This window comes from Psittacula echo (genome assembly GCF_963264785.1).
Source record: "Psittacula echo genome assembly, chromosome: 18".
NCBI lineage: Eukaryota > Metazoa > Chordata > Aves > Psittaciformes > Psittacidae > Psittacula > Psittacula echo.
The window spans coordinates 19,352-158,971 of NC_137754.1; the positions used below are offsets into that span (position 1 = coordinate 19,352).

Consider the following 139,620-nt stretch of genomic DNA (forward strand, 5'->3'; position numbering starts at 1 on the left):
TCTTTGACGTTTCTGCCTGCTCTGTCCTGCCTGTGACTTGCCTGGAAAACACAGACAAAAAAATGCCTTTGACTACTTAAAACCATTTTGCATACACCTGCCACTTCGGCTGGTTAATGGGTTCTCACATTAACTGGCGAGATGGCTGGACGGAGTCAGCTCTGGGAAAATATACATTGAGATAACAGAGCTATAGAAACAACCTGAAGCTATGCCCCAAAAGACGAGTGAACTCGAGCCTCTGAGGCATGAGCCCCGACTGTGCTTTAGCTTTGTAAAGTGATAAAAGCTCAAACTGAATAATAACCTGCTCCCTTCACCTGCCCAAAGAGACCGCCTCTTTAACAGCCTCTCTCCCACACCGACCTTATGACTTTTTCCTGCCTCACTCCGGGCCCGTTCTTTTAACTTACCTTTTACGAGGGCAGAGGTCCGAAGCCATCTTGGAGAAAACCCCGTTGTTGGCTAAGCGGTACGCTCCTTCTCTAAGATGTATACCTCTTCATCATCTGCAAAATAAAATGGGAATGATACACAATTAATGGGGACGTTGAGCAAAGATTATCTTTGCCATGACTTCTCCCCCTGAGAATGGCCACAAGGTTCTGCTTGTCTCACCTCTGCCTACAAATATAACACCTAAAAAAAAACTCTACACAAAGATACTTACTAATGTGTACACTAGTAAGTCTTAACATGGCCTGAAGGTCTTAATTGAGATAAGACCATTTCAAACCCCCCCAAAAAAAGCACACGTGAAATAAACCACAAAGCTCTAAGACCACAAAACCTGAGCTAACACCAGAGAACTTACCCTGATGAGAGCTGAACCAGGAATGAGCTCCCTGAGCAAAGGCTAGGACACATATACCATGGGCCCCACCCACAACCCCTCCCTCGATGGGCTGGGGCAGGGGAGGGGCAAACCACTGGCTGGGACAAAAGCACCCTGATAGGCCACAGCTGGGTCTTTGTATTACCTGGCTCTGGCTCTATGGCTGCTCCCTGGCTCCTCAGTGAGTGCCTTGGTTGTTCCATATCTGCTTGCTGTTTGCTCCATGGGTGCTCTGTGGCTTTAATTCTCTGCTTTGCTTTCTCTGGCTCAGAGGGGTGAGAGTCTGAGATTCAGGCTTTTGGGCTCAGACTCAAGGACTGAAACTGAAGGTCTCTGACTGGGGTTGAGAATCTGGGACTCAGACTCTGTGGCTAAGACAGGCTGAAACTGTGGCTGAAACTCTGGGCCTCAGAATTTGGAGCTGATACTCTGAGACTCGGACTCTGTGGCTGAGACTGGGGCTGAGATTTTGTGGCTAAGACAATGGAATTCAGACTCTTTTGCTGAGACTGTATAGCTAAGACTGGCATTCAGACTTTTGGGCTGACTGTAGCTGAGACTCTATGGCTAAGACTCTGGGATTCAGAATTAGGGGCATAGACTGCAGCTGAGACTCTGTGGCTCAAACTCTGTCCTAAAGCTTTGGGGCTCACACTCTGACCTGAGGCTGTGGCTAATACTCTGCAGCTGAGACTTTGGGGCTGATACTCTGCAGCTGAGACTCTGGTACTGAGACTGTGGCTGAGACTCAATGGCTAAGACTCTGGGATTCAGACTTTGTATCTCAGATTTTGTGACCAAGACTGTGTGGCTGAGATGATGGCTGGGACTCTGGGCCTCAGACTTTGGAGCTGATGCTCTCAGACTCGGATTCTGTAGCTGAGAATGTGGCTGAGACACTGTGGATGAGATGGTGCCTTAGACTCTGAGCCTCAGACTTTGGAGCTGATACTTTCAGACACAGACTCTGTGGCTGAGGCTGCTGCTGAGACTCTATGGCTAAGACTCTGCAATTCAGACTTTGAGGCTGAGACTGTAGCTGACATTCTGTGACTCAGACTCTGTGGCTAAAACTCCAGGGCCCATACTCTGAGCTGAGAGTGTTGCTTAGATTCTGGGGCTGAGACTCAGGGGCTGAGGGTCTGTGGCTGAGACTTTGTGCTCAGATTTTGGAGCTGATACTCTCACATTCAGACTATAGCTGAGGTTCCGGGGATGAGACTCAGGGGATAAGACTCCGGGATTAACACTACGGGGCTGAGACTCAGGTGCTGCGACTCAGTGGCTGAGACCCAGGGGCTAAAATTTTGGAGCTGATACTCTCAGATTCAGACTATAGCTGTGACTCGGGGACTGCGAATTGGGGGCTGAGACTGTGGCTGAGACTCAAGCTCAGATTTTGGAGATGATAGTCTCAGATTCAGACTGTTGCTCACAGTCTGGGAATGAGAATCTGTGGATGACACAGTCCCTTAGACTCTGGGCCTCTAGCTCTGGAACTGATATTTTCAGATTCAGACCCTGTGGCTGAGACTGCTGCTGTGGATAGGTGAGGAGCGACAACAATACTGCTGTCGCTCCTCGATTTTCCAACTCAAAGTCCATTTGAATCCAAACATCCGCAGCTCCCCCACTCGGCTGACCAGCATCCCAGTGAGTAGAGCACGAATGGTTGGCCTCTGCTCCCACAGCCAAAGAGCCAGGACAAAAAACTTGAGCTGTGCCTCTTCTGCAGAAAGTCAGCTTTGCAACGGTGCCATTTGCATTGCTGTCACTCCTCGATTTCCCAACTCAAAGTCCATTAGAATGGAACCTCTCTGGCGCCCGCTCTCGGCTGACCAGCATCCCAGTGAGTAGAGCACGAATGGTTGGCCTCTGCTCCCACAGCCGAAGAGCCAGGACAAAAAACTTGAGCTGTGCCTCTTCCGCAGAAAGTCAGCTTTGCAACAGAGCCATTCGCATTGCTGTGGCTCCTCGATTTCCCAATTAAAAGTCCATTAGAATGGAACCTCTCTGGCGCCCGCTCTCGGCTGACCAGCATCCCAGTGAGTAGAGCACGAATGGTTGGCCTCTGCTCCCACAGCCAAAGAGCCAGGACAAAAAACTTGAGCTGTGCCTCTTCTGCAGAAAGTCAGCTTTGCAACGGTGCCATCCGCGTTGCTGTCGCTCCTCGATTTCCCAACTCAAAGTCCATTTGAATCCAAACATCCACGACTCCTTTCTCAGCTGTCCAGCATCCCAGTTAGTAGAGCACGAATGGTTGGCCTCTGCTCCCACAGCCAAAGAGCCAGGACAAAAAACTTGAGCTGTGCTTCTTCTGCAGAAAGTCAGCTTTGCAACGGTGCCATTTGCGTTGCTGTCGCTCCTCGATTTCCCAACTCAAAGTCTGTTTGAATCCAAACATCCATGGCTCCCCTCTCGGCTGACCAACATCCCAGTGAGTAGAGCACGAATGATAGGCCTCTGCTGCCATACCGAAGAGCCAGGACAAAAAACTTGAGCTGTGCCTCTTCTGCAGAAAGTCACCTTTGCAACAGAGCCATCCGCATTGCTGTCGCTCCTCGATTTCCCAACTCAAAGTCCATTAGAATGGAACCTCTCTGGCGCCCGCTCTCGGCTGACCAGCATCCCAGTGAGTAGAGCACGAATGGTTGGCCTCTGCTCCCACAGCCGAAGAGCCAGGACAAAAAACTTGAGCTGTGCCTCTTCTGCAGAAAGTCAGCTTTGCAACGGTGCCATTTGCGTTGCTGTCGCTCCTCGATTTCCCAACTCAAAGTCCATTTGAATCCAAACATCCACGCCTCCCCTCTCGGCTGACCAGCATCCCAGTGAGTAGAGCACGAATGGTTGGCCTCTGCTCCCACAGCCAAAGAGCCAGGACAAAAAACTTGAGCTGTGCCTCTTCTGCAGAAAGTCAGCTTTGCAACAGTGCCATTTGTGTTGCTGTCGCTCCTCGATTTCCCAACTCAAAGTCCATTTGAATCCAAACATCCACGCCTCCCCTCTCGGCTGACCAGCATCCCAGTGAGTAGAGCACGAATGGTTGGCCTCTGCTCCCACAGCCAAAGAGCCAGGACAAAAAACTTGAGCTGTGCCTCTTCTGCAGAAAGTCAGCTTTGCAACAGAGCCATCCGCATTGCTGTCGCTCCTCGATTTCCCAACTCAAAGTCCATTAGAATGGAAACTCTCTGGTGCCCGCTCTTGGCTGTCCAGCATCCCAGTGAGTAGAGCATGAATGGTTGTCCTCCGCTCCCACAGCCGAAGAGCCAGGTAAAAAACTTGAGCTGTGCCTCTTCTGCGGAAAGTCAGCTTTGCAGCGGTGCCATCTGCATTGCTGTCGCTCCTAGATTTCCCAACTCAAAGTCCATTTGAATCAAATCATCCACGGCTCCCCCTCTCAGCTATCCAGCATCCAAGTGAGTAGAGCACGAATGGTTGGCCTCTGCTCCCACAGCCGAAGAGCCAGGACAAAAAACTTGAGCTGTGCCTCTTCTGCAGAAAGTCAGCTTTGCAACGGTGCCATTTGCATTGCTGTCACTCCTCGATTTCCCAACTCAAAGTCCATTACAATTGAATCTCTTTTGCTCCCGCTGTCGGCTGTCTAGCATCCCAGTGAGTAGAGCACGCATGTTTGGCCTCTGCTCCCACAGCTTTAACACTAACCGTTACCCCTAACCCCTAACCCCAACCCGAACACCTAAACCTAACCCTAACCCTAACCGCTAACCCTAACTGCTTACCCTAACCCTAAACGCTTATGCCAACCCTAACCACAAACGGTAACCCTAAACCCTAGCTGTAACCGCTAACGCTAACCCTTTAACCACTAACACTCACCCTCACCGCTAATGCTAATGCTAACCCTAACACTAAACACTAGCCCTAACCGCTAATGCCAACCTTAACCGCTAACGCTAACCCCAACCGTTAACGTTAATCCTAACTCTAACCGCTAGCCCTAACCGCTAACCCTACCCGCTAAAGCCAACCTTAACTCTAATCAGTGTGGACTTATATATATATATGTATACACTAGACAAAAACACTAAGAATAACACACTAACATCAATATAATATTCCACAAAACTTTTAAGAAGTCATAGCACCTTTCAAACCCTGGACAGCTCCACTAACGGACTAAGTCCTCCTTTGCAACGCTCACTGCACCACAAGGACGCTAGAGGGCTCCACTCACAGACTAAATCCTCCTTTGAAACGCTCATTGCACCACAAGAATGCTAGAGGGCTCCACTCACAGACTAACTTCTCCATTAGAACGCCAATAGCTCCTTTCAAATCCTAAAGGGCTCCACTAACAGACTAACTTCACCATTGGAACACCAATAGCTACCTTCAAACCCTAGAGGACTCGACTCACAGACTAACTTCTCCATTGGAACGCCAATAGCTCCTTTCAAACCCCAGAGGGCTCCACTCACAGATTAACTTCTCCATTGGAACTCTAAAAAGAAAACTCAAACCCTGGAGGGCTCCACTCACAGAATAACTTCTCCATCAGAATGCCAGCAGCTCCTTCCAAACCCTAGAGGGCTCCACTCACACACCAACTTCTCCATTGGAAAGCCAAGAGCACCTTTCAAACCCTAGAGGGCTCCACTCACAGACTAACGTCTCCATTGGAACACCAAGAGCACCTTTCAAACCCTAGACAGCTCCACTCACAGATTAACTTTTCCATTGGAACCCTAACAAGAACACTCAAACCCTGGAGGGCTCCACTCACAGAATAACTTCTCCATTAGAATGCCAGTAGCTCCTTTCAAATCATAGACAGCTCCACTCACAGATTAACTTCTCCATTGGAAATCTAAAAAGAACACTCGAACCCTGGATGGCTCCACTCACAGAATAACTTCTCCATTAGAATGCCAATAGCTCCTTTCAAACCCTAGAGGGCTCCACTCACAGACTAATTTCACCATTGGAACGCCCCTAGCTCCTTTCAAACCCTAGAGGGCTCCACTCACAGAATAACTTCTCCATTAGAATGCCAATAGCTCCTTTCAAACCCTAGAGGGCTCCACTCACAGACTAATTTCACCATTGGAACGCCCCTAGCTCCTTTCAAACCCTAGAGGGCTCCACTCACAGACTACCTTCTCCATTGGAACACCAAGAGCACCTTTCAAATCCTGGAGGGCTCCACTCACAGACTAACTTCTCCATTGGAACACCAAAAGCACCTTTCAAACCCTGGAGGCCTCCACTCAGAGATTAACTTCTCCACTGGAACACCAATAGCTCCTTTCAAACCCTAGAGGGCTCCACTCACAGACTAAGCTCTAAATTGGAACACCAATAGCAGCTGTAAAACCCTAGAGGGCTCCACTCACAGACTACCTTCTCCATTGGAACACCAAGAGCACCTTTCAAATCCTGGAGGGCTCCACTCACAGAATAACTTCTCCATTGGAACACCAAAAGCACCTTTCAAACCCTGGAGGCCTCCACTCAGAGATTAACTTCTCCACTGGAACACCAATAGCTCCTTTCAAACCCTAGAGGGCTCCACTCACAGACTAAGCTCTAAATTGGAACACCAATAGCACATGTCAAACCCTAGAGGGCTCCACTCACAGACTACCTTCTCCATTGGAACACCAAGAGCACCTTTCAAATCCTGGAGGGCTCCACTCACAGACTAACTTCTCCACTGGAACATCAATAGCTCCTTTCAAACCCTAGTGTGCTCCACTCACAGACTAAGCTCTAAATTGGAACATCAATAGCTCCTTTCAAACCCTAGTGCGCTCCACTCACAGACTAAGCTCTAAATTGGAACACCAATAGCAGCTGTAAAACCCTAGAGGGCTCCACTCACAGACTAACTTCTCCATTGGAACACCAAAAGCACCTTTCAAACCCTGGAGGCCTCCACTCAGAGATTAACTTCTCCACTGGAACACCAATAGCTCCTTTCAAACCCTAGTGTGCTCCACTCACAGACTAAGCTCTAAATTGGAACACCAATAGCAGCTGTCAAACCATAGAGGGCTCCACTCACAGACTAACTTCTCCATTGAAACACTAATAGCACCACTCAAATCCTAGAGTTTTACACTCAGACGAACTCCTTCATTGAAACTCTAATGCTGCCATGCAAACCGTAGAGTTTTCCACTCAGAGACTAAGTCCTCCATTGAAACCCTAAGATCGCCACAGAAACCCTAGATTTATGCACCGAAACCCTAAGTTCTCCATTGAAATTCTTAAATCTCCGTTGGAACCCTAAATTCTCTGTTGGAACTCTAGAATTGTCCATTGAAACCCTAAGCTCTCCATAGAAAACCTAAGTTCTCCATTGAAATTCTAGAGTTCCTCATTGAAACCCTAAACTCCGCATTGAAACCCTAAACTCTGCATTGAAACCCTAAACTCTGCATTGAAACTCCAAGTTCTCCATCCACAGACTAAGACCGGCATTACAGAGATTAAGCTTTCTATTTGGAAATTAAGAACATGTTTCTGATGCAAAGTTCTCCGCTCGGACACTGAGATGGGAATTCTGACGCTAACTTCCCCGTTCGGAGACTGAGACCGGCATTATGAAAGTCACTTTACCGTTTGGAGACTAAGCTCACCGTGCTGAGAATAAGACCGGCACTCAGAGACTGTGTTCCCCGTTCTCAGACTAACACCGGTATTCTAAGACTAAGTTCAACTTTCGAGACTAAATTCTCCATTCTGAAACTGAGACCGGCATTCTGAGACTACGACCGACACCAAAATTCTTATGCCGACACCGACTTTCTAATACTAATAGTAGCACTCTAAGACTGACACAATCATTCTACAACTGATCCCTTTAATATTGACCTCGCATTTAGTTTAGAAATTAGTCACGTACTGCCTTTCAGTTATATACAATTACAAACATAAATGACATTTGGCACAATGGACGATTCATCTTTATAAATCCAACGACTCTTTACGACTCGCATGGGACGCCGTACGCCTCACATGTTTTCTCACGTGTGAATCGTCACACGTCCCTTTTCCGGTGTCAAAACCGTCTTCTGTTTTGCGCCGACCAGTACGCCTGCCGTGCTTAGTCTCCTATGAATCATTACACTATACACCTACCGTGCTCTGTCGTGTATGGATAGTCCCACGTCGATTTTCCGACATCAAAACCGTCTTCCTTTTCACACCGACAGTTATCGGTCTTCCGACGGAAAAAATTCTACAAGCTCCTCGTAGCCGTCCAAAAACCGAGGAAACTTCTCTCCACGGTATCACCTCTCGACAAACTAACCTGCGCACAAAAATAAATTTCAAACCAGATCATTACAACATCAACTCTATACATCCCCACCTCAGCTGACATTTTTCTACGTGTCTGCAAAGCTAACTATTTCCACCCAAAACACAACACTAACTGCAGCAAAATATACAGTCCCACCATCTTGCACAAATAAATAATAAAGCACATGAAGGCTGCCACACCAACACTCAACATTTCTTCACTAATGCATGACAACACCCCCAACCTGACTTCAGAGCTCCTTAGGAACAGTGTTCCCAGGAACATTGAAAATGCCCTGTCTGAGAAAACCCCATCCCTGCGCTGGCCTGCCCTCAAACTTAGGCGATGAATGTCGCCTCGCAGACTGGCCGGGACCAGGGAAAAAAAACCCAGCCGGGGTAAAAAAAAAAACAACTCCCATGGCAGAGGTTTTTTTTTGTTTGTTTTGGTTTTTTGGGGTTTTTTTTGGTCTAAAAATCTGAAAAGGAAAACATGTTTTAGTCTACAACCCACATCCCCACACAAGTAAAGCACTGAGCTTACACACGTTCACACACGCTGACACGCAGCTGTACACGTGTCGTGGTTTAAGCCCAGGCCATAAATCAGAACCCCGCAGTCCACTTCCCCCCCCCACCTTTCTTCCCTCCGCTTCTGGAGGGACGGGGTGGAGAATCAAAAGAATGCAACTCCCACGGGTTGAGATAAGAACAGTTTAATAACTAAGGTATAACACAAATCACTACTGCTACCACTAATAGTAATAATGATAAGAGAAATAACAAGGGAAGAGAATATGATACCGCTCGCCGGAAAAGAGCCCGACCGAAAAGAGGACGTGCCCTTCCGGGTAGCTCCCAGTTACATCCCCGGGCATGACGTGCTGTGGTATGGAATACCTCTTTGGCTAGTTTGGGTCAGGTGTCCTGTCCCTGCTTCCTCCCGGCCTCTCCTCCTCCCTGGCAGAGCATGAGACTCACAAAGTCCTTGGTCAGTCTAAACATCAGTGTTATCAGCTTTGTTTCCAGGCCAAAAGTCAAAAAACACAGTGCTGCAACAGCTACTAAGAAGGAGAAAAACTGCTACTGCTGAACCCAGGACAACACGCTCACACGCATCCCAAAAGCATCCCCTTGCCATCTACAGTGCAGGCCAAATTTAATCGCAAATCATCTGTGCCTATAGCGAGCCCTCGCGCGCTCTGAGAAACTCCTCAGGAACAACAGTCCCAGGAGCCATTGAAAATGCGCTTCCTGAGAAAACCCCATCCCTGTGCCGGCCCGCACCCAAACTTCGGTGATGAACATCACCTCGCAGACTGGCCGGGATCGGGGGAAAAAAAACCCAGCCAGGGGAGAAAAAAAAAAAACTCCCCCGGCTGGGTTTTTTTTTTCTTTTTTTTTTTTTTTGTCTAAAAATCTGAAAATTAAAAAATGTTTTCATCTACAACCCACATCCCCACACAAGTAAAGCACTGAGCTTACACACATTCACAAACGTTGACACGCAGCTGTACATGCTCACACTCACACCCAAAAGCATCCCCTTGCCATTTACAGTGCAGGCCAAATTTATTCGCAGGTCATCTGTGCCTATAGCGAGCCCTCGCTCTCTCTGAGAAACTCCTCAGGAACAACGGTTCCGGGAGCATTGAAAATGCCCTGCCTGAGAAAACCCCGGCCCTGCGCCGGCCCGCGCCCAAACTGAAGCGATGAACACCGCCTCGCGGACTGGCCAGAACCGGGGAAAAAAAAAACCAGCTGGGGGAGAAGAAAAAAAAACTCCCCTAGCTGGTTTTTTTGGTTATGTTTTGTTTTTTCTATTTTTTTTTTGTTGTTCTCAATATCTGAAAACAAAAACTTTTTTTAGTCTACAACTCACATCCCACACACAAGTAAAGCACTGAGCTTACACCCAATGCATCGCCCTGCCGCTCTCTGCCACCTCCCCCAGCTACATACCATGGGCATAACAGCTCCTAATCAAACACATATACACACACACACACGCAAAGAGAACACTACAGACTCTGTGACGCCACATAGACATAAACTCTCTTGTGGAAAACCGCTTCCCGAATGGAACTCTCCGTTTGTCTCCATCGCCGATGGGCCGATGAGACCGAGATGATGAGGCTCCCGCGGCGCCCTGGAATGAAGTTTGGTGTGGCCGTGCGATTCCCATGCCGACAGCCGAAACTGCTGTGACGGTCCGGCTATGAGCCCGACTCCAAGACTGTAATCGCTGAGATGTAACACCCTCCCTTTCCCTCTCCCCCATGCTACATTTCAAACCCCTTCCTGCTATCCTGACCTCATTCTCCACCCTCCGGCTCCAGAAAGGAGTCAGTTTACTTAGCTTCCGTAGTGCCATGGGTCTCCGGCCAGCCTCGTGGCTCGGAGCTCCCACGTCACTGTTCCGGGACCTTGCCTCAGTTGCCAAGTTCCTCTTCGTCAGCTGCAGCAAACAAAGAAATGGAAACGCTTCGTGCTGATCGTCGTTCCTGTTGCCCGGGCCTTTGACGCCTGACTCTTCCTGTCTCCTCCGAAGCCACCTGACCTTTTATTTGCCGGCTCTGAAGCAACTTCAGAATACTAAGCCGGGCCTCTCCTCCCCTTTGGGACATAGGAGTACAACAGATACAAACAACCACAGTGCTGCACAAAGTGACACTGCAATTTTTCCTATTACTTCCCTGACTCACCTCCAGCGCTCATCCCACTCCAAAATTTGGGACCTGCAATACGAAACACAAACAATAAACCCCTATCCCATGTTATTCTCTACTCTTAATCACCATCCATGCTGACAACCTTCTTACCTTCTCACGGCCCTCCTTAACATGCGGCTTCACCGCTCCCGAGTCAGCTGCTGCGTCTGTAAAAAGCGGAAATGGACGTGGGCTTAGAATCCTCTGAGCTGCGGCCTCCCCTCTGTGAGTCCCATCTCACCGTTTTACCGCTCTGCAAAACAGTGCTCACCCTGTGCAAAATACTTTCTGAAAGGTGCTCGGGGGCTCGCCTCCCCTGCCGGACCTGAGAGCGTACAGACATGTGACCATTGCTCTGGTGAGAAGTGACTGACCCCACAGTCATTCTCCTTACCTCCCTGACTCCCTGAGACTACTTGTCTGACTCCAAAGGCGACTGCATGGCACCTGTGAGAAAGACCGTGAACCCTCCCACTGTACTACGCTCTGCTGTTAGTCGCCGGCCCGGTACAAAATCCCCTTAGCTTTGCGCATCCCCGCTAACTGTGCAGCTTTGCCTTGCCCAATTTGGATGTGAAGCCTGAAAAATAAATAGAAACGGATGTGTGCCGAGATGGCGTTTGAAACTTCGTCCTTCCCGGTGAGAAGCCCTCCCACCGCTTCGGTACGTCGCCCTTTGACGTTTCTGCCTGCTCTGTCCTGCCTGTGACTTGCCTGGAAAACACAGACAAAAAAATGCCTTTGACTACTTAAAACCATTTTGCATACACATACATGGGTTCTCACATTAACCTGCGAGATGGCTGGACAGAGTCTGCTCTGGGAAAATATACATTGAGATAACAGAGCTGTAAAAACAACCTGAAGCTATGCCCCAAAAGATGATTGAACTTGAGCCTCTGAGGCATGAGCCCCAACTGTGCTTTAGCTTTGTAAAGTGATAAAAGCTCAAACTGAATAATAACCTGCTCCCTTCACCTGCCCAAAGAGACCGCCTCTTTAACAGCCTCTCTCCCGCACTGACTTCATGACTTTTTCCTGCCTCACTCCGGGCCCGTTCTTTTAACTTACCTTTTACGAGGGCAGAGGTTCGAAGCCATCCTGGAGAAAACCCCTTTGTTGGCTAAGTGGTACGCTCCTTCTCTAAGATGTATACCTCTTCATCATCTGCAAAATAAAATGGGAATGATACACAATTAATGGGGACGTTGAGCAAAGATTACCTTTGCGACGACTCCTCCCCCTGAGAATGGCCACAAGGTTCTGCTTATCTCACCTCTGCCTACAAATATAACACCTAAAAAAAAACTCTACACAAAGATACTTACTAATGTGTACACTAGTAAGTCTTAACATGGCCTGAAGGTCTTAATTGAGATAAGACCATTTCAAACCCCCCCAAAAAAAGCACACGTGAAATAAACCACAAAGCTCTAAGACCACAAAACCTGAGCTAACACCAGAGAACTTACCCTGATGAGAGCTGAACCAGGAATGAGCTCCCTGAGCAAAGGCTGGGACACATATACCATGGGCCCCACCCACAACCCCTCCCTCGATGGGCTGGGGCAGGGGAGGGGCAAACCACTGGCTGGGACAAAAGCACCCTGATAAGCCACAGCTGGGTCTTTGTATTACCTGGCTCTGGCTGTATGGCTGCTCCCTGGCTCCTCAGTGAGTGCCTTGGTTGTTCCATATCTGCTTGCTGTTTGCTCCATGGGTGCTCTGTGGCTTTAATTCTCTGCTTTGCTTTCTCTGGCTCAGAGGGGTGAGAGTCTGAGATTCAGGCTTTTGGGCTCAGACTCAAGGACTGAAACTGAAGGTCTCTGACTGGGGTTGAGAATCTGGGACTCAGACTCTGTGGCTAAGACAGGCTGAAACTGTGGCTGAAACTCTGGGCCTCAGAATTTGGAGCTGATACTCTGAGACTCGGACTCTGTGGCTGAGACTGGGGCTGAGATTTTGTGGCTAAGACAATGGAATTCAGACTCTTTTGCTGAGACTGTATAGCTAAGACTGGCATTCAGACTTTTGGGCTGACTGTAGCTGAGACTCTATGGCTAAGACTCTGGGATTCAGAATTAGGGGCATAGACTGCAGCTGAGACTCTGTGGCTCAAACTCTGTCCTAAAGCTTTGGGGCTCACACTCTGACCTGAGGCTGTGGCTAATACTCTGCAGCTGAGACTTTGGGGCTGATACTCTGCAGCTGAGACTCTGGTACTGAGACTGTGGCTGAGACTCAATGGCTAAGACTCTGGGATTCAGACTTTGTATCTCAGATTTTGTGACCAAGACTGTGTGGCTGAGATGATGGCTGGGACTCTGGGCCTCAGACTTTGGAGCTGATGCTCTCAGACTCGGATTCTGTAGCTGAGAATGTGGCTGAGACACTGTGGATGAGATGGTGCCTTAGACTCTGAGCCTCAGACTTTGGAGCTGATACTTTCAGACACAGACTCTGTGGCTGAGGCTGCTGCTGAGACTCTATGGCTAAGACTCTGCAATTCAGACTTTGAGGCTGAGACTGTAGCTGACATTCTGTGACTCAGACTCTGTGGCTAAAACTCCAGGGCCCATACTCTGAGCTGAGAGTGTTGCTTAGATTCTGGGGCTGAGACTCAGGGGCTGAGGGTCTGTGGCTGAGACTTTGTGCTCAGATTTTGGAGCTGATACTCTCACATTCAGACTATAGCTGAGGTTCCGGGGATGAGACTCAGGGGATAAGACTCCGGGATTAACACTACGGGGCTGAGACTCAGGTGCTGCGACTCAGTGGCTGCGACTCAGGGGCTAAAATTTTGGAGCTGATACTCTCAGATTCAGACTATAGCTGTGACTCGGGGACTGCGAATTGGGGGCTGAGACTGTGGCTGAGACTCAAGCTCAGATTTTGGAGATGATAGTCTCAGATTCAGACTGTTGCTCACAGTCTGGGAATGAGAATCTGTGGATGACACAGTCCCTTAGACTCTGGGCCTCTAGCTCTGGAACTGATATTTTCAGATTCAGACCCTGTGGCTGAGACTGCTGCTGTGGATAGGTGAGGAGCGACAACAATACTGCTGTCGCTCCTCGATTTTCCAACTCAAAGTCCATTTGAATCCAAACATCCGCAGCTCCCCCACTCGGCTGACCAGCATCCCAGTGAGTAGAGCACGAATGGTTGGCCTCTGCTCCCACAGCCGAAGAGCCAGGACAAAAAACTTGAGCTGTGCCTCTTCTGCAGAAAGTCAGCTTTGCAACGGTGCCATTTGCATTGCTGTCACTCCTCGATTTCCCAACTCAAAGTCCATTAGAATGGAACCTCTCTGGCGCCCGCTCTCGGCTGACCAGCATCCCAGTGAGTAGAGCACGAATGGTTGGCCTCTGCTCCCACAGCCGAAGAGCCAGGACAAAAAACTTGAGCTGTGCCTCTTCCGCAGAAAGTCAGCTTTGCAACAGAGCCATCCGCATTGCTGTGGCTCCTCGATTTCCCAACTAAAAGTCCATTAGAATGGAACCTCTCTGGCGCCCGCTCTCGGCTGACCAGCATCCCAGTGAGTAGAGCACGAATGGTTGGCCTCTGCTCCCACAGCCAAAGAGCCAGGACAAAAAAATTGAGCTGTGCCTCTTCTGCAGAAAGTCAGCTTTGCAACGGTGCCATCCGCGTTGCTGTCGCTCCTCGATTTCCCAACTCAAAGTCCATTTGAATCCAAACATCCACGACTCCTTTCTCAGCTGTCCAGCATCCCAGTGAGTAGAGCACGAATGGTTGGCCTCTGCTCCCACAGCCAAAGAGCCAGGACAAAAAACTTGAGCTGTGCTTCTTCTGCAGAAAGTCAGCTTTGCAACGGTGCCATTTGCGTTGCTGTCGCTCCTCGATTTCCCAACTCAAAGTCTGTTTGAATCCAAACATCCACGGCTCCCCTCTCGGCTGACCAACATCCCAGTGAGTAGAGCACGAATGATAGGCCTCTGCTGCCATACCGAAGAGCCAGGACAAAAAACTTGACCTGTGCCTCTTCTGCAGAAAGTCAGCTTTGCAACAGAGCCATCCGCATTGCTGTCGCTCCTCGATTTCCCAACTCAAAGTCCATTAGAATGGAACCTCTCTGGCGCCCGCTCTCGGCTGACCAGCATCCCAGTGAGTAGAGCATGAATGGTTGGCCTCTGCTCCCACAGCCGAAGAGCCAGGACAAAAAACTTGAGCTGTGCCTCTTCTGCAGAAAGTCAGCTTTGCAACGGTGCCATTTGCGTTGCTGTCGCTCCTCGATTTCCCAACTCAAAGTCCGTTTGAATCCAAACATCCACGCCTCCCCTCTCGGCTGACCAGCATCCCAGTGAGTAGAGCACGAATGGTTGGCCTCTGCTCCCACAGCCAAAGAGCCAGGACAAAAAACTTGAGCTGTGCCTCTTCTGCAGAAAGTCAGCTTTGCAACAGTGCCATTTGTGTTGCTGTCGCTCCTCGATTTCCCAACTCAAAGTCCATTTGAATCCAAACATCCACGCCTCCCCTCTCGGCTGACCAGCATCCCAGTGAGTAGAGCACGAATGGTTGGCCTCTGCTCCCACAGCCAAAGAGCCAGGACAAAAAACTTGAGCTGTGCCTCTTCTGCAGAAAGTCAGCTTTGCAACGGTGCCATTTGCGTTGCTGTCGCTCCTCGATTTCCCAACTCAAAGTCCGTTTGAATCCAAACATCCACGCCTCCCCTCTCGGCTGACCAGCATCCCAGTGAGTAGAGCACGAATGGTTGGCCTCTGCTCCCACAGCCAAAGAGCCAGGACAAAAAATTTGAGCTGTGCCTCTTCTGCAGAAAGTCAGCTTTGCAACGGTGCCATTTGCGTTGCTGTCGCTCCTCGATTTCCTAACTCAAAGTCCATTTGAATCCAAACATCCACGCCTCCCCTCTCGGCTGACCAGCATCCCAGTGAGTAGAGTATGAATGGTTGTCCTCTGCTCCCACAGACAAAGAGCCAGGACAAAAAACTTGATCTGTGCCTCTTCTGCAGAAAGTCAGATTTGCAACGGTGCCATTTGCATTGCTGTCGCTCCTCGATTTCCCAACTCAAAGTCCATTAGAATGGAAACTCTCTGGTGCCCGCTCTTGGCTGTCCAGCATCCCAGTGAGTAGAGCATGAATGGTTGTCCTCCGCTCCCACAGCCGAAGAGCCAGGTAAAAAACTTGAGCTGTGCCTCTTCTGCGGAAAGTCAGCTTTGCAGCGGTGCCATCTGCATTGCTGTCGCTCCTAGATTTCCCAACTCAAAGTCCATTTGAATCAAATCATCCACGGCTCCCCCTCTCAGCTATCCAGCATCCAAGTGAGTAGAGCACGAATGGTTGGCATCTGCTCCCACAGCCGAAGAGCCAGGACAAAAAACTTGAGCTGTGCCTCTTCTGCAGAAAGTCAGCTTTGCAACGGTGCCATTTGCATTGCTGTCACTCCTCGATTTCCCAACTCAAAGTCCATTACAATTGAATCTCTTTTGCTCCCGCTGTCGGCTGTCTAGCATCCCAGTGAGTAGAGCACGCATGTTTGGCCTCTGCTCCCACAGCTTTAACACTAACCGTTACCCCTAACCCCTAACCCTAACCCGAACACCTAAACCTAACCCTAACCCTAACCGCTAACCCTAACTGCTTACCCTAACCCTAAACGCTTATGCCAACCCTAACCACAAACGGTAACCCTAAACCCTAGCTGTAACCGCTAACGCTAACCCTTTAACCACTAACACTCACCCTCACCGCTAATGCTAATGCTAACCCTAACACTAAACACTAGCCCTAACCGCTAATGCCAACCTTAACCGCTAACGCTAACCCCAACCGTTAACGTTAATCCTAACTCTAACCGCTAGCCCTAACCGCTAACCCTACCCGCTAAAGCCAACCTTAACTCTAATCAGTGTGGACTTATATATATATATGTATACACTAGACAAAAACACTAAGAATAACACACTAACATCAATATAATATTCCACAAAACTTTTAAGAAGTCATAGCACCTTTCAAACCCTGGACAGCTCCACTAACGGACTAAGTCCTCCTTTGCAACGCTCACTGCACCACAAGGACGCTAGAGGGCTCCACTCACAGACTAAATCCTCCTTTGAAACGCTCATTGCACCACAAGAATGCTAGAGGGCTCCACTCACAGACTAACTTCTCCATTAGAACGCCAATAGCTCCTTTCAAATCCTAAAGGGCTCCACTAACAGACTAACTTCACCATTGGAACACCAATAGCTACCTTCAAACCCTAGAGGACTCGACTCACAGACTAACTTCTCCATTGGAACGCCAATAGCTCCTTTCAAACCCCAGAGGGCTCCACTCACAGATTAACTTCTCCATTGGAACTCTAAAAAGAAAACTCAAACCCTGGAGGGCTCCACTCACAGAATAACTTCTCCATCAGAATGCCAGCAGCTCCTTCCAAACCCTAGAGGGCTCCACTCACACACCAACTTCTCCATTGGAAAGCCAAGAGCACCTTTCAAACCCTAGAGGGCTCCACTCACAGACTAACGTCTCCATTGGAACACCAAGAGCACCTTTCAAACCCTAGACAGCTCCACTCACAGATTAACTTTTCCATTGGAACCCTAACAAGAACACTCAAACCCTGGAGGGCTCCACTCACAGAATAACTTCTCCATTAGAATGCCAGTAGCTCCTTTCAAATCATAGACAGCTCCACTCACAGATTAACTTCTCCATTGGAAATCTAAAAAGAACACTCGAACCCTGGATGGCTCCACTCACAGAATAACTTCTCCATTAGAATGCCAATAGCTCCTTTCAAACCCTAGAGGGCTCCACTCACAGACTAATTTCACCATTGGAACGCCCCTAGCTCCTTTCAAACCCTAGAGGGCTCCACTCACAGAATAACTTCTCCATTAGAATGCCAATAGCTCCTTTCAAACCCTAGAGGGCTCCACTCACAGACTAATTTCACCATTGGAACGCCCCTAGCTCCTTTCAAACCCTAGAGGGCTCCACTCACAGACTACCTTCTCCATTGGAACACCAAGAGCACCTTTCAAATCCTGGAGGGCTCCACTCACAGACTAACTTCTCCATTGGAACACCAAAAGCACCTTTCAAACCCTGGAGGCCTCCACTCAGAGATTAACTTCTCCACTGGAACACCAATAGCTCCTTTCAAACCCTAGAGGGCTCCACTCACAGACTAAGCTCTAAATTGGAACACCAATAGCACATGTCAAACCCTAGAGGGCTCCACTCACAGACTACCTTCTCCATTGGAACACCAAGAGCACCTTTGAAATCCTGGAGGGCTCCACTCACAAACTAACTTCTCCATTGGAACACCAAAAGCACCTTTCAAACCCTGGAGGCCTCCACTCAGAGATTAACTTCTCCACTGGAACATCAATAGCTCCTTTCAAACCCTAGTGTGCTCCACTCACAGACTAAGCTCTAAATTGGAACACCAATAGCAGCTGTAAAACCCTAGAGGGCTCCACTCACAGACTACCTTCTCCATTGGAACACCAAGAGCACCTTTCAAATCCTGGAGGGCTCCACTCACAGAATAACTTCTCCATTGGAACACCAAAAGCACCTTTCAAACCCTGGAGGCCTCCACTCAGAGATTAACTTCTCCACTGGAACACCAATAGCTCCTTTCAAACCCTAGAGGGCTCCACTCACAGACTAAGCTCTAAATTGGAACACCAATAGCACATGTCAAACCCTAGAGGGCTCCACTCACAGACTACCTTCTCCATTGGAACACCAAGAGCACCTTTCAAATCCTGGAGGGCTCCACTCACAGACTAACTTCTCCACTGGAACATCAATAGCTCCTTTCAAACCCTAGTGTGCTCCACTCACAGACTAAGCTCTAAATTGGAACATCAATAGCTCCTTTCAAACACTAGTGCGCTCCACTCACAGACTAAGCTCTAAATTGGAACACCAATAGCAGCTGTAAAACCCTAGAGGGCTCCACTCACAGACTAACTTCTCCATTGGAACACCAAAAGCACCTTTCAAACCCTGGAGGCCTCCACTCAGAGATTAACTTCTCCACTGGAACACCAATAGCTCCTTTCAAACCCTAGTGTGCTCCACTCACAGACTAAGCTCTAAATTGGAACACCAATAGCAGCTGTCAAACCATAGAGGGCTCCACTCACAGACTAACTTCTCCATTGAAACACTAATAGCACCACTCAAATCCTAGAGTTTTACACTCAGACGAACTCCTTCATTGAAACTCTAATGCTGCCATGCAAACCGTAGAGTTTTCCACTCAGAGACTAAGTCCTCCATTGAAACCCTAAGATCGCCACAGAAACCCTAGATTTATGCACCGAAACCCTAAGTTCTCCATTGAAATTCTTAAATCTCCGTTGGAACCCTAAATTCTCTGTTGGAACTCTAGAATTGTCCATTGAAACCCTAAGCTCTCCATAGAAAACCTAAGTTCTCCATTGAAATTCTAGAGTTCCTCATTGAAACCCTAAACTCCGCATTGAAACCCTAAACTCTGCATTGAAACCCTAAACTCTGCATTGAAACCCTAAACTCTGCATTGAAACCCTAAACTCTGCATTGAAACCCTAAACTCTGCATTGAAACCCTAAACTCTGCATTGAAACCCTAAACTCTGCATTGAAACTCCAAGTTCTCCATCCACAGACTAAGACCGGCATTACAGAGATTAAGCTTTCTATTTGGAAATTAAGAACATGTTTCTGATGCAAAGTTCTCCGCTCGGACACTGAGATGGGAATTCTGACGCTAACTTCCCCGTTCGGAGACTGAGACCGGCATTATGAAAGTCACTTTACCGTTTGGAGACTAAGCTCACCGTGCTGAGAATAAGACCGGCACTCAGAGACTGTGTTCCCCGTTCTCAGACTAACACCGGTATTCTAAGACTAAGTTCAACTTTCGAGACTAAATTCTCCATTCTGAAACTGAGACCGGCATTCTGAGACTACGACCGACACCAAAATTCTTATGCCGACACCGACTTTCTAATACTAATAGTAGCACTCTAAGACTGACACAATCATTCTACAACTGATCCCTTTAATATTGACCTCGCATTTAGTTTAGAAATTAGTCACGTACTGCCTTTCAGTTATATACAATTACAAACATAAATGACATTTGGCACAATGGACGATTCATCTTTATAAATCCAACGACTCTTTACGACTCGCATGGGACGCCGTACGCCTCACATGTTTTCTCACGTGTGAATCGTCACACGTCCCTTTTCCGGTGTCAAAACCGTCTTCTGTTTTGCGCCGACCAGTACGCCTGCCGTGCTTAGTCTCCTATGAATCATTACACTATACACCTACCGTGCTCTGTCGTGTATGGATAGTCCCACGTCGATTTTCCGACATCAAAACCGTCTTCCTTTTCACACCGACAGTTATCGGTCTTCCGACGGAAAAAATTCTACAAGCTCCTCGTAGCCGTCCAAAAACCGAGGAAACTTCTCTCCACGGTATCACCTCTCGACAAACTAACCTGCGCACAAAAATAAATTTCAAACCAGATCATTACAACATCAACTCTATACATCCCCACCTCAGCTGACATTTTTCTACGTGTCTGCAAAGCTAACTATTTCCACCCAAAACACAACACTAACTGCAGCAAAATATACAGTCCCACCATCTTGCACAAATAAATAATAAAGCACATGAAGGCTGCCACACCAACACTCAACATTTCTTCACTAATGCATGACAACACCCCCAACCTGACTTCAGAGCTCCTTAGGAACAGTGTTCCCAGGAACATTGAAAATGCCCTGTCTGAGAAAACCCCATCCCTGCGCTGGCCTGCCCTCAAACTTAGGCGATGAATGTCGCCTCGCAGACTGGCCGGGACCAGGGAAAAAAAACCCAGCCGGGGTAAAAAAAAAACAACTCCCATGGCAGAGGTTTTTTTTTGTTTGTTTTGGTTTTTTGGGGTTTTTTTTGGTCTAAAAATCTGAAAAGGAAAACATGTTTTAGTCTACAACCCACATCCCCACACAAGTAAAGCACTGAGCTTACACACGTTCACACATGCTGACACGCAGCTGTACACGTGTCGTGGTTTAAGCCCAGGCCATAAATCAGAACCCCGCAGTCCACTTCCCCCCCCCACCTTTCTTCCCTCCGCTTCTGGAGGGACGGGGTGGAGAATCAAAAGAATGCAACTCCCACGGGTTGAGATAAGAACAGTTTAATAACTAAGGTATAACACAAATCACTACTGCTACCACTAATAGTAATAATGATAAGAGAAATAACAAGGGAAGAGAATATGATACCGCTCGCCGGAAAAGAGCCCGACCGAAAAGAGGACGTGCCCTTCCGGGTAGCTCCCAGTTACATCCCCGGGCATGACGTGCTGTGGTATGGAATACCTCTTTGGCTAGTTTGGGTCAGGTGTCCTGTCCCTGCTTCCTCCCGGCCCCTCCTCCTCCCTGGCAGAGCATGAGACTCACAAAGTCCTTGGTCAGTCTAAACATCAGTGTTATCAGCTTTGTTTCCAGGCCAAAAGTCAAAAAACACAGTGCTGCAACAGCTACTAAGAAGGAGAAAAACTGCTACTGCTGAACCCAGGACAACACGCTCACACGCATCCCAAAAGCATCCCCTTGCCATCTACAGTGCAGGCCAAATTTAATCGCAAATCATCTGTGCCTATAGCGAGCCCTCGCGCGCTCTGAGAAACTCCTCAGGAACAACAGTCCCAGGAGCCATTGAAAATGCGCTTCCTGAGAAAACCCCATCCCTGTGCCGGCCCGCACCCAAACTTCGGTGATGAACATCACCTCGCAGACTGGCCGGGATCGGGGGAAAAAAAACCCAGCCAGGGGAGAAAAAAAACAAACTCCCCCGGCTGGGTTTTTTTTTTTCTTTTTTTTTTTTTTTGTCTAAAAATCTGAAAATTAAAAAATGTTTTCATCTACAACCCACATCCCCACACAAGTAAAGCACTGAGCTTACACACATTCACAAACGTTGACACGCAGCTGTACATGCTCACACTCACACCCAAAAGCATCCCCTTGCCATTTACAGTGCAGGCCAAATTTATTCGCAGGTCATCTGTGCCTATAGCGAGCCCTCGCTCTCTCTGAGAAACTCCTCAGGAACAACGGTTCCGGGAGCATTGAAAATGCCCTGCCTGAGAAAACCCCGGCCCTGCGCCGGCCCGCGCCCAAACTGAAGCGATGAACACCGCCTCGCGGACTGGCCAGAACCGGGGAAAAAAAAAACCAGCTGGGGGAGAAGAAAAAAAAACTCCCCTAGCTGGTTTTTTTGGTTATGTTTTGTTTTTTCTATTTTTTTTTTGTTGTTCTCAATATCTGAAAACAAAAACTTTTTTTAGTCTACAACTCACATCCCACACACAAGTAAAGCACTGAGCTTACACCCAATGCATCGCCCTGCCGCTCTCTGCCACCTCCCCCAGCTACATACCATGGGCATAACAGCTCCTAATCAAACACATATACACACACACACACGCAAAGAGAACACTACAGACTCTGTGACGCCACATAGACATAAACTCTCTTGTGGAAAACCGCTTCCCGAATGGAACTCTCCGTTTGTCTCCATCGCCGATGGGCCGATGAGACCGAGATGATGAGGCTCCCGCGGCGCCCTGGAATGAAGTTTGGTGTGGCCGTGCGATTCCCATGCCGACAGCCGAAACTGCTGTGACGGTCCGGCTATGAGCCCGACTCCAAGACTGTAATCGCTGAGATGTAACACCCTCCCTTTCCCTCTCCCCCATGCTACATTTCAAACCCCTTCCTGCTATCCTGACCTCATTCTCCACCCTCCGGCTCCAGAAAGGAGTCAGTTTACTTAGCTTCCGTAGTGCCATGGGTCTCCGGCCAGCCTCGTGGCTCGGAGCTCCCACGTCACTGTTCCGGGACCTTGCCTCAGTTGCCAAGTTCCTCTTCGTCAGCTGCAGCAAACAAAGAAATGGAAACGCTTCGTGCTGATCGTCGTTCCTGTTGCCCGGGCCTTTGACGCCTGACTCTTCCTGTCTCCTCCGAAGCCACCTGACCTTTTATTTGCCGGCTCTGAAGCAACTTCAGAATACTAAGCCGGGCCTCTCCTCCCCTTTGGGACATAGGAGTACAACAGATACAAACAACCACAGTGCTGCACAAAGTGACACTGCAATTTTTCCTATTACTTCCCTGACTCACCTCCAGCGCTCATCCCACTCCAAAATTTGGGACCTGCAATACGAAACACAAACAATAAACCCCTATCCCATGTTATTCTCTACTCTTAATCACCATCCATGCTGACAACCTTCTTACCTTCTCACGGCCCTCCTTAACATGCGGCTTCACCGCTCCCGAGTCAGCTGCTGCGTCTGTAAAAAGCGGAAATGGACGTGGGCTTAGAATCCTCTGAGCTGCGGCCTCCCCTCTGTGAGTCCCATCTCACCGTTTTACCGCTCTGCAAAACAGTGCTCACCCTGTGCAAAATACTTTCTGAAAGGTGCTCGGGGGCTCGCCTCCCCTGCCGGACCTGAGAGCGTACAGACATGTGACCATTGCTCTGGTGAGAAGTGACTGACCCCACAGTCATTCTCCTTACCTCCCTGACTCCCTGAGACTACTTGTCTGACTCCAAAGGCGACTGCATGGCACCTGTGAGAAAGACCGTGAACCCTCCCACTGTACTACGCTCTGCTGTTAGTCGCCGGCCCGGTACAAAATCCCCTTAGCTTTGCGCATCCCCGCTAACTGTGCAGCTTTGCCTTGCCCAATTTGGATGTGAAGCCTGAAAAATAAATAGAAACGGATGTGTGCCGAGATGGCGTTTGAAACTTCGTCCTTCCCGGTGAGAAGCCCTCCCACCGCTTCGGTACGTCGCCCTTTGACGTTTCTGCCTGCTCTGTCCTGCCTGTGACTTGCCTGGAAAACACAGACAAAAAAATGCCTTTGACTACTTAAAACCATTTTGCATACACATACATGGGTTCTCACATTAACCTGCGAGATGGCTGGACAGAGTCTGCTCTGGGAAAATATACATTGAGATAACAGAGCTGTAAAAACAACCTGAAGCTATGCCCCAAAAGATGATTGAACTTGAGCCTCTGAGGCATGAGCCCCAACTGTGCTTTAGCTTTGTAAAGTGATAAAAGCTCAAACTGAATAATAACCTGCTCCCTTCACCTGCCCAAAGAGACCGCCTCTTTAACAGCCTCTCTCCCGCACTGACTTCATGACTTTTTCCTGCCTCACTCCGGGCCCGTTCTTTTAACTTACCTTTTACGAGGGCAGAGGTTCGAAGCCATCCTGGAGAAAACCCCTTTGTTGGCTAAGTGGTACGCTCCTTCTCTAAGATGTATACCTCTTCATCATCTGCAAAATAAAATGGGAATGATACACAATTAATGGGGACGTTGAGCAAAGATTACCTTTGCGACGACTCCTCCCCCTGAGAATGGCCACAAGGTTCTGCTTATCTCATCTCTGCCTACAAATATAACACCTAAAAAAAAACTCTACACAAAGATACTTACTAATGTGTACACTAGTAAGTCTTAACATGGCCTGAATGTCTGAATTGAGATAAGACCATTTCAAACCCCCCCAAAAAAAGCACACATGAAATAAACCACAAAGCTCTAAGGCCACAAAACCTGAGCTAACACCAGAAAACTTACCCTGATGAGAGCTGAACCAGGAATGAGCTCCCTGAGCAAAGGCTGGGCCTCTTATACCATGGGCCCCACCCACAACCCCTCCCTCGATGGGCTGGGGCAGGGGAGGGGCAAACCACTGGCTGGGACAAAAGCACCCTGATAGGCCACAGCTGGGTCTTTGTATTACCTGGCTCTGGCTCTATGGCTGTTCCCTCGCTGCTCTGTGAGTGCCTTGGTTGTTCCATATCTGCTTGCTGTTTGCTCCATGGGTGCTCTGTAACTTTAATTTTCTGCTTTGCTTTCTCTGGCTCAGATGGGTGAGAGTCTGAGATTCAGACTTTTGGGCTCAGACTCAGAGACTGAAACTGAAGGTCTCTGACTGGGGCTGAGAATCTGGGACTCAGACTCTGTGGCTAAGACTGGCTGAGACTGTGGCTAAAACTCTGGGCCTCAGAATTTGGAGCTGATACTCTGAGACTCGGACTCTGTGGCTGAGACTGGGGCTGAGACTTCATGGTTAAGACAATGGAATTTAGACTGTTGCTGAGACTCTATAGCTAAGACTCTGGGATTCAAACGTTGTGGCTGAGACTGTAGCTAAGACGATGGAATTCAGATTCTGTTGCTGAGACTTTACAGCTAAGACTCTGGGATTCAAACTTTGGGGCTGAGACTGTAGCTGAGACTCTAAAGCTAAGACTCTGGGATTCAGACTTTGGGGTGAGACTGTAGCTGAGACTGTGGCTAAGACTCTGGGATTCAGAATTGGGGGCATAGACTGCAGCTGAGACTCTGTGGCTCAAACTCTGTCCTAAAGCTTTGGGGCTCACACTCTGACCTGAGACTGTGGCTGATACTCTGCAGCTGAGACTTTGGGGCTGATACTCTGCAGCTGAGACTCTGGTACTGAGACTGTGGCTGAGACTCAATGGCTAAGACTCTGGGATTCAGACTTTGTATCTCAGATTTTGTGACCAAGACTGTAATTTAGACTCTGTGGCTGAGATGATGGCTGGGACTCTGGGCCTCAGACTTTGGAGCTGATGCTCTCAGACTCGGATTCTGTAGCTGAGAATGTGGCTGAGACACTGTGGATGAGATGGTGCCTTAGACTCTGAGTCTCAGACTTTGGAGATGATACTTTCAGACACAGACTCTGTGGCTGAGGCTGCTGCTGAGACTCTATGGCTAAGACTCTCGAATTCAGACTTTGAGGCTGAGACTGTAGCTGACATTCTGTGACTCAGACTCTGTGGCTAAAACTCCAGGGCCCATACTCTGAGCTGAGAGTGTTGCTTAGATTCTGGGGCTGAGACTCAGGGGCTGAGGGTCTGTGGCTGAGACTTTGTGCTCAGATTTTGGAGCTGATACTCTCACATTCAGACTATAGCTGAGACTCGGGCTGAGACTCAGGGGCTTAGATTTTGGAGCTGATACTCTTAGATTCAGACTATAGCTGCGACTCAGTGGCTGCGACTTGGGGGCTCAGACTGGGGCTGAGACTCGAGCTCAGATTTTGGAGCTGATACTCTCAGACTCAGATGGTTGCTCACACTCTGGGGCTGAGAATCTGTGGATGAAACAGTGCCTTAGACTCTGGGCCTCTAGCTTTTTAGCTGACATTTTCAGAGTAAGACTCTGTGGCTCAGGCTGCTGCTGTGAATAAGCGAGGGGCAAAAACAATGTGGGTGGCACAGTTGCAAAGCTGACTGTCTGCAGAAGAGGCACAGCTCAAGTTTTTTGTCCTGGCTCTTCAGCTGTGGGAGCAGAGGCCAAACATTCGTGCTCTACTCATTCAGATGCTGGACAGCCGAGAGCAGGCGCCACAGAGGTTCCATTCTAATGGACTTTGAGTTGGGAAATTGAGGAGCGACAGCAATGCGGGTGGCACCGTTGCAAAGCTGACTTTCTGTAGAAGAGGCACAGCTCAAGTTTTCTGTGCTGTCTCTTCGTCTGTGGGAGCAGAGTCCAAACATTCATGCTCTACTCACTCGGATCCTGGACATCCAAGATTGGGCCCCGCAGAGGTCCAACTCTAATGAACTTTTAGGTGGATAAACGAGGAGCTACAGCAATGCGGATGGCACCATTGCAAAGCTGACTTTCTGCAGAAGAGGCACAGCTGCAGTTTTCTGTCCTGGCTGTATCTCAAGTGCTGAGAATTTAATTCCTGGCACGTGCACCCTTCCTGCTTTGTAGCCAGGGGAGATTCATCACTATTTGGTAGTAAAATCACTTCTGAGTGATTGACACAAAATCCTGGAGCTGTGTTTGACTGAAGAGACTGCGTAGAGGGGTTGAACAATTTTAGCTGTACGAGGCCTTTTCTAAAGAAGGTATTCCTTCTAAATGTGCTAGAAGGACATGCGTGTGTACTGTGAAAGCAGCGACTGCACTGCCTCGCTCAGGACACAGCTGCTGAGGGGAGCAGAGGAGGACCCAGCAGATGGTTTTTTCTTGTTGTTAAAAAACAGTTGGATTTTTTTCCCCAGCACACTGGAAACGCTGTAGATCCACGGGGATGTGTGGAGCCAATGGAGATACAGGTGGTGCTCAATGTGCCAGGGAAGGGGAGAGACTCTGAAAGTATTTACCAGAGAATTTGAGAAGTACTCACCTAGAAAATCATGAGTGCATTGTGTCCCTTTCCAAATGCTGCAGTAAACATTACTGAAGGCAATTCCATACCATTTCTTACACACATCTTAGCAGATTGCAAGCCTTAGCAGATTGCAAGCCTAGGGCTATCAGGTCTACCCTGCCAGGGGCTACCAAGTCTGCCCACACTGGGGCTATCAGGTCTACCCCGACTAGGGCTATCGGGTCTAACCCAGTTTTGCCATTTTCTAAGCCGTCTTAAACCAGTTTTGGTCATTTCTAACTCGTTTTAAGCTATTTTTTGCCATTTCTATCCCAGCTTTGCCCATTTCTAATCCAGCTTAAGCCATTATGGGGCATTTCTAGCCCGGTTTAAGCCATTTTTGGTCATTTCTGTCCTGTTTTCTCCCATTTCTGACTCGGTTTTAGCCATTTTTGGCACTACCTCTCTAGGACCCGCCCAAAAGGCCCCGCCCCCCCAGCGCTGCCAGCCAGTCGCTGCCCTCCTCCCCACCACCTATTCTCCCCTTATAAGGGAGAAAAAGAGACATGGCTTCATTCATTCCCTGACTGCCCCTTCGGCGCATTTATTGGCTGCCATCACATGATGTCATGGGCTGGGTGGGCAGAGCTGCTACAGGGCCCATCTCTTCTGCTCCACCGCCTCCTGTAGCCTCCCATAGGCTGAGGACAGCCCCTCCAGCCCCGCCCACCACCCCGATAGGCTGAGAGCAGCTCGAGCAGCTCCTAGCCCTGCTTCTCCTTGTCATCCACGGCCAATGAGATGCTGCACCTGCGGTAATGTCGTGGTGGTGTCATAAAGGGGTGGGGTCATTGGTAAAGGGGAAGGGGGCATATGGCACTCAGCTGATGCATTGATGGGCAGCCATGGTGAGGAGGGAGTAGGAGGCAAGGAGCAGCCCCAGCTCCTCCAGCCTGCAGAGGGGGCAAGGGGGTAACAAAGCCGACACCCCCAAATCCCACCTTAAGCCCTTTAGAAGCCCCCCAAACTCCCCAATCCCCCCCCTTAGAGCCCCATATCCCCTCATAAAGCAGAGGGGGCATGTCCTTTTCTGACCTCACCCCCTGCTGGATGCACAGTAACCCACTGCCTGTAACCCCCATAGATACCCATAGCGCCCCATAGACATGTCTTGAGCAGCAGCGCCACCCCTTTGCCCTCCAGGTAGAGCCCGTGCTGCTAGTCCAGCTCCTGCAGGGCTCCGGCACAGCCAGCAAGGCCCAGCAGCGGTCCAGCACCTGCCCCATAGAGCCCACGGAGCCCCCATACACCTCCCAAACCCCATTTAAACCCCCACAGACCCCATTTAACCCTATAGAACCCATTTAACCCCCCACAGACCCTGTCCAAACCCCCTTTAACCCCTAATAGACCCCCCAAAACCCCATTTAACTGCCCAGAGACCCCGTTTAAGCCCCCATAGATGCCATTTAACCCCCTAGACCCCCTAACCCCATTTAAACCCCTAGAGCCTATTGAGCCCCCATAGACTCCCCAAACCTCATTTGAACCCCCATAGATCCCACCAAAGCCCTTTAACCCCCACTTAACTTCTCATAGATCCCACCAAGCCCACTTAATCCCCTACAGACCCCATTTAACCCCCCATAGACCCCTCTAAACCCGCTTTAACCACCAAAGACCCCACTGAACTTCTCATAGATCCCCCAAACCCCACTAAACCCCCACAGACCCCCCAAAGACCCTTTAACCTCCTATAGGTCCCCCAAACCCCATTTTACCCCCTCCAGACCCCCTTTAACCTCCTCAACCCCTCAAATCCCTTCTAATCCCCATAGACCCCCTTCAACCTCCCAGAGACTCCCTTTAACCCCCAGAGACCCCATTCGACACCCCCTATAACCCCCATTCACCCCCCACTGAACCCCCTTTAAGCCCCACCCCTCCTTCCCCTCCACAGCAATCCCAGCGCAACTCTGCACCCCCTCTTAACCAATCAGCACCCACTTCCCCACACACGTGTGCCATGTTCCTGCCTCCCCCACCAGCAACCCCCCCCACCCCGTGCTGTTCACTCTGGAGCCGAATGACACCATTCGCAATGACCATGCCTTGGACACCATTTTCAACCCGCAAACAGATGTTTTTCGTAACAAAATGACTGGGTTTAGCCCCAAACTGGCCATTTTCAGCCCCAAAACAGCCAGTTTTAGCCACAAATGGCCATTTTTAGCCCCAAAACGCTCAGGGTTAAGCACTTTCAGCCCACAAACAGCTATTTTTGCCCATTTTCAGCCCCCAAACAGCCGGGTTTTCCCATTTTCAGCCCTCAGACAGCCAAGTTTGGTCCCAAAATGGCTGTTTTCAGGCCACAAATGGTCTTTTTTAGCTCCCAAATGGCTGGTTTTTCCCGGTTTTACCCATTTTCACCTGTTTTCGCCCCCCACCCGCCTGTTCCACACGGTTTCTTCACTCCTTGCCGTCCCACTCGGCCCTGTAACGCTCCTGCAGTTCAGCTACGTTGTCACAGGATACACGGCGCCAGCCCTCGGGCCCCACGTGGTAGACAGAGACGCGGCCACCCGAGTAAGCATCACGGTGTGCTGCCTGGAAGATGGCGCGGCGCGCCAAGGCGCAGGCGGGCTCCAGCTCCAGCTCCGGGTGGTAGCCACGGTCCAGCACACCATAGGCATAGGGCGAGCCCGAACCCACGGCAAAGGCGGTGCCTGGGACACGGGTGCCGTCGCTGTCCACGTAGTAGAGGCCTACGGGGTGATGGGGGGCAATGGGGTCAGTGGGGGACCATAGGAAATAGAGACCCACAACCATGGTCGCCAGCCCCATATAACTCAATACCCAACTCCCTGACCCCATAACGACCAACTCCAACCTATAACCACCTACCCTATTGTGCCCACCACCCCCTAACCTTGATCATGAGCTCCATAACCAGCACCCTACGGTGTCCCTCACCCCATAACCCCCAACCCCCTGGTATCTACCAGCCCATAACCATAACCCCAGCCTCATATACCTCTATAATCAAGCTCTTAACCTCACAACCATCAATATCACCCCATAACCATCAACCCCATGATGCCCATCACCCCCTAACCTTGACCATGAGCAGCATAACTCCAACCGCATTGTGTCCATCACCCCATAACCATAATCTCAAGCCCCATATCCTTCAATACCCAACTCTTTGGCCCCATAACTATCAACCCCATGATATCCATCACTCCCTAACCCTGCCCACGAGCCCCGTAACTCCAACCCCATTGTATCCATCATCTCCTAACCATAACCCCCAGCCCCATATCCTTCAATACTCAACTCTTTGGCCCCATAACCATCAATCCCATAATGTCCACCACCCCCTAACCCTGCCACCAAGCCCCAGAACTCCAACCCCATTGTGTCCATCACCCCTAACCATAACCCCCAACCCCATATGTTTCAATATCAAAATCTTCGGACCCATAACCCCCAACCCCAAGGTGTCCATCACAACCTAACCACAACCCCCCGCACCATATCCTTCAATACCCAACTCTTTGGCCCCATAACCCCCAACCCCATGGTGTCTACCCCCACAACCCACACTCACCAGGTCCCCTCTTGTCCCAGCCGCCAATCATGGTGCCCATGCTGAGCCCCATGCCCTTGTACTGGTACACCATGTTGGCCAGCAGCTTGGCGGCGGCGGCCACCGAGGCGTGCTGCCGGTGCCGCAGGCGGTACACACGGCACTGCCGCGCCAGCACCCGCTGCCAGAAGGCACAGTCAGCGGCGCCACCCGCCAGGGTGCCCAGCACCCGTGCACTCACTTCCAGCACCTTCTGCACCGACTGCGATGCCACGTAAGAGCCGGCCGTGGCGCGGGAGTCAACGGCCAGCACCACACCATGGGGCAGCTGTGGGGGAACAGCAACAGCAGGGTTGGGGGGGGTCTGGAGTCCCTACATGGAGGTCTATGGGGGGCTTAAGGGGGATATGAAGGTCTGGAGTTCCTACATGGGGGTTTATGAGGTGATTAGGGAGTATATGGGGGTCTGGAGTCCCATTATGAGGGTCTATGGGAGAATATGGGAGGATATGGAGGGATTTGAGGGTCTGGAGTCTCTACATGGGGTTCTCTGGGGGCATGGAGACCCTTTATGGGGGTGTATGAGGGGATATGGGGGTCTGGAGTCCCTACATAGGTTTCTAAGGGGGAATATGGGGGTTTATGGGGGGTATATGGAGGTCTGCAGTCCCATTATGGGGTTCTTTGTGGGGATTTGGAGGTCTGGAGTCCACTACAAGGGGTTCTAGGAGGAAATATGGGAGGATACTGGGGGGGATATGGGGGACTGGAGTCCCTACACGGGGTTCTATGGGAGTATATGGGGAGATACAGGGTGCCTATGGGGGAATATGGAAGTCTGGAGTCCCTAAATAGGATTCCATGAGGTCTGTGGGGGGTCTATGGGGGTATTTGGAGGTCTGGAGACCCATAATGGGGTCTGTGAGGGCCTATGGGGGGATTAGGGGAGATACGGGGTCTACGAGGTGGTTACTGGGTAAAAACGGAGGCTTACGGGTGTTTATGGAGAATTATGGGGATCTATGGGTGTCTCTACTGGGTTACTGGGGTCTTTATGCCCCAGCCCTCCCCAGTGACTCTCTATGTGTCCTAGCCGCCCCAAAATAGCTCTTTATGGGCTCCTATGAGGTCTCTATGTGCATACCCCCCCTTCCAGTGTGTCCCTATGGAGTTTCTATGGGGTCTCTATGGGTCTCAGCACCCCCCAATGTTTCTCCATGGGTCCCAGCCCCCCCAGTGTCTCTCTATGGGTCGCAGACCCCCCCCCCCCCCAATATCTCTCTATGGCTCCCTATGTGTCTCTCTGCCTCCCAAGTTTCCGTACCTTGAAGGCCAGGGTAGTTGTGCCGTGCAGGAGGTGGATGCCGGGCCCGGGGAGCAGCGGCGGCAGCTCCCGAAGGAGGGGGGCGGCGATGCCGGCGGGGGGCCCGGCCGGGTCCCGGGGCGCAGCGAGCCCCGGGAGGAGGGAACGAGACGGGAGTGAAACCTCATCCCGCACCACACTCGCCAGTGCCATCTTGGAACGAAAAAATGGCGGCTGCGCAAGCGCGGTGAGGCCGTTACCACGGCAACGCGGCCGCCATGATGGGTGAGGCCATGACTCGGCAGGAGGGAGGAGCTGGGCTCAATATGGAGGAATGGCGGGTACACAGCGGCGCCAATGGCACCTCACCAATATGGCCGACCTCAGACTCCCACTCCCTACATGGCCGCAACCACCCTAACCCATGGCCGCACTCAAGATGGCGGCCGCCATGAAGACCTCCCACCAAGACGCTCCCCCACTGCCCCCAGGGCAGAGGCTGCTGTGGGGCAGCGGCTCCGAGTGCTCCCAATGGTGCTGGGGGGGAAAGTGGCGGCGGTGAGTGCCCCATAGTGCCCCACAGGGACTCATAGAGACCCCATCGAGACCCATAGAGCCCCATAGGGCTACCAGGTCTGCCCTGACTAGGGCTATCAAGTCTACCCGCACTAGGGTTTTCAGGTCTACCCAGCTATTGGGTGGTTTTGTTTCCCCAGCAGACTGGAAGCCCTGCAGATCCACCGGAATGTGAGCCGATGGAGATACAGGCGGTGCTCGATGTGCCAGGTAAGGGGAAAGACTTTGAAAGTATTTACCATAGAATCTGAGAAATACTCACCTAGGAAATCACGAGTGCATTGTGTCCCTTCCCAAATACTGCATTAAACATTACTGAAGACAATTCCATTCCATACCATCTTACACACATCTTAGCAGATTGCAAGCCTTAGCATATTGGCAGAACAGGGATATCAGGTCTACCCACACTGGAGTTTTCAGGTCTACCCCGACTAGCGGCTCCCGGCGCCGCACTACCCCCCATCACCAGCACCTGCAGTACCGAATTCTGGACACAGGACGGCAGCAACTAGCAGCGCCAGGCACCACATCGCGCCCACCCCTTCACCTGCTGTACCGAGTTTTCTGGGTGTGTCCGTCCCCCGTCCCCCCTTCCCGCACGCTCCCGGCCCCAACCCTTGCAGACCCAGAATCAGGGGGTTTGGAGTATTTTTGAGCCACCACAGCGGCTCCGGCTTCACAAGCACAGCCCGTCATGGAAACGTCTTTCTGAGGGAATTAGCCCCCAAATCAAGCTGTTACCCCCTCTGTCTTCGGAGGACACCTCCATCCTCTACTCACCTGCTCCTCTGCCAAATCATTGCCCCCCAGTGACAATGGGGTGCCCCAAGTGACACCATCCGTCCCCAGACTCCCCGTATCCCCCTTTTTATTCCACACTCCGCCCCCCAAAAGAAAACCAAAAACTGAGAAAAACTGCCTCAAGGAGCAGCTCGTTACTTCATTCCTTTAATAACTGCCACTTACACAGGTACACGCACCCCGAAAACGGGGGGGCTGTGCTAGAAAGAGACAAGGGGAACAGCACCCCTAACCCGCCTGTGGCCGCAGCGCCCGACACTCACTCCCGGGTCGGGCTCCGCGCCGCTTCCACCGGCTACCGCCCCCCACAGCTGTCATTGGTTGCCGCGCTCGGCTTTACACCGCTCCCCCCATCACCACCACCTGCAGTACCGAGTTTTGCCCACAGGACGGCAGCAGAAAGCGGCGCCCGTCTCCTCACCGGGCTCCCCCACGTGCAGTACCGAGGGTTGTTCACAGGATGGCAGCACCCGCTTACTTACTCCGTACCGCAGAGGCAATCGGCTTCCCTCCGCGGCCCGGAACTACTACTGGGGATATAGACTTAAATTATAGGTTTAAACTACCAGTAGTGTGTGTGACTTCAAACTAACATAGCTGAATAGAGCAAACTGTTCTAACTTGCTAACACGTAGAGAAAAAGGAATGTTCGGCTGATGGGGGCAGGAACATCACAGGACTGATAACAACTAAGGATTCAGTAAGTAAGACCAAGGATGCTAGCCTTCAAGATTCAGAGTAGTGCCCAACATGGAGTAAGACTGGAAGAGAACAGAAGCAAGGACATTCAAACTGTTAGCCCTAGAACGTCACAAGCATGTGCCAGCACTGAGGTCATTCAAGTAAACATAGTGAGGAACACCATTGACAACCAACAGAGCCCCGCCCATCAGCACGAAAGCGTATGCGCAATTAGAATGCAAATATTATAACTACTTCATAGAAAAGCTATGAATATGCATGAGTATGCCAAATATGTAGCCATTGTCAGCAAGTGACAGCGTGCTCACCTTTGTGAAACTATTAAGGTGTGCACCCCATGCTGCAATAAAGACTGCTGCTTTCTGAAGCCAACATCAATGTCTCAGGAAGCTCTTGCCTGCTAGAAGTACGGCACAAGGCTACAGCCCCAGCTGCAGTCTTAGGGACCGTAAGCCCATGTATCTGCATTTGGCAAAAACGACTGCTGAGAGATGACAGTCTTACCAGATAGGGTTACAAATCACCTCCCTCCCTGAAAAGGAAAAAAGCCTAATTCTTTGCACTCCAGTGGCGACGAAGTCGGACTCCGGGTCAGGTTTTGATTTCCATGTGGTTTAATAAGTTAACAGGTTCAGCCATTACACAGCAACAGAAGTCTTCTTCAACATTTACAAAGGTGCAAGAACTTCATTCATTAAGTCCGAATTAAGTAATTTTATTTTCATCTCTTAAATAGCTACGTTTCCTTTTTTTTTTCCCCTCCTCTAAATGATCCAGGGTTAAAATAATCCACCCAGAGAGAAGGCATCAAAGTACAAAAGAGCACATACAAATTGAGAGTGTATATTTGGTCCAGTACCTGTACGCACGAGAAAAGGTGGTGCGAAGCTGTCATGCCTGTAGAAGGAGCTGGAATACCACACGTACACAAAGGTCTTTTCCAGAAGTTTGAACCACCAGGACTGTTACTCTACCATGACGCACACTGTGCCCTACAATAGGGGGAGGGAGGGCTGAACAACGCTAAAGACGCCAGAACATGCAATCACCAGCCACCCAACATTCAAGCATCTCACCAGCTATCCAAAAATGACATATCTATTTAGCAGGCAATGAACTGAGAGAGGCCATCACAGGAAGGAATCAGCAACGCTAGAGACAAACAAGTGGAACGAAAACATTTGTAAACATACATTTTGCCCCCTTCCCAGTTCTAGTCTAGAAACAGAGTGTGCCTGTGGCCCTCACATCTGCTTTTATTATTACATATACTTTATTATATAAGCTTTCATTATGCTCCTCCCATCCCCAAAACTGTTTTCTGACTAGCTCTCTACTCAAGTAAACTCCTATTGCTCTCCCCTACATTAGCCAATCTGCCTATAAGCCTGTCCTCAGCTACACAAACACACAAGGGTGCTTGCAGGGGCAGAAGTTGGACTTGTTTGCTCAAGGCTGCCTCCAAAGGTGTCCATGTAAGAAATACTTTGTGGGTACCACAAAAGCCAGCTAAGGCCACTTTCCCTATCTACCAATCAGTGCCATCATTTCGCAGCATGACAGGTATGGGCACTCACAGAGCACACTAATTACAAGAGCGTGCAAACACGTGCACACGTATAATCCCTCTGCCTTCGAGCACCCTCTCCAATTACCAGGCATCAGTCAGGCACACATCACGCTAAAGCCTATGGCACCCCAAACTGCTGAAGTTTTGCAGTTTCCTCTATTTCTTCCCACGCCTATTTTCTCTCACCAAAAAGAGGATACCCCTCGCAGGCTGACACCAAGGGCTTTTTTCCCCATGTGGAAGCTCTTAACAAGGCTTACCGAAACATGGTGAGAGGATGTATCTGGAGCAAAATAAACTTATAAGCATACTTACAGCCAGCAGCGCAATGCAGTATTTGGAACGCAGGCCCCTATAAGCAGGTTGAACTCCTTCAGAAGCCTCCCCACGTTCAAGCCTGCCACTCTGTCGGCTCTTCTTCCCTTACATATTTGGTTGAGGACCAATTTCACAAGGTGCAGATATAAAGCCTACCCTGAGACAGCAACCTGGCAACTACAGATGGTTCTAAAACGTTTGATGGCAGCCTGCGCCGCACACTGGGGTTGCTCCGTGGTCCCAAGCATTATGAAACACAATGGCACCGAGGCAAAGACACGGGTATCCGGAAGAAGTTAAGCAGGGAAAAGCAGATTTCAAATAGCATTTCTTCTTGTCCTAAACCCAAGCAGAGAATAAAAAGCCAAGAGCACTATGCGGAAAAACTCCCCGGGACCGTGTCTTAACAGTTTCTGAAGGCCAAAGAATTACGTGACCTTCCCTTTTCTTCCAAGAAGATTAGGATAGAAGAATGGTTTCTCACACTGATAATCATACCTGCCTCATGAGGCAGATTCATTACCCGTTCTTGGCTTTGGAAATCAGGAAGGAATCACCAACGCTAGAGACAAACAAGTGGAATGAAAACATTTGTAAACATACATTTTGCCATTTGGAAAGCCAAGAGACTCACCTGTGCTCGCATAACCAGGATTAGCAAAACCAACTGCCTACTACTCGAGGGACAAACAAGACTGCAAGTGTGAGAAAGGAAGCCATGTACAGACACAAAGAGAAAGGATCGACACGTTACTCAGGAGTGTATCTGAACTGAAAAGCTCCCGGTGCATGTGGCTGAGCCACTCCCCCTACCCCTTTGTCCCTCAAAACAGCAGTTTACTCAAATACCCTCAAAAATATTCCGTGCTTCCCAATAACATTTAGAAGAAGATAAAAGGTTACAGTATTAGTATTAGTCCTACACTGTTCAACTTTGAGAAGCAACAAAATGGCAGAAAGTTCATCTCTGCTAGGAAACACAAGCAGGTGTGGGAATTAACATCTGGGGACGTGCGCTGTCAGCACTTGACAATATCCCTTTCCTTCGCAACTATCTAACCCAACAGAAACTTTCACAGCAATTTAGAGGTCATGATAAAAAGTAGCACCAAAAAATTCACGGGAGGATACGCACCGACTGTTACATGTCCCGTGCACCATTCATTCCACAGACCGCAGCGAAGGAAGATTCCCAGATGAGTGTTCTGCCAGGGCAATGCTCAAAATCAAAACCAGTACCTCCACCACGATACATCAGCAGGCATTGCCTGGAGCCGACAAACCGGAAACAAATTCAGGAAAGCCCAAGGATAGTAACAGGTAGCAACTGCCTGTTTAACATGGCTAGAAAGGCATCTTTGGTCCCCAAGGCCAGTGAAGAACTCTATCAGTTTCACTCCTAGCTTTCCTATCGTCTCCTTCCCTCAAGAGAGAACAAAACATTCCAGTTGAAATCTAGGTATGCATTTGTCAGACAAGAACCTTGATTGCCTTTCCTACCTCCGGTCTACAGCAACAAGGACAAGGCTCACTAGGCCTTGTGGCTCTCCTTGAGTACACAAGCCACAGACTCATGCTTTGGAAGCACAGCAGGGAGCCTTGGGCATTCACCTCTGGCTGCTCCGCACCAAGACAGCTTGAGCTGCTCTTGCTGTTTAAAGAACAGAACACAGGACTATTCAATAAAACCCACAGAACATCCTGCAATAAACCCACAACTGAAGAGCTGCTGGCTCATCTGGAAGCTCTCTTCTATTCAAGCCAGCATTTCTAATGCGAGGTTCACAGCCATGCCACTAGAGAAGTGGTGCTGTCTGGGCTCAACCAGCACTTTTGATTCAAAGCAATACCTTGACATGCATTAAGAAAGAAAAAATGAAAACCCAAACCAGAGAGCCAAGTACCATTAGCAACAGAGACAGATCGGTAGCAGGCATAGTGTGAGAGAGAAGAACACCCAAAAAGGAACCAAACCCCAAGGTGCCGGGAACAGGGGCGTGCCTGCAAAGGACAGTGCCATGTGCAATGCCACACTGACCTGGCAAAGGAAGGCTACGTCAAACTGGCTGCCAGATGGCTAGAGGAGAGCTGCATATTGCCAACTTCCACCAGCACCACAGCAGGAACCACGAGCTCGCATCAAGGAAATCCACATTCAGTGAGAAACAGTGAGCACTCTGACATCAGCAGCGCATGGAGCTGCAAACAAAGCCACGGTACCATGCGGATGAGGGCAGAAACAAAGGACAAAACACATGGAAGAGCATGGGGATGAGCAGAAAGACTCCTGGACCAAAACAAACAGATGGAGAAGAGGTTCCTGGTCAGCCAGCTGGGCTGGTCTGATTTCTCACACGTGCTCAACCTCATGGGGAGTCGGCAGGAAAGAAGAATCCCTCCCACTGGCAAGCACCAGTAGTTTCAATGCAAGCCCCAACTGACTCTGCCCCCCACCCCCAACCTTCAGACACTTTCAAGAGATGCTCAAAAATATGTCTGTCAATCCTTTCTCAGCAGCATACTGAACACATTTCAGTCTCTGGAAATGGCCATATGAGTAAGCCAGAATGTGTCCTTCCACAGAATGAGATGTGGTTTTATGCACCCTGTCAGGAGAACAACTGCTCTTTCAATTGCTCACATCCTGCACAAGACAAGGTGACAGATCCCACCTGGGAGGTACTGTAACAGCAGAGCAGAGCTAGTGAACCCAGTCAGGCCTAGACAACTGCTCTTTAGGGAGGTTTTTCTCCTCTTTGCCCTACCTCCTTAACTCTACAACTCACAGGAGAGCAGGAGCTTTCATTCAAACCAGGCACGCTGTCAGGACACAAGGGTTTCTCCAAGAGTGTCATTACTCTAGCTGAACAAGTACTCGGGATATTCACAACGGGCGCACGTCAGGAGACCAGGAAACCATTTGTCTAGAAGGTCAGTCTCCTTCTGCACAAGGAGTTGATTTTCTCCTGTGTGCTTCTCCCTCCGCAAATACCCATCACAGAAACACCTGCTGTTTGAATGCGGTGGACTGGGTTTGCTCAAAAAAAGGAAATACCAGATGCAGTCAAGAAAGGCTCCTTCTACTACAAGAAACTTTTTCATCAGTGAAAACATATAAACTCTTGCCTTTCTCTGCCACATGGCTTTAGACTTCACACTGCCCTTTCCCTAGGGTCGCCACATTCCTCACCCCCATCCCCAGTGTGGTACCAGTCATTGGCAAGAACCGCAAGCGCACAAGAGGCCAGGCAGCCCACAAGTCCGGAAGGCAGCCCTGCCCAGCAACACCCCCAACCGCCCCAAGGGGAAGAGTTATGCTCATACAATGGCCAGTGCACGTGGGCATCACAGCCTATTTCCCATCTGACGACGCAGATGAGGAAGGAAGGCTGCGTCATAGGGTGGCAGTGCTGACAGCACCAACCAGACATTCTTTCAAGGGCCCAGGCTTCTACAAAAACTCGCCTGGTGGTTAAACTTCCTTCTTAGAGGCTCCTTCCTTCATCTGCATAGTGCAGAGTGCAGGCATCCCTCAGCACTGTTGGAAACAGAGCTGTTCCAAGAGCCAAGAACTGCAGCTCGTCCCCTCACAACTCGCAGCCTGAGAACACTCCACAACGTGCCTCGGTCAGATTACAGGCTCTGCACCACACAGAAGCAACGAGAGCATTTAGATGGCCAGCGACTGCATCATTCTCTCCCACTAGAACTGAACGAGGCTACATCCCACGCTTCTCAGCAATGTAGCTAACCCAGCAGTTTCTCCATCTTTAATTCTGAGCACTGCCACTCAAGAGCCTCCCCATTGCCCCCTTCCTTCCAGGATGCACCCAGCAACACCAGACGGCTACGCATGCAGAGTCACTTCCACAGCTCCTGGGATTTCCACCAGGATTAGCATAACACCTGGATTTTCTGGGAGAGTGCAGTGGGATATGACAGTCAGAAAGGGCTAAGGAGAGGCAGATGAGCAGCCTAAGCCCTGGTTTCACCACCTCTGTTCCCCAAATGGCATAAAGCACCATGGGCGTCTTCCCTTGCCAAGGCTGAAAGGAACCGGACCACAGGTCACAGATACCATAGAGTGGGAAGACAAGACTAGAAAAGGATCTTTGCGCAATCTTTACAGCTTCTCCCTCCTTCAGTTCTCACCTGCCGTCACGCTGTCGCTAACTTTGGGTTTGGATTTAGACTTAAAGGAGAAGCGCTTGATGAGGCGATGGGAGAAGCTGCCGGCTTTCTTCCCGGGAGTGGAGTCGGTGGCAATGTTGGACAAGTCATCATGCGACTGGCTTAGGCCCGCCTCCTTCTGCTTACTCTTCCTCCGGAAGATGAGCTTGGTTCCACTTCGAAGAAAGCTAACTGTAAAGATGGAAAGGAAGGAATTGAAAATCATGACAGTATCCTGCCCTCATGTGTCTCAGAGGCAATAACTCACCCAGCTGCTCTCTGATGTGCAGCACAGATGTCTTCCACCCCGAGCAACGGAAGCTCATAGCAGCTCAGCAAATCCCAGCCCCGGCCGCACAGCAAAAATCTACACTCGGGACAGACTGCAATACCAACAAGTGGCTTCACTAAGCACACCATCACACGTCCCCTCTGCATAACCTTCCTTTTACACAACAATGTCCTTCCTGCAGCAGAAGCGTGCAGAACTGTAATAGAAAGCTAAGACTCATACAAAGGGAAAACGTGAGAAAATCTGCATGCAGAGACACCATGAGAAATGTGCAGCAGGGAAAAGGCCTCTTGAACCAGCTTGTCTCAAGGAGACCTGGATTAGCCAGTGATCAAGCCATGAGAGCGATTGCTCAAAGTTTCACGAGATGCCTGAACTTGGAGAAAAATGACAGCAATAGCTCTGGATGACTCACATGGGCAGGATGGGATGGAGATGCCAATCGCCATCAGCCCCAAACAGGTGCCAGGTGTAAAAACACATATTCAAAACCTGCATGCCATGCAAAGCTGCAACAGTATTTCCTACAGAGGGGGCTTGCCTTCTGTTTTCCTTCCTTCCCCGCCTGCCACATCTCTCAAGAATCAGGGCCACATGCCTTTCTAACCACTGATAGGCAAACAAAGGGTTGGTCACCACAGTTCGAACTGTACCTGGTTGTACCATGGTACACCCTCCTAAAATCTGTCCCACTCTCATATTCTCAGCAATCGAGATTTTGGCTGGCGCTTATTTACGTAAGTTTGCAGTTAAGTGCAGCTACAAGCTGTGACAAATCCAAGGTGCACCATACACCTAATTGACACAAGCCTGGGAAGTCTGGAACAGCAGCTTGGTCAGAATAGGAGGCCCACTTCGTTGTTTGAAAACAGAGAGTTCATGTGGACATCCTATGGTACAACAGGTCAGAAGCATGAGTTAACAGAGAAAGAGGGAGGGAGTCAAGGCCTGTACAATCCACACTGTCGGCCAGCCTCCATTTCCATGCTAAAGGCAGCTGAATTCAGAGAAGGAATCATTTACGGAGGTGTGCCCAATCTGTAGTCCTGGAGGCTAGGGAGAGAAAAGAGGTTCTCAGAAACATGCAAACCACGCAGGGGGCAGAGAGCACAGAACCCAGGCAGAAAGCACAGAAACCGAAAAGGCCACAGCAATTGGACACCTGCAAACAGAGGAGTCTGGAATAGCTCCTGCAAGAAGCATGTGAGAAAGGCTTTTCCAGGCTCTGGCAGAAGCCGCTCTTTGCCGTGCTGAAAGCTGCTTGCAGCCCCCCTGCTCTGTGGGTGGGGAACTCAGACAGCACTTGGTCCTCAAGTCTAATGTTAGCTACCATCTACTGGTTCATCCTTACCTTTGTGATCTTTCAAGCTTCTGGTCTCAAGTGCTCCCGTGGAACCAGTTTCAGACTCAACATCTTCCACCGATGGCCTCTCAGAGATATCCGACTGTGTTGTCTCATCCAGCTCCTGACCGGCTCTTTGTCTAGACGGCGAAGATTCTGGCAGCTGTGATGATTCAGTAGAATCATGCAGCCACTCGCCTGTGCCCTCTGCCACAGAATCCCTGTATGCTGTGGCCTCCAGGGATGCAGCATAACCCAGAGAAAGTGCCATTTCATCTTGAGCAATAGGTACCTGGAGGGGGATTAGAGGGTGAGACAGACAGGAAGACAGAGTTTAAAAGAATCATACTCATCTCCCATTTTCCATTCACACCTACATATGGACGCCCAGGATCTGATCATCAGTGCTAGATGGCACTGATGAGCAACTGTCACTTTTTTGCTAAAACATACTGGAACGGGGCAGATTCCAAAGCATTCTGCAGCACCTCCCTCACTCCCTCAGGCAAGTCCAAGGACTCCATGAGGTTCCCAACCAGCTATGGCAGCAGCCTCTCTTTCCATGGCTGCCCTTTGTGAACTCCCACCAGCAGCTGCCCTGCAGACTGGCAAGGTACCTTTGACGCTCACTGGGAAGCAGTGACAAGCTGCAAGGAAGCAGCGAAAGGGTTCTGCCAAGCAAGTCTTCTGTGCCAGAACCTTCCCACACTGGTTCCTATGGGATCGGGTGGTTTCAATGCACCCATCCCTAGAAAAGAGTTCACAGATTGGAAATGGGAGCTCCGCAACTATCAGAGACCTTGGAAACTCCTGAGATGATCAGCGTGCTACGTTTCGTTGGGGTCTTCTTGGCAGGCTTGTTATTTGTCTCAGTCAGCTGCCTGATCGCCGTCTCAGCCACCGGATCCAAGCCGTTGGGCATATAGCTATCCCCTGAGCACAAGAAAGATACCAACACTTGGTGTAGTGACCTTTGGCACCAGCAAGAGGTCTCTTGCTTACCATGATGCTCATTATAGGCAACACCGTGTGCACAAAGGGAGAGAACAGAATTTACTACACGCTTGCCCAAATAAACCAAAGGAATGAAGCACCATATAGCTCTTGGCTCTTTCAGGCACCTGCAAAGTTCGATTTGCCACCAGACATGTCATTAAAATATCCTTCCCTCTTGACAAAGACCTCCAAAGACTCCCAAGAGTTTGGGCAGCCTTGGCCATGAACCATCAAAAAGGCTGCAGCTCTCTGTCCCAGAGACAATTAGAGTCCTGAGTACAGGATGAGCACAGCTCTTTGGGTCCAGATAGCCTAGAACATTCTCATCAAGAAAGGAAATGCCTGGAGTCACAGACCAGATAGCCACAGTGCCTTCTACCTGCTCCCACCCACCACCACTCCTCTGCCCCCATCTTCCCTCAGGCACTCAGACATCCTCTGCCACAGCAAACACGAGCTCTGTGCCCGACATTCAGACAGCAGACAACCTCCATGAAAGGCTAAGGAATATAGTTGCTCCAATAAAAGCCTCAGTTTTCCAAGCACTTACGGCTACTGCTGGGCAAGGGGCTGCAAGGGCAACCACTTTCCAAAAGCACAGTTGTCTTCTTTTCAGTCACTTCCACTTTGGAAGGCGACCTCGATGGTGAATCTTCATGGTGAAAGAGAGGCAGACACAGAGACACCAGTAAGAGGAGACGAAGTTTAGGCAACTTCTCTACTATGTCGTGGCCCCCTACACCCCAAAAACCCCTCAAACGCGCGTGCTGAGAGTCTGCAGAGGCTGGCTCTGTGAGGCTTCGCGATAACAAAGCAGTAGAAAGCCTACTGGGAAAAGACACAAAGTAGCCCAGTTGCAAGACCCCATTCATGCCATTTTCTGGCCCTGCCTCATGGAATACGCAGCACCACATTCAGCAGGATATCAGACCGCAAGCAGCAACAACCAGTAGCAGGCAAGGTCAATGTGCTTCCAGTTCTGCATTCAGCACGTAAATAGAGGAAGAGTGGCAAAGCACTCTGCCCGCCTTAATGCAGAGGTTACGCAATGGTATCTGTGTTAGAGTCAGGAGCTCCCACTGCCAAAAGGCATCAGAAAGGCTTGTCCTTCTCTCACCTCCCCCCAAACACAAGGCTGCATCAATCTCCTTCCTTGGGGCTTGGCATGAGCCTCCAGCCAGCCACAGGATGTTAAGGAGCTTGCACCCCCATACCAGCAACATGTACAAGACGCCCATCACATGGCAGCCTCACCCATTTTGCAGTCTGCCTTGGGCCGGGACTGAATTGTGGTGACAGTGGTCACGATGGTGCCGTCAGGCATGATGGTCCGGTCCATCTCCACCTTCTTGGTGGGGGTGATGCTAGTTCGCAGAGATGTAGCATGCTGAGTGTTCAAAGATGCAGGAGACTCCTGGAATAGCAGCTACAAAGAGTAAAGCACAGCTCAGAGAGGTTCTCCTCTTCCCAGTTGGAAAGACAGGTGTATGGGCGACAAAAGCTACTGCTCCAGGCACCAAGGAGCCATCCCCCCTACCAAGTTGTTTGAGCAGACAGAGGCTTGGGGAGCAAGGGCCCGGTGACACCCCTCTGCAACATAAAGGTCTGACAGTCCCCTGAGGTGAGCCCAGGCCCAGTTACGTCCATCTCTGGCTAGAGACTCGCGTCGCAAACACTGTTACAGGCTCACCTCCAATGTAATGGTAGCTTCGGCCGCCAGTGACCACCCAGCTCCCGGGGCTAGTGAGCAGACCTGTCTACCGGAAGGTTGTTTGCCCGAAGAATCAAGCAAAAGCGTGGTATGTGCCAGCAGCACACCTGCAGGAAGGAACAGGAAAACAGAACGCATCACGTGAGCTCAGCATCCAAGACACCTTCTGCTTTTTGGGAAGCAGCCATGTGGGCCAACAAAGCCAAGCCCCCCTGCCCTATGGCTCCCAAGTTCAAGGTGGGGAAGAGGCAGGCAGTGCTCCTCCGCCTCCTCTTTACCGATCCAGAAACTGACTCCCTGAAAGAGGTGGATGTTGCGCAGCCTCCATCAAAAATAAGTACTGAAGTTAGTCCCTGACTGAATGCAAATGAACAGTTACGAGCCTTGTGCGAACTTATTCCAACACACTGGGGCAAATCCCCACATCCCTCTCCCCACTTCTGACTGGGGACGGGCAGGCCACGGGAATCTCCTGGGTACCAGAAAGGTCAGAGTTAAGAGTGTTTCACTTGGAAGAACAGACTCCAAAGTTATTTTACACAGTGAGAGGCTCCCATACAGTCAGACATGAAAAATCCCTTGCGGAGTTCATTGCAATCGTACCAACACCAAACCACCACAGGTTCAAAGCACACGAAGTCCCTCAGGCACATTTGTCTCCCCATCTTACAACCTGTCCTACAGCTTCCAGTACTCACTTCCCCCTCTGTCGCTGTTCCCCAGCACCTGTAGCTTCAGCTCTCTACTTCTGTGTCCCAACTCCCTGTTGGAACAAAAAAAGACAGGCTCATATTAGGCAATCTGCAAAAGAGCCAAGCAGCAAGCAACCCCATTCCATATCTTCCCTCCCTCAAATCTCATGGGCCTTGTCACCTTTTCCAAAGCTTCAGTATGCATATGCTACTTTGGAGGACAAGACAAATTTGCTGCCCCTGCTGCCCCTGGCAGCAAACTACACAGAAGAGGAGAACTCCCGTTTGTATCACCTGCAGGGCTGTGTTAGGCTGCCAGGTGAAGCTGAGAGAGCAATTCGTCTGGAAGGCCGAGATCTACACTCCAGGCCTTCTGCACCTGCTGCGCCCGCAAGCCGACCACGATCACCACTTCTGACCACACAGTTAAAACAGAGTCCAAGGGAGCGGAAAATAGATATGCAAGCTGAGGCCATTCACTGGAATTGTTAGCCCAGCACACAGGCAGCACAAACTCATGTCGCCCCACGGCGCAGACTTCACCTTTTGTGCAGTCTGCATCAATTACCATCACGCAGTAATGACACCCAGAAATCGTGCTGGTCCACCTCTGCTGTGCCAGCTGTGAGGAGGGTGCAACACTTACAGAAAGAGCTCCTCATTCCACTCCATTTCTGCCACAGCGCTGGCACTGCCAGCTGTCACCGGCCTCGTCCACTTCTGCTGCGGGGGGCTGTCTAGTTCTGCCACACAGCGTATCTCCTCAAGTCCTGCAACAGAGGGATGGAGCACATGCATGGGCTCAGCATGAGGCGGTGGCTTGGTGGTGGTATGCCCTCTTTTCCATTTTTTTCTATTCAAACCCACCCAAAACATCCACTCACTCCAGTTTCACCACCTTTGCGCTTGCCCCTGCAGATCAGCTAAGTTTTCATGCTTACCTTCTTTCCCCTGGCAGCCCAAGTTCAGCACTCGAAGATTCCGGAGCAACAGCTTAGAACCTGGAGGGGCTACTCTGGACAGTGACTCTCGAGTCAACTTATCACTGGTAACCTGAGAAATGACAAGAGTGAGACCCACGCCTTTATCGTTCACTTGCCAGCCAACAGCAGCAAGACACACGACTTGGCAGTTCATCCCTGCATCTGCCAAGTTGCTCCTCGCACCAACTGTCAGGGAATATCCGCAGAGCCATCAAGAGATGCTGCAGGTTCCCCAAGACATTGACCTCCTTTGGGCCCCTGTGTTATTTCAGATGGTGAATTTCAGGCAGACAAGAAGAGACAGCCAAGCACAAGCTCACTGGCAGCCTACGGAAGATGACACGCCATGGACCATTCCACACCCACAAAGGCTGCTGCAGACAGAACCTCAGCGTTCAGAGGAATGGAGAGACTACCAAAAGAGACGTGTCTCAGGCAGTTCAGCTCCACCTCAATAAAATTGACACTCAGTGCTCAGAAAAGAAGGTACAAACAGAGCCGCCCTTTGGAGTGGTTTCAAATCAACTCTCCTCCCCATGCCACAGTGCCCCAACTCCTACTACAGCGCAGGCCGGGTTGAGGCTGTCACCCAGAAGCAAGTCTCGACCTCCGGATTCCTGCCTGAGCTTCAGCCCTCAGAAGCACCCCAGGGCACAGAGCTTGAGGCGTAAGAGTGACAGGAGGAGAGCGCCTTACTGCACCAGCTCCAGCAGCGCAGGCCTTCAGATTCACCATCATTGCTGGCTGTGTGCTGATGATGGTATCCTCAATCAGATCCTTTATGGTGGACAGGTCTGCTCTCCCTTCATTCTTCTCTCCACAAATCAAGAGGAAACAAAGAAAAATCATAATAAGGCAGACATGTTTTCTTTTTATACAGCTCCAGCTGCCTCTCACACCTCTAAGACACTACACGGTCTTTCTCCCAGCAACAGCATCCCAGGTACTCCTGCCATATCCTGTACTTCTTCTCCCCACTATTTAAAGCTTCTGTGTAAGAGCTGCAGGCAAATGTAAGTTATCTAAATGAGACAGACTAATCCTCTACATCTGTAGTCTACCCATTGCAAATTTTGACAATACAGCTTTTAAAGTTTGCCACATCCTCACCACCTCATGAGATGGTACTAGCGCACTTTTGGAAGAAGAGCTCGATTCCTCCATGTACTCAGGAAAAAGCAACAAGGGTGTCAATAAAACAAACAAATGAACCGATCTATTTGGATCACAGAAGCACAAGCACTCCTGCATTCAGCTTATTAAGCCTCTAACACCTGTGGGTTCCATTCTGCATGCTAACCTCTCAAAAAAAACCCAAATAAACAAAACAAGCAAACAAAAAGCCCAAACCACCACTCCTCTCCCCCACCCCAAAAAAAAAAAAAAAAAAAAAAAAACCAAAAAAACAACAGCTCATTTTGCAGCTCAACATATGACAACAGCAGATGGACCTAGGCAGACAGAAAGCCTCTTTTGCTACGCTTACTTCCATTCAGCTGCTACACCAAACTCGGACAACAGGAATCGGTACCGCTTCAGCCCCTCTTGAGGAGAGCTGTTTTGACAGAGCTGAGCTAGTACAGAATCTAGGGCAAAAGAATCCCCTCCCTTGCCCTGAAGGGCCACGAGAGCAAGTTGCCAACCTCTCCTCCTTTCCCCTCTGCCACAGCCTTCCTTCTGTCTCAGCGCTGTTCCTGCCTTTCTCAGTTTCCCTCTACTCAAGCCCGCCTCTCCCAGTGTTTGCCGCTCACCTCACAAAGTCGAAGTCTCGGAAGAACAGAAAGGTTCATGTCCGGTCTGTCCTTGAACGTCCACGACACCAAGAGACCTTCATTCTGAATCTCCTCCAAGTGGATCTCCACCTGGCCCAGAACAAATACCCACAGTAAAGAAAAGGTTCTGCTTGCCCTGCTTCAAATTCAGCGACTGAAAGGCCCCTGCGCCAGTGCAACAGTAAGAGACAGAACGTAAGAATACAAGCAGTCCCAGGCCTATGGGAAGAAGCAGCTGCAGCAGAAGCTCCGTACCAAGATCTGGCTTCCTCGCTGCTTTTGGATGCCCAGGCACCAAAATCAATGCCAAATCTAAAACCTCTTTGGATTTTGTTATGGCTATGTTACACAGCCAACATCCGCAGAACAAGACACAGAAAACGGAACTTGGCACTTAGATCGGGATTATCTACCACCGTGCCAAATATGAGGGCAGCAACGCCACTTCTTCCAGCATCATGAGGCCTTTCTTCCCAGTATACTGCATCCTTCCTCAGTCTGTGTAGGGGCAGGTGAAGGAACAAGGTCACAGGCTAACTTTTTGCAACCATTACCTGAGCCTGCAACACAGCCAAAGTGACATGATAGGTGTCCACAGAAACAGCAACTGGGGACTGCTGAGTAACAGACACAGGGAATTTCACAGCTTCAGCTGACAGATGGCAACACAGCACCTAGAGAGAAAAGGAAAGAACAGTTTATACCGCTGGTGAGAGGCTATCACAACACAACAGCAAAATCTCTAAAAGTGATAGGCAAGGTTCACCCACCGTGGCAGGAAAGAAACACGAGGCTTGCTCCCAGACCCTGCGGAACTTGCCGTTAGAGACTATGCATGTGATGCAGTCAAGATATACTGGTGACAAGACTTCTCCTTCTCCACTGCAGGATCCTGATATTTGGGCTCAGCATACATATGCGCTAGCTCTACTCATGTATCTCCCCTAGGGCTCCCACAGAGTCGGTTGGCATATCACCGAACTCAACAACGAATCTTGTCCGAAACCTCTCCCATTCCACAGTCCCCATCACGGCAGCCTCCCTACAACACACCATCAATTGACAGAAAAAACCCACAGAGAACAATTCAGAACGGCAAAGCCTCACCATGCTGCAGTCCGACTGTCTCTTGCATGTCACATGACTTATATTTGCGGCTGGTGGTAGCTGAGAACCCTCTTCAAACGTGATCTGCACTGAACTCTACGAAAAGACAACTACATTAGTTCTGCATTAATTTCAGACAAGCAAGCTCAAATGAGAATGCAAAATTGTTGCAGTCAACTCTAAGTCAAGTGCATTAACTCTTCTTCACTGCAGAAGCTTTCCCGTTTCTTCTCTCTCCCTGCTCTGTGCTAATCCTGCCCCAAGTTAAAAACAAACAAGCAAACAAACACCCAAACTAATCTTTTAAAGTTCATCAAGCTGAAAGAAGCCACACAGAAACAAGAAAACCACAGAAGAGAATAGACAAGCGAGAAGGAAGCGACTGAGCATCATTCCTCCAGGACTAACTAGGACTCCAGAAAGCTAGCCTCCCTCTATTATCCTTTCATAGCAAACCATGAGACTTTTACCCCAGTTTTGGCATTTTCTTTTCCCTCTCTTGGGACTACACACAAGGGAGAGTCAGCAAAGAGTTCCTTAGCAGAATGCATCATGCAGGAACTCGGTACCGAAGCACTGGCTAAAGAACAAAACACTAACTTTCAGCTGTTTTGTCACCTCACAAAGAGATACCTCGAAAACAACTGCATTATATAGGATAGTTGTGAGTTCAGGGCAAATGTTGCAATGCAGTAACCTTTTGTATAGATCACAAGGCTTAGATAGAATCACAGAATGGTTAAGAGATGGAAGGGACCTTAAAGCTCATCTAGTTCCAATCCCCTGCCACAAGCAGGGACACCTTCCACTAGACCAGGTTACTCAAAGCCCCATCCAACCTGGCAGAACTTCAAGAACACTACGCTTGACCTACGCAATTAAGACCTGGTCTGTCTTGTGCAGTTACTTTCAAGTAAAACTGCTTAATAAGCCTTATTAATCATTCTGCTCTCCAGATGCCAGACACCACCATCTACTTTAAGTACCAAAACTGAAGCACCCCAGACTTGCTGACAAAGTAAAGCCCTCCTTCAGCCAAATCACAGAGGACACTCCTTCAGGTTCTGCAGCCTTTATTCTAATAGCTGTACTGCAGGGGTGCAACTTACCTGCCTTGTAATTGGAAAAGACTTCTTCAAAAAAAAGCCACATGTACAGTTCAGGTAATACATAACTAAACCAAGCACTTCTTCCAAGGCTCCTTCCCCAAAGATCCAATTTCTTCATCTCACACTATCAAGTTATTATCAAGTACAACAGACTTTGGACCATTGCTTTTGTGGGCAAAAGCCTCTGCCCCACAGGCAACACAAGCTACCATGCAACTCTTTCCACGTGGAATCAGCGTGGAAAATTCTTCTTTACAGACTGCAAAACTATAGATCAACATAGCGGCAACGCTATGAGATTAAAGAGAATAAACACCACAAAATTCGGAAGAGGCTGCTGTGGAAACCTCAAAGCGGCCACAGCAGCCGGCTTCAACAGAGCCGACCCGGCCTCGGGCCTCGAAGCCGCTGCCCAGCGCCTCCTCTCCGTGTTTCGACAACGCTGCTCGAGAACAGGCGCTGGCTCCCTCCGGCCAAGCCCCCACAGCCACAGACAGCGACCGGCCGGGAAGGCTTCCCCAGCAGCCTGAGAACAAAGGGCCGCCGCCCCCGCCCCCGGGACAGCTCCCCCCGCCCTGCGTCGCCGCCCGCCCCCGCCCGTCCGGGCCCCGGCCGTACCCCGTGCCGGCGCGCCTGGCTGTTGAGAGCTCGCACCCAGGCCCGCTGCCACTGCTCCCGCAAGGATCGGAGAGTGAGCAGCGCGGCGAGCAGCGCCCGGGCCCCAGCCTCCTCCGTCACGGCCCCGCGCTGCCGCGGCTCCCGCAGGGCCGCAGACCGCCAGTACTGAAGCAGCCAGGCCGCGACGGTGAGCAGCGAGGCGGCGAAGAGCAGCACCAGCGCGGCCCAGCCCGGATCCGGCCCCATGGCACAGCGCGCAGCGACTCACGGCGGGCCGGCTGGCACGGGCACGGCCGCGGCGCTCCGCCGCCGGCCCAGCCGCTGCCACCTCCCGCCGGAGAGAGGGGGAAGGAGGCGAGGCTGCGTCGTCGCCCTCCTCCCGGCTCCGCGGCGCACGTGGGCTCGGCACAGCCAGCGCCGCAGCAGCCTGGCCCCAGCAGAGACCCGGGCCCTCGCTTGCACAACCGCGGGGCCGACCTGCCCCCCCTCCCCGCCGCCGGTCGCCTTCTTCCGGCGCGGCGCCCCCCCGCGGCCCGGGCCCGAGCGCAGCTTGCCGCCTCTCCGCTCCCGCATAGCGGTCACGGCCCGCGGCAGCACCGGCCGGCGGCTGGCGACGCCTTGCTGCGGACGCGCGGGATCTCTGCCCAGCACCACTCCCGCGTCGCCGCGATTTCCTCCCTACCAGTAACACCGCGACCTCCACGTTAAAGTGTACAAATCGTGCTCGCAGCGGGGCCAGAGCGGCCTCACTCCTTCAGCAGAGCTCTGAGCGTCACAGTCCACTCGCACCGGGCGCGGAAAAGCCTCTCGCTGCTGCCGCCGCTTCCCCGCGCCGCTCAACGACTCCTACCACACGCACACCTCGCGGAAAGGGTCCCGCGAGGGTCTCAGCGCTGTTAACAACCGTCAATCCAGAGGCTCCCGTTAGACATTTTATTGGCTTTTAAATACTTGAGGGAAAGCGTGGGGTAAAGGAGCAGGCGGCTGCTCCGCCCCTCGCTCTCTTGCATCTCGCCAGCGCTAGACGCGGGACTTCCTCACCCCCGCAGAGCCCCGGCTCCCCCCGCGCTGCCCGGGCGCAGCAGCCCGCCGGCGCCGCTTCCCAGTCCCGGGAGCAACTCGAGCCCGGCCGCCGGGGGTAGGAAATGACGTACTGAGGGCGGCCACGGTGGTAGACCGTCGACGGGCTGACCGATCCAAGAAGGCTCGAGCGCCGCCCCGGCGTGTCCGAGAGAAATCCGCGCCTCCCGGCGGTTCGTGCCAAAAACGGCGCTGCAATCTCGAAGATTGGCCAGAGGGAGTCCGCGCATCCGGTGCCTCAGCTCTAGCGTCCGGCTGGAAACACGCGGCGGAGGGAGTGGCGGGCGGCGTTCCGCGCCCGGCCGGGGTCTGTGCCCTTGGCTGGGGCAGCGCCCGCCGTGGTCATGGCGGCCTGGCCCGCTGTGCCGCTCCTCATCAACCTCGGCGGGTCTCTACTGGGCTTCGTGGCCACGCTGACACTGGTCCCGGCCTTCAAGGACCGCTTCCTCGCCGCGCGGCTCTACGGCGAAGACCTCAACAAGGCCTCGCGGCGGCCAGTGTGAGTAGCGCTGCCCCACCGAACCGTGCGCCGCAGGGCCGCACAGGCCCCGGAACCGGGACCAGCTGGGCCGACTGCGCGCCTTGCCTTCCTTTCAGCCCTGAAGCACAGGGAGTGATCAGCGGGGCCGTGTTCCTGATCATCCTCTTCTGCTTCATCCCCGTGCCCTTCCTGCGGTGCTTCATGGAGGAGCAGTGTGCAGCCTTTCCTCACGACGAGGTGAGGCTCGCCCGGTGTCAGGAGTGCGGCGGACACAGGCGGGAGTGGCCACCAGTAATAGGGGTGCTGTTCTCTGTCCCGCAGTTTGTGGAGCTCATCGGTTCACTCCTCGCCATCTGTTGCATGATTTTCCTGGGCTTTGCAGATGATGTTCTGAACCTGCGCTGGCGCCACAAGCTCCTTCTTCCGACCATGGCTTCCCTTCCGCTGCTCATGGTTTACTTCACCAACTTTGGGAACACGACCATTGTGGTGCCTAAGCCCTTCCGTGTGCTACTGGGCATGCACTTGGACCTGGGTAAGTTGTTACGAATCACTGGAAACCATCATACAAGCGGTGAGCAATCTGTGGAAGGGGTCACCTGAGGCACTCTGTGCTGCAGAGGGAATGCACAAAGGATTTGCTTAAGTAAGGAGTGAGAGAGCACAAGTAAATATTTTTGGCGCCTACAACTATACTGGCAATGAGAGGGTACCCACTAAATATTAGGGTGGAAACTACATCGAGAAACCCAGCATGCACTCAACCACACACAGGTAGGCACCACTCATTTTTCCAGGGTTCTGGCAATACAGTCCAGAACCAGGTACGTACAGCAGTCAGCTGCCAACGCCAGGATGACAAAAAACCAGAAACAGTGCTATGGTCTGCCACTGCATTGCATCCATTCTCTGCGGCCCTCACGTCATATATACATGTACACATGACAGCTAAGTCATGGGGTAGAGAACGATTTGTCAGTAAGTTACCACTTACTGACAAACTCACCGACAGCACCAGGTAATGGGTTGTTGTGCAAAGCAAGAGGTTTGGTGAATTGGACCAGGTCTGCTTTGCCTATGAATATTAAAGCACTCTACTTGCTCTGACCTGCAGGTATCCTCTACTATGTGTACATGGGCATGCTAGCAGTGTTCTGCACCAACGCCATCAACATTCTCGCTGGAATTAATGGAATAGAAGCGGGGCAGTCGCTGGTGATAGCTGCTTCCATTATTGTGTTCAACATCATAGAGTTAAATGGTAAAGTAGATAGCGTACGTGTTTTGGAGTACAAAAAGCAAAAGGAGGTAGAATCCTAGATTTTGATATCTGGTACTAGTAAAAACCAACCAGTCCTGTCTTATCACAAACATTTTTTTCTTTTTCTATAGGGGATTACCGAGATGATCACATTTTTTCTCTCTACTTCATGATTCCCTTTTTTTTTACCACGCTGGGGCTGTTTTACCACAACTGGTAAGAGGATGGACATTAAGAGTTTCTTTGGAAGCATCCTTTCCCTCTACATTCTCCCTTTTCAAACAAACCAACCCATTTACCAGTGTGCAGTTGGAATGCTGGGGCATAGATGGGTCCCTTGCCAGAACCAACGGTGCAAAGCATCGATGTGCTGGTAGCTTTTCTTTTTATTAGCACAATTCCAGTCATACCGGCTCACCAAAATGTACGTGAGGATATGCTCCCTTCTCTGTCTCATTAGCCATTCTTTCATATCATATTCTCTGCAAATCAGGTTGTGGGTCCCAGCCCTGCAGTCCTTGGCATAGATAGCTGCAGTGGTTGTTTTTACCATGTAGATTTGCTGCAGTTCCCTCTCTAGCCAGCCACTTGGGAATATGTTCTGTGGTTATAAAGTCATTTGCATGGCAACAGCGATGATGACGGACCTTTGCTTTTCTGCTCTGTGGGTTGCAGGTACCCGTCTCAAGTGTTTGTTGGGGACACCTTCTGCTACTTTGCCGGCATGACCTTTGCTGTGGTGGGGATCTTGGGGCACTTCAGCAAAACAATGCTGCTTTTTTTCATCCCACAAGTGCTCAACTTCCTCTACTCATTGCCTCAACTCTTCCACGTCATTCCTTGTCCCCGTCACCGGCTGCCAAGGTAACGTGCCCAAGCGACCTGTAAGAGTACCACAGATTGTGCCTTTTATTATGAACAGCAGCTGAGAAAGGTGGTGGTAGTGGCGCTTTGAAAAAGCCAACAAAGCCATTTTATAGCTAAAAAAGCCATTTTATAGCTAAAAGTTAGCCAGCTCCCTCTGCCAGCCTCGGTCAGGTCACACAGTAGAGGTTTCTCAAAGAAGTTATCTTTTCTGACCGCAGCAGCCCTCCCAAACCTCAGTTACAGAATTGATTTTTAACAATGTTAGAATATAATTAGTCTCAGCGACAAGATCAAGAGAGACTGACACAGGTCGCTTTTAATACTGTTGTGGTAGTATTTGCTAAGGTTCCATAATAGCAAGCATTCTGTGGCACTGTGCTGCATCAGCAGTTGTCTCTGCAGATGTTAGATGCTTTAGTTTTAAAACTATGCAGCTCTATGCCTATAGCAGGGGTGCAGTGGGGAGGAATCTCCTTGCTCTGCCCAGTCTGAGGGACTCTGTATCAGCATGTTGCTATGTGTTTGGGATTAGTCCTGCTTTTTCCACCACTGGGTTTCTCTCTCAGCTACTCAGCTGGGGATCTCTCTCTCCTCGCTCTACCCAGACTAAAATTGTAATGTTTCTTTTAGGCTGAATCCTAGCACAGGGAAGTTGGAGATGAGCTACTCCAAATTCAAAACTAAGAGCCTCTCTGCCATGGGAACAACCATTCTGAAGGTAAAGTTCAGAAAACATTCAAAAGTCAGGCCCATTTTGAGGCAGTGATCAAAAGCGAGAGGAACAGGATGGGAGGGAACACAGAACTTCTAGGTTTGCTAGTTATTTCCTGGCTCAAATCCAGAAGAAAATACTCTACTTGGTCCGTCACCATCCCTCATGGGCACTCGATTGTGTTAATAATCTTTCAGAATCATCACACATAGCAGTGTCCCAGAACCATCATAAGCCTGTTACCTGCCTTTTTAGTAAGAGTGCAAGCTCTTTGGGGATTGTATAGGAAAAGGGATCTCGAGCAAAACTGGCCAGCGAGCACCAAACATACCTGGTAAAATAACGTGTAATATTTCTTTCTCCAGGCCATCAAGATCTTGCATATAGTAGATGTGAGGAGTGGAGCAGATGAAGATGACGAATATACCGAGTGCAATAATATGACCCTTATTAACTTCGTTATAAAGCTGATTGGACCCACCCACGAGCGAAATCTCACTCTCCTGTTGCTGCTCATTCAGGTCAGACCAATCTTTCCTCCAGTAAAAAGATGTACTCTGCAATAGAAACAGATCCAAATGAGTTTCAAGCTTTTCAAGGAGAAAAGGGGAAGTAAAGTATCATGCTTTTCATACAAGATGCAGTTGAGTTATGGAACTTGAGGAGAATCAGGAGGTTTATGCTGCTCAAGGAGGAAACAGATTCCTCCCCCTGCCTCTACCTGTCACCCCTCCATGTTCATTGAGAGGTAATAAATACAAATCACAAGGTTAGCTTGAGAAGGTTCCCAAGGCATGAATCACTGGATGCTACAAAAACATTAGCACAGCAGAGTGCTTTGTCACTGTGACCAGATCCAGCCTTTTCCCACATTCCTGTTTGTCAGCCAGACCAAATAATGCAGTCCTGGAGTTATCTCCGGCTGATGGACTTGGTAAGCATGGCACACAGCTCAGTGGTACCCAAAATCTGGGCGGGGTGCAGAAGTGTTTGGAAGCACTTTAGAGCATGAGGATAAGTTGCCTCACAGATAACTGCCACTACCTCTGGTCAGCATGTGAACTCTCATGCATATAACAGAAGAAACGCTACTTGTGGAAAGGGCTGCGTTGCCTAGGTGCCCACAGTAAAACTCCTTTTTTCATCCTCAAATCAGAGATTGTTCTTAGGAAAGAGACACTTACTTTGCCAAATTCCCATTCAGGAGGGAGGATTTCCAGCAAACAAACCTGGAGACCAAACAGGGCTTAGGCAGACTATATCAGGGATGAGAAAGGATATAAAGTACCTACCACTTGAGCTGGAGGCCAGCCACAGCAGAAAAGTCTTTGCAGCACTTTCTTGTAAGGATGCTGAATTGGAGCTTTGACAGGGCGCATTTTCCATCACAAACTATAGAGCTTACATTATAATGTGTGCTCCTTAATGAGGAAGAAGTTGTTCACAACCGTTCCTCTAGTCCACTTGTTCTCATGATGTTACTGTGTGCAGGCACGCGTGGAGATCCCCCGCAGATGGCTATGATTCTCAGAGAAAGAGCTGAGGACTTGGCTACACTTTCACCCTTCGCTGGTTCTATACTCAAAAAAATTTAGCCTAAATGTTGTTACTTAGTGAAACAAGGCACGAAGTATAGCAAATCCAAGGGGAATGGAGGAACTGCCAGCATGTACCTTATTTAATGCTACCATGTTTCTGTTCTCTGGCTGATTTTTACCTAGGTCCTGGGCAGCACGATTGCATTCTCAATCCGGTACCAACTAGTGCGTTTGTTTTATGATGTCTGACTGGGCTGCCGGGAACAGAGGAAAAGCTTGTACCTGCCAGTCAGTTTTCTCCAGTTGCTGACCAAATGATGCAACTCATCTTACTCTGGCCCTCCAAGAACCTCACGACACTTGCCAACGTGCAACTACTCTGCAGGGGCCACTCTTGAACCATAATAGTCTTTCTTTTTTTATTGTGCCCAGAAGGCTTTTGTCAGATTCTACTGACAGAAAAGATTCCCTGCTACTTGGACATCCTTGTTACTGGGAATGCCTTTAGGGGAGAAGTAAATGACCCAAACATGGGAAAGATGAAATCTCTATACATCTAACAAGCACGTTAGGGTTCCCCTAGAGAGAAAATGAGAGCTTCAATTTCTGCGAGACTCTGTACAGCAGAACAAGTAAGCCAGAATCCTCTCCTGGCTTCACCAATCCTGTCTTTGGTCCATGGACACAGAGTGAGATGTTATAAACTATACCCAGAGCTCGGAGCGCTCCGGAAATAAACCAGCTTGTGGTACCCTTTCCTCTTCAGTAATTTGCCTCAAGAACATTGTCACACAGCAAAGCTAGGTTACACAAGACATCTCTATGGCTTTAAACCCTGGTAGGGGGCTGATTCCAGTAGACCCCCTCCTCTTTCCCAGCTAGGGGGATCTTCCCACCAAAGGGCTTTTATTTCTGAACATCTTTACCATCTGCTTTCCTTCGCAGATTAGGACGCATCCAAAATGGGATAGCAAAGTAAGGATCGCTGTGTCCATGCATGGCAGAGGACACTGGTAAATGCTCTTAACATTGAGGTAAGGCCCCACAGGCTGTGATTGCCTTTTCCTCCAACACAAATCGTTACTCATACAGCAGTAGGTGGCACCATGGTTCACCACAGCACTGCTGCCCACCCGAAAGGAGAGCACAAAGGAGAGCCCAGAGAGCCCTTGAAGCACCGGGTTAAGGGGAGGGGGAGAGGGAGAATGTGGGAGTGCGTATCAACTGCCTCAGCGAGGTATGAATTTGGCGCCTGGCCGTCTGATTGGCCTATCTCCACCACCAATAGACTCGGGGCCAGCGCTGTGGCTCCGCAGAGGAGACCAATCAGCAAAAAGTTTCTTCCACCAGACTCACCAATAGCGAGGCGCGGCGGCGCTGTCCAATGAGCTGAGTGCTACTTTGGGGAAGGTAATAAGAGGGCCGGATGCCGAGCCTCTCGCCTCACTTCGCCGCAGAGCTCCGGTGGGCCGGGGACATCGCGCACAGAGGAGCGAGGAGCCATGTCTGGCCGTGGCAAGAGCGGCGGTAAGGCCCGGGCTAAGGCGAAGTCTCGCTCGTCCCGGGCAGGACTGCAGTTTCCGGTCGGGCGTGTTCACCGGCTGCTGCGGCGCGGGCACTACGCGGAGAGGGTGGGGGCCGGTGCGCCAGTGTACCTGGCGGCCGTGCTGGAGTACCTGACGGCCGAGATCCTGGAGCTGGCGGGCAACGCGGCGCGCGACAACAAGAAGACGCGCATTATCCCGCGACACCTGCAGCTCGCGGTGCGCAACGACGAGGAGCTGAACAAGCTGCTGGGCGGCGTCACCATCGCGCAGGGCGGCGTCCTGCCCAACATCCAGGCCGTGCTGCTGCCCAAGAAGACCGGCGGCGGCAGCGCGGGCCCCACCAAGGCCGGCAAGAAGGGCAGCGGGCAGCAGTCGCAGGAGTACTAGATCGGCCGAGCCCTCGGCACCACGCAAAGGCCCTTTTCAGGGCCACCCCCATTGCTCACCGGGAGAGCTGCGATCCGCGTGGGGAGGGGGCGTGTCGCGGTCCCGCCGTCGGGGCTGGAGGCGGGGCCGGGCCCCACCCCGTCCGCTGGCCGGCGCTGCGGAGCCGAGGAGCGCTGGCACCTGCCGCGGTCCCGGTCTGTGAAGCTGTGAACAGAGGAGCTGCTCCGTAAAGACTTACACTGACACCGGGGTGCTGCTTACCATTCTGCTGTATTTATCGCCTGTTACATTTACTGGTCGTTGCAGAAAATAAACAATGCTTCATTTCCAAAACGGTACCCTGATAAGGTGCTGCTTCAGTGTTTCCACAAGGCACTGGACCATGAGCCTTGCTGAGCAGATAGCTACATGGTAGGGAGTGCAAGAACCCACAATCACAGGAAGGGACTGGCACTAGCGAAGAAAGGCACAACAGCCTCATCTGGGCTTTCTCTCCTGCTCCCCATTAAGTGATTAGCATATATGAATGATGCTGACAAGCCTTGTAGTCTGGTGAATAAGGGACACACGACTGGGTGTCCACTCACTTCCCAATTAATTACTGCCCGACTGACAGATTTGCACCCAATAGTTGCAAACTTCACTTCCTACCTTAAGCCAGACCTATGAATATGGCACTTTACTTTACTGAGGAACCTGCTAAATAGCAGTCTTCCTCTGCAACACTGATTAGTGAACAGGACAAAAGAATGACTTCTGAAAGTACTTTAGTACTGTTGACACAGTATGGCACTCAAGTGCCATCACGACTGACTGATTATAATCTGTAACAAATCCCTTGTTCCTCATGGCAATAGGAGAACACTTACAGCTTATCTTTTAATCCTTTTTTTTAACCTTCCTAGCTACAAATATCATAAAAAAAAAAAAAATCAAATGGACACTTTGCAACTTAAGAGAAATGCAGAGGGCCAGAAACCCTGAACAGCATAAACAATTCAAGTTAGTTAACTTGGTATTTCAAGCTCTTGTGCCCACATGTCAGACGAGACCAGTGTCAGCATTTGAAGAAATCCCTTCCTCCAAAGGACAGCACAGCTGCCAAGACTTGCCATAGTTGTGGCAATTGTGCAGACCACACCACAGGTTTAGCGGGCATCGTTGAGCTGCCTTGCCACACTAAGGATATGCTTTGCTCCCTTGCTAAGAAGTAAATTAGCTAGTTCAACACCAAGGTTCTCTGCAGCTTCCTGGGCCTGACCAGGGACATTCTTGGCTGTGATGCCAACATGCTGCACATCGTCATTTGGTCCATCTTCATTCTGCAAATATAAATCAGCTCTGTAAGGCAGCAGGAAGGAATGGGCAAAGAATAGTTCAAGCCACATGAGAAACATGACAGCAGTGCACCGTCAGAGTTTCCAAAGAACCAGACCCAACATAACAGGCAGATTTCAAAAGGTCTGGTTTTGTCACGTGGCTTCAGCTTTGGGTCATGAGGTTTGGGTTTAAAGCCATCACCATGGTTCACATACCTGTTGGGGATAATTAACACTGGTCTGCATAGTCTCCTTCAGGCTATCAGATCCATCCAAACTGTAGACTGCTCCTGTCAAATACAGCTTGGAAAGACACACAGAAGGGATTAATACAGCCTTAACAAACAGAAAGCCAACCACCCTCTTAAAAAACCAAAATGCACAACATTCAAAGCTCAGCCCAGAGGGGAAGGCTTCTGTAGTGCAGTGGGGCCAGCAAGAATAGCCTAACAACACAACTGTAAGAAAAGTGATCCCTTTTAGGCAAGATGCAACTTCCCAAGGAAACGGCTGAACAGTTTTCTAGTTTCCCACCTCCTCAATCACACTCCCATTGTATAAAATGCTGATTTTTCTGGGGTCAGGAGCAAGGCTTTCAAATCTTAGGGTAATATAACCTTTAAAGAGGGCAGGGGGAATCTGGTACTTCTCGTAAGGTCCTTTTCTAGAAGACCGAGCTTCAATAACCAGGCCCATTCTCATACTCCTGCTTTGGACACAAACTCAGAAGGCTTGAGCCGGAGCCTCTCTGCTATAAGGGGCAGCTATAAAGATATCTGCCAGAGTTATCCTCAAGGTAGGACCAGGAAACATGCATGCACTGGAATCGGTTTTCAGAAATAATCCCAGATTAATACAAAGTACTCCTCACCTGGCCATCTTTCAACATGGTGCTGACGGCGACAGGGACACTGCATCCACCCTCCTAAAACAGAAAGCAGCTGACACTGAGGCTCCTACCTAACAGGTTCCAAGTAGAGGCCTCTGAAAAGTTCAGGCTGCACAAACCCCTGCCCATCACTCTACAGGCACTTCTCAGTTCAGCAGCACTCTCTACTTCGTAGCTTTAGGAAAGATTCCCCACAATGTCAACTAGCAGAGCAGTATTTACTGCCACAGGCAGAAGAGCCAGGATGCCCCACCTACCAAACGTTTCATAAAGGCTCTCTCAGCAATGCAGCATAGCACGGTGTCTGCATCATGCAGGACAGACACCATATCCAGGATCTCTTGGTCTTTGGCACGAACTTCTACTGCTAAGGCACCCTACCAGAAGAAAGGGAAACATGAAACACAATAATCATAGTAATTCCTCAACTTCACATCTCTCTGTGCGCTCAGCATTGGTCGTGAAACAGACTCAGAGGCCTGGATGCATTTTGCTAAGGGAGCGATATTCAGCCATTTACAGAAATAAATGACAAAACAATCCACTGGTTGCAGGGACATCCTATAGCAGCTGCTCTAAAAGGAAAATGAGAACTTCCTTTGGCCAAAGTGTTCAAGATCATGCTGTCACCTCAAGCCATTCTAAAGCCTCTCTCTGTTAGGGTACATATATAGAAACACCCACCCCAATGTCCCTTGTGACAAGAAACCCGGATAAATCCAAGCTTCCCGATGTTTTCTCAAGATAAAGATCAAGTGCTGAATGAGTAACAGTGACAAAACAATTCCTTCCTGAACTGCAAAAGCACTGTACTGCCACTGGCTTTCAATACCAGGTATGGCTTAAGACACAAGAGTCTTAACATACCTGTCCAACAGCATACAGACAATCTTCAGGGTTTAGGAGCTGGAAGAAAGCAAAATCCAAGTTAACTTGTGTCAGGTTTCAGCGAATTGAGCAGACCAGCAGACATGCTCAGCTTTGACGGGATGACCGTAAGGTCTGAGAGAAAACCAGGTGATGGTTCAGCACAGAATGGTATCTTCTGCTTTGCTGCTCCTCACCTGACCGATGCGATTCTCCCAGCCCATTCTCTTCAGCCCAGCAGCAGCCAGGATGATGGCACTGAAGTCTTCCCTCTCATCTAGCTTCTTTAAGCGGGTATTTAAATTCCCTCTCTGTAGAAGTGATTAAGCAAGCATAGAAACAGCAGGCAAATGCTGCTATCCCTACATAACATACACCAGAATGTGTTTACAGAATGTACAGAATCCGACAGCCTCCAAATGAGAATCAGAGCACCATCCTGGGAGAAGCATTACATATAGACAATCCTTTTTGCTAGATGAAGGCTGGCACCTTCTTTACAGGTTCATGAGGCAGAATGGCAACAGTGCACTATACATCCCTCACCAAGTAGGTTAGTGAAGGGCTGCCTTTGAGGAAGCAGTTTGCTCTTGTTGCTCACGTGGCATAAATCAGCCTTGAATCTAGATTTCATATAAAGGTCTAGATTCACATTTGCAGCTTTACCCAGCCCCCACATTTCTTTTTGCCAGGAAAGGATACAATATCCCTGAATTCTAACTGAGGGAACTTCTTTTTGAGCTGAGCTGCTCTGCGAAGTGAACTGGTTCCAATCACACTGCGGGGAAAATAAAATGCATGAAATCTAGAATACTCCTACACTCACCTCACCTCACACTCCCCTCCAGCTGAAAGAACTCTGAACTTTCAAGCCAACAAATGGTGATTTTTTTTTCCTTAATTAAAATGAAGATCCAAGAACCTGCCAATCATTTTTATCTCCTTAGAAAAAAGAAAACCACTCTGTGAGGTTTAGCATAAAGCCTGGGCGAAGCTAAGATGCAGGCAAGCCAATCCCAAGCAAATGATTTACAGGAGACGCTTCTGGAGGGCAGCCCCCAGCCACCATCACCGACCGCACCTGTCTTCCCTTCCTCTCCCCACTCACCTCTTTTCAGGAAGGAGGCTCAGTGTTTTCCCACAGTTTTTGGGATGAAAGACAACGGCATCAAGTGGGTTTTCCCTTCTGCAAAACAATACAAATACAGAATGGCTGACATCATTTAACAGAAGGCTGTTAAGCTTAACAGGTCTCTATCAGGCCCCAGAGGAACTGCCTCTAGCTCCAAAATAACCCACATATCATCAGAACAAAAGCAAGAATTTCCAGCAAACCTGCCAGCTACAGCACATGATCAGCTCTAGTGTTTCCACTGTTTCAGAGATTAATCAGAGGATGGTCAAGCTCTGAGCGCCTAAAAAGACCTACGCCATCCTTGTTTTGCTGCCACTACTGATGCTGTAAAATGCATGTTCATCAAAGAATAGAGCCTCACATCCACACTTACTTGCAGACAGCACCGATGGTAAAGCCAGGAGGAAGAGAAGTCGGCAGGTCCTTCAAGGAGTGAACCACGAGGTCAACTCTAAAAATAAGAGAACAGAATCACTGAACAGATGCCTGAGCTCACACCGTGCCTACCCAAGGCCTGCAGGACACCTACAGGAAAAGTGTGAATCCACTCTGGGAATTAATTTGGAGAAGAGGGGGTAAAGTCAGGATCCTACAGCCAGAATTCCTATAGAATTCCACTGTTACTCCAGAAAAGCCACTTCATTCTTTTCTCTCTCTCTTTTTCCACCTGTAAAATGAAGGCAATGTCTTCCTCCCAGCAGCGCTGCAAGACATATTATGACCACTGGGTCGAATGAGAATAAGAAAGACGCTGGAGATGTTCATGCGGAAAGAAACTCATCATACCAATATGCAACTAGTCCCTTGTCTGCTATTATGCTTTGAACCAGAAATAACAGCCAGCCATATCAAAGGCCATCATCTGCTCCATTACAGGCAAACAAACATCGTAAATGCTTGAGTGTCCAGTATTTTTTTCACTGGCTTTACCTGAAAGCACAGTATCATGTGCCTATGTCACAGATGTAGAGTATCATCTTTTGTTTTCAAACCTACTCTAGAGCATAAGCACCACTGAAACCTCCTTGGGATACTGAAAAAGAAAAAAAGACCAAAACAACCAAAAAAGTGCTCATGTCTCTGCTCCAGCAGGAGCCCAAACCAAGTGTTTTCTGTAGAAAGAAGTTATCCAGAAAGCAGCACAAAGTGCCCACATTTCCTGCATGTCTGGTGTGCTAAGATGTTACTGGATGTTAACACAGTAACACTAAATATGCTCTTTCTTGGCCAGAGGTAAGAGAACAGAAAGGAACTAGGATCACACACACAGCAAGCCAAAAGTGTCCAAATAAAGAGCACCAGAAACGCCAGAGGAGGATGAGAAAACAAGAAGCTCTTACTCATTTCTTTCAAGTGCATTTTCCAGCTCTTTGGTGAAGAGACTCTTCTCCCCAATCTACATATAAATGGAAGAAAAAGAATCACCATGGAAAGGTTGGCAAATATATTACCAACCACCATTACTTCTTGTGTAGAGCACAAAAGAAATCCATTACCTTGGAAAGTGCTGTATCCAGGATCTTGTCTCCGGTCGTTGACATGGCAACTGCTCAGAAAGAGCACAGGTAAAATGTGAGCTGTGTCAGAGCACCTAGGCCTAGACTGGAAATATCTATGCAACACACAACAAGCAGTAGTGTCACATGCTACTGCATGAACACGGACTTGAGGTAATATGAGAGCAGCTTGCTTGCTTCTGGAAACATGCTGCGCTCAGGAAAAGTGACACAGAGACTTCCTTCACTGTCCTCAAAACAAGAGTAAGGGGCAAGAGGGCAGGCTCCAATTGCTCTCACTGATCCCCTCAAGCCCCAGCCAGAAAAAACGTCCCTAAGGCACAGTGGGGTGCAGCCAGAACAATACCAGGTTCTCAAATGGAGCAACATTAGCACCATCTGCATGACATGCTCAGAGAGTATAACATACTCAGAGCTTCAACCACCAGGAGCTTATGAAATCCATCTTTCTCCCCCAGAAGAAACCAGCAGCAGCTGCTCAGCCATACAACACAACTGCAATCAGACGGCACTCTTAGATAAGCAGGATCAAATCCTCCTCCTCATGCCAGCACTGCACACACACCTCTTGCACACAAAGATAAGCGGCTGGCTCCTGCTGCCACCTACCCTGGGTCGGCATTCAAACTTACCAATCTCAAAGTGGAGCTCAGGATACAGCGCACGGAGCATCTCAACTATGCTGTCAGTCTGAATCCGGGCCAGCTGCAACGAAGCAGAAAGCAAAGCCCTGAGGAAGGAGCACATCATCCATCTAGTAGCTAGAGAGAACTTTCGCATTCTTCGATGGTCAGACACATATGACTACTACATGCTCCCAATCAAAAGCATTAGAAATCAGCAGCCCAAATAAAATCACTCGTATGTACAAACTCTTTAAAAAGCTACAGCTCAGGTCTGCACACAGAGCTAGCAACAGATCTTACAGCAGTAAGAACATACCCTTGCACGAGAACAGCAAGTCACTCAAATAAAAACAGAATAATCATTCCACACATGCAAGCAGCAGCAGACTCAAGCAACCAGAGGAGAGTTTCAGCTTTCTCCCACCGATGAGCTGTGTAGCCTGGGGCAATTAACTTTGATATCAGGACTGTACTTTCTTTATATGTAAAACGAGAAGAAGTTGCTGCTTCCCTCTGTAAAGTGCCACAAGAGCCTCAGGTTAGAAAAAGCAGCAGCACGCAGCACAGCTCTGTCCCTTCCCTCACATCTACTCCAAACACCTTCTTGAAAGTACGGAATTCTTCCTAGAACGCGCTCCCAGAACGCACAAGATTATCTCAGAACAAAGGTCTCAAGGACACTTATCTCCCTCCGCGGGCCTGCCTCTCCCTGTTGCACCCAGCTGGCAGGCGATACCCGCCTTCCCGCCCCTGTCCTTCGGGTGGCCTGAAGACAGCAGTCGTTGGGGGGTGTCAGGTTTGGGTGGGGGATTTCTCGCCTTCCAGGAAGAGCTGCACCAGCCCGGCAAGTACCCAGCAAGATCCCCGTTATCCCGGACGGGCACTCGCACCCTCGCCCTCCCTTACCTGCCCAAAGGCTGCGCTCTTCAGAGCCCCCCGCCACGCGGACTCCATAGAAAGCGTTTCCTCTCCGAGCTCCCAGAGAGGAACCAGAACGCGCGAGCGCTCCATCCCGCAGGGCTCTGCCCCCGGTAGAGGCGGGCGAGCCACCACCACCCATGGTGCCATCCACGTCCCCTGCGCCCCGGGCCACAGACGGGACACCCCCCGCGCCCGCCGCTGCCTACCTGGCTCCGGCGGGTACCCACGCGGACCGCTCTGCCGCACACGCCGTTCTCGCCCTGCGGCAACAACCGGGTCAGAGGCCGCTCCACCGCCTCCCGCCCGCCCCCCGCCGAGAGCGCGGCCCCGAGCACCCTGCCCCGACTTACGGCGGCCGAGACCGGCTCCGCCATGACACCGCCTCCCCTCTGGAACGCCCGCACCGCACGAGCCCGCCCTGCTGCGTCACGTCCGGCTCCACACGTGTCCACAACAGCCATGCCCTCGCCCCGCCTCGCAGTCGGAGCCCGGTCCCGTTGCAGTGTGGTTTATTGGGGGCCGTGTACAGATGCCCGGGGGTGCGCGAAGGGAGCCCGCAGGAGCCGCGCGCTCAGGTGCTGCGCTTGGTGTGCATGAGCAGGTCCCGCTGCAGCCCAGCCTCAAGCGTCGCCGCCTTTCCCGAGGGCAAGTCCGTGATGAGGGTCAGCTTGTTGAAGACGCCACGACCGAAGTAGTCGGCAACAACGGAGAAGCCATCATTGGAACACTTGAGCTGCCAGACACAAAGCAGCAGTATCAGCTAAAGCCTCCAGGCCTTTCCCCTTCACCTCCCTATTAGACACACAGCCCTCGCCACCCCTGGGCTACCCTACTAGTTCCATGCAAGTACTGCACAAGCACCTTCCTCTGCTTAAGTTTTCCACCTTGTTTCAATCCCACATTTGTGCCATGCACTGAAGAGGCAACTGACAATTCTCAAGAAAGTGAGTGCCTCTGCTGCTTCAGTTTCCACTCATGTGAACATATTCTAGCTAAGGCCCCATTCCCAACTTCAGCACTTCACCATTGGAAAACACAACACAGACACAACACTTTTGGGGTACCCCAACTGCCCTGCCCTAGCCCTGTTCCAATGTAACTGGCTCAACTCTTTTACCTTTCTCCTTCCATTTGTTCTATACAGCCAGAAGTTGTATAGAACAAATGTCACACTGACCGATGGCTCTCCAGGTTGGAAAAGACCCTTAAGATCATAGAGTCAACTGACCTGTTTCAAGGCCAGCTGAGAACAGTTTCTCTTTCACCTCTGGAGAGCATCAAGGACTCTTCATGCCCTGCGCATAATGCAGTCATCCTAGGGCCCAATGCCTTGTTATATGCTGTCGACACAACCTCGTCCATAAAATGCTTTCAGCTTCACCCTACTCTACCAGCCTCTAGAGATCCATAAATTAGATCTGTAAATCTAAACCCTATTTATTCAAACTTGGTAAAACAGGCAATGTTACCCTACCTGATGCTGAAACTGGTCATGCAGATCCCGCTTCTGCTCCTGGGCTCGGATCATGTCCATCACTTTGCGATTTTCTGGCATGCACGTAGGACATTCCGAATCGCTCTCGGAGTAGCTTTCGAAGCAATGCTGGTGGAAGGAATGACCACACAGGAAGTGGACTGAAGGCAGCTCCAGGGCACTGGTACAAATGCTACACTTCGTCTTCTGAAAGATCTTGGGCCTGTGAGAGTGAGAGGAGGCATAAGGGTGAGAAAGACAAAGTGTGTTTTTTTCTTAATAAAAGGACAGTTCTGTCCTATGTAAGGTGAGAGCACATGGTACTGCACCTTGCTTTTAGCTCTTCGATCTCCTGGCGGATCCTTGTAGTTTCTTCTCGGTATTTGTGAATTCTCTGCTCATCCTGCTCTATCTGGCGGCTCTGCTTCTGCAGCTTGTTGACAAGATAATCCTTAATCACGGACAGTGTGGCTGTGGAGTTATGAGCCAGCGTCTGCACAACTGAGAGCAATCGAGAAGTTAAACACAAGCAAAAAACCCCACAACCACATTAATCATACCTGGCTTTTCTGTAGAAGGCCACTTCTACAGGCACAGGCAGTCAGCATTCTCAACGACTCAGGGAGCTCATTTAAAGAGCTGACTGCAATTTGACTTCTTTCAGAAATGGGTAACTGGGAGCATGTTTGCATAGCTCAGACCAAAAGGGGCAAAGCAAGGATCTAGTATACTGGATTCCATTCCACTTTCTCCACCAAGGAACAGCAGGAGTTTCAGCAAGCCCTCCACCTCCCCACGCTGCCAGAACAGAAATCAGGTACAAACATCTCTATGACTGACACCACAGATTGTTTCTCCTAACTAGGGAGCTGTGACTGGCACAGCTTTTCCCTGTAGAGCAGGTTATTACTTCAAATGGTGGGCTCAAACTGTAGATACTTCTCCCAGATTTCTAATCTCCAGGGAATGCTATAAGCTAGTTTGGGGTTTCTTTGGTGGGGGAAGGTTGGGTGCCACATGTCATTACTACCAAGCAGCGGAGGCATGAGATTCTTGTTCTCAATGTGTTTCAGCACTGCAGCAATATACTCTTTGCAGTCCTCCTCCTTCCGTGCAAAGTAGCCGAGAGCCTGTTCCCAGAGACAAGCCTCTTGGTCTCCATACAACTCGCACACCTCGATCACCTTCTTGTACTGCTCATTCTGCATGTGGTAGTGCATGATCTGTTGGAAACTATGAGAGAAAGTATCTTGAGATACTAAAGAGGTCATTACCATTGTATTGTAAGACAGGCAGGTTTATGGCTCAGAAATTCCCATGCAGGGGAGTGGGTGGAGGGACAGGACTCTACAGACAAGAGCAACACTCACAGTTTGCCCTGCTCATAGAGGTAGAGGACACCATCCTTGAAATTGTGCATCTGACATAAGACCAAGGCCTTATCAAAGACTGTTTTGAACCTTTCACTCTTCAGGAGGGTGAGGGCTTCATTGTGCAGCTTCTCCTTGATCTATAGAGAAGGGGGAGAAGTTGTGGAGAGCAACGGGTGCACAGAGAACATTTTGCAATAAGACCTGAGAAGAATCTGCAGCTCTTTCAAAGACGATAGTTTTGCTGTTTGCCCTCTATCCCTTTTAAGCAGGACATGATTTCTTTCACCCAACAGCCAGCATCCTCAGAGATCTAGGCAAGCAAAGAGAGCTACTTCTGTGGGAGAGGCATCTGCCCACAGAGGTTGTATTGTCTGGAATCTGTTCTTAAATGAGATTCATACAAAACAAGCTCAGCCTCACTGAAAGGAGTGTTCTCCCAGCAAGCAGGCTGCTTTCCCATTCACATCCCATTTGTCCAGCACAACATTATGTCTTGTTATCAATGCCCACGTGGGAAGGTTACGGGTCGGCAGGAACACAAATAGGATTCAAAGACACCAAATCTCCCTCTCAAAATACAAAAGCTGGCGGAGCTCAAACCTGCTCATCTTGTTCATGTGCCCAGTTCTGGAGTCGAAGTTCCAGTAAAGTGTCGTAGACACCCTGTGGAGAGTCAGCCTGCACCTCAGTCATGTGCTCCAGAAAAGCCTTCAGTTCTCGAGAGTTGTTTGCAAAGACCGGAATGAATTCCTCCGAATTAGCCTGTAACACAGCCAGAACAAGTCACGCTCTGAGCTCAGCCTCAGCCAGATGGGTGCTTCTTCCCTGCTATGTGGAGCACCCATTCCCAGACCCTGCAGTGCAACAGATACAGCATGGCACAGGAATCATTTCTGAGCAATAGTTTCCAAGTGGTCTCTGGTCTCTGTAACTACTGGTACACCAGGACAGGGCCTCTCATAGAACAGTTTGGGTTGGAAAGGACCTTCAAAGGTCATCTAGTCCAACCTCCTTGCAGTGAGTAGGGCCATCTTCAACTAGATCAGGTTGCTCAAAGCCCCACTCAACCTGACCTTGCATGTTTCCAGAGATGGGGCATCTACCACCTCTCCAGGCCACACGTTCCAGTGTTTCACCACCCTCAGTGTAAAACATTTCCTCATATACAACTAGTCTAAATCTACCCTCTTTTACTTAAAAACCATTACCTCTCAAACTATTCCAAGAGGCCCTGCTAAAAAGTTTGCCTCCATCTTTCTTAAAAGCCCCCTTTAGGCACCAGAAGCTGTTCTAAGGTCTCCTGGGAGGCTTCTCTTCTCCAGGCTGAACAAGCCCAGCTCTCTCAGCCTGTTCTTCTGGAAGAGGGGCTTCAGCCCTCTGATCATTTTTGTGGTGTCCTCTGGACCTGCTCAACAGGTCCACGTCTTCTCTGTGCTGAGGGCTCTGGAGCTGGACACAGTGCTTCAGGTGGGGGTTTCACAACAGTGGAGTATATTGGGGTGCATTTCTCATTATACCTAAAGCATCAGGCCTGCACCACAAAGCACACAGGAGCGCTCACTTGTTGAGAAGCTACTACTCGAGAGCAATAACTCCCAGTCAGCATGAACTGTACCTTTCTTCCTTCCAGCATCCCAGGGCCTTCGCTGTCTCCCAGTGGCCGGTAATCAGTGCAAAGGACCTTCAGCAATTCTGTGGTCTTGTTAGGGACCTGGTGCATCAGGGTTTTTCCATACCGCTTCATGTTGCTCTCTGCCTGATCAAAAGGCAGTTTCCCAATGTAGCACAGAGCTTCTTCATAGTTCTGTGGAAGGAGGCAGCCAGCAAAATCACTGTGTGACGTTAACCTCTGCTCTCCGCTTTGAGGTCAGGACAGAAAGCATTTAAGACGTGCTGCAAGTACACCACAGACACAGTTTGCTCCAAATTACCACCTAGTTCACTATTCCTGCTTGTTTTCCTCCTCAGGGAGGAAGACTGGCTGTAGCCCAGTGGGAAGACTGTGCGATTTAGATCAATCTCTAATGACCCTCTCTTCTCTTAAAGGCCACTGTAAAAAGCCACATCTGAAACAGAAAGAAAAAGACCCTCTGACTTTCACCCCTGGTCTACAGCATATGCTAAAGCGGAAAGCCAACAAGCAGGCGGCGGCAACAGGCATTCAATCAATCAGCGCAATGGGATTCTCAATAAAGAGGAGACTATAGAAGTGGGAATCTCCCCTGTAGAGAACATGGGAGCAATACCATCCCCTCACCTTGATATCCTCTAGCTGGATTTTGAGGTACCATTCATGATGCATGTGCTTCTCTGCCAGGTACACCGCGTGGGAGTAGTAACCTGCCTGACGAAGCACTTTGATTGCTGTTTCAACATCAAAGCGGACCTCACTCTCGCTCGTCTACAAGAACAAAAGCAGAAAAACGGTCCCTCAGCAACATTGCCATGGTCCACAAGCAGCAATTGTTTATGTAAGAGGAGGAAAGCCAGAGCAGGGACAGCTTAGTACCTCTCGTGCAAGGGAAAGGTCATACATGCAGAAAAGAAGTAGCTTAACCACCTCTCAGCAGCTTGCCAATCACATTGGCAACGGCCAGCACGCTTCAGACTCAGGTGGCAAGCCAGCCACGCCACAAACATGACCAAGAGGTTGGAAATAAAGGAGCAAAGACAGGGGTACCAAAGGAGAAATCCATTCTTCACTCTCTCAACAGACCCACAGGAGCCAATTCACATTGTCACTGCTACCCCTTTTCAATTATGATGACAACATCACAACTTTGCACAATTCCACCTTCCTCCTGATACCTTGATGAACTCTTCCAGTTTGGAGCTGTCTTTGAGCTTGGTGTAGCAATTCAGCAGCAGCGTAGTATGGTCTGCATTGGCCAGGGACTGCAGGTGGAGTGTCTGCAGGTAAGCGGTGAGGTTGTGGATACGCTGAGCATCCAGGAATTTCCGAATAACATAAGATGGTTCCAACTTCCCTATAGTTCTGGGAGGGGAAGAGTCACCTTACAAGAGACTGTATACCCAGGAAGTCAAAATAAACAGAGAAATTAACTACAAAGAATGCAGAAGCCTTAACTTCAGCAGGCGCTAACCCTCTACTTGGAACCACTCAGCTACGTATCAGAAGTAACAACTAGTCATGGCGTAACACCACCCATCTGCATGCACAGTGAGACAGCCAACTCTCTACAAAGGCAACAACTGGGATGATTTCATTTGGTTTGATTCCTGGGCCAAAACAGAAATCGAGGCCTCTGTAGCTCCTACCTGTACTACAGAGTCATGGCTCCACAGGACTCTACTTTGCTCTCGTGAGACTTCACTTGGAGTATTGTGTACAGTTCTGGTGTCCTCAACATAAAAAGGACATGGAACTGTTGGAACAAGTGCAGAGGAGGGCCACAAGGATGATCAGGGGATTGGAGCACCTCCCATATGAAAACAGGCTGAGAAAGTTGGGGCTGTTCAGCCTGGAGAAGAGAAGACTGCGTGGAGACCTCATAGCAGCCTTTCAGTATCTGAAGGGGGCCTACAGGGATGCTGGGGATGGACTCTTCATCAGGGACTGTACTGACAGGACAAGGGGTAACGAGTTCAAACTTAAATAGGGGAAGTTTAAATGAATATAAGGAAGAAATTCTTTAAAGTGAGGGTGGTGAGGCACTGGAATGGGTTGCCCAGGGAGGCTGTAAATGCTTGGTGGTGTTCAAGGCCAGGTTGGATGAGGCCTTGGGTGGCATGGTTTAGCGTGAGGTGTCCCTGCCCATGGCAGGGCGGTTGGAACTGGATGATCTTAAGGTCCTTTCCAACCCTAACTATTCAATGATTCTATGACCCCCGCTCACCGGATATACTGCTGGATGGCCCCGTCGTGGTTCCCCTTGTTATACAGATGATCACCATACTGCCGGAAAATCTCTGACAAGCCATCGCTGTCCAAGTGGTGGCTCTTGGCCAAGTTAATGGCCATTTCAAATAAGTTCTTTCTGAACAGCATCTGTTAAATTCACAGGAAGAGCAGTATTAGGGAAATACTACCCTGGACAGTCTTGCAGACGTGAGGCAGAGACTAATAACAAAACAGATTTAACATGCCTCAAGTTTGGTTTGCGTATCCTTCTCCTGCAGCACATGAATCTTCCCATCTCTGGTCAGTACATACAGAGAACCCCACTCTGCTAAAACATCCACTATATCATCAAAGATCGAGCTGTATGCAATGAATTTGTTGCACAAGTCATAGATATTCAAGACTTGTTTGTCTGAATTCTGTGCCTCATTTCCAGCAAACTCTGACCTGGAAAAAGCAGAAGAAAGTTTCAGAAAACATGGAACTTCAAGTTACTTCAGTAACTACAATTCTTGTTACCTTTGCAAACTTGGAGTGTCCAGAGAGCAAGACAGCAGGGGTTCACTTGGGTGATTAAGCTAAGCAGACCCAGAGGCAAGACAAAACCTATTCATACACAAATTCTATCTGTGCGTTACACTGAGAAATTCATGGGACTGGAAAAAAAACCCAAGCCCCACTTGCTCACTAGCATGATGAACTGTGCTACTCCCACACCAGAAGCTAATTGATATATGGGTCCAGATTAACCTTAACAACCTCTGACAAAGTTGCTGTTGGCCATCAGGAGGGAGGTTTCACAGGGAAGAAGGAAAAAAGAGGGAAAGTGGGAAGCTGCAAGAGCAAAAAGAACTCATCTGTTCTGAGGAGCCCTACTTTGGAGAAGTCTTTCGGTCCTTGGAGACAATGATGAGGTAGCCCCGATACCAGTGAACAATCAGCTTTTGTCCCTCAAAGGCAAAGCAGGGGCCACGCTCGTCTGGCTGATACAGGTACACACATTCATTTCCTGCCACTATGAACTGGAGGTCCTGGGATGGGTCGCTGAGAGATGAGCAGCGCAGTCCACAACCGTGAGTGTCAAGCTCCAGGTGAGGATAGTCTTTTGCTGAAAGCATGTAAGACTACAGAGGAAACACAATTTTTGGGGGATTGCTCCACACTAGACTCTGAAGCCAGAATCTCTTTTTTTTTTCAGTTAAATTCCCACCTGAGTGTTCTCTGTGGTAACCACAAATAGATGTGTTGTTTTGCCAGACTGCCGGAAAGCAAGGCCAGTAACCGGGTAACTGCCTTCATGTAGGATCTGGGTCTTACTATGTCGGTCTCGGGTGATGTCTCCTTTTGTGAGTACAACGCTCCCATCTGCAAAACCTGGTGAAGGGGACAGACTAAACTGTTACATGGCACAACTGAAATACCATCCAGCCTGAGTTAGGGCAGTTCCATTCAGCAACAACAGGCTGCTCACCGGCAAGGTATTAAGTTTCCCTTGCTTATTTGAAACATACTGTACATTGTAACAAGACTAGAGGGAGATTTCCTCAGAGCGAGTAAACCAGTCTGCTGACAGCCCCAGTCCTACTACAAAGTAACAATTAAAACCAAAGAGGGAAATGTTCCTTTTCTCATTTAAACAAAGGTTTCTGTATAGGGCTTGGGGTATCGCAAACCCTGTGGTTGTTTCTTCCTGTACTACAACAAAAGCTACATTTAGTATAAGTTCAATAAACATGTCACCTTAGTGACTGGCACGGAAAGATGGCATCAACTGAAAATACGGGGTTCCCTTTTAACTACAAAAGTTATTCCTGTCATATGTACAGACTCAGGCTGACATTGGGTATTTGTCCTCTCCAGCCCTCTAACAGCACAAGACAGGCTGTCTCTTTGCAAGAGTAACATAGAAATGGAGGGAGAAGAACAACCAGCAAGATATTCTATGCTGGTTTTTGTGCAGCCCATTCATTTTATCTGAAAAAGGATCATAACGCTTTTGTTAAACTAATTCAGTTTTACTTACCAATTGCCATGAAATTAAGATTCTCGTGGACAGTGAGGCAGGATACAACTGTGGGCTTGTTACCTGGTATTGCTGGAAAAATTCGTGTGCAAAGAGGATTGCCACCATCTCGCTTCTCCAGGTTCCAGACCTTAACCTACAAACGACGATATGTTGGCATAAGCAAATATGAGGTATTAGGAGGCCAAAACTTAGCATCAAATATAACAGTGCTCACAGCGAGCAAGGTGCTTGAGGTTAGAAGAGTCAATCAAGACAACTGCAGTAGCCTTAAGAAAGACACACAATACAAAAGCATTTTCGCCTCTTTGCCATTTGACTTACCAAGGGGTTAATGCCCTCTTCATCCTCACCCACAGAAACCAGGATACTGTGCTGCTTCAGCTGGTACAGATGTGTTACCCGTAGCTTGTAAGCTTGGAAACTACTGAGTTGAAGGGAGCGAGGCAAAAACCAGATCTGACCTTCCATATGTAGCTAGCAGTTAAGGCACACAAAGGGGAAAAAATCCCAAACCCCACGACTCTGATTACACTAGAACCAAACCCTGAAAGCTGGCTTCTCACTGACCTCTGCCAGGGCTGCAGCGAACACGCTCTGCAGAGCAGCTGCGAGCAGCACCTCACCCAGCACCAATGCGCTGAACGGGCAAAGGACCCGAGCCAGACAGCGCCGGGGACCCGGCCGAGGCCCGGCCCTCCCACTCCAGGGCCAAACGTCCTGCCCCGGCCCCGCGCAGGATATCCCCGAACACGAGGCTCCCCCTGCCCGAGTCACAGACTGCGATGCCCGGGGGCAGCGCGAAGGGTCTCCCTGCGGCCCCGTCCAGCCCCGGCGGCTCCTTCACCGTCTCTCTGTCGAAGAACACGAAGCGGCGCCACTGCAAGTAGGCGGCCATGTTGGCGGCGGACCGAACCCCCAGCGCCTCACGTGACGGTCTTCCCCGGCCCCTTCAGGTCACGAGGCAGAGAGCATTGCATCGCGCATGCGCCGAAGGCGATCGGCGGAGCTGGGTCTTGGTATGGGCGGGTGGCCTCGCTGCAGCACAGATAAAAGAACTCCTCAGCACCGCAGGACACGCTCCTAAACCTGGCTAAAAGCGCTTAACTTTGTGCTGGCCTTTCACGGGGGTGGGTTTCGGGGGCTCACCTCGACTCTGGTGGATGAGGTTTGTAAAAGAGCAGGTGAAACCAACTCCCCACACTAGCTCCTAAACACCCGCAACACTCATGGTCCTGCACCATGGGTTTCTTTCCAGTCTCGTTTTAATTCCATTCTCTTTTCTTCCCTGACCCGTGGGGAAGAGAAAATAGCTCCAGCCAAGACCAGAAGTCACTGTGGCCAGAAAGCCCATCCCATCTCACACCCTCTGATTGTGAGAGAGAAACTTACCCACACTGACTCCTCGCCTAGAGGCTTCTCCCCAAAGCTCGCTCCAAGCATCAACACATATCAGGCTTCGGTACAAAGAGGTCACACACTTTTTTCTCAGTGCAGTTAAAAGAGAAGACAAGACCAAAACAAGAGTTCCAGGGAGTGTTTATTGAGTTTAATCAACAAAATCAGGATTTTACCATTCATCATTTCCACACTGGGAACTCACAAAGCTCCCCACGAGGCAGTGCTGCAGCTCACATACAGCCAGAAAGAACATCCTCAACAAAATCCTCCACTGGAGAGTTTGCCAATTACCAATTGAACAGAAAGCCAATTTTCCCCTCCCTCCCCTGAACATTTTCAAGGACGACTCCATAGTGTTTGCTGATTAACAGTAAGAATGACCCAACCTCTTGACCAGGGACCGGTGGACTACGATATTCCACCTGAACGGCAAATAATTTCTTCGCTTGAAATAAAAGTTCCAGTTTCTTTCAATAAAGGGAACAGTGACTATTTTCTTCTCCTGACACCCCCTCCCCGTAATCATCGGTTAAAATACAGCAATGCTGTATCTTAATAAGCCCATCCCTCCCCCCCCCCCTTATCCTCCCCAAACTTGTCTACAACAAAATTTAACAATGCTTCCATGTAGGGACACTTTAGCAACACAACAGTGACCCAAGCACAAGTTGTCTGATAACCTGATAAAGCCTCAGACTGAGGCTGGTCAGATGCACACTCTCTGGTCCAGAAACCTGGTTTACAACAAAGATCAAGTGTGATTCACAAAAGATGGACCCAAAGTTCACAGCAACCGGAAAACTCCCCACACGGACTGCTGCTGCCCAAACTTGACCATGGCAGCCACACCACTGGAGTTCCTGGGAACAAAACGTACTTTGTCCTCAGCAAACAGCAGCTGCTCGGCCCCAGTGGCACTGCAGAGCTGAGCACTGGGAGAATCACCACAATGGCAGCCTGGGGGAAATGGCATGGCCCCTCCGTGACTTTCTACAACAGCCAAATGCTCAGGTTTGTGTCCCATGGATCAAAACCAACAAACCCAGCCAGACAAGTGCGTTTTTAAAGAAGCATTTTTAAATCCTTGGAGCAGACATCTCTCCCCCATCCCAAGTAAAAATAAAGAACATCAGAATGAGATGATTTGATACCAACACATACCCAACATGAACTCATGTTGAGCTTCCCTGTTCTTACCCACATCTAAAGTCACAGAGGACAAAGGAAAGATGCTCCCATCTCATTCTGGAAATTGAAACGTGTATTTGAGACCGACCCCCCCCCCCCCCCCCCCAGGGACAAGTCCGCTAGCAACTGCGGTGCTCTCCTGACAGTGCAAACCCAGACAGCAGCCGCTGTTTCTCCCCAGGAAGCTGCTGACGATGCGCATCACCCCCTGCATGGCTGCCTCACCCAGCGGCAAAGCTCCATTTCAGCATTCACAGAGCAAGCGTTTGGACTTCTAAGGGGAAAAGTGCAGAACCCGTCAGATTCGCATCCACGTCAGCTTTGTGAGAGAAACTGTCTGACCTGGGGCTCATCGCTGTGGGGTCCAACTAACGCAGAAATGTAAAGGCCGGTACGTGACCAGCAAAAACAGCTCGCCTGCGAGTAAATCTCAGGAGGGCAAGATTCAGCTCCTCACTCGTGGGCAGGGGGACAAAACAGTAACCAAAAACCAAAAAAAAAAAAAGCAACCCCCCATGCCCCCCCAAAAAAAACAGAAAACAAAACAAAAAAAAAAGCTAGGATTATCCTAGTCCTTTGGAGCATCTTTCCATCTGCAAGATCACATCTGTTAGAGATGGCCTACTAGCACAATAGATAGGCTGCTTCTTTCATGACCAGAAGCCACCTAAATACGGTGCCCCCGACAGTTTCGCTAAGTGCCAATCCTCACCGAGAGGCATTGAAGTTTAAAGTAATACTTTCAGAAGTTCTGTGATTCCAGAGGGACCAGCAACGCATGGCACCAGGCTAACCTACCACAAATCCACAGAGCACACACGTCTGACTCGACATTGCTATCCTGTTCTTGTTACATGTGCGTGCCCTGGCAAGATACACAACTTGTATTTACAGTTTTCATGTCTTTTTTTCACACTAAAACAATCCCTCTTCCGTCTCTCTGAAAAATCGTAAGCTGGCTGCAGTACAAGAGCGAGATTTTACTTTTGGTCAAAGTTACCACCCGCAAACTCCCACCCCCCGCCCTCCCAAAAGCACCCCAAAATTGTTTACATTTAGTACCTGCCAGTCAGATGTAAGCTGTGTGGCTCACAGAGTGCCTGTGACCAAGCTCTTGAGTTTGTACTCTAGTGCAGCATTTGCTACAATTATGGAGTCACTGCTGACAAAAGGAAGAAAAAAATCCCAAACACAAAGACCTTTGCATCTCATAAAGCTGCTGTCAGGAGGCACCTGGCTTCTGCTTACGATCCTCCAGGACATAGGTGGCTACATCCGCCTGGAGTGCCAAGCTACTTTCCTCCAAGTTAAAAAAAGAAACAAAGGCCAAACAGGGAGAACGCAGGACGATTACCTCCTGCCTCAGAGGTTAGTGAGTGTGGTACGAGCACAGCATCTGACATGGATAAATGACTGAGAAAAAGGAACTGCATTCATCCAGGTGCCTCCTGACAGCACTGGTGAACAGGCTAAAAGGGAATTTAAAAAGAGTACAGTTTCTGATTTGTCTCACTCCTTTTGCCTGTAGATCAGGCCAAACATCAAGCATGTTGGGAGGGGCACAATTTAAAGCAACACTACTCAACCAGAAAGCACTCGTCAGCAATATACAATGCAAAATGACAGACACCGATGCGTGCCCAAACAGAGGAGATGGAAAGCAGCTTTCTGCAGCTTCTAACACTAACAGGGGTTTGCCCTTACCTGCTCACAAGTCTGCACAGAGGCCGCTCTGGGCAGAAAATGCACAATGCTGCAGGAAGTCATCAGTCCCACAAAGCTCCAGAACTGTCAGTTTATGCATGTGTAAATTGGTTTTCTACAGTTTCTCTTAAACCCAAATCCATGCCTTATGCACACACTGCGCAGCAACGCTGACGCTGCCGGATTTCCCTCATGCCACGGTGGAACACAGGTCACGGCCCCCTTCCGAGCTTGTCAAGTTCCAAAAGTTTCCAAAGGGGAAATCGAAGAGCATCTCCCAGCAGGCTGAGCTACAGACCAGGTGGCTTGGGAGCCCCACAGGTGATCTCTTCCATATGAGCAGCACAGGACAGTGTTGCTGGCATCAGAGCAAACCCACCTGGATGGGGGACACCTGTAGAGGCCTGCTCTTCATGGAGGTCAGAGCACTTTTCCTTGTTTAGTGTTGCAGAAAACTGAGCCCCTCTCATCGATAAGCTGCTCCCATAACCAGTCTAATCCCTTTTACCCCGGCAACCTTCATCACAAAAGAAAAAGTTATATATGAACCCAAACAGAAAAAGAAAAAAAAAATCATATTTACAAAGTTTGTACAATATACACATCTGATTTTCTATGGGACACACTGCACCAGAGGAAAGAGGGCCATGGCTCTGAAACAAGTCTACTTATCAAGTGCTGTTAACTACTAATGGAGACTCTTATGGAAACCAGTATGTAGTGTTCTGCTAGAGCACAAGGCTTTTCTTATGGCTCCTGCAAAGGACAACAGGCTACTCTTTCCTTCTGGAGCTATGATGCTGCACCTAATCAGCCCAGATTTTAAGTTGGTTTCATTTTAAATACAGGTATTTACAGTGTGGGTGAACTGCAGATGCATATCAACTCCTCCAATTAAAGAAAAAAAAATAAAATAAAGTTGAAGAAAAAAAAAAAAAAAAAGCAGTATTCCCAATACAATTCACCTCCCAGCCCTGGGCTTGAGTACTTGGGGAGGAGGAGAGGGGGAAGACAGGGGAACTTTGACCTGAAACCAAAAAAGGCTGTTGATTCCTTGGGCTGTTGTAAAGGTGATATTCTGAATGGTCTCATAGCATAAGGCACTTTGCACGAATAAGTAACAAGCTCTTTAGCTTAAAAACAGATGAGTAACCAGGGAGAAGTTGAAATGCACTCAGTCGTTGAAGAATTTGAAATAGCTGACAAGCTCGTGTTCATCGCCGTTCTTCTCTTTCCAGGGTTTCTCTTCTTCCCTTGCTGCCCCTCCCACCCAAAGACAAAAGAATTTAAAACCAGCAGTTAGTGCAACTAATGTTCAATCAGCACACAGTGCAAACAAGTGGAAAAACAAAAAGACATTCCTGCTTTTATCTTCTTTCTTCCTTGCTGCCAAATTTAAAAAGAAAAAAAGGCCGAGCTCTTTAGTCTTCATAGTTCCAAAATGAAAAGACGAAGAAAAACCCATGAAGAGAAGGGTATCCCCAAAGAAACGATGTGTCACAGATCTGGATCAAAGGGCTTCACCTTCTGGCATGCGTAATCAAAGCCTGCAAAACCAAACCAAAAATACAACCACAACACCCACAGTTAAATCGAATCTATGCAAACCCAGACCCTAGGTAATGAATCACACCAGCTATGTGGCAGCTCTGGAAACACAAAGGACATTTGAACAGCTCAACTCCAACCACAGCTTCGCAGAAAAAGGTGCTGCTAATGCCCTACCATACCTATGGAGCACAACTGCCTTTCCAGTCCCTCAGGAAACAGCAAACAGCTCCCTGGCAAGGTCACACCATTCCCCTTAAGGAAGGAAGCCAGACAAAAGCCTTTTCCAAGTTCATCACCTAGGTTTGGGAGGTTTTTTACTTACTTATGAAACACAAAGAAAGCAAAGCAGAGGCTGCAAGTCAGCTCGGCAGGACTGGCTAGGGCTGTCCTGGATTGAGCTCACAGAAGAGACACAGGGACATTTGAACACTAGCTAGTGTTAGAACACTTCTACAGCCATTTTTTGGTTTTACCACCCAAAAGGAATTTCAGCAGCTTTGTCAGGTTTCTGTAATTCACCATCTCCAAAAAGAGCACACAAGAGAACAATTTCCAACCCAAACTATACCGTGTTTGGTCCTGCACTGTACAGCGTCTTAGCTAAAACCACAGCAAACATCATCCTAAAGCTGTTTTGCTTGACTACAATCCAGGGCCAGTTTTCTTCTTGTCAAAGGACTAGCCCCAGCAGTTTTTCCTCGGACAATGCTCAGAAAGGGCACACTTTGAAGTCTCTGACAGTGAAGCCTGATTTTCTTCTGAAACTATGCAGACGACCTCGAGTGGCAGCAAAGCTGAACTACAGCTTTACTTACTATTAGCAAGTTCACTTGCCAAGAGTCTCATGAACCAAAGGACGCAGAAGATGCAGCACCTTCAGCCTGAGCCTGTGTCCTCTAACTGGTGAGGTGCTTCAGCATTTCTGCTGGAGCTCTGTTCCCAAAGCTATCCATTTTCTCTCCTCCCCTTTTTGAGTGCCACCTTCCTCTCTGCCCCTCATGATTTCTCATTTCAGCTTAGCGATACAGAAGAATTCCTTAGACTGCCAGCAGCCATCTCGGCCTCTCCAAACACCATTTCCCCTGCCCCTTTCTCCCCTATTTTTGGTCTCCTTAGCATATGGCCAGCATTTCAATTCCAACAACTAAAAAGCCCTCACCCTCCGCTCCCAGCTTCAGCACATCCCCAGAATTCCTTGGACCAAGAGCTTCTTTCAAACCCTTGTTTTCACATTCAGAGCCTCTTCAGCACATCAATTTCCCCCTCCCCCTGCAGTAACATTGACACATCAGCTCTTCTTTCATTCAACACAACTCCCCTAATCAAGAAGGCATTTACATACGCACATGTTTACTGTTTCTCATCTTCTACAGGTTCACTGTGGTATTCTGCCACATACAGGCTCTTGTCAATGTTGCTTGGTATGGGCTTAATTTCAGTTCCCAACTGCTCCTCAATACTTTTCAGGTTGAATCGATCATCATAGGTGATCAAGTTGATGGCCAGGCCAAGATGACCAAAGCGACCTTGACAAAAAAACAGACAACTGAACTAAGTAACAGAAGGCTGATTGAAAAAGTCTGCCCACTATGCAGTGACTAAAACTCGGCTCTCTGCTAATAAAAATCGAGTCCAGACTCCACCACAAGTCCCTACAACTTTCACGTCAGATTTTGGTAAGGAGTTTTGTACTGTTATAAGAATACAAAAACCCAGGAGGTTCAAAATGCTCTGACAAAACCTCACTGATTACCAAAAAAAAGTCCTCCACTACTACATTATGCAGGTCCAGCCCTTCTTCAATAACAGAGTTCCTGAAAAAGCCTGAACTACAAAGTTCAAATACACAGACCTCCTCTGTTCACTGCCTTCCTTAAGAGTGTATTTTGCTCATGTCCAGATATTGGAAACATACCTTGGAGAAATACTTGCAGAAGAAAACTACGCTTAAGCCACTACAGAAGCTTAAGTTTTCCGTACAGAATTCTCCCAGACTGCAAACAGGAGCATCAGTAAGTTAAAGCAAAACATGCCTTCCCCCCAAAGCCCCCCTTAGGCTGTTCAGGCTGGTTTCAAGACAACAGCCCTTCATTTAGTTATTTGTAAGGATAACCATCTGAGATGTTATCCAAAATAAACTTGTCAGAAAAAAAACCAATGCTACCTAAAATAATTCTCAGGAACAGTCATAAAACCTAGAAGCCAATTCAAGCCTAAGAAACATAACAGTCATCCACAAAGCTGCACCCAAACGGTGTTTTCATCTCACCTGATCTGCCAATACGATGGAGATAAGTCTCTGCCAGCTTTGGGAAATCAAAGTTTATCACCACATTCACAGCCTGGATATCAATACCTCGAGTAAACAGATCTGAAAAACAAGCCAGGTCATGAAGAAAGTTAGTTTCAGATGGATCAAATGCTGCCAGCGTTCAGGGTGGCAACATTCACAATGATTAACAGCAGCTTGCACTGGTTTCCAGATGCAAGTTGCCCCGGTATTAAAGACACTTCTGTTACAGATTCTTCTTGCTCTTGATCCCGCATAAACATGAGTAATATCAGAAGAATGACCAAAACACCAGATCTGCATGTCTATGCCAAAAAAGTAATTAGCACAAAGCTTGTTTTTTCCACACCAGACTGCTTCTGAGCAGGTCATCTTATACACGCATCTCCTCACACCACTGTGCACTGCCAGTGTCACAACAGACTTGAGATCTGAACTACATCCTGACCCAGACAAGTGCAAGGATCAGCAGACACTGCCACGGCACTGCCCAAACAGGCTGGACAACAGAAAACTCTGATCATACACATGCCATTCAAAACTATAAAACGTGTGAAAATACACAGCAAACATAACTAGTGCAGAAAATACCTATACAGTAAAATGATTCACTTGCAAGTTGTTCCTTCAGAGTTTGTCAGAAAAGACAAAAACTATAGGGCTAAACGAGCGCTGCACCCTTCTATGCTCAGGCTTGACAAAGGGAAATTACCAAAACATCTTGTTTTGTTTTATGACAAATCAAGTGACCTCTTATACCTGGGCTAATGGTTCATTTGTTTTCTATCACAACCTTTACAAACAGGAAAATATTTAGAAACTCTTACCAGTGCAAACAAGATTGCGGCATAATCCATTTCGGAAGTCATGGAACACACGATTGCGGTGCTCCTGGAAATAAATACACATACACATATATAAATCAAGAATAAAACAAACAAAAAACCCACACCCCTTGCTTCCAGGTATAGTCAAGTTACAAACACTGACCTTCAAGCTCATGAGTGCCTCCCCCTTGTCACCATTAGTGAGTCTAGTTCACATTCAAAATTAAAACAATGACATGCATCATGTCAACCTTCTGACATCTTTTAGTACACTTACTGAAATGAAGGCTGTGCGGTCTGCGATGGCTCCCCATGCTGGCAAAAGCAAGGCAGAAACTACCATAACTGTGCCTTCCGGCCACATTCTATGCTTACGGTGGACTAACTAAACTGACCCAACACCAACTGACCAGCTATGCTCTGAATGGTCTGGGAAGAGGCTTGGGGGGGTGAAGAGGAGGGTGGTCTAAAACCAAATCAACACCAGATCAACATGTTTCAGTTTTCAAAGAACGTGCAAATTCAAGGCAAGCACAAGACTCAATTCAGCTGTGCAGTAAAGCCTGAGGTGGTATGGAATAAACCACTGGAAACTTCATACTCACCTGCCTCATTTTAGCATGGATATAGAAGCAGGAATAGCCCAGCTGGGAGATCTTTTTGGCTAGCAATTCAACCCGTTGAGAAGAGTTACAGAAAATGATCGACTGGTTAATCTGCAGCTGAACATATAAGTAACATGCTCAGTAAATGCAGCATTTTACTAACAAATAACCCAAAACAAGGGGGGTTGTAACTAGATGATCTTCAAGGTCCCTTCCAACCCAAACCGTTCTGTGATTCTACGGTAAGATGTACGTTTAAATCCCTCCCAGAAAGCAAGCAAAGCAGGTATGCTTTTGGTAATTCACACAGTCTCTATTTTGTACAAAGGTGCAGGACAAGAAGCACTTGGGTTTAGCTTCAGTGAAACAACAAATTTTGACAAGGAAAAAGTGTTGTTCAGCAGTCTTTTTAAGACCGTCACTCTCAGTCTCATTTGTGTTTCTGAAAGGCAAAATGCCTTGGTACATTTTTGACCCAGCCCTACCACTTACCCTGGAGAACAGTGTATTTAGGCAGTGTACTTTCTGACGTTCAGTTACATAGGCATAGTACTGGGTAACTCCCTTCAAGGTCAGCTCCTCCATCAGATTAATCTCATAGGGTTTCTGTAAATGGGAATTCTGACAAAGAAAGATAAGAATAAAGTGGGCAGATCTGCATGCAAAACAATGGAAGTACTTCCTACCCTCTGGCACATTTAACTTCCTCCATGGCAAGAATGCACAACCTCACCACTCGCTCTTCATGCTACATGTGAAACAGACAGGGTGGGTAAAATTTCCTCAAGGAGTAGTTGTAAATGTACTTGCAACAATGCAACCAAGTGGGCTGAACAGAGGGCCCTCAAGAAGCAAATCAGTGCGGATGGAACTAACTGACATACCAAGTGGAAAACAGCACCTCTTAGGCAAGACCTGTGTGTACCTCGCTGTCCCATTAATGCTACTGCAGGCCAAAAATTATTTTCAAGCTTCTGTCCTAGATTTAAGCTAATTTAGATTAAAGCAGTGGAATTTGGATGCATTAAAGAAAACCCCAAACAAGCGAGCACTGACAGCTATGCACCACTCATTCATGCACTTCACATGCAGCGGCACCACCATAGTGCATATATGGGAGGATTTGCACTCACCATGAACTTCTGTACACTCAAAGGGAAAGTGGCTGAGTAGAGCAAAATCTGTCTGTTTTTAGGTAGCGTGAGAATAATGTCTTCCATTATTTGAACAAAATCTTGAGACAGCAACTTATCTGCCTGTAACAACAGAAATAATAAAGAGTAAGTTAAATCAACGGTGCGAGAATCCAGTCTTCTGGTAGTACCATACAGGGGGAAAAAACAAACCAAACCAAAACACCTGGAGCCTTATGGTAGGCTCGTCCCTTTCGGAACACATACCGTTCCAAAAGACATTTGCCTTAGCTGCTGGAGACAGGATTCATCAGTAAAAGAAGCCTACCGTCTCCTGGTTTTCAGCACTTGGCTTTAAACGCAATCATATTCAGGAGAACTGAACGGCATCTCAACTGAAAAGTTATCTGGGTTCCTACCAGTCATCCAAGAGTTTTCACACAACTGTTTTCTCCACCACTCACTCAGAAGCCCATACACTACCAGATGTTCATGTATCAGTTTTCTACATGAGCACAGCTCACTCATTATAAACTGAAACCAAATGAAGTGCATTCCTTCCTTTCAGAATAGACCATTAATCTATTCTTCAGGAACAGCGAAGACAACAGGAAAGGCAAATCTTCCTGGGCTGCTTTAAAAGATTAATGTGAAGAAAAGTTCTGCCAAATGACCTTCTCAAAAATATTGAGAAATGGATGATCTATAACCTTACAGTGTCTCTAAGCAAAGCTTGATTTGTTGCTGTGCATAATGAGGAGACTCACTGAGACACATCATTGCTTTAACTTGGCATTAAAATCCCAAAACGTTTAACATGAGCAACTTGCCTCATCCAATACTATCATCTGGACATGCTCAACTTTTGCTACTCCTTTCTTGATGAGATCGAGAATTCTCCCAGGGGTAGCTATCACCACATGCACTGTAAGGTTAGAAGAGCAAAAAAAAAAAAAAAAAAAATGGTTAAGGCGACTGAAACAACGTTTCTGGCATTCACGGCCATGTTTCATATGAACAGTTTGAGAGAATGACGGCATACAAACAGAGAACAAGAGGTAGTCTGTTCTGTAACAGGCAAACAATAACAACAAGCAGAAATTCCACTGCCACACTGTAAAAGCCATGAACAAACAGCAACTGAAGTGTAGTAAAAGTGCTCCGACCTGTATCATCAAGCCTCATTATGTCATCTCGCAAATTGGTTCCTCCCGTTGTTGCCATCACTTTGGCACCTCCCATGTGTTTGCTGACTTGGATACAGATTTGACTGACCTGCAGGGCTAGTTCACGGGTGGGAACGATCACCATTGCTGAAAGTTAAAGGCATCAGAGTGAGTTACTAGAAGACACAGTACCCAAAATGCTAATTGGTAGAGAAGCGGAGACTTTACACAAGCTAGACTGCGGTGCTTTGGGAAGGTATGCTCTGGGTATCCTGAACCAGACCTAGAAACTGCTTACAGCAAGGCAAATTCTGTGCAAGGGTTCTCTGTCCCTCCATACTCCCTCCACATGAGTCCCTTGGCCAGCACACTGGCTTCTCACTCCAAATCCACTCCCCAGAGCAAGACTGTAAAGTCCAGAAGATGTCTTCCACTTCAAGCTTTTGAAAGCAACTGTGGGACTTTCAAAATTCCACCTCCCCTGCTCCCCGTTAACTTTCTTTGGAAATACAAGCAGATAACCTGCGCTCCTCAGTTTTGTTAACTAGTTTTAGCCTCAAGTCTGCTATGTAGTGACTGACACCACTACCTGGCTGCAGCTAAGTGAGATCCATCTCAACTGACCTTGTATATTGTCCTTCTTTAAGTCTAGCCGTTCAAGTAAAGGAATGAGGTAGGCTCCACTCTTGCCTGTTCCATTTTTCGCTCTAGCCAAGATATCCCTACCAGATAAAGCAATGGGGATGCTCTCCTCCTGAAAAGCAATGAGATATAAATAGTGGGTAAGCAATTGTAAGCCACACTAACCAAACAGGCTGGCCAGATTTAACTCTACTCTCTAACAGTATTGTGTGAAATCTACTTCTCTAAAGCAGAAGATAGTCCCATCTCTAAGTCACCCAGTGCATGACTTAGTGGCCCTTGGGGGAGGGCAGGAATTTCTTAATGCCCAACTAAATCACTAAGTTCTACCGTTCACAATCCCAGTTCTCTCAAATCACAACAGCAGTATCCAAGACTTAAGTGAGATTAAGAATTTCAAGACATTTATAAAAATTAAATGCTACTTGTAAGTAGTCTAAAAACTTGTAGTAGACTCCTAACCTGAATAGGAGATGGTTTTTCCCAGCCCATTTCAAAAATTCCCATCAGCAACTCCCGTTTCAAACAGTAATCTTCAAACTCATTTCCTTTTGTGGAGGTCACGTCCTGGAAAAATCAAAAAAAGCACTTCCATAAGATTAGGTCACACAGACTGGTCTGACTCAAGGAGAGATTCTGTATGCAAGAAGACCACAAAGCTCATTCCATTACTATACAGGAGCTCCCACTAATATGTGCAATACCACACAGTGGAGAAGAAAACATTAGCCTTCTTGTAGCCAAATACAGTGCTGTGAACTGTCACCTTTTAATCTGCCTTACGAGAGACACTGACAACTGTCAGTTATGCTGTAACACCAATACAGTAACAAACCCTCAGCAAACTGTTTTCAAGCCTTCAGAGAGAAGCGTCTCTCCTAAGCAGCTGTATAAGTTAATTCCTCATTGCAAACAGCAGGTGCTGAACTGCATTTCAATCTTTGCTTAAGACAAATATTTTGCCACCACAGCTTCTCCCAGATCTTTTATTTAGTATTTATGTAATTCAACCATCCTCACCGAAGTTTTGATTCTCAAATCCTTTGGAGGGAGTTTTAAAGTCTTCTTCCAGTCATCACCAGGTCTAGAGCAAAAATAAAATTAAATGAAGTTAAAAAGGAATCTGGTTTAATAATTTTATTTTGAAGCTTTACTTCTATAGAGGCAGCAGTGAACGTGTCGTATTTTCACCTCCTAAAAACTGAAAGCGCCTACACACATGAGCTCAAGCCTTCTCTGAGCTAAGCAGGATGCAACAGGCAGGAAACTGCAAACAGAGAAAATCAGCAGTCTGCCAAACGCCCAAAGAATTTGTGAAATCTCAATCCAGCCATGATTCAAGTCCCATTTTTAGGGCACTGAATCAATTCAGTCAAACACACTTTTAAAACTGAGCACTGACTTAGTCATATGACAGAAACTGACTGTAATAAATCCACATGAGAATATTTCATCATGTAAAAGAGAAAAAAATTCTCTTGGGAACATCCAATCTTAACCTGTGAGTAATGCGAGAAGATGAAAAACCACCTTGGGAGAGAAAATTAAGTAAGCACACGCTCCACTTGTTGACCAACTGCTGGCATCTTTTGCCCTCAATGAGATTTAGACACCTATCCTCTCTCAAAAGCCACTGTACAGAGAGGAGCAATCCCTTCTCTTCCCCAATCCCAGGAAGTCATGAGGGACTTCTGCTGAGTTGAAGTAATCCATTTCATTAGAGGAACCCATTACAAATAAAACCAAAAAAACAACAAAGGACAACAGGAAAACAAAACCAAACCAAACCGGGAAGGAGTCAGGCAAGCTACTGTCAGACTCCAAGTACTCCATTACACTCTCTCTGACGACAGCTGGCATTTCCTTCACAAATCATCAAGTAACAAAATAAAAGTGAATGTTGTTCAGAGGAAACAAAAAAAGAAGATGTTACCGTACCATCCAAGTCTTTTACATCTCTCAGGATTTCCAACCAGCACACTCATGTTTATTAGCACACTTCCAAAACCAGTTTGATGGCAGTAGGGTATCACAGTGGTACATATTACCTCAGCTCAGGCTCTGATGAATTAAAGCCAGAGCATTGCACGGAGGAGAGCAAGCTCTACTATTTAAAATCAATGACAAAAGATTACACGCTTTCAGGAATTTCTCACTGCAAGAAAGAACTCAACAAACGACAGCAAACACAACTGCACTGAGATTAGGGGGCATTTCCTTCTCGGTCTTCAGTTCAGTTCTTTCCCACTCCCAAATTCCCCTCTCATACCAGTCTCAATAGCAAATAACACAGGATGATGCTGCTCAGTGGGATATGTCTGACAAGCAGCTACAAGTTTTAAAAGCAAAGCGTCACGTGCAATTTTCACAGTGAAGCCACAGCAGAGAAATATGGCTTTCTTTTCATAGTGCGCACAACAGGACACTTCCAACCAACACGGTTATAAAGCAGCAGCAGCAAACTTTTTAACACGAGAACACAACAACACTTCCCATACATGACTCTGAAACACGGCAGCCGACGGAAACACTTACTTAATAGTGGTGGTCATAATCTGTGCTTGCTGTTGAGTGCCATTATTGATTGTGTTGGCGTTTTTCAGCTGGTTCATCTGTTGCTGAGTTTGTGTGCCTCCACCTCCTGGGCCCCCACTGGGTTTTACAGGGCCTCTCAACTGCCCATTCTGACTGGATAGACCCATTATAACAGGGTTCTCTGTTCTGGCCGTGCTCATGTTTTTAAAGATGTCTTTTTAGACTTCAAAACTTTGAAAGTCAGTACAGAAACTGTAATAACAGTTTATTAGACTCTCCAAAATGAAGAGATAAATAAGTCTTGCTCAATATATGAGTCCTTTATTGCAATGCAGGCAAGCACCTGTAAGTCACTCAAAAGTAAAGTAGTAACTTGCTCTGATGCACTGTGGATCAACTTTTTTTAAAAAAAAAAAAGCCCTCTAACAAAGTTGAGTTATATCAGAATTCACTTGGTTCAATCTGAAAGAGAAGCAGATGGTGACAATTAGTATCTGGGGGTTTAGCTACAGAAAGCACATCAGTTTACCTTTGTACTTTAAGAGTCACTTCTTCCCAGGCAGTAGCAGCAGCATTTGCTTTTCCATTTTCTCAGGGATAATTTCCAAGACACTCGTCAAAACTCTTTTTCCCCTTTCTATAAAGCTGCAGCCACCACCTTCAGTCACCAAAGATGATGCTCTCAACAGCTGTACTTTCAGCAGCCTTCCAATAAGTAGCTGCTTGAGAAATATTACCTGCACACACACACCCCACCCCCCCCAACATAAGCATGAATCACATCAAGTGCTTTGCTGGTTCTTGAAATTCCCCCATTTCTGGGACACAGCAAAGCAGCCCTAAAGCTAAGCAATGTTATGCACAAGTGTGTGACAGGAAACAAGACCTTAAAGTCCAGTGAATATTCCAGTTAGAACTGATGAAAGCCTTAAGTAACTCTATTCACTCTTTTCGCTTCGAAAGGGAAATACAAATTAAGTTATTTTTTTATTACAATAAAAACAAACAAGCACACAGATGAAAAAACACCCCACCAAACAAGCTTCCCCTCCTACAACCCAGAAAGTTAGTTCATCAGCTTTTAAACTGGGTACTGATTTAACACCATTCGAATACTGAAACTAACCACCTCATCAAGCTGAGCTGACAGCTTCCTGTTTTGTTAAGTCTAAGTGACTAGGCCTGAACTGAAACAGTGAGCAACATACATTTACACTAGATACTTCCTGCTTCTGTCCCCTGCATGACGTTACCTTCCAGCTGGTAGTAACCACTCATACTGCACTCAAAGATAACATTTGAACACAAGTTATTATCGCCTAGGTATTCAGGAGAAAGGTTAGCAAAAATGTAGACACACTACAAAGTCTGCACCTGATAGACCAGAGCTGAAAAAACTCCTCACAACAATACAACGCAGCCAAGACATTGCTAGTCCAAAACCTTTGGAAGCAGAAAAAATTTGGCTTGCCTGTACAATTCCTCCTCACTACACGTCTGTATCTTGGGAAAACGCAAAATAAAACCAGCAGACTACTGCTCCCTAAGTTCAGCATCCACAAAAGCCACGCAGCTCCTCAGTGAATAAACCGCATGTTCAAGAGCACTTCAAAAGGGTGAAAAAGAATCCAGACTCTTTCCAGACGTCCTAGCTGTTCCCAAGCGCATCAATTCCAGCTTCAAGCAAAACTTTACGGTTTGCAGAACGAGGATTTTCCTGCCGGTCATCTTACTGGCCGTAACTACTGTTTCGAGGCGTCTTTACATTAACTTTGTAAAAACAGGTCGAGTCACAAAAGCCACCGGAGTCGCCTAAAAGACCCGAATACCAAAGCCAAGGAGCTCTCCGATATTGTAGGAGACGTACCCCCTCAGTCCCTCTAGCTCCCTCGCTCGTAACTACTCTTTGAAACGACACTGATTCGAGAAGAACGCACAGGCTCATCGAACGCAGCCAATCTTCCCGTTCCGGGACGAGAAGCGCCACCATTTCGCAAACCGACACTCCGACGGCAAAAAGTCTCCACACACACACACACCCCGCCCCGACTCTCCTCTCCAGGCTCAGACCACGTAGGCAGGCAAGCAGACGGGCGGGCAGCCGCCGCTTGCTCTTTCCCTTTCTCTGCCGGCAGCCGACCCCAAGCCTGGGCAGGACCAGGCCGGGCCGGCCCCAGCACAAAGCGGCCGCGCAGCAAACCCGGCCGCTGGAGCGCCCGCGGTGTCCATTGTTTCCGGCAGCCCCGGCCGCACTGCAGCGTCGCACCCACAGCGGCAGAGAGCGCCGCGGCCCCTGTACCCTGCGGCGGGGCCCACACCGCTCAAGAAACGCAGCTGCGCCACACCGGCACCTCCGCCCGCAAACAATGGAGCGGCCCCCACCCGCCTCCCCGACCGGTAGCGAGCGCCGCCGCGGCCACGCCCCGCGCCCCGGCCCCCCGACCAGGCCGCTCCCGCCGCGGCCCAGCCTGGCCGGCCGCCCGCGACCCGCTCGCAGCCCCTGGGCGCCGCCAGGCCCCACTTAGGCCCCACCGCTCGACGGCAGGCCGCGGGGCTCGGCCGGGCGGCAGCGTTCCCCCCACCCCGCTCCAGCTGCCCCGCGTCCGTCCCGGCGCTCCGGCCCGTTCTCACCGCCACCAGCCGCGCTCTCCCCTCGCCCAGGTATAAAATCCTCTCGCTCTCCCTTGGTGCCTTGTTATGGCGACTCGACGCTCCAAGATGGCGGCTTCCTCCTTCCTCCCGTGCGCCCACCCCCTCCCGGCAGGGCAGGCTAGCCCCGCCCCGCATGCGCGCAGGCACGCACGGCGCGCGCCCCCCTGGCTACGTGAGCGCGCTCGCCACGCCCTCCTGCGCGCCGTCTGGCGGAGGGGCCCTGTCGGAGACCATACCGAATTGTACCGGAGAGACCCGCGGGGACCGTGCCGTACCGGAGAGCCCGAGTGCAGCGCGGGCGGAGCAGGGAGGAGCGCCCCCCCCAGCTCGCGTCTTGGGCGGCAGCAGAGATAACGGAAACATTCCTGTTTCCGAAGAACGGTCCGGAGAGGTGCCGTGGCTCTGGTGTCAGCCGTGTTTCAGTGAATACATACACATGACATTAAAATGTGGACTGAGCCACATGCCGATCGTGACAGCTTAGAAATCACCACTTCCTCTATAGGGAGCTGTTATTTAACCGAGGACTTGACAAACTGAGGCACAGCAGGAATGGGATCTTAAACACCAGCTTGAAAATGCTAATAATCCCCCACCTGTTCCACACAAACTTGTGTTAAAGCGTTTTTTCTGAAACCGGCACAAAAGGACACAGAAACCTCCTTCTTTCCCCTCACATGGACAGTTTTTTCCCTGGTTCCTCACATCTACAACCAGCTTCAGGCTGTTCACTCCTGCCCTCGACAGCAAAACACAGTCCTGAGGCCATGGAAGGTCTGCGGGACACAGTGGGAGGGACGTGCCACGCTGCTCCCTCCTCTGACAGCCACAGCAGTCGTTGCCATAAGGCCTGGTGACCCGCCTAGTGTAGTAATTCTACCTATTCCTGCCCAGTTCTCGTGGGAAATAAGATCAGCACAGCCCTGTCCTTTATCTCCTTCTTTACTTCTCTGCTGTGAGGCTACTGCAATGTCTTGAGCTGCTGTCCCCTGATGCAAAGGGATTGTCCCTGACGCGCAGCTCCCTTGTCAGCATCTCTCCCACCCAATGCATCCCTCTTCTTTCTTTTTAAAGAAGACCTATGGACATTCTGGGTCTTCCCTAGTACGGACCAAAGGAACATGGATTCTTCAAACTGTACTTTAAAAGTCAGTTTACAGCACTAGAAAAAAGATGATAAAGCCAGATGCTAATCTTTACATCAATCAGGTCACTCTATGCTAGAAGCTCATTTGCCTTGCAAATACTCTATTGTTGCATGCCGGGTCCCTCCCCACATGCTTAAATGATTAACTCCACCCAAAAAAAGAACTTTTGCTGAAACTGCTGGAGGAGAGACAGATTCTGCCCCTGAAACCATGGGGCCTGTCAGCTACTCATCAGAGATCTATGACTTGGTGAGTCAGGCCTGGCTTTGCTTCATAACAGGGAGAGCAGGTAGAGCTGGGGTGGGCTGAAAGGCCTGTTTTCTATCTGTGCATCTTCCACCCCTCCTGTTGGCAGAGGGGGAGCGAAATCTTAGGCCTTACAATCTGCCCTTGCATCCCTTAAGACCTGATCGATGAAGGGACTGCAAGTGATCATGCTGCGCTGGTGGAGAGCAATGCCCAAGCAAACCCAGTGCAAGCTCTCTGCCCATGAAAACCCTGGGTATGACCACACATGCTCCTACTGCTGCCTTCTGCATGAACAGGCTTATGTAGGCTCTGCTGAAAGGGGAATAGGCAGTATATTCACAAGAGGGGACTTCTAAAGAGGGGAAGATAAATTGCAAGTACTTCTTCTAATAGGGAGTGACGACACTGTGTATTCTGCCCTGTAGTTCTCTCCCCCTGCGTCTGCAAGTGTCTGCAAGACAGCAGCTGCACCTTTTAGACGATGTGCTATCCAAGGGGAAGTCCAAAGCCGCGCTATCATTAGCCTGGTTTTCAAATGCTGCAGCTCAGAGTTTACTTTGTAATAGAGTGGCTCTGCAGCAGACTTCAGGTTTCGTTTAGTTTCTCTGAAGAACCAATAGTCAGGTGCTGCAGCGAGAACAGTTTTGTACCTTTTCTCAGACTTCCCGTGCTCGGGAGTCTGTGACATGCGTTTCCCTGAGAGCTTCCATAAGGCACCGTGGTGTTCCCAGAGTCTTTGCTCTTATTTGTGCATTTCCCTAGTTCACGCATAGAGAGAAGATGAGCAGAAGCTCTGTCAGTAACTTGTGCTGATGTGGGCAATTCCAGTTTTAAGGCTCTCAGAGTGCAGTGTGATTCTCCCGGCCATGGCATGGGCTGGAAGGGAATGACTCACATGGAAAATCCCTAATAGTGCACAAGCTGTTTCTTTTCTGCAGCCAAATGTTCTGATCGCTGGCAGTTGTGGGGGAACTGGGAAAAGCAGCTGACACACAGAGACGGGAATAACTCTAAGATGTGGGTTAGAGGGGAAAAGGGATCCCTGAACAAAGAGCATGCAGGAATAAGCTTCCCTGGCATGCACTTGACTGCTCAACTACAAAGACACCACTTTATCACCCACCAAAAGTCTGGCTGCAGTTGTGTTGCAGGAGACTTGCATGAATGTTTCCCTGCACACGCACGCTCCTAGAGGTGGGAGTCACAGCAGAGTCCCTAGAACCTTGGCCTGGCACATTCAGTGCATCTCCTGCAGCTCTGGGTCCCTGCCCTTCCTGTCTCAGCCCAGAATCTGTCTTTTCATCCTCTTTTCTTTGTCAACTCATCTCTGTCCGCTCCCACCCACAGTCACTCATGTGCATCACTGCTTAGAGATGCACATGAGAGGACGCCTCAGGCGCAGCTAAGCACACACTTCCCCTGCCCACAGCGACTGGCTTACGGTAAGAACCCTACCTGCCTACTGCCAGTGAGCAGATGGTGTCTTGATAGTGGTGCTTGGCCTCCGCTCCTTCAGCTCCACAGGCAAGGTGATACTGGAAACTCTTCAACAGCCAAAGCCTTTGAACACTGTGCAGGCTGCCCTCCCACTGTCACTGAGGCCACTATGGCCACCAAAGCCAGCCATTTCCCGTCATTTTTCTCCTCTTTAAAGCTGGAACCCTCCAACCTCTCTCCAGTGAAGTTTCCCATTCCAACACATGTTCTTTTTGGGTGTTCAGCATGGTCACCCACATGTCCTGAGCAGCCTGGTTTGCTTGCTGTACCACATTGCAAAGGTTCTTGAGTTGCTTTTGGTATTTTGGGGGCCAGATTCAAGGATCTGTCCCTGGCCAACAAATCACAGGTTTCTGAGTGTGTTGGTAACTCCCGACACAGGGTCTGGGTACAGACTAGGCAGTGAATGTTTGTTTGGGAGGGATTTCTACAGGCTTTTGTCTTTAACAGCAATCTCCAATCTCCAAAGTCATACGCTAAACCAGAAAATTTATTGTTCTTTGGGAATAAAAATGCTTCTCACCAAAGGCTTGCAGCCCACTGCTACAATTGGCAAAGACAGTCACGAATGTTTGAGGTTTGGAGCAGAGTCACCTCTTTACCCAGAGCAGTTGCGTGCAGAGGCACCCAATGTGTTGCCCAAGAAAGAAAACACATAAATCCCTTTTCTTTAGCCAGTCACAGTGCAGGACCCAAGGCTGGTCATGGCCATTTAGGTAAGGGGTACATGGGGGAGCAAAGCCCACGATCAGCTCTACAACTGTTTAAAGCAGGGCTGGCTTTAGAGCTGGGAACTCAGTGAGGGAGGGAGCAGCAGGTGCAAACAGTCACAGCTGGCAGTGAAAGGTATGAAAGCAGCAAGCGGAGGCTTCCGCTGTGGTTGACACTGGAGTCTCCACACTGGTCTCTAGAGAACGTGCCGGGGGGGAGCACAGGGTGACTGCTGCCATGCTCTCTCCAGTTATCACTGGTTTCTCAGCTTGACACAAGCTTCCTGTGCTGCTTGTCTGTGCTTGAGCCTTTTGCTCTTGTGAACATGCAGCTTCTGCCTGAGGCGCCTGAGGCCAGGCAGAGCATGGCCACCATCCCTGCTGTTGTCCCGAGTGCAGCTCCAGCTTCACGGCACTTGGGACTTGCCCACAGTCCCAGCCTGAGGACAGGCCACTCACCTAGTGAGGAGCTGCTGCAGGTCAGGCGTGAATCACATCTGCAGTGGCTCCATCGCACTTTCCTCACTGGTGTCAGCCTTGGGGCCCAGTGGTGTTTTCAGATTCCCTTTCCTGCCCTGACTACAATTAATTCAGAACCACAGGGTTCACTGGTAGAACCGATTTCTCTCTCCAGCATCCATCCCCATAGCTATGGCACTGGTGTGCCTCAGAGGCGTTTGAATGCATGCCCCACATCTTTCTCTGAGTGCGTGGGAAGTGATCTGAGCACCGCTGCTACTGTCACCACCTTGCCCTGCCCCAGGCAGCTCCGAGGTCTTTGAGGAATAGAAGCAGAAGGGGACAGGATCTGCACCCCTAACTGGGGTACAGATGTGCTGTGTGGTGAATCCCACCACCTTTCTACCTGGCAGCAGGCAGCAGGCAGGATGGGGGTGACAGTCAGGCTCAGAAATGGGTAGAGGAGGGCTCCATGCTTTCTGAGAAAGTAAAAGCCATCAACCTGCAGGTAACATGGTTGGTTACATGGCAAGAACCAGAAGATTAAATTGGTCATCTGTCTGGACAGCAGAACATGCCCAAATGCACTAGGTAAAGATTACAGACTGAGCAGCACTTACTGTTAGAGACTGGGACAGCCCTCTTCATAAGCTGCTGCACCTCTTGGCACCAGAGGGTCTTCCCACATCACCACACTGCAGACAGGCAGCATGCCCTCCTGAGGCAGGCAGACTGTGGGATGTGGGAATCCTCTGCTCCAGTCTGCTGGGTCCAGCAGAGGGACCAGGCTCTCATGTGCAGAAACTCCCCTCTGTTAACCAGAGCCTTTCTGTTCTCCAGAGCCAGGTGGAGCTGAGTGGTTACTATGAAGCTGAGAACACCACCCCTTCTTTGGAGGGCTACTTCTGCTTCAACCCAGCCTCATCTGTGGTCGGCAACCAGAGAGACTCCTTCAGAAAGGTCTTCATGCCCCTCATCTACTTACTGATGTTTGTGCTGGGGACAGTGGGCAATGCCCTGGTTCTGGTCATTTTAGAGAGGTTCAAACGGTCTCGCACTACCACAGAAACCTTCCTCTTCCACCTCACCCTGGCCAACCTGGCACTGTTGCTCACCTTCCCCTTCAGTGTGGTGGAGAGCTTGGCTGGGTGGGTATTTGGGAAGTTCCTCTGCAAGATCCTCAGTGCTGTCCACAAGATCAATTTCTACTGCAGCAGCATGCTGCTTGGGTGCATCGCCGTGGACCGCTACCTGGCCATCGTCTATGCAATCCACACCTACCGCAAGCGCAGAGCCCGCTCCATCCACCTCACCTGTGCGGTTGTCTGGCTCTGCTCACTGCTCTTGACCTTACCTGATCTCATCTTCATGGAAGTCTGGGCGGATGACAGCAACCGCAGCATCTGCTATTTTCCCGAGGTTGGGATTGATGGCAACAACGCCTGGCTGGCAACCCGCTTCCTCTACCATGCCGTGGGCTTCTTCATGCCCCTGCTGGTCATGTGTTACTGCTACGTGGCCATCGTTCGGGCTCTGTGTCAGTCCCAGCGTCTGCAGAGACAGAAGGCTGTCCGTGTGGCCATCCTGGTCACGGGCGTCTTCCTGCTCTGCTGGAGCCCGTACCACATCGTCATTTTCCTGAACACACTTACCAAGCTAGAAGCCTTCACCAAGAACTGCCTCCTGGAAGACCAGCTGGATACAGCCATCATGGTCACAGAGGCCATTGGGTTCACGCACTGCTGCCTAAACCCCATCCTCTATGCCTTCGTCGGAGTCAAGTTCCGTAACGACTTCTTCCGGATCTTGCAGGAGCTTGGCTGCATAAGCCATGAGACCCTGCAGGAGATCCTGGAGATGACGAGGAAGGGCAGTGGGATTGAGTCTGACAACACCACCTCTATCTCCACTTTCTAGCTGAGAAGAACTGCCTGCTGGGAAGAGCTGCCTGCTGGGCAGAGCCGCCTGGGGCTTGCCTTCCCAGTGGCACGCGTGTGGCCTCAGTCCCAAGTTTCACAAGCATCCCTCCCCCTTCTTCAGTCCTCAGGAAACTGAGGTCCGGCAGCCATCCAACACCCAGATCCCACCAGACACTTTTCCCTGGCTCCTCCTGGTTCTTGTGCCTGTAGAAATCCATCCAGTCGGTGACACTCTGTCCAGTCGTCACTCTGGCAAGGCCAAATGAACCCGAGTAGGTTGAACCTGACGTTTTCACCTGTTTCTCACAAAACTGAGTGCAGGCATCCTCTGCATGGAGCCAGTCACAAGGCTGGGGTGCAAGAGGCAAGGAAAGAAATGCAGCCAAGTCAACGAACTGAGGACAAAAGCTCAGCAGCTCTCTACTTTGTTGGCTTGGGTTGGTAGAGACGTGCCCGAAGGAGGCAGTGGCCACTCGCTGGCCACAGCAACTGGAACAAGACACTGAGGGGATGCAGAACTCACTCCAATGTCATAGGTACACAGTGCTCTGCCATTCACTGTTTAAGCAAAGTGGGAACAATGTCAGTTCTCTTGCAGCAGGAATTTTATGCGAAACTCAGTGCTGAAGTTCAATCCACTAGCAAAGGGCTCGGCTGCAGCCGAACTTCCCTGATCCAAGGGCCCTGCTAGGAAGACCAGTCACTATGGAAGGAGTCACATTACATCAGTCCAGCTCAGGCAGAGATCTCATTCTCAACTTGTGACTCGAGGACAAAACTCCCCAAGCATAAGGCTTTTACACAAAGAGCCCTCCACCACTTCCTGCAGCACTGAATCTTCAAAGCCAAAACCTGCAGTTAATGGCGACCGTAGTTACCCAAGCATGTATGCGCAGCAGCAGCAGCAGAGCAGCTCTCTGAAGCCTGCCCTTGCTGTCTAGATCCACAGTCCTACCCCTGAGCAAACCCATTGTAGACACATTATAAACACCTTCCCAGCCCTGGTTCCGATGGGAACTGTGTTTCTACACAACAAAGTTACTGGCAAAATGAACAGTGTCACATTCTCACAGTGTTCACGAGGTAACAAGGAAATCTGCAGTTAAAGTAAGAGTGAATGGATTACACATCTGTTCTTACTATAGGTTTTAGTAATTATATCTCGGGAAACTTTTAGAAAGTTTTGAGGTGGGCTGTAATAAGCAGTTAAATAAAATACCCCCTTCTCATCTATAGTGCTTGTAAGCAGTTGTCTGTCATCATATCACTTTCACGAGGGAAATGCACTAGAGAGCACTAAGTGGGTTGATGGCACCTTTGTGACACGCGTTGCTGTTTGCACATGGAGACCACGGAGCTCAGCTTCCTCAGATTTCCCTTCACCAGTGCTGCAGACAGCTCTGCCGTGCTCGTCGTCAGTCCAGATCCGAGTTACTTCCTGCTTTACAGAGCCTCTCGCACTGAGTGCAGCACCTCCTACCCCGGCGGAAAGCCACCCTCATGCCTGCGTTCAGCCCAGACAGCCTGGGCAAGGCTTGGCTCAGAGCAGGCAGGCCCTTCCCTGATGAGCAGAGAAAGCCCCGATCCCCACTGAAGCGACCCCAAGTAGGGGGACACAAAGACCCCCACAACAGCACGCTGCTCCGCAGCTCCTGCAGGCCACCACGGCCTCCCAGGAGACGGAGCTGGGGTGCTGCAGCAGAGCATCCTGCTACGCGCGCCCCATGGTGGGCAGCAGAGCGTGCACCGGGTAGCGCATGAATGAGCATGGACCTGGGAGTGCTGCAGAGCAGGGGCTCTCCCCGCGGCTCTGAAAGCCCCGGCCTCGCTGTGACGTGCTGCAGGTGATGCTGGCTGAGCTCAGCTCTGCTCATCCACTCCCAGTGCCACAGATAATCCCGCGGCCGCTGAAGACAGGCACAGGGTCAGGTTTTGAAATTTGTCTTTTTAATAAAAAGGCACCTATAAAACAGGTCAATACATTACAGGCAGCACAGATACCCAAAAACAAGCCTAAAAATTGTTTCAAATAAAAACCAATAAGATGTCTTCACATATCGTATTTATATATTTATATTTATATATATATTTATATAATGGTACAAAATGACTGGGGAAGTTTCTCCATGGGATGACAGAGAACAGGTCAGTCACCATTACCTCAACGTGAAAGCTACTCCTGGGCGTGTGATTATCTGATACACTGAAAGATGCAGTTTCCCAGCAGTCCCTTTTTTTGGAGCTGGAAAACATGACAAAATCATGGCTAAAACATGGGCAAACCTTTTACTGTGATTAGGTGGAGTCAGGACACAGAACTCAAGCCGAGAAGCCGAGCAATCAACTACAAGACACGAGACTAGACACAGCTCACAGCAGTGGGCAACAGGCTGGTGGCAAACCTGGCCTGGGTCTAACAAGGACTGGCTTTTAGTGAGCTTCTTAAGAAGCTCTTGCCATATTGCTGTTCACAGATGCGACTGAGAGCCGCCATGGTGCAGAGGGGTGTTAGGCAGCACTTCTTCTCCCATCAGATGTTCAGCCATCAACAGGGAAGGTACGGACACGTGGAGATCTCAACCAGGCTAGAACAACAGTTGTCTATAGACAAACAAAAACCTTCCATATAGAAAAAAAGTATGGCTTCAAATTAACCGAGACTAGCTGGTGGGTGATGAGCAACGTTTGGGGCTGGCACTGGTATTTGGATGTTTACAAGAAAATATGGGCAGCCAGCACCTCAAAGTGCAGCCAAGAGAAGCCACGGCCTTTCAGGCAAGTCAGGCTTAGAAAGAGCTGCATCTGCTAAAACCACATCTTCCCATGTGAAACGCATGTTCTGAATGGATAGAGAATCCAACCAGCTATCACCCCAGGTCCAAAGCACACTTTGTTAGCCTGGGGTTTATTCCTCCACTCCAACTGCCAGGCAGGGATGAGCACCTCCCAGGATTGTTCCCATTTTGTCATCTCTGAAAAGGCTGTGCGCTCACACTGTACACAACAAAACCACATCAAACTGGAGACCAGAGCGAAAGCCTTCCTCAAATCCAGACACATGCTTCCCACCCAGTACTGCTTGCTACAAAACACCCAAGACTTCAAGGTATTCCTAACTGGACTATGTGGCCCCATTGTTGAACAGATCAGATCAAGACAGCTGCTGACTTTCCTCAACAGCTTGTAATGCGATAAAAAGCCCTGCCATTTGCTTGCTACTTGACAATCTCCCTTTCTGAAAGTGCTCTCCTCCCTGCAGTAGCATGCAGGGAAATGTGAGCTCTGCTACAAGAGAGGTAGTATGCTAAGTCTGGCTCTGCAGAGACAACCCTCCAGTGAGTGTTTCCCCAGCAATCACCTGCCCTGAGTGCACTGCTGGATACCCATAGGGTACTCATGCTGGAATCTGCAGAGGTCCCTGCAGAGGTCCAGAGATATCATGGTGCATGCAGAAGTGCACACGTGTCACCCTGCGGTCCTCTCTGTGAGCAAACATCGGGGGCCCATCAGCACTGTGGGTGGGAAGACCTTACAGAGCGGAGGACAGGGAGGGTGGAGTGCATCCAGAGCAGCTGGAGTCGTTCAAACAGCTTCCACCAGCCTGGGAATGAGGCCACAACACAACATCTTCTGCCCGAGGCACAGGGGGCCCACACCACTGACCCTGTACAAGACCAACTCTTACACCAAGATGGAGCTTCACACACAGGGACAGGTCCTCACCAGCGGCTGGACCTCTACTGCACAGCAGAGCAGGGCTGCTGCCAGTAGCTCAGGGCGAGGTGAAGCAAAGACTGCTTGTGAAACTCTGGAGATGGATCACTGACAAGCATGAGGAAGACTTGGGAGAGCACTCAATGGCAGAGGTAGAGCACAGTCGCAGAGGGCAACAGACTGGTAAAGAACTGGTGTAGGAAGGCTGCAGCAGAGCAGGGTTCTCAGCTCACCTCTCCTGGAAGCACAGGAACGCTTCACCTCACTCATCTTGGAGCCCATCTATCCCTACACACTGCACCACCCTGCCCACAAGTGACACAGCATGAAGGGAAGGGACTGAAGGTGACGTCGCTGGTTGAGACCTCCGAGTCCGGCACATTAACCACCTGCACAGCAGCCCAGATCCGCTTCTCCAGCCCAAGGGCCAGCACCATCCCCAGCCCAGCCACAGCAGCTTCACCACACAGCAGCAACAGCCAAATCCTGGGAGGCTGCTCCAGCAGTGCTTCACCGTGGCCACAGCTCTGACCTCCCCGAGGGGCCTCAGTCGTTGACTGCGGCCATGTGCTCTGCACAGCATTCACAGGGGCCTAGGATCTGCATGAAGCCATACACCCCGCACATGCAAACCTCTGGGACATGGGAACAACACAGGTTTGACACAGTCACTCTACAATGGGATTTCTCAATGCCTTGTGCACCCTGGGGGATCCTCCTGCTGCCCCTCAGGAGAGTTTTCAATCCTTGTACACTGTTGACTTTAGCATGTGGGGGTTGTTTTGTTTGTTTTTTTAAAACATGTTTTGAGGCTTCTATTAAAACACAGAAATACAGAACAATTAAAAACCAGCACAAGTTTTGCCTTTCCCAGCGTCCTATTTACAGCTAGTTCCAAAAACCCTCTTGCACATTTTGTTTGTTTACAAAGGAAAAAAAAAAAAGAAAAGAAAAAAGGAAAAAATGGGGGGGGAGGGGGGAGGAAGAACACTTGACAGAGGAAAACCAAAAAATGAAAACGTCACAAACTGCCACTGGGTCTGGATGTCCCTGGTCACCATACAGGGCTTAGTGTGACAGCCCTGCTCCCAGCCCCTCCACCCTCCCCTTCCCCAAAAAGAAAGGAAAAAGAAACCCAATTCACATCAAGTTTACTGCACATCTGGTTTTCTGTGTAGAGGCGAATCCGATCTGAAAAGCATCCCACGTAGTGTCCTCCACCGGCGTTGGCCCCCAACTGTCCCCCAAGAAAGGTTTAAAAGTGTCTGTAGAGGCAGCCCCATCCCCTCCCCAGCTGAGTGCCGGCCAGGTTAGAAAGGCAGGTTTGCCATGTTCCCAGGCCCGGGGATGTAACTCATCTGGCTGTCCAAGGAGACACTCCTCTGCCTCATCTGGTGCGTGACCATGAGGTTCTGCTGAGGCGGAGGCCCCATGAGGGAGCCCTGAGGTGACATCATGTGTCCTGTCTGGGCATACATCTCCCCTGACACAGACATGCTCCTCTGCTTGGCCTGCATCAGCATGAAATTCTGCTGGGCCATCAGGCTCTGCTGTGGAGACATCATGCCCTGGTGCATGCTGTTGCCCATCATGCCTTGCTGGGGCGGTATGCCTGTCCTGCCCAGCATGGGAACTTGTCCAGGATGACACATGGGCATGCCGAGTCCCCTCTGTACGCCCTGCTGCCCAGGGAGGCTGGGAGCATTCATACCTGGCCGCACCGGGGGCTGCTCAGCCATCATGTTCTGCAGGTTCATGAGATGGAGGTTGGAAGGCTGCGATTTGGGTGCTTGGCTGTCGCTCTTGGGGAAATACTGCAAGGTGCTGCTTGGCTTCTCCGATGGGATGATCCTGGACAGGTCAAACTCAGGGATGCCAGTGGGCGTGGGGCGAATCACCTCGCTGAGCTCGGGGTCGTTCAGCACCGATGCCACCCCAGGAAGCACGGCTGGGTAGGGCTCGCCGATCCGAGGAGGGATGTTCTTCCCCATCATGTGCTGCTGAGGAGGCATCTGGCCAGGCTGCTGGGAGGGCAGGTCCTCAGGTGGCAAGGGCATCCCTGGTGGGTAATGCTGCTGCATCCCCGGGCCACCTCCACCACCAGGGGCCATGGGCATGCCCCCGGCAGGAGATGGCATGGCGTTGTGGGGCTGCTGCATGCGGGGGAACACGAGCTGGTTGGAAGGGATCATCTGTGAACTGTTGGGCACGGGGCCGCACTGCTGGTTCATCGAGTCCTGCGGCCCTGGGGGCAGCATCATGGGGTTCTGGGGAGGCACGCCTGGCCCTGGCGCGCTTGGGTGCATAGGAATGTTGGAGCCCAGAGGGTTTGGGGAGGACATCATGGAGGTGGGGGGCGGCTCATGGGAGAGCGGTTGCTGACCAGGCAGGTTCATTCCCATGGGGCTCTGAGAAGATCCAGGCCCCACAGAGTTCAAGTGCAGCTGATTCGGCTGGTTGCCTGTCACACCTAAGGAGAGGCAAAAAAGAGAGAAAGAAGGGTTAACTCTGCCCACAGACCTCTTGGGACTGCAGATTCCACATCCTGGATGCCTGCCTAGCATTCCTGCTCAGAAAGCCCTGAGCATGGAGCGTGATGCTCAGCTAGAAACCGAAAGGTGGGCTCACAAAGCACCAGCATCAGGGAAAAGTGCCTCAGGCTCCAGCTCCTCAAGCGTGGGAACAGCAGAGAGCTGTTCCAGCTTCAGCCACCCCCCTGGATGGAGCTGTAGCTCCTTATAGCTCACTGATTCTAGAGTCTGGGCATGTTGGGATGGTTCTACCCCATGATCTCAGCGGGGCTCTCAGCTGCCTGCAAGGCACCAAGCAGTGACACTTCACTGCCTGCCTGCAGAGGTAGCCACCCAGCAAGCTCTTGCGACCACATGATCTTGGGTAGCGAGAAGATAAAGAAGCAAAAGAGTCTGCAGCCTGACCCAGGTACTGTCCAAGAGGGAGGACTGGGCTCACTGGCACAGCAGAGTGACCCGTGCCTGCGAAGGGGTTCAGGTTAGGAAGGAGCCAGCACATTTGCATTCCTGAAGTCAACCCAAGTGACTACCCTGCAGTGAAAGAGTCAAAAAGTTGATTTTTCGTTTTGAAAACTGCCAAAAATATTTAACAGACAGCTTTAAAGCCCTAAACCAAGTGGTACAACATGCTGGAATTCCCCTTCGGGCTGGTCACCAGATGACGCAAAGCGCTCATTTGCCTAGCTGTCCCCAGCAGTGCTGCCAGTCAGCGGAGCGTATCTGGCTGTCACCTACTGAGATCAGAACTATGCTATGACAGCCTTGCCCTTGCAGACACCTGGACTCCACCAAAACCCCGAACTCCCACACCTTGTTCAGAGCGTCCCTGTTCCACTGCACAAGAGCACAAAGGCTCCAAGCAGCAGACCTTTGCCTGCGAGTCCTGGAACTGAGACAATACAGGAGCCCTGAAAATCCAGGGCCAACATGTCTGCACAGGGTGAAGGTAGTTCCAAAATGTTCCAGGGCTCATGGAAAAAGAGTGCCTCCAATTCCACATGAGCTCATGTCCTTCCAGGCAGCAAACCCAAGCCAAAAGCTGATGGGCAGCCTGGGTACAGGACAAAGAAGTGAGCAGACTCTTCTGAATGAGGACAAATTTAAGCCATTTGACATGGCAGTTGGTGGGAGAACATCCTTCCTAATGCTTCCTCCACCTAGCGTCTCCGGTCCCTGGCAGCACAAGATGGTGTGACCCCTTCTGGGACAAGTCCAGCCCCAGAAGCACATACCTGACATACTCCCAGGTGGAAGCATAGGCCTGTCCGGCAGCAGCTCGTCATCAGAGGTGGCGATGGTTTTGATGGCATTGTGGTAAAGCGGTGTGGAGCTGGGCATGGCATACTTGGACATCTGGGACATCATCAGTGAGAGGGGGTTCTGGGAGGGGGATGGATCTGGAGAGGAAGTAAAAGGCATGTTGGGATTCATGGTGCTAGAGGTGTTACTGGCTGGTGCGGAAGAGCTGCTCCGAGGCCCGGAAGGGAGTGAACCTGCAAGCAAGACAGAGAGCAGCTTAGCACCTCCTGCACACCGTGCCTTGCTCCCATCAGACAGCAACCCTGGCCCCTCCTTCCAGCAGCTGTGACCAGAGAAGGCTGCAAAATGCAGAGCTGGCATGGCCTGGCATCCTCCAGACTCTGAGGAGGCTCATGTGGAGACCCTGCTCCAGAACAGCAATGAACTTCACTTTAAACTGCCCCTGACCGCCCAGCACTGGCTCATCTTTTGCTGCCAGTATCACAGCACGTGAGCTGGGGTTGAAGTAAAAGCTGCTCTGTTCACCCTCCCATCTACCTGCAAAGGCCCTGGGTGGACTCCTGGAAAAAAAAAGACTAGCTCCATGAGGCACAAGGGCACGCACCAGCACGAGCATCTCCCCGCTCCTGCGAGAACACACGGGCTGGAGGGGAACCCTGTCTGCATGTTCCCCAGAATGGAGCACACACATAAGAAACGTGGCATACCCTGATCCAGTCCTCCCATGGAAGTAGATGAGTTCATGCTGAGAGTCTGCTTGCTCTGGTTGACTCCCGGGCTGGCCATGGTGGCTTTGGGAGACGGCACCCAACCAGGGGAAGGAACAGCCATGGAAGGCGACTTCAGGCGGCTTGGTGAGCCAGTTGGAGACCGGACGTTCAGGGAGGAGCTCATCACCTGGGGGGACTTGAGGGGTCCAGACTGGTTTGAAGGCGGCATGCTGACCATCTGCGAGGGCGTCTGTGGGGACTTGAGGTTGGCAGAAGGGGAGGTGACCAGTGGCGAGTGCACCTGGCTGAGGGTGGGAGACTTGAGGTGACCCATGCTGGGTGAGTTCATCTGGCTAATGTTGATGCTGAGGTCAGAGGGTCGGCGGCCCAGCCCCCGGGATGGTGCTTGGTGCATGCTGGCAAGGTTCCCCCCTTGCGTGGGAGCAGGATTGGAGGCTGGAGGCAGAGGGATGTGGCTGAGCCTGGTGGTGCCGCTGATGCTCCCAATGGGCATGGCACCCTGCTCAGGGCTGAACATGTCCGAGCCGCTGCCCATCTCCTGGGGCATGTTGGGGTAAGGCCCCTGCCCACTTGAGAAGCCTTGCTGTCCTTGGTTGGGGAACTGGGAAGGAATCATCATTTTCTGGGGTCCCCCCAGCATTGTACTGCCATTGCCATTCTGAGCCCTGGCCCTGGCCAGCTCCTCAGGGCTCATGCCCTGGTGGGCCATCATGTCGGGGCCCCTCATCTTCTGCGACATCATCATCTGTTGCTGCGGCGTCATCTGGACATTGAGGTTCATGTTCATGTTCATGTTGACATTCATGTTCATGTTGAGGTTGCCGGGGCCCATGGGTGCATCCATGTCCCGAAGGCCTGACTGACTCATAGGGGGGCTCAGCATGCCCCGAGTGCCTGCAAAATCCATTCCCATTGGGGCACTGCTCAGGCTGTCCCCTGTTATCTGCCCAGCAAACATGGACGGATCCATCTGCCGGTGGGCCTGGATCATCCTCTCCATTTCCATGCCCTGGCTCATGGGGTTGCCAGACATCCCCATGGGCCTCTGCATCGCCACCGGGCGTTTCTCCATCAGCTGATGCCGCAGCATCTCCTCTCTGGCACGAGGATTCATGAACCTTTCGTGGTCCCCCTGCCCTGCCGGATAGGGCAGGGTACCTTGCGGAAAGTTCCCGGGGCCTCCCATAGGAGGCATATCATCGTTCCATCCCATGCCAGGCCTGACTGGCCTTTGCATGGCATTCATGGGCCCAAGAGCATCCAAAGGCATGTTCTGCATCCCTCCGAAGCCAGAGACTCTCTGCATTTGATTTCCAGGGAACCGTGGCCCCGGGAAGGGTGGCCCTCCCCGCAGCTGCATTGGGTCCTGCACGTCTATGGGTCCCCGCAACTGGCTGCCCATCCCCGGAGGCCACTGCTCTCCAGGCTTGCTGTGGTAGGGTGGTGGGGGCCCACGCATCATCATGCTCCCCATCGACTGCGGGATCATTATCTCCTGCATGGGCCGGCCATGGATGCTGATCTGCTCCTCTTTCCGTCGCTTTTCCTCATAGTACTCCTCCTGCAGCTTCCTCCAGGCCACTTGCTCCGGTGTCAGGCTGTCCTGGTTCAGCCGCTGCATCATCATGTTCATCTGCTGCCCCATGTCAGTGCCTGGATGGTGGGGAACCTCATGTTCCAGGCTGGGCCCACCGAGGCTCTGGGTCTGCGAGATCATGGACTGCAGAGGCTCCTCATACTTTTTCATGCCGGTGGCGGGTGCAGGGGGCTGGGAAGGGGCAGCCTGTGGCTGAGGGGCAGTCCCACCCTCACCTGTGTTCTGGCTGGACTTCATGAAGTGCTCGGTCTCCCCACTGCGCAGCAGCAGGCGCTCAATGTCCCGCAGGGTCTGCAGAGAACGCTCTCGGTGCTCCAGCTGCTCCTTCGAGAGGCCCTCTGAGTTCATGGGGTTCCTGGGGCCCAGACCTGCCTGCCCGTTCCCCGGCATCCCCGTGCCTGGGCCCTCGCCAAGGAGGCTGGAGCCGGATGTGGTGGAGGAGTCCACCTGCCCAGGCTGCATGGTGGTGGCAGATGCGGTGGGTGTGTTTGGGTGGTTGCTTCCAGGCTGGTTGCTGCCGCCGTTGTTCCCCAGAGAGTTGGGAGTCAGATCTCTCCGGATATCTTCACTTGACCCTTCCTGGGGCAGGCTGCTGGGTGCAGGCAGAGGTGTCTGACTCATGGTCTGAGGTGGGGGCTGCGGTGGGGCGGGTTGTGCCTGCGGCTGACTCGCTTGAGGTGCCGGTGGTGGCTGGGACTGTGGAGTGTTGGCAGCAGGAGGGTTAATGGGAAGCGGCTCGGCAACCCCCAGCACTTTAGGAGCTGGTGCCTAGCAGAGAAAAGGGAAATAAACCTGAGCAGGAAAATCCTAAGTATGTAACGCTCCCCCACACCCTGCTGGAGACCTCTCTGTGGCAAAAACATGTCCTGTGGCAATTCCCCTTCATTCCCTGTGGGGAAGACTCAGCTGCCATTACACATGCCGTGGAAATGCACAGCCAGGTGCTCTGCACACATGGCTGCAGGGTCACGTGCCATGCCCCATCCCAAACTTTCCACGGCTGACAGAAGAACTCTGATGAGGTTCGACAGCAAAGCAGCTTCCCACCCCACCAAAAGAGCAACTCCTTCCTCTGCAGCTGAGCCAGGAGCTGGGGGAGAATGGCCACCTCAGAAGGGAAGGGTCAGCAGCATGTGCCGACAGAGGCATTGGCTCATAGCCCACTTACCTGGTCTAGTTTTGCTCGTGGGACGTTCTGCTGATGGTAGGCCAGAATGGAGTCAGCTCGGCCCTGCAGGACAGCTTCTGCAGCTCTGGGGAGAGAGCATAAACCACTGGAGAAGAGGTACTATGCCCCATCCCACCTGTACCAGCCCCAGTGGCCACCTCCACTCTTCAGTCCTGCGGGAAATCTCTGGAAGTCACCAAGTAGGGTGATACTCTCAGAGTCCCCCCCGTCCCACACAGGCCGCAGTGAGGCTTTCCAACTGATAACTGCTTGCCCTGGAATTTCCCTCTTCCCATGTCCCATGTGATGAGCACTGGGCTGTACCTTGTGCCTGCTGCCCTAAGGTGGCTGTCACTGAGATGCTCTGGTATCTACTGCACCAAATCTGTGTTGTAGAAGAGCTCTAAACCTAAGCAGCCTTGGTAGGATTCCAATGCTGAGACAACATGGAACAGAAGAGAGGAATTCAGTGGAGAGCATCAAGTGTTACAGGGCACCCCCAGTGACACTCAGCTGCTTAGCTCTTCCAAGTCAGTCCATGATGGTTTGGGTGAATCTTTCAGCTGGATGCTGACTAGACATACTCTACAGCATGTGTCACAGAGCACAGTCCTGGGCATTGCTGGGAGGAAGCGTGTGTTTAAAACAGAGTTTGCCCATCCCTGGAGGACAGATGAGGTTTTCTACTTACGTGTTAGCAAGGTGTGTTGTGAAGACGTAAACGAACTGTGAGGGTGGCTTTCCCGCCCCACCACCTGCAGCGTCGGACCGCAAGCCGGGGGCAGCACCATGAGGCACGCTGGAGGAGCTGGTCTCGTTCAGGTTCGGCAGCGGGTTGGACCCTGGGCCAAGCTGTGAGGCCGTGGACATTGCAGTATCTGCTACATTACAATCTGAGGGAGAAGAAACGGGAGAGAAGCTGCCGAGGCCGGGCCGGGGCAGGGTGAGAGCCGCCGCCCGGCGGCAGGTGGCAGCACTCGCCCGGCCATCCCCGGCGCCTAGGGGCCACCGCCTCCTGGTCCCCAGCACGGCCCGAGGCTCTCCGCCTGTCCCTGCCCGCGGAACGGGCACCGGGGGTGCTGGAGTCGCATTAGTCATCAGCCGTATTAAATAATAGCCCTAATTAATATTAATAAGCGTTGCAATTACCAGCAGCTCGCCCTGCCTTCCTCTTGTCTTCCTCCTCACGCACTGTTCTGTTCCGCCAGGGCAGGCTCCCTTGCTCCCCCTCCAGCAGCCTCCCGGCACTCACCTCCCAGTAGCAGACCTGGGAAGACCAGCACCACAGCCCAGCCCTGGCACAGCAGTGTTTAAAGGGAAGAGACGCCACTGGAAATGTGACATGGGGACACGCACACTGCCTCGCTGCTAGCCCTCGTCCCTGGACAGCCCCACCTCGACCTGCTCTAAGCTGCTCCAAGGCCCATCTGGAGGCAGGCAGCAACAGGGAGGCAGCACTGTACCTTCCCACAAGGGCTGCAGACCACAGAAGAAGCACAAGAGAACATCCAGAAGAGGATGGCTACAATATGCTGGCAGGCACAAAGGCCACCCTGTACTTGATTTTATATATTTCCATGTTCTCCATCAGCTGCAGCTCCTGGGCCCCAAAGGACCTTGCCCTCAGATATTCTCCCTGTTGCAATTTGAAAGTAAACCGAATTCTAGATACAAAAAATAAAACATAAAAATCAAAGAGTTTTGATGCTCTTGGAAAACAGGAGACACCTACAGTTCATTGCCCCAAACAGTGCACACCTTGGCCAGCTCAGCCCTGCCTGAACCCCTGTCAAGACCCCAAGAGACTCTTTAGACTCAGTCACCTTTAAAGCACAGCTGCATGGATGGCCTGGCACAGAGCTAACTGCTGCAACAAGAACAATGCGTGTCGCGTGGTCCGGCTGCCCCTATGACCAGGGTGAGCACACTTAACCAGAGTTTAGCCAGGCACGCTTCCAAGATGGCAATTCTGCTACTAGTGTGGCTAGAGCCAGGTAAAACAGGGACATTCAACCTCAACACCTTCTCCTCCAGCATCGCAGTAGCATCTCCACAAAATAGGTCCCACACTTCACTGCATGGCTGCAAACATTCTCCCTTCACAACCACCACCAACTGCAACGGCCCACTACGCCACACAGCCAGCTAAGTCAGCCCACAAAGGCAAAACTAGAGGTGCCAGTGCCATCTGCCCTGCTGAGCTGCAGGATCTGGCTTCATTCAAGCTTTTGAGCTAGTAAGGAGGTAGACACTCACTGTGTGCACTGCTGATGGGCTTGTCGTCTTCCTCACTGTCCGGTCCAGAGCACCATTCATCCCCACTGTATGGCTGCTTCCTTTCCAGCACACACCGTCGCTTGCTACGGGGAGCCACCTCACCTGCAACAGGATGGAGCCATCAAAAGAGCTGAGGAGACCTGACAGGGGCTGGAATGACTGCGTGCTGCATGCCGGCCCTACCAACCCAGCCAGGATGCACTGGGCAAGATGTCTTACGCTGATATCTGCCCAGCCGTGGTAAAGATCCTGAAGTATCTGCTAGGTCTGGGCTCCCTGTCTTTGCAGCCAGACCTAGTGAGACTCCCCTGTGAGAGCTATGGCTCAAATGATACAGATTCCTTACTGTCTAAAAAGAGTCTGCAAAACCAGGACATGTCCAACTGATGTTCCAAGCCAGAGAGCTTTGGGCACTAACCCTAAAAGTAAGGGGTCTGTGGTTTAGCAATTAAACCTGAAAATGGAACAGGGGGGCACATTCGCATCCTTTGCACACATCAGTGGGGCAGGGGCCTTCCCTGCCTCCCTCCATTTTTCATATGGGGCTGATGCAGCTAAGGGAGAAAGTAGCTAAAGGCACCCGGGGACTCGTGGAAAGGAATCAGACACAGGACAGACACATGTGGTTGTGAAATCAAATGCACAGGGGCACGAGCTGGAAGAGCGGCTCTGTGTCTGGGGACCAGGTGTGAGTCTTGGTTGGAACCAAGGGCCCTACTGGGATTTCTGCTCCGACAACCCCCCTGCAAGATGCTCTAGCATCCCACGCAGCCGTTGAGCACAGAGCTTGGCGGAACGCAAGAGGCTACAGGGAAGGCTGGTGAGGACAGGGAAGCCAGAGGGTTTGGAAGCACTGACTCAGCCCTTTTCCAGAAGCCACGTGCTATAACAGAAGAGTCATCCATCGCTGATGAAACCACAGAACTGTTCAGACAGCGACCCTCACAGCACCTCCTCACTAACCATGACTGAGTCGTTGGGCAGCTGCAAGAACACCACAAAAGCAGCTCTTTGCCAACAGCAAGGAGACAGAAGACAACTCAACTTGGTCCCAAGTTGAAAGTCTGCACATCACAAAGCAGGGTGTTCAGTGCAGCTGCAGTGAACCATGCTCTTGCTTAGCTGGCCTCAGTAGCCTATGAAAACCAGAGTCGCAGATTCTTTACGTAACAAACAGTTTAGGGGCTGGAACATAAAGACACTGCTCAGTCACTCTGGTCCCAAAACCACGGATGTGACGAGCAATGATGCAAAGGCACACAGGCAGCCAGGACAAGCCCGGACAGAAGCCGCAGCACAGAAACACAAGATACTCACAGCTGCTCCCATCCCAGGTCCTGCCAGGACGCTTGGAGCAACTACGAGTAGGACGTGCTGAGGCAAGGTTTAGGAGAGTTACTACCTTTTGATTCCGTGTCCTGTGAAGGGGTGCTGGCTTCTCGCTGTTCTCCAGAGTCCACCGAGATGCTTCTTTCCCGTTTCACCTTGCCCTTCAAGGAGCTGAAGTTTGGGACAGTGTTCTGGCTGTTTTTCAGTCCAGAGTTGCCAGGGGAGATCTGAGTGGCCTTGCTGCCATGGCTGCCTGCCCCCACACCCTTAGAGCCCAGGTTGCAGGGGGGTGCTTGGCTCACGTTGTGGTGCTGGGCTGGGGCACCGCTGCTGCCTGCCTTGCCATGGCTGGGCAGTTTGTTGTCAGGGTGCATTGGATTGGCTAAAGCTTCCCACAGCGCCAGTGGAGGGAGCTCCCAGGCCCTTTGGTCAGAAACCTGCAGGAGAAGAGGGCAGCGGGTGAGTGGGTGCTCCTCACACGGGCACAGCCCCAGAGCCGCTCCTGCCGGGAATCAGCCAGCAACCCTCCAAGCAAAGGATCCCGCTCCACAGTCAGTTGCACGCAGACAAGCAGCCAACTCCCACCCATGCCATGCATGGAGCCTGCCCGTGCTCAGAGGCACAGGCATGGACACGAGAGCCCTTGCTGCTGAGGCCGTGATGAGAACAGGGTGCTCCATGCCAGCCTGCCCTCTGGTGAGCATAAGGATCCTTAGGGATGTGTTGCAGATCCCAGAGCTCAGACAACTTTGTGACCTTGAACAAAAATCTGGTGCCCGGTGGTTTCAGGGACCCCTTCTGCAGCTAAGTTTATTTTGCTCTGCCAAACACAAGGGAGACAACAGAGCAAAGAGAAAATGGTGCAAGCCTATAAAGAAAAAGCTGGTGTGGGACAGAGGAAGACTAAGAAGGTTGAGGCTGCTGAGGAGAAGCAGGCGGCGGGCTGCAAGGCAAGGGCAGGGCCAGGAAGTGTTGGCACTCCAGCTAAGCAGTATCCCTGTCTCTCCCAGGGGCCTGAGGGACTGTTGCAGCTCCTGCTCCAAGGCCCTGAGTGAGGTAGCATCCACTGCAGCATCCAGCCCAGCAGGATGATGCAACATGCCACAGGCCTGCTGGGACAGCAGCGTGAGGTTCTCCTTCCTGGAGACCCAGCCCAGGTTTCTGAATAGCCCCGCAGGCTGAGGCAGAGCGTGCAGGGAAGAGGAGGTTAGGGCAGAGCACCCGGCCTCTGGGCTGGAGACTCCTGCACACCAGCTTTCCCTGGCCTGAACAGCATTCACTGCCAAGTCCTCGGAGACAGTACCAGTATGGAAAGAAGCACAACCCCATGAGAACTACTCCCGACTTTCTCCACCTAGAGCACGTAACTCTTCCTGCATCAGAGCCCCGTGTTCCTCTGCTAGTCTCACCACCTCAGCCAGTGATCCCAAAGCTGTCACCCCCACTGCCTGTCACATCTTCCCTACTCCTTGGGGAGCAGGGGTGAAGGAGAGTAAACCCCACATTCATAGAAGTTGAGGTATCCCTCTCTATTTGCTTACATCTGCCAAGTGCTTAGTGTGCCACCTCCACCATGCACTCAAGAACCTTTCCCGTGTACAGGCTGAGAAATTTTTCAGCACATGGGGGGTTCCTGGGCCTGTGGTCTGCTCCTCCCATCTGGACCACGCAGGCCAGATGCTGTGCACAGATTTCTTCTACCGCCCAGAGACAGGAAGCACTGGCTTCAGGCCAAACCCTGCATCTCTAAACAGCACCACCAGAGCCCAGCAGCACTACCCACACTGGTCCTGGGTTGCCGAAGGTGCACTTGGGGACAAACCATTGGCAAAAGCCAAGTGCCTGCTCTTCTAGGGCAAAACATCGTGCCCCGGATGGCACGGAAGCAAAGAGCAAAGCACACTTGGCAGACCCGTAATCCCCGACAGACAGCAATCACCACAAGGTGCAGGCTGCAGGTTTCCATCCCTTGCCAGAGTCCCCTGCCTGCAGAAGGGGCTCCTTGGCAGCTGCCTCCCTGTGAGGCCAAGCACAGCTGACACGCTGAGAGCCGCCTGCACCAACCGTGCCGTCCACCGCGCTGCCCACCCCGGCAGTCCTGGTGAGCGAGTGGGATCCTCCATGAGCAGCTCAGCTTGGCCTATCACCGCTTCCTAACGAGCGAGCTGTTAGCTGCTCCCTCCTCCTCCGCCTCCTCACCATGCACCTCGTGAGGGCTCTGCTCTAGCCTGGAGGAAGATGGTGAGCCACAGCGCTGATTAATTTTCACGGCACATAAGGGAGTTGCTAGCCCTTTAAGTGTCAGCCAGTCTTGCTCACTCGCTCTTGTTCTCTAGGGACCTATTAATAGCAGCTGGAAAGATCACATCACTCTGGATATTTATACCCCTTATTCCACACCAGGAGAGATTTATGTCAGAGCTGCTGTCCCAGTGCCTGCCCAATTGCTCTGTCAAACCACTCGCAGGGGGAGGGGAGCAAAGAGGGGAAGGAGACACAGAGAGGGCAAGCAGGGAGGAGGAGAAGGTCCATATGGCACAAGCTGCAGCGTTAAGCGCACACGCTGCCTGCAGCCGCTGGCTGGCTAGCCGCAGGGAGCCTTCAGCCCCGCTGGAAGAGGCTGCTGCCAGACAGCATTCCAGAAAGCAAGCCCTGCAGCAGCTCCTGCTGCTGGTGGCCCAGAGCCCCTGCCTGCTGCGCGCACTCACAGGCTGTGCAAGGCGTCTCGCTGCAGTCCTGAGGGTCACAGATCCACTGACACCAGGGCACAGCCAGCCCAGCACAGGAGGGGCTGTGACCATCACCCATACCAACGACAGGCTAGGAGATGCAGGTCTGCCTGTGGCACATCTGAACGGACACATCTGCATTCAGAACAGATCCCAAAATACTGCACCGAGAATGTGGATGGGCAGCAGCACTGATGTGCACCCCTTGTGCTGTGTAGTACAGGCATGTGAATACTGTAGGGAGGAACAAAACCGGGGCCCCCCTAAGACCATGCTTGCAGAGTCCAGAGACTAACGCTCAAGATGGAGCCCCTATCCCTCCAGTTCCCAGGTCAGATTGCAGGGGTCACATGCACTGATCTCAAAGAACCTGGCAGCCGCCACAAGGAAACTTTAAGACACTGCCTGCAGTATGGATGAGCCTCACTGGCTGCAAGATACCTCTGGAATGTTATGCTTTTGGGGCATCCATCTTCCTCCTTCATTTTGGGAGTAGGTCAGTGCTTCAGGGAGGGCACCCAGCACCTTGACTCAGCCAGGCTCTAGAGGGAAAGCCACCGCAGGCTGATGGTGGGCCCCAGCTAAACACTGAGAAGCCTTCCTCTTCCAGTCTTCACTGAAACTGACCGCTCTCCCTTCACAGTTCCTAATGGGAGAAATGCCAGAAGCAGCTGTCTGCAGATTCTGCTCTGCTTTTGGGAGCAGCAACAGTTGGATTCTGTTGCAGATGCATAGCAGGATCCACCCCGGCCTCTCATCTGTCTGGCTGCACCATGCCGATAGGCATCTTGATTGCTCTAAGCTCCCTGCACACACCCCTAAATTCAAGCTAGATTCCAGCAGGCATGCCACACATCTGGGCCACAGAAGAGAATCCATTAGAAAGTAGATGCACTGGCATGGAGAGACAAATGATCCAAAACATCTTGAAAAGAACACGACAAAAAGGAGACTGCACAGAAGTCTGGCTCCCTCTGCAATGTAGCAACACACCCACCACTCCAGCCCAGTAGTTTTAAAGACAATAGCAAATTTAATTCCCAGCAGTTAAAGCAAAGAGCCAAGACTCCTGGCTTCTACCCCTGGCTGCCACCAATTCCGCAAGTGACCCCGAGCAAGATGTACTGTTTCTGGGTGACTCGATCTCCCCATCATTAAACAGGGGGACAACCCAGCCTCACCTCAGGCAGGGAGGGAGGCTTACAAGGCACAACAAATACTGAAGTGCTATACCTAAATGCAGAGGGTATTTGCATCTCATACAGCTGAAAAGCCACGTCTTTAAATCAAAGACTGGGACCTTTGCAGACAAGAAACCTCAAAACAAAACAACACAAACTGCTTTCAGTAAGTCTCCTCCAGTACAGTCTGAGCAGCAGCAGAGGGGGAGGCAAAGCTCCAGGCCAGGAGAGACTGGGCTGACATATTCGCAATCCCGGAATTGCTAGCTGATAGATCAAGAAACCTGAAACCCCGCTGCGTTCCCGGAGGACTTTCTGGTGAATCATGCTCCAAAGGACGATAACACAGATTCCCAACATCGCCACAGGAATGTGGAGCCTGCGCCTGCCTCCTGATGGGGCAGGAGAGCCTCCTGGCTGCCAGCCTGCCTGCCCCACAGCTTCTCCGCCTTGGTGCTGGCTGACACTGCTGCCATGCTATCCCTGTTGGAGGAAAGGGCCAGAGAAGAAGCCGGGAAACCAGAGTCACGACGATTCAGGAAGGAAGGAGCTTTGCCGCACCCCCCTCCTGTCAGATGCTGGGGAGAGCTCTTGTGAAACCCAGACGACTCCTGACTCTCACATAGGCAGTAAGAGCCCAGTCCGGGCTCCTGAGCTGTGCTGACATGCCCTGAAGATCCTGAACACCCAACGGACAAGGCGGGTCCTGGCAGAGTGATGCAACAAGCATAAAGTCACCTGGCCCTTCTTCGTTAGCCGGTCCAGGAAGTGAGCAGATCAGGTTGCCATTGCAAACACCCTCCAAGCACATCGCCTGTGCTGCTAACCACCCACCCGCTCACTACTAACAGCAATCCTGGGACAAGCCTGCCCTAAAATCTCCTGTGGACACCACCACAGACTCAAGCAAACACCCTGGCTTTGGAAATAAGAGGTTCTAAGCAAGCTCAAGGGGTTCTTGAGAAAGGCATTAGGCAGAGAACAGCAAAAGGAAAGACCCCAAAGACCCATGGCCCTCTCCCACTGTATCTCTCACCCCAAGGCTGGATGAGATCACAGGCACACCACCTAACACCATTCCGAGATTACCAGTCCCCCCGGGGTTAAAGCAGAGAGGGTTGGAACACCTCCAAAGAAATACCACACAATTTCATTGAAGTCAGAGTGCTTCACGGAGGTGAAGACTATGACAAACTCTCCAGAAGCAAGACTTCTGCAGTCCGAGATTCTTGGATCATTTCTGATTTGAGAAAAAGACTACAATCAGAAACTTGACCTTTGCTAAAGGGTTCTAAAAAGGTTGTTCCAAAACAATCCTTTTCGCAATACCTTTTGAGTCTGCTCCAGCAAGAAACAAACCTCTCAAAACCAGCAGCAGAACAGCACTGCTGTCCCCCAGCCAGCCCCAGCCCAGTGGCAGCGATGGGCTCTAACAGCCAGAGGACCACCTGAGCCAGCACGCTTGTGACCAGCCTCTGCAGAAGCATTTCCCTAACCCCATACCCAGCACTCGCCAGAGCATGTTGTTTATCACCAGCAAGAACAGCCTTCAACCAGGCTGCGGCTGGTAAAGGTATTCTCATTTGAGCCTTGCTTTGGTCGGTCAGACTCAGAGTCACGGGGAGGCAGGAACTCCACAGGACAGCACTTCACTGACACGAGTCATCTGTTTTGAATGCATCACAAAATTATCCTGCTCTTTCACCACTAGACCAATAGCCTGGAGAAGTCCATTTTCTCTTCTGTTCATTTCTAGGATTCTTCTCCTGCCCTTTCCAATGGCAGAAGCGGTGGTTACCCTCACTGTCTGTACTAGAGGGCTCTAAAAGACCTCCAGAGAGAACCTAATGCTTTGCTGAATCCTTGCAGTTCTCAGAGTCATTTTGGCAGGCCCTGCTGATCTCCTGCTGTTCGGAGCTGCCTCAGGAATGATGCATTTCAGCAGGGCTGCTTGGCCACGAGTCTCAAAGGTCTTTAGTAAGACAAAACCTCAGATTTGTGTTCTCGTCCACCTAGGGATGGACATCCCCACATAACACAGGTGGAGACTGAGGCTTGGAGAGAGTGAGGTAAATTGGCAATACCGTCTGCTTTCTGCCCCACAGCCTATTACCTTTCTCCTGTTGCTGCTTCAATCCATCAGTGTTAGAAGAGCTTTTCTTAGCACTTTCTTGCCCCCAGCTCAACAGTTTCTCCCACTCTTCTGCTGCTTCCTGCGCCCTCAGGCAGAACCTGGCTTCCTGTCCTGTGCTCGGGAGTCTCCAGGTCTGTCACCAAATTTGCAGCTCCCCAGTCCAACTGGCACGCTCCTTACAGAAACCCTGCATGTGCCAGACATTACTCAACTGTCACATGCGGCTCTATTGGGATGATAACGAGGAATTATTTCATGGCTCCTGCGACCTGCTGGGTCAGCGAAGTGACATGCAGGGAGCTCCATGTGCGCCACAGCCACCTGAGCGCTGCAGCTCGGCTGGTGTCACAGCACCCAGGAGGCCAGGGAGCAAAGCCAGACATTTTAAGTCACACGCAGGAAGGCTTGGTCTGACAGCCCTACTCTGGCCTGACTGTATGCACTGCTCAGATCACTCAGAGTCCCAGGGTTCTGGGTCTGCTCCCAAAATAGACAAGTTGTCAAAGAAGACTTGGGGTCCATTCCTGCACCCAGTCCCAAGACTAAATGCAACGTGCAAAGGACACACCTGCAGCTAAAGCAGAGGCTGGGGTACCTGGGGGCCATCAAACCACAGACTGCAGCACTGTGCCCAGCTGGGGAGGGGGAGCTGGCAGCACGATGCAGGAGAGAGGGGGCACAGCAAGGCTGGCTGCCCTGGCACCGTGCCCTGACACCGCCCTCTGCCAGCCCAGGCTGCAGAAGAGACGCAGAAATGCCGAGCGCTCCTCCAGGATTATAAATACCAGGCCCAGAGCGCATCGGAGCCTGGGCTCTATATTTAAACCCGGCTGAGGTCACTTCCTTTTCCCAGCAGCTCCCACCCCAGTCACCTCATATTTGCATGCCATCATGACTAAGGCACATCGGGGTTTAAGGTCAGAGGGGAAGCGGCCACACATCTGCCTCGCAGGAAATTCCACCCTGGGAAACCCTTCACCTTCCCCAGTGCAGATCGGCTGCACTCAGGCTCTGGCAGCAGAGATCCTGCTGATGAGCGGTGGCAGCTGGTACTGGGACCCCAGTGCTGGGCTGGAGAGGGATAGGGAGACCTCGAGGAGATGGGAACCCATGCTCCCCACCTGCTTTACCATCAGACTCCAGGCTTGCATTGGTGTGGGAGAGGGGCTTCCCCACTGCACACCCTGAAAGGGCAACTGCTCCACCTTCTCACCCACCACGCTTCACCTCCTCGGCACCCCGAGCTAAAATTCCCCATTTCCCCCACTGAGGGGATGCGAAGAGGCACGGCCTTCCCCACAGACCTAGCCCCAAGGCCAGGGACCACGCCCTTATACAAACACCCCTGTTGCTCACCAAGCTCCTCCAGAGGCACAGTGATCTAAACCCTGAGAGCCAGGCCTCCAACTGCCCCATGAGAAACAGGCAGAAAGGAGCCAGGAATTGCCTCACCTTACCGACTGCAGCCCTCGGGGGGGGGGGCAGCAGGACCCCTGTTTAACAGCAGATGTACACCCAGGGACAGGGAGGAGGGACCAAAGAGCAGCTCTGGGGCTGCCCCCAGAGAATCGCTCTTTTCCACCAGGAGAGACAGGATCTCATTAACTTGTGACACGTCGAGTGGGCATCGCTTTCTGACACTCCTGCAGCCCTCCAGCCTGAGGCTGGCCGGAGGCTGTGGGGTTTGCAGTGCTCCTTGTGGCCCTCCACACTAAACTCTAGTTATGCCGTTATTTCAAAACCAGAACACATGGAAAAGAAAAGTTATTGCATCACCAAAGACCTAGGAACAAAGGAAGGGGGGAGAGTGCAAAGGCTACCTAGGGGGAGAAGTGGAGATTACAGATCTTTTGGAAGCAAGCTAGCTCTTTAGGTCATGATATAAGCAAAACAGCTGCTGGGTTTGCAGTAGAACTAATTGGTGATGCTCACAGGGTATCTATTAGGTTTCATCTGGACTATCAAGCCGATTACGAAGTCTCTGAGCTAGCATGAGACACACCAGGATGGACACCTCCGAAGACTGACAGCCAGAAAAAAGTTTCCTATACACAGTCTTGGCATGCCAGCCAAATGCCTATTCCTCTCCCTCATCCCACAGATTCTGGAGAGGAAATCTACAATGGAACAGGGGTGCCGACGCAGTCCTATAATCCCCAGAGTCAGCTGATGGGGAAGCATCACTGCTACCAAAAGTGCGGAGCTGGCCAGCAGAGAGGGACACAGATGCCCAGCTCCTTTGGCTGGTGACAGGGTACTTGCTGTCCTCTCAGGCACATGGTGTCCGCCCTGTTTCCGAGCCGGCACCCTGGCAGCGTGAGCACACTAGTGCGGCATGCCTGCGCCTTCCCAGGCTGCACCTCCATGACAACAGGAACCAGAAGCCACAGCAGGCCACCAGCACCTCGTAGGCCCGCGATCACATTACAGGACAGGAAGGAAGAAAGCGCTGTGATCAGGCTGGAATCGCTTTAAACAGCTTCCACACCGATACCTTGGCCACTGGAATTAGCACCCAAACACCCCAAACACCTCGTTCCTAAAGACACGTCCTGCTTTGGCACACGCATAGGGACCAGAGCACCACGGACACTGGCGGCGACACCAGGGCTGGACAAGGGCTGCTCACGAAGCAAGGTCACGGCAGCAAGCAGCCTGGGAGAAGGCAGAGAGCCTCCCTACACCTTGTTGGAGGAAATCAAGGCTCAGCAGCGCCCTGCCTCTCCATGTGTGTCTTCACCACAAGCATGTGCAGATTGTCCTCAGAAGAGCAGCAACCCATGGGTTTGGAGGCAGAGAGGCAGGCGCTTCCCTTCAGCTCCCCTTCTTGTACTCAATGATGGTGGGAGCTCCTCCACCTTCCCACAGGACCTCCAGCTCCATGCATACCCTGCTGCTGGCAGGCAGAGGGTTAATGATGCCCAGAGAGCTGCAAGCAGCCTCCACCTTGCCCTCTCAGGAACAATGGGGCCATTGTGGGAGGCCAGGCAAGTGTGGGCAGATCCCTTGCCTGGCAGTGACCCGCTGGGTGGGTCCTCACTGCCACTCAGGTAGGAGGAGAGCCCCATGGAATTACACGTGGCCAGCCAGGCGCAGGAACAGCATGCCAGCATGCCCGGTGGCCCTGCTGAGCAGCCTTGCTCCTACCAATCTGCCTGGGTACAAAACGCAGTCAGACAGCCAGCAGCGCAGAGCTGCCAGTGCAGCAGACCTGGCTGTGAGCCGGAGGCGGAGTGCTGCCCCCATGCCAGCACCCCACCTGGGTCTCCACCAGGATCAGCTGTGCTCTCGGGATCTGTCACAGGGTGAATGGAGCAGGAGGAACAAGGTTCTTCACACCCCAAAGTCACATCTCAGTGGCAGGTACAAGTGCTGACCAAGAGCCTCTTGGAAACCTGAGTACTCAACAACTTGACACACACGTGAGCAGTGAGAACACAACTGCAAGGGGAGTTCAGGGGGGTGGTGGTGACAGTGTTCCAAGCCTCCACAGTCTGAAACTGGGATGAGTAAGCAACGAAGGAAGCAGCTCCAACATACTCCTACTCTCCTACAGATTTCCATCTCCAGGCCCCAGCACATCAATGCAAAGAAAACTTGTGATGCTCCGAATTCATTCCCCAAGACACAGAGCTGATCCCTGACACAGCGGCAGCACCACTGGGAAATCCTACCCAAGACAAGGCCGGCTCTCCGTCATGCTCCCAGACTTTTCAGCAGAGCCTCATGTCCCCTTGGGCATGAGACCAGGGTACATAACAATAAATTCAACCAATTGAAGCATACACTGAGCATCTGCATGAAGCCCTTGGCCAGGAACCTGACTCTGGACCAAGAGCTGCTGCATGCTGCCTCCAACATCAGAAGCAGGTCTCAAGGAGCAGAGCAGTGCAACGAGAATTGGAGAAGAGCTCGACACTGCCTCCCAGGAAACCCTGTCACAAGCCTGGAGGCGATGGAGTGCAGCTCCAAACATCTCCCGACAAGAGGAAGGTGCAGCCCAGATGAGCAATCCTCTGACCTGCAGCCCCACTCTGCCAGCAGTTCCCATCTCCTTCTTTTCACCCAGTCTCCCAATGTCCCACACTGGCTCAGGAGTGCCACTGCTCCCCAGTTTTCCCAGAGCCAGGCTGATAAACAAGCAGCCTGAGCAGCCTCAGGCAGATCTCCAGGTCTGTGCCCCATTCATGCCAGAGCCTTCTCCCTGCAACTCTGAGGTAACTGTTGTGTCATCTCTTCACATGTCCCAGTGGCAGGCATCACTTTATGCCTTGCCCCCAGTTCGCTCTCTGCTGTTGCTGTTACTCAGTCCTGCCAAACCCACCTCCAGACACACCACACAAGTTAAATACAGCACTGCTTCGGGTCCCAAATGGGAGGCTCTCAAAGAAAAGGCGACAAATAGATGTGCCAATGTAAACGCGCTCCCCACTTTGCATCCAGCTCTGATCAATAAACCAGTGCAGCCTGCGGATAGATTTTTCTCTTCCCTACATGCTCAACCAAGAGGGCCCAAGATGAGGGCAGGTACAAACATCTGACAGATCTGACAGGGCAGGGTTTAACCTGTGTGTCTTTACAAGACAGCGTGTCTGAAAGAAAATACAGTCTCTCCTTCCAACCAGGAAGAAGAATAATCTGGGTAACCCCTGGCAAAAGCCAGGGCGGGGGGGGATGAGGGGGAAAGAAGAAAGAAAAATCAGGGCAAGAGGGATAAAACAATCTTTGTCCTCATTTCATTGGTCATGCAAGTGCAAGGCAACCACAGTATCCGCTGCCCCAGCTCAGACAGCAAGAAATAGGCATGACCGGTCCAGTTTTACGGAGGCTTAGAGAAACCTGCCCCTATGGTCTAGGGAAAGCCACAACCTTGCACTCAGGAACGAGGTAGAGCATGGATGGGATTTCCAGGCTACCCCGATAACCAGCTAACAGGCCAGCACAGCCTCAGAGCTCACCACTTGGCAGCGCAACCTTCGATTCAGACACTGTGCCTTTAAACATTGCTCAAGACCACACAAGGGTTAAATCTGCCTATAAATATCTGTTCTCAGCAGGGCTGCTGCTCTGAACCCTCCAGCCATCTGTTCTAGCTTTCCCCCATCTAAGACTCTAACATCTGAAGCATGCTCACAATTCTTAGGAGTGCTCCCAAAAATAGACCAGCGCTGTGGCTTCACTCTGTCGCCCGTGTTTGTGAGTGCAGGAGCATGTACAAGCCTGGAGCTGTGCGAACATGAACACGTCTGCCTCTGCGAGGCAAGCAGGCCTGCACCAGCACGGCTCCATTTGCATCCGTGCTGGCGTGGGTGCACCCACCTAACCGCAGATCCATGTGAATCCTCACGAGCGTGTTCACGCTGGTACGAGCCTGCATCTGCACGCGTGTGCAAGTCTGCACCACAGCGTGGGTGTGAGAGAACGTGGACGGTGCTGCCAGGGCTGCGATGATGGCAGAGTCCTGCCGTGCCCCCTTCCCAGTGGGACACGGCCAAGGCACTGCTCCCACTGCAGCCTGGCCTCAGCATAAACCAGCCTGGCCTGTGAGGTCCCGCTGCCCTGGCACTGCAATTCAGAGAGCGAGCCTGCCCTGCAGCGCAGCAGGGAAGGGAGGGAGCGCTTCTCTTGTTCAAAGCTTGGCTCAGCAAATTCAGCAATCCCACCTCCGGGCACCAGAACCTCACTGTGAAAGCAAGTAAAGCCTGATCTGTGTGAGGCCGAAGACACACCACCCTGCTCACATCCAGCTGAGGCTTGCAGGATTTCCTCAAGCACTCCACGCACATAGACAGGGCAAGGCTCCTACTGCAGACATGACAGCTTTCTCCTGGAGCAGAATGGGCTCCAAGTCTCTTGTAGGTCTTTCCAAATACCAAAGACATCACTAGGTTCACCCTTCTGACTGCCAAACCCATTAGCCTCATTCCGCACAGGCAAATCCAGAGGATAATAATTGCTGTGACACTCACAAGGCAAAATGAGAAACAAGCTGTCAGCTCCCAAATCCGGACATATTGTCCAGGAGCAAACCATCCTGCTGAGCATCCTCAGGGCACAGTACTGTCCACCTGTTCCATGCCAAGCACAGCTCCTACTCAAACACCCATTATCCAGTGGGGACTATCACAAAGAAGCTCAGCCCTGGCTGCTGGCCCTGCTGACACCACATCACAGGGCAATGTGCATGCACAGCCACAGGGAGGGGACAACCAGCGTCCATCCTCCATGCAGTGACGACAGCCCAAGGATCAGACAGCAGCTAGGTTTTCATCTCTAACTACTTCTACAAGAGTGATTTTCCTCTTCCACGCTGAGTAAAACTACAGACAAAGCCTCAAGCACAGAAGTGCCTGGTTGAGGTAGGGATGGGGCTGTCTCAGGGCAATCGGCTTCTGCCACTTGCTATCCTGACAGGTAGGAAGAACAGAGGGCAGAAACTACATACCACCACCCTTTTGTTCAGGGTGTGCTGAGCTGCCCAGTCTATTTCACCCTCTGATGTACTCGAGATGATAGCCAGCTAGCTCCAAGAACTATAACCAAGACGTTTCAAGAAATCTAAAATGCAGGTACACCTTAAACTCGGGTGACAATGTAAATGGAAAGAGCTTGAAAATCCAGCTCTTCATTTCAGGCTTTGGCAGTGAGATGTGCTGGGAAACAGCCTCAGCAGACTGAGTCAACACAGCTCTACTCTATTTCTGACAGAGGAAAAAAAACCCCATTGATCCAGGTATTGATTTGATGCAGGAGTTTGTGTTTGTTTAAAAGTTTGCCCATGGGTCAGACCTTGTTACAAGCGTCTTTCCTGGTGATGAGGTTAGAAACACAGACACCTTCCAAAGCACTGCACACAAATTGCACCCGTACCAGTTCAGATCCCAGCGGGCTCCAAGTTGAGCGGGAAACAATGCTCTCCACTTCAGCAGCCAGCCATGGGCGCCAGCAATCTGCAGGTCACTCCGAGCTACTATATTCCCTTCCATACCATGCCTGCTCTTCTGTCCTGGACATCTGCCAAGTGAATGACCTCCAATAGGTTGAAGAAAAAAGCGTGGCTAAATCAGGCGCTGTTATTCCATCAGAGACACACTCAAATATTGCTACCGAGCTCTCCTCTTCCCACACCTCCTCAACCCTAGGGGCACAGGCTCTTAAGAGACAGGGAAGAGAAGTGAGGACAGACTGAGGACTAGGCACAAACAAATGCAGGAGCTGCATCCCCAGCAGCTACCTCCTGATCTCAAGGCTCCTTCCCTCTGTGCCCAGAAAACGTGCAGCATTCATTGCCCTCTACTCATTTCCAGCCCCTTAAATCTCTGCCAATAAAAGCCAGACCCAACCAGCACTTTGTCGTTTTCCTCACTGCTTCTGTCCTGCTACCATGGTTCCTGCATGAACTGCAGATGCACACAGACTGCAGCATTTTCCTAGCTGCTTCCAGCTTCATAGTATAGGCAGGGCCACCAACCATCAGAGAAGAGGTGGGGGCACGACTACATGTGCAGAGATGTATCTTGCAGGGACTAAGTTATCATTCCCGCATGTCAGCATTCCCCACTGTGTTCTCAAGCCTCCTCATGCACCTTTAGGTTCCCTTCATTTCAACAGAGCAGAATATTCTTTAGGATTTATTTTGCCTTTTACGTTTCTTAGCCCATCACATCCTTTCCTGCTGCAATAAAAACCAGTAAATCAATTTCTCTCCTTCCCTGCTTTTGCTGCCTTGGAAGCATGTCTTGCAATAGAGCAGTCACAGATGACAGAGGAAGCAGCAAACTAGTTCAGACCAGTGCAGGTATCCTCAGATCCCCGCATGGCTCCCAGCAGCTACCCAGCTTCTTGCTCTCTTGCTGAAAGACACAGAAGCCAGAATCAGGCTGGAGCATTTGCTCCCATTTCTACATTAGAAATAGCAAAAACCAACATACAAATTAAGAAAATCTGTCTCTGAAACCAACTGGCCAATTTGTATCTGAAAACCTCTCACCAGGAGGAGCATCCTTTGTTTCCTCTGAAGTTTTACTCCTGTGAGGTGCCCAGGGACCCGTGGAAGCTGGGACACACAGCAAGATCCCACCGCCTGTCACACAGACCAAGCTGGGACACGGGCTGGCCACAACCAACAAGCCCAACTTGGATCCCACCAACCTGACCCCCTGCACCACCTCCGCCCTGGCAATGGGTCACCCACTGCGCACAGAGGGGTACAGAATCCACCCAGCTGCACATAGAGCCTGCTAGAGGACACTGGACACCCTGCACCCCTCATAAGAGCGTGCAGCTGCCCCTCTGCACGGTGTCAGGCTGTCACACACAGGGAGGCTGCTGGCTCACGGTCTTCCCAGTGGAAGCACTGACTCCAGGGCGCATTTCAAGCAGCCACACCTGCAGCCAGGAGCACGTGTAAACACTTGGGAACACAGCTTCGCCTCTCACCTCCTCCTGCACCCCTCCAGAAGCAGCCCAGAGCCAGCATGGCTCCTGGGTGCTAGCGGCAGAGGAGGAACACTTGCTCCTAAGCTCCTACCTCCCAGGCCTGGCCTGCACGGCCTTGGGCAAGACACTTCACCTCTCTTTCCCTCCATCTTCTAATTGCCCGTAGGAGACCGGCCTCAGCCTGTGGCCTGGGTGCAGCAGGCAGCACCACTGCAGGTGGAAGCAGGAAGGCAGAGCCCGGCTCCCACCCTGTACCTTCTGCCCCTAGACCGGGCTGAAAATAAAAACCAGCTTTCACTTGTCCTGGTCCTGAGAGACAAGGAGGCAGTGAGAGGTTTGTTGTCAATACAAGAAACTGTCGCTAAGTGAAGGAGAAAAAAATCCGGGGGGAAGAGGGAGAACAAGGGAGGGGACAAAACCGCATTTTTACTTCTGGTGGCCAGCCAGCTGCCTGACTCAGCCAGTTTGGTCGCCTGCCATATAGATTTAAAAACAAAACCAAGCTCTTGCAGAGGGGAGAGAAGGGGGTTTGGGTGAATGTGCTTTTTTGTTGCGTGTTGAGCAGATCCTAGACCAGCCCGAGACGTGTTTAGGAAGATGGCTCCCCTGCCACACTGAGCCCCGGGGCTCGGCACACTGTGGGGTCTGAAAGAACTGCAGCGAAAGCCCACAGCTGCAGGGCTTTCCCAGAGCTGGTTCCCTCGGGCCACCTCCGGGGCTGGGGACAGCAGTTTGTGTCCCCAGGCTGGTGCTCATCTACTGGTCAAGGCAAGGGTGACCAGCTTCTGAGGTGTCCCGCATCTGCGAGGAAGAGAGCTGCACAGAAGGACCCACACCTTTGCTCCCTCCCCGAGGAACGTACACAGGAGGTGGGAGGCATAGGGAAGAGGTTGTTTTCAAATACCAGCTCCCATTATCTGGATCCCACGGTGCCCATGGAATGGTAGCCACTTGTAAGGAGTGCTCTCTGTTCCCGGAGCACTGCACAAACATGAACACGCGCTCCCCAAGCCCTGTGCAGCAACACAACATGCTGGCATGCTCGGCACAGCACCAGACACACAGAGCTCGCCGCTCCACGCCAGCTCGGCGCTTCCACACAACTGAAGGCCATGAAATCATATGTGTATAAGCAGCACTTTGCACTGCAGCAGGCATTACAAACCCTGGCTGGTGAAGCCTCCTGAGGCTCCCACACAGTGATCTCCCATAGGAACTGGCCAGCCTCTCCAGAGATCAATCCCTTGCTCACTGCAGGGAGTGCAGGTAGGGTAAGTTACCTAAGGAGCCGACGATGGGTAAGTGCAAACCCTGTGGCTGCTATTCCCATTTGAAGAGAGAACAGAGGTGCAGAAAAGCCAATGCCTTACCCAAAGTCACCCCAGCCATCAGCAAAGCTGGGAACAAAACCTTTGCCCTTTGGCTCCCGGTCCCCAGCACAGACACTAAGGCAATACCAAAATGCGGTCTGCCAGCTGCCCCATCTCCATGAGAAGATGGAGGGATGGAGAGGTGAAGTGTTCAAGGGCAGGCTGGACAAGGATTTGAGCAACCTGGTCCAGTGGAAGGCATCCAAGCCCACGGCAGGCAGTTGGAACTGGATGCGCTCTAAGGTCCCTTCCAACCCAAACCATTCTGTGATTGTCTGATCCCCAGCAGCACCCCACCAGCCTTGTGAGGGCTCAGAGGTGCAGACATGCACCCCATGGGCAGGTGCAGGATCCTACCGGGGATCGCTGCAGTGAGGCCAGTCCATGCAGGACACAGGCAGACAGACACAGGGACAAATGCCAAGCCGGACAGGATCCACCACTGCAGGGCGAGGGGCATCGCTCACAGACTCCCCAGCCTTCCTCCTGGGGGGAACAGCCTGGCCTCGCCTTGGGAGATGTTTCTGATTTGAGAAGATGGAGTAGGACGTGGGGCTGAGGAGGGTAGAGGTTTGCAGCGGAGCTAAAAGGGGAGATTTAGTAACTGTCGGAAAAAATGGCTGCTTTATTGCAGGCAGCTTGTAAACCCTGGAGCCTGCAGGTCTGGGAGTAATTTCTCCCTCCCACGTGCTGGGCTCAGTTTGTACTGGGGGTCAGAGGTCGGTGCTTTTCCAAAGCATTCTGGGAAAGACGCCAACTGGAGCAAGCTGCTGAACACCTCCTGCAGCCAAAGCCGCGGGACTGGAGCACGCCATTAACCCTTCACGGGGCTCCATCCCTCCAGCACGGGGAGAGCAGGGTGGGGAGGATGGCTGCTGCAGAGCCCCTGCACCAGGCACCCCGCCTGGCACTGGGCTGGGAGGCAGCCGGGACTCAGCCGCCCGCGTGCAAGCTCAGCTCACTTCCCGGCTCACCAGCAGCTGCATCCCAGAAAACAAGAGCACAGGAAAGAGAGAACCAAGCAGCTGGGGCAAAGCCCTCAAGCATGGAGGGAAAGGCACCCAGCATCACTGCAGGTGGGAAATGAGGGCAGTACTGCTGGAGCCCAGCATCAGTCCCTGCAGCCCGTACCCCTGCCTCTGCCACACCTCTGCCCTCTGAGAAGCCTGTGGGCACAAAGTCACAACCAGGGCACTAACCAGGGCACCCACAGGAGACAATTCTCCTGTGGGAAGGGTCCTGCTGGACTCCTGGCACCCCTTCTCCTGGTTCTGGGACAGGGTGTGGCTGGCAGGGGGGACATGGTTTGCTGTCTCAGCCCTGCACCGCAGTGGCACTAGATCACCTGTGCAGGCAAGAGCATGGCTCACTACAGTGCTCCAGCTTCCTCTCCCAGGGATGTGTGAGAGCCTTGCTGGCCTGCAGCCCAGCTCCGCTCCCTCCACCCCAGCACACAGAGGAAGGGAGCTCAGTTCTGCTTCTCAGCGGCATCTCTCATCTTCCCCTCAGACACATGCCCCATCTTTCCCTTGCTTCATCTCCTTTACGCTCAGCGCTCACCGAGGCGGAGGAGGAGCCTGCGGTTGCTGCCCAGGCAAACAGGAGACCTGAGAGTTCGATCAGGTCTGGCTGCCGGAGCTGTCCCAGGCTCTTTCCCTGCGTGCAGCAGCATCATGCCCGGGTGCCGCAGACCAGCACCCCAAAGCGTGCTAATGGGTGCATCAGGGCCCTTCGCTCGTGACACTGTGGGGCCTTAGTCCTGCTCCCCGTGACTGCTTGCTGCCAGCCAGCCTGGAGCTGCCCTCTCCACACCACAACCTTCACAGGCCCTCAGGTGACTTCAGTGGCTCCTTCAGCAGCAGTCACCTGGCTGTCCCACTGCCACTGCTTTGATGCCTGGCACGGGCATGGACCGCAGCCCAAACAGGGGCCAGAACCTGCTGCCACCTAGCTGCATGCCAAGGACTGCCCCTCCACCTCACCGCGCTCCCTCGAGCTGGCAGGGGGGAACTGGCTGTGCCTCTGCACCCCCCCACCGCAGAGACGGTCACAGTGAAGATGATGCCTTTCCCTCCAAACAGAGACTTGTGCCTTCTTGTCTAAATCCCTTTGAATCGCAGTTGTATCTTTCTGATCCAGGTACAAAACAGCACATTTCCCCACCAGCTTCGCTTATTGCATCTTTCCAAGCTCCTGTTTTCATGTCTCACCTGCAATCCCTCCAGCTCCTTCTTCCAAACCTGCCTTTACAGTTAGAGCTGCCGAATCCTCTTTCATCCTCTACCATCTCTTCTGACTAATCCACATACCTCAGCCCTCCTTCTGGGCTTTCCCTGAGATCACAGCTCAGCGTTGCCTTCATGCTCCCAGCTACTGCTTCACCAGTTTAAGGAGAAAGGAGTTCGCCACACTCCCCATGCTCTCATCCTGAAACCCTTCTGCTCCATCCCTCCCAGCTCCTCCACTCTTGCCTCTGGAAAAGCCTCCAGGCTAGAAGTACAAATGGTGGCTTCTCAGCGACTGTCATGTTGGGGGACTGTCTGGGGTAAATACCTCCTCTCAGGCTGTCACCACACTTTGTGGTGCCAAATGCATACCCACGGATGAGAACCTGGTGCAGCAGCACCAAGAGGCTGACGCCACAGCAACGCCTCTTTGCGTGGTGCTTCCTGCTGCCAACATAGCAGGAATACCAAGCCTTGGGGTTACTCTCAGGAGCCAGAAATCCATGACCCTGATGCCCTCTGCACCCGAGGATCCCATCATCCCACCACTCAGCCACAGCAGAAACAAACCTCCCTTCTCCCCAGAGGGGCCAAATTAATACCTGGAATAGCACCGCTTTGCTCCCTATGGCTGCGCAGGACAGACCCAAGCCAGGCATTGGACCAAAGCCCCCAGCTCTGGCACCAAGGCTGCAGCTCACTGCTGACCTTGCCACATCCGCTCTGCTCAAACAGCTCCCAGCTTCTCACCCCAGGCTCTGAGCCTGCCTCAGGCCCCAGGCGCTGGCTGGAGCCCTGCCAAGGCAAGGGCTGCCTGTTTGAATCACGAGCCAGGGCCGGGTAAGCATCACCTTTAACAAGCCTTTCCCCCCATCAGGCACCCTGACTTCTCTCAGCTACAGCCCTATGAGACAAGGCTGTCTGAAGCGCAGCCAGCCCCGGGGAACCACCATTTCAAGGTCCTGCGAAGGAGCCTGGAGGAGCAGAAGGGAGCGTCGGCCGGGAGCGCGGGGGGTGATGCACAGAGCAGGCTGCTCGCTGGGAAGCTGCTGCCGCTTGCCAGGAGGCGGTGGGGGAGGAGGCAGCAGATGTCCGCAGACAGCGTTTGCCAGAGCCTGCAGCGCTCCAGCTCAGCGAAGGGAGGAAGGCGGCGGCTGGTGCCGCTGCTGCTGCAGCGCAACCCAACCGGACACACACCACAGGGGCTGCCCAGAAAGCTTAAGCTGCCCTTCCCTCCCATAACCGCTGCTGCAGCCACGGGAAGTGGGAGTCCCTGCACCCCAGCTGGGGGTCAGAGAGAGACCTCGGGAGACCTGGACTGCAGGAAGAAAAAGCCCTGCCATGAAACTGCAAGGCCTTCCTCTCCGGGGTGGCTGCAAACCCCAGCACAGCCATCACGCCAGGGCACAGTCTGGCTGTGGGGTCACCCTTTTGGCACTGGAGAACCGGAAATGGCCCCCATCACAGGTGGTCCACACCTTCCCCCATGCTTTGCCAACAGGGGACACAGAACCGGGCCACTGACACCATGGCGGGCAGCCAGTGAGCCCAAGCCCAGGCATGTTACTTCTGGTGCACAAGGTGCCAACGAGGCTCCAAGGCAGCCCACGTGGTTTCTGGTTTCCTGCCTCTGGGCTGGGGAGGTTGGCTTCCTCCCCACCTCACAGCAGCAAGGCCAACCAGGGGAGCTCTGCATCCAGCAGCAACCTCACAACCATCCTTGTCCCATGGGTTTTGTTCCACACTGGGATGTGCTGAGCCAGGTGCCATTGGTCTTACGATCCCACGGCACTGGGACACCTAAGGGCAGCAGCAGGTCCTAGGTGAGCCATCTGCTCATGCAACAGCATCCTGACCATTGCCAGGGTCTACACAATCGTCTCTCACTTAGTCACTGCCCAAACTGCTCAAAAGGACCTTAAACCCTTCCCCAAAATCAGCACTTGCCCATTTTAGATGGAGAAGAACTGACTTCAGCCAGAGGGGTCTTTGGCTCATTAAGCGATACCACCCTCAAGCTCGTTGTTCAGATCAAATCAAGCAGTTCCTGGGCTCCTCCTACAGCACACTGAGATGCAGTCTGGCACTTGGGTCCACTTGAGTCCTCTTAAAATAAAAAATAATTGATATGCAAATCAGATGGGGCATTAGACTGGTCTACTGGCCAAAAGCGACGCACAGATTCCCTGCTGTTCCATGCTTCAATCCCAGCTCCCCTACACCTCTCCTCCTTCCCAAGCCAGGGGTCAGCCATCAGCTATGGCTCTCCTGGGCACTGCTGGGTCTCACCTCAAGCTAAGCCACCACCCAGGATCTGAGTTTAAGTATGGTGAGTAGGACAACAGAGCTGCTCTGGGCACGTCGACCTCCTTGCCCAGTGGAGAGGCGAGGAGGTAGCAAGGGAAGCCAGAGCCTGGCCTCCTGGCATGTTTGCTATTGGGATTCTTCCATCAATATCCAAAGAGACCAATTCTTTGTGTAACCCCAAAAGCTCTTCCAAAAATACTGCAAACAGCAACCACAGCTGCGGCCACTGCACCACCCACAGCCAGGAGCAGGCACGGATCAAACACCAACACAGCAGCCACCCAACACGCTCCGCATCAGGTCTTGGAGGAAGAGCAATACCAAAACATGGCATTAATGTGGGACATGCTCACCTCTTCTCTCTTCCCTCCCAACTCACCGACCATCCACTACAGCTACCCCTCCTCCTGCAATCCTGTTTCAACCTGACACTGGGCAATGCAATTAACCCCTCCATCTGGCTGCAGCAAGACAAACACAAAGCTCAGCATTGCCCAGACAGGGATGAGCAGTCCTGAGGGATGCCAACATTGTCCCTTCCCACTGAAAGGGCTCAGATCAAGGCATTGCCAGCATCAGCCTGAGAACGAGGATTGCCTAGGGCAGCTGGTTAGCTTCACTGGTGTCAAACCTACCCACTGAGGACATCTGAGGGCCTCTAGGCTACTGCTGGGGAAAGTCCTTGTGAAAGGCAGCCTATAATTGCAATAACCTTAGATTTGCTCCATCGGGGTCCATCCCAGCATCAGAAAAATACCCACACACATTGAACTAAGGGAGGAAATAAAATAAAAAGACTAAACCCCATTAATGAATGTAAGTAATAGGCTAGGACTTTGTGAAATTACTTCTGATTAAAAAGTGTAATAAAACTATAAACATTTGCCACCAGTAGCTGACACTTGGTGTTCTGAAACCACAACACTGGGTGGACAGCCGTTGCTTCCAGTTCACGTCCTGACTGCACAAATGCTCAGTTGGGTAAATCACTCTTCTCACTATATAACCCACCCCCCTGCAGTATGAAGGCTAAAATCACATTTATAGCAAAACATTTGTAAGTCGCAGGTTCTGTTTAAGGCAAAGTAAGTTTTTTTTTCTCTTCTCAGCAGCTCCCCACACAGTTCAAACTCCCAGAATGAGCTGGGATGGAGAAGCTCATCCCTGCAAGAAGCTGACAGGAGAGCTGCTCTCATACTTCCCAGCATCACAGCAAAGGCACTTGGCCTCCACTGTCACACGCAATCTCTGCTTCTGCCCATGAGCCCCGAGAAAGGGAAGGGGACAGACCCCTCATTTCCCAGGTGGAGGAGGGGACACGGCCCTGGGGAGGTGCTGGAGATGGGTGGAGTGATGGAAAAAAGGGAGAGGAGGGCACGGTTCTGGTGCCCGCATCCCACTCTGAGTCTGCCAGGCCTGCACAGGCTGCCAGATCACATAGCTTTCCAGAGCCGCACTCCTGACAGGCGTAACAGGCAAAGCCCTCACGGCAGGACCGGCACGAGGCTCTTCCACCCACAGCCATCGCCGCCTGCGTCTGATGCTCATCTGCCACGACTGGCAGCAGCTGATGCCTTCGGATAGCACAGAAACCTCTATCCCTCCCCCCAAGAGAAGTCCCCCAGCTTTCCAGGGCACTGGGGAGGTTTTACAACCTGCGACCAACACCCCCATCTCAGTCCCTGCACATTGGAAAGAGATCTAGGACACTGTGAGGACATGCGAGGAGGATGGCAAGGCCCAGCCCATACCCCCAGTACCTCTCCAGACACTTGCTGGGAGATCAGTGCCATGATCTGCGGGCTATGCTGAAGGACACCAGACAAATGCAAGGGCAGACCTTCGGCACCTCACCAAGGAGGAGTTTATCCAAAACCGAGGGCTCCTGGCTCCCTTCACAGCACCGTCCTACCAAGCAAATGCAGGAAAGTCACAGCTTATTTTGTGTCCCAGTTTCTCCTACTGCAACATGGCTGCTCAGCCAAAAGGGCAAATTGCACAAGACTGACCCTTCGGGTCAGATGTGCTGGTGGCACTTGCGCTCCTACATCCCTGTGCCCAGCGGCATCCTACCCGGGCACTCTGCTGTCACCTGTGATGGGGAGACCTTCAGCCCAGCATCCAGTGCTGGTCCCCACAAGCTTTGCAGAGCGACACGCAGCACATCCACATGCAGGAGCCTCCGCCTGCGACCACACTAGAAACAAACCCACCGCCATTCAGAAGAGCACAATTGGCACAGAGTCAAAAGCCAGGAGCTGTGCTGGCATTCGGGAGGCAAGACTCTTCCCTGTAGAAGAGGAGTCGCTGTTTCCCTGCACCCACTGTGCACCCTCCACTCTGCCCAGCTCCCCAGGAGGCACTGAGCCCGCACGCCCCCATCACTAGAAAGCATCCATACCGCAGTATACAAAATCCTTCCTGTCTTCTTTTCCAACCCCATCTCGCCCCCTCTCAACTGGGACCCCCTCATAAAAGTAAGAAGAGACAGGCCTTTCCAGGCATTTCCTTTTTCTGAAAAGGCTGTAAAATTTTCCAAGCGCAGCCAGAGCCAGAGTGAAGTTTGTCAGGAGCTCAGCTCGTTAGGCGGCTGCTCAAGGAGCCCCGCGGGAGGCGCAGGCTGCATAATTCAAAACAGCTTGGACCCTGGAAAAGAAAATAGAAACCAGGCTGCAAAAGCAAGGGGGGTAGCTCCAGCTCTGGCGTAACCCCCGCTCTGGCATCACCTCGTCCCCATCCGGGGGCTTGAGAGGAGCCCCAGTCCCAGCAGAGGTGCTGTGGCCAGCCCAAGAGGAGCTGGCACCAGGCGGAGGAAATTCCAAGCCTGTTGCTTCTGGCAGTCGCACCGGGCCCTGGCTAGGACCTCGGCAACCTGGAAACCGGCTACTCAGCAATTTTCCTGCCATCCAGAGGGTTTGTTCTGAACCACAGTTTCACTTCCCCCTCCATGCATCGCAGCCCAAGAGGCAGGGAACACCAGAGGCAAAAAAGCATTCACTCAAAAGCTGTCATGACCAAGGCCCCCCCAGACCACTCCACACTGGGACGGCAGTTCTGGAGCCGCTGCCATTCCCCCCGCTGCATCTGAGGGCGGGGAGAGCAGAGGAAACTTGCTTGGACCAGCCCTAGGTCTCCCCGGTTCCTTTTGCTCCTTGCCAGAGAAAAGTTCAAACAAGGCTGCATGGAGGCAGGACACAGGCAGCTTTCAGCCCAGCCTAACTGCCGCGCTTGAGGCTCGCCTGTGGCTGGACCCACTTTGTTCAGGCCCTATCTGGCCCCATCCCCTGCTGCAGACCAGTCCTGGGATGAATCCTGCTGAGGAAGTGGTGAAAGCTCCAGTGCTGCAGGGGTTTCCACAGCCTTGGCCAGCTTGCCATCACAAAGAGTCACCCTCGCTCTCAGCCACTGCCCTTTGGAGCTCCCTGTCCAGCTCCTCGCTGCCCTGAGCATGGAGACCTACAGTGTGGCTACTTGGGATCCTTGCAACCACTTTTTCTAAGCCAGCATCCTCCACTGACTGCAGCCTCCCACTGTGCCTTTCCTAAGAAGCTAGGAGCCCATCACCGCACAACAGCAGAACGAAGCAGCAGTCACTGCACCCGCTGCTGAAACCCCTTCCCATGTTTGTTGTGAAGGGGAGCACGACTTCACTTTGGAGGGAACACACTGCAAGCAGAGAGAAACAACTTCCCTTAACTTAAACCCTGAAGAAAAACCTGGGCATGGCCCTCCAAACAAGGGTACAACATTCTGGGAGAGCAGCATTTGCCTGCCGAGCACACATCAGACAAGGACCGTGGATGCTCAGCTTACTGGCCAAGGACACTGCAACTTTTGCTGTAACCACACTAGTCACAGCTTGCTAACTTCACTTTTCTCAGCTGGTAAACCCTGGCAATGAGACACTTGGGGATGGGAAAGCTTTGAGGATACTTCACGAGAGAATCTCTGACCTCCAGCTTCTCAGAGGGCTGGAAAAGCCCCCTTCCACCTGGACTCGACTAGGAGGCTGAGACCCAAAGAAGCAGATGAGTAGAAGTGGAGTGATAAGCAGGAATTGAGAATCCTGGCTTCTGTTCCTAGCTCTGCCCCATATTCCCTTCCTGTCTTCAGTTAAGTCATTTCCTCCGACTTTTCCTCCCAGTCTCTATTGCGGAGAAGAAACCCAAGCCCTTGCTTCTGCAGAGTGCTCGAAACCTCCTCTGGGCTGTGAGCATGCAGAATATCACTAGGGCCAGAGGCTGCAAGACACTCGGCGCGCAGGAGCCAGGGCGCTCGCGCAGACCCCGGTGAAGCCTGGCATTTCGTATGCTTACATTCTCAGAAGCACAGAGTCTGTAAACAGTCGGTGCCGCAGAGCATCTCCTACACAAGCCATATTCTGGCCTGTTCCTCTCCTCGGCCACTGTGGTGAGCAGCCAGGCAAGGAAAAGGAAGGCTGCTCTGCTGAGCTGTGGCAGAGGGAGCAGCGCAGTCACACACAGCATCGCTCTGGGCAGTTCGCCTGCAAGGAGGTGGCCCTCAAATGGATAGCAGCAAGGATGGGAATGGGGAAGATACAGCAAGGGGAGAGGCACGGTTAACAGGGGAGAAACAGCAAAACACAACTGCAAAAAAAAACCCAAGCAGCAGCCCAAAGAGGCAGCATGGAACAGAGGTGCCTGAGGAGCGCAGCCCTCCTGCTCGCTAGCAGATCTCTCCTGTGGCCTCCCACATACCTCAGGGAGAGGGAAGACCAGTAGGCACAGGCAGGAACAAGGAGCACTCTGTGGTTTTGCTTGGTATTTCAGGCCATCTCTCACACAGGAGGAGCTCTGCTTCGCTTTCCAAGTCTCACCCTCTCTGGCACAGATCACAAACCTGGCTCTTGGCCCAGACCTTGGCTCCAGCGTTGCTCCTCACCAAACAGGGTGACGCCCCACCTCTGGGCACAGCACACAGTCCAGTCTTAAAGACATCTTGAGGCTATTGCCCCAGCATCAGAAGAGGCTCCCCATCATCCCTAGCTGGGATTCAAGGCATCTCGAGTCACAGGTGAAAGAAACCAGACCCCAGATCTAGCTCCTACTCTTGGTGCCGTCTTCTCTAGCAGCTCTGGCTGCAGCTGGCAGACGATCTGCCCGCACCAAGGAAGCACAGCCTCGCAAAGATGCCCAGGCACAGCTAGCATGTTCCACTGCCTGCAGCTGCCCAGAGAGATGCAGCAGGACAAGATGTGAGGTGAAGGCCCTGTCCTCTCATCACTGGCAGAGCAAGGGGCTGGAAACCCCTGCCTGAAGCACCCACCTGGCAACCCAGCGAGGACACTGCTGTGCCAGGGAGAAACTTGTGCCCAGACACCAGGAGTGCCCAAGAGCCAGCCCATCTCCCCAGAAAGAGCTGAGCAAGGGGACGCAGGCCTCATCCCACCAGCTGCACCATGCCTGGACACACACCCATACAGCACGGAACAGGTTCCCACTCATCTCTTCAGGGTGCTGCAGCCCATCATCCTCACAATGCTTTCTCCAGTGGAGGGTCACAGTCAGCATCAAGGCAACCCTGCCTGTTTGGGAGCTGTGTGTTTCTGATGGCCTGGCAAGTGGCCAGTCAGGAGTCCAAGAGCAGCACACCCCATTTCCAAGGCTCAGCGCAGCCATGCTGAGATGTCCCATGCTCACTCTCTTGCCGCACCAGGTTTCAGGCTGCCATGGGCACCAACAAGCACAGCTCCGCTTGCCAAGGACACAGGGAGCGTGCCGGACTCCTGGCAAGCTGCCCCTCTGTAGCGTGGCTCTCCCTTAAATCAAAAACAGGTGCCGGTGACACTAACTGCTTCCTCTACGCTGGCTCCTGCCGAGTACAGCCCTGTGGCAATGGCAAATGCCACCATAAACTGGTCCCAATTAGAAGAAAATCCATCACTCGCTCCACCTTTGAGTTTCAAAGAAAATCAGGTAGGAGGAAAATAAAACCAGCTCCCCATTCCCAGGAAGGGTACGCTGCCAAGCAGATGACCTGGAACAGGCACCACAGAAGGAAGAAGGGTGCATCTCATCCATGCCACGTGGTTTGGCTGGTGTTGCCCCTGGGAAGAGGCTGAGGAAGGGCACAATACAGGAACAGAAACTATCCCCACCAGCCTTGGGATCAGTTCCTGGGTACCTTCCACCCCAGGCTGCCAGGGGCAGTGCTCGCAGAAGGAAAGACAAACCAGAGGAGCACAGCTGGACCTGCTGGCGAGTAGCATGCAACTTTCAAACAGAACTCGCACAGAACTAAGGAATGTCAGTTCAGCCATCCTCACCCCCTGCGCCGCACAGAGCTGCTGGAAACACATGACTGAGAAGCAAAGCAGCTGTGATGCTTCCTAGGCCCTGTGCTTCAAGA

The 139,620-nt window shown here is 51.1% G+C and overlaps 9 protein-coding genes across 19 annotated transcripts; 3 read left to right on the forward strand and 6 right to left on the reverse strand.

The window, feature by feature from the left end:
* Positions 1-29,178: 29,178 nt before the first annotated feature.
* Positions 29,179-32,185, reverse strand: PSMB5 (proteasome 20S subunit beta 5). Its single transcript, XM_080631737.1, has 3 exons — positions 31,964-32,185; positions 30,661-30,967; positions 29,179-29,815 (listed from the first exon to the last, which is right to left on the reverse strand). Exons 1-3 carry the CDS (start codon positions 32,153-32,155, stop codon positions 29,520-29,522), a joined length of 795 nt encoding a protein of 264 aa, XP_080487863.1. The 5' UTR covers positions 32,156-32,185; the 3' UTR covers positions 29,179-29,519.
* A 2,552-nt stretch (positions 32,186-34,737) lies between these two features.
* Positions 34,738-51,470, reverse strand: C2CD2L (C2CD2 like). 3 transcript variants are annotated; one of them, XR_013958206.1, is made up of 16 exons: positions 50,705-51,195; positions 48,978-49,073; positions 48,425-48,544; positions 47,850-47,960; positions 46,795-46,908; positions 46,057-46,168; positions 45,762-45,885; positions 45,122-45,186; positions 44,403-44,530; positions 43,967-44,138; positions 43,263-43,364; positions 42,516-42,649; positions 41,726-42,008; positions 40,065-40,274; positions 37,048-37,180; positions 34,738-36,474 (listed from the first exon to the last, which is right to left on the reverse strand). XR_013958206.1 is itself a non-coding variant. In XM_080631749.1 (15 exons), the coding sequence occupies exons 2-15, from the start codon at positions 48,978-48,980 to the stop codon at positions 37,167-37,169; spliced, it is 1,692 nt and encodes a 563-aa protein (XP_080487875.1). In that variant the 5' UTR covers positions 48,981-49,073; positions 51,387-51,470; the 3' UTR covers positions 34,738-37,166. The 3 variants fall into 3 exon arrangements, 2 of the variants coding, with proteins under 2 accessions (XP_080487875.1, XP_080487874.1); XM_080631749.1 differs by lacking the exon at positions 50,705-51,195 and adding an exon at positions 51,387-51,470 and having other exon boundaries at positions 34,738-37,180; XM_080631748.1 differs by having other exon boundaries at positions 34,738-37,180.
* Positions 51,471-51,595: 125 nt separating this feature from the next.
* DPAGT1 (dolichyl-phosphate N-acetylglucosaminephosphotransferase 1) lies at positions 51,596-56,954 on the forward strand. 2 transcript variants are annotated; one of them, XM_080631755.1, is made up of 9 exons: positions 51,596-52,283; positions 52,382-52,502; positions 52,587-52,800; positions 53,380-53,526; positions 53,658-53,742; positions 54,202-54,390; positions 55,024-55,111; positions 55,471-55,626; positions 56,827-56,954. In XM_080631755.1, exons 1-9 carry the CDS (start codon positions 52,129-52,131, stop codon positions 56,890-56,892), a joined length of 1,221 nt encoding a protein of 406 aa, XP_080487881.1. In that variant the 5' UTR covers positions 51,596-52,128; the 3' UTR covers positions 56,893-56,954. The 2 variants fall into 2 exon arrangements, with proteins under 2 accessions (XP_080487881.1, XP_080487880.1); XM_080631754.1 differs by having other exon boundaries at positions 51,606-52,283; positions 52,382-52,800.
* Positions 56,955-58,145: 1,191 nt separating this feature from the next.
* H2AX (H2A.X variant histone) lies at positions 58,146-58,587 on the forward strand (the record flags this gene model as incomplete). The annotated part of the gene is made up of 1 exon (XM_080631762.1): positions 58,146-58,587. The coding sequence occupies one exon, from the start codon at positions 58,146-58,148 to the stop codon at positions 58,575-58,577; it is 432 nt and encodes a 143-aa protein (XP_080487888.1). The 3' UTR covers positions 58,578-58,587.
* A 101-nt stretch (positions 58,588-58,688) lies between these two features.
* HMBS (hydroxymethylbilane synthase) lies at positions 58,689-66,337 on the reverse strand (the record flags this gene model as incomplete). Of its 5 annotated transcripts, XM_080631757.1 has the most annotated exons (15): positions 58,689-58,781; positions 59,690-59,899; positions 60,113-60,199; positions 60,768-60,821; positions 61,043-61,162; positions 61,653-61,691; positions 61,850-61,963; positions 62,355-62,430; positions 62,761-62,838; positions 63,161-63,238; positions 64,128-64,183; positions 64,284-64,333; positions 64,937-65,009; positions 66,058-66,111; positions 66,202-66,337. In XM_080631757.1, the coding sequence occupies 14 exons, from the start codon at positions 66,310-66,312 to the stop codon at positions 59,726-59,728; spliced, it is 1,164 nt and encodes a 387-aa protein (XP_080487883.1). In that variant the 3' UTR covers positions 58,689-58,781; positions 59,690-59,725. The 5 variants fall into 5 exon arrangements, with proteins under 5 accessions (XP_080487883.1, XP_080487882.1, XP_080487885.1 ...); XM_080631756.1 differs by lacking the exon at positions 58,689-58,781 and having other exon boundaries at positions 58,829-59,899; XM_080631759.1 differs by lacking the exons at positions 58,689-58,781; positions 66,058-66,111 and having other exon boundaries at positions 58,829-59,899; positions 66,202-66,330.
* Positions 66,338-66,422: 85 nt separating this feature from the next.
* VPS11 (VPS11 core subunit of CORVET and HOPS complexes) lies at positions 66,423-76,538 on the reverse strand (the record flags this gene model as incomplete). The annotated part of the gene is made up of 17 exons (XM_080631747.1): positions 75,976-76,538; positions 75,324-75,621; positions 74,908-75,052; positions 74,584-74,719; positions 73,771-73,934; positions 73,437-73,684; positions 72,806-73,007; positions 72,556-72,707; positions 71,507-71,693; positions 70,956-71,099; positions 70,314-70,502; positions 69,299-69,460; positions 68,696-68,835; positions 68,356-68,558; positions 67,655-67,826; positions 67,326-67,548; positions 66,423-66,584 (listed from the first exon to the last, which is right to left on the reverse strand). Exons 2-17 carry the CDS (start codon positions 75,479-75,481, stop codon positions 66,423-66,425), a joined length of 2,787 nt encoding a protein of 928 aa, XP_080487873.1. The 5' UTR covers positions 75,482-75,621; positions 75,976-76,538.
* A 2,415-nt stretch (positions 76,539-78,953) lies between these two features.
* Positions 78,954-92,394, reverse strand: DDX6 (DEAD-box helicase 6). Of its 4 annotated transcripts, none has more exons than XM_080631751.1 (14): positions 92,257-92,394; positions 89,626-90,087; positions 88,111-88,174; positions 87,553-87,657; positions 87,073-87,202; positions 86,449-86,595; positions 86,109-86,207; positions 85,283-85,401; positions 84,642-84,770; positions 84,150-84,266; positions 83,545-83,608; positions 82,697-82,798; positions 81,774-81,953; positions 78,954-79,393 (listed from the first exon to the last, which is right to left on the reverse strand). In XM_080631751.1, exons 2-13 carry the CDS (start codon positions 89,823-89,825, stop codon positions 81,778-81,780), a joined length of 1,452 nt encoding a protein of 483 aa, XP_080487877.1. In that variant the 5' UTR covers positions 89,826-90,087; positions 92,257-92,394; the 3' UTR covers positions 78,954-79,393; positions 81,774-81,777. The 4 variants fall into 4 exon arrangements, with proteins under 4 accessions (XP_080487877.1, XP_080487878.1, XP_080487876.1 ...); XM_080631750.1 differs by lacking the exon at positions 78,954-79,393 and adding an exon at positions 79,433-80,423; XM_080631752.1 differs by lacking the exon at positions 81,774-81,953.
* A 1,056-nt stretch (positions 92,395-93,450) lies between these two features.
* On the forward strand, positions 93,451-98,257 carry CXCR5 (C-X-C motif chemokine receptor 5; the record flags this gene model as incomplete). The annotated part of the gene is made up of 2 exons (XM_080631601.1): positions 93,451-93,674; positions 97,181-98,257. The coding sequence occupies exons 1-2, from the start codon at positions 93,636-93,638 to the stop codon at positions 98,255-98,257; spliced, it is 1,116 nt and encodes a 371-aa protein (XP_080487727.1). The 5' UTR covers positions 93,451-93,635.
* A 4,284-nt stretch (positions 98,258-102,541) lies between these two features.
* Positions 102,542-113,240, reverse strand: BCL9L (BCL9 like; the record flags this gene model as incomplete). The annotated part of the gene is made up of 7 exons (XM_080631684.1): positions 102,542-104,443; positions 105,737-105,997; positions 106,472-108,854; positions 109,261-109,345; positions 109,952-110,153; positions 111,517-111,639; positions 112,940-113,240. The coding sequence occupies 7 exons, from the start codon at positions 113,238-113,240 to the stop codon at positions 103,284-103,286; spliced, it is 4,515 nt and encodes a 1,504-aa protein (XP_080487810.1). The 3' UTR covers positions 102,542-103,283.
* Positions 113,241-139,620: the final 26,380 nt, after the last annotated feature.

What these genes read in the sequence shown, in the direction of transcription:
- C2CD2L (XM_080631748.1), bottom strand. Translation starts at nt 50,950, where the DNA reads ATGGGGCCGGATCCGGGCTGGGCCGCGCTGGTGCTGCTCTTCGCCGCC. An exon ending in GAACAGCGACAGAGGGGGAA is followed by an intron (nt 44,531 to 45,121) that starts GTGAGTACTGGA and finishes TCCTTCCTGCAG; the next exon opens with GTGTGCTGCTGGCACATACC. An exon ending in TCATCTCAGGAGTTTCCAAG is followed by an intron (nt 42,009 to 42,515) that starts GTCTCTGATAGT and finishes ATCCCCCTCCAG; the next exon opens with GTACCTATTGCTCAAGATGA.
- DDX6 (XM_080631751.1), bottom strand. Translation starts at nt 89,825, where the DNA reads ATGAGCACGGCCAGAACAGAGAACCCTGTTATAATGGGTCTATCCAGT. An exon ending in ATTATGACCACCACTATTAA is followed by an intron (nt 88,175 to 89,625) that starts GTAAGTGTTTCC and finishes TTTTTGCTCTAG; the next exon opens with ACCTGGTGATGACTGGAAGA. An exon ending in CCGCAATCTTGTTTGCACTG is followed by an intron (nt 82,799 to 83,544) that starts GTAAGAGTTTCT and finishes CTTGTTTTTCAG; the next exon opens with ATCTGTTTACTCGAGGTATT.
- DPAGT1 (XM_080631754.1), top strand. Translation starts at nt 52,129, where the DNA reads ATGGCGGCCTGGCCCGCTGTGCCGCTCCTCATCAACCTCGGCGGGTCT. An exon ending in AAGGCCTCGCGGCGGCCAGT is followed by an intron (nt 52,284 to 52,381) that starts GTGAGTAGCGCT and finishes CCTTCCTTTCAG; the next exon opens with CCCTGAAGCACAGGGAGTGA. An exon ending in TCCTGTTGCTGCTCATTCAG is followed by an intron (nt 55,627 to 56,826) that starts GTCAGACCAATC and finishes ATTTTTACCTAG; the next exon opens with GTCCTGGGCAGCACGATTGC.
- PSMB5 (XM_080631737.1), bottom strand. Translation starts at nt 32,155, where the DNA reads ATGGCACTGGCGAGTGTGGTGCGGGATGAGGTTTCACTCCCGTCTCGT. An exon ending in CAACTACCCTGGCCTTCAAG is followed by an intron (nt 30,968 to 31,963) that starts GTACGGAAACTT and finishes GTTCCCCCACAG; the next exon opens with CTGCCCCATGGTGTGGTGCT. An exon ending in CTGGGACAAGAGGGGACCTG is followed by an intron (nt 29,816 to 30,660) that starts GTGAGTGTGGGT and finishes ATCACCCCGTAG; the next exon opens with GCCTCTACTACGTGGACAGC.